General features: G+C 49.1%; 7 protein-coding genes across 14 annotated transcripts; 5 read left to right on the top strand and 2 right to left on the bottom strand.

Moving 5' to 3' along the window:
• Positions 1–7,405: 7,405 nt before the first annotated feature.
• On the top strand, positions 7,406–16,199 carry SH2D2A (SH2 domain containing 2A). 2 transcript variants are annotated; one of them, XM_036273554.1, is made up of 8 exons: positions 7,406–7,568; positions 8,122–8,282; positions 9,074–9,258; positions 10,049–10,138; positions 10,421–10,589; positions 12,780–12,929; positions 13,267–13,443; positions 15,119–16,199. In XM_036273554.1, exons 1-8 carry the CDS (start codon positions 7,535–7,537, stop codon positions 15,200–15,202), a joined length of 1,050 nt encoding a protein of 349 aa, XP_036129447.1. In that variant the 5' UTR covers positions 7,406–7,534; the 3' UTR covers positions 15,203–16,199. The 2 variants fall into 2 exon arrangements, with proteins under 2 accessions (XP_036129447.1, XP_036129446.1); XM_036273553.1 differs by having other exon boundaries at positions 13,138–13,443.
• A 5,436-nt stretch (positions 16,200–21,635) lies between these two features.
• PRCC (proline rich mitotic checkpoint control factor) lies at positions 21,636–48,020 on the bottom strand. Its single transcript, XM_036273242.1, has 7 exons — positions 47,265–48,020; positions 35,460–35,507; positions 31,956–32,522; positions 28,762–28,857; positions 26,709–26,852; positions 23,655–23,720; positions 21,636–22,072 (listed from the first exon to the last, which is right to left on the bottom strand). Exons 1-7 carry the CDS (start codon positions 47,724–47,726, stop codon positions 21,986–21,988), a joined length of 1,470 nt encoding a protein of 489 aa, XP_036129135.1. The 5' UTR covers positions 47,727–48,020; the 3' UTR covers positions 21,636–21,985.
• An 18,043-nt stretch (positions 48,021–66,063) lies between these two features.
• Positions 66,064–75,516, top strand: HDGF (heparin binding growth factor). Its single transcript, XM_036273200.1, has 6 exons — positions 66,064–66,235; positions 72,281–72,357; positions 72,497–72,635; positions 73,288–73,479; positions 73,727–73,938; positions 74,141–75,516. Exons 1-6 carry the CDS (start codon positions 66,149–66,151, stop codon positions 74,145–74,147), a joined length of 714 nt encoding a protein of 237 aa, XP_036129093.1. The 5' UTR covers positions 66,064–66,148; the 3' UTR covers positions 74,148–75,516.
• A 1,200-nt stretch (positions 75,517–76,716) lies between these two features.
• On the top strand, positions 76,717–82,101 carry MRPL24 (mitochondrial ribosomal protein L24). Of its 2 annotated transcripts, none has more exons than XM_036272463.1 (6): positions 76,717–76,764; positions 80,715–80,920; positions 81,002–81,097; positions 81,303–81,406; positions 81,652–81,782; positions 81,880–82,101. In XM_036272463.1, the coding sequence occupies exons 2-6, from the start codon at positions 80,738–80,740 to the stop codon at positions 82,014–82,016; spliced, it is 651 nt and encodes a 216-aa protein (XP_036128356.1). In that variant the 5' UTR covers positions 76,717–76,764; positions 80,715–80,737; the 3' UTR covers positions 82,017–82,101. The 2 variants fall into 2 exon arrangements, with proteins under 2 accessions (XP_036128356.1, XP_036128357.1); XM_036272464.1 differs by lacking the exon at positions 76,717–76,764 and adding an exon at positions 76,777–76,900.
• A 549-nt stretch (positions 82,102–82,650) lies between these two features.
• On the bottom strand, positions 82,651–90,804 carry RRNAD1 (ribosomal RNA adenine dimethylase domain containing 1). Of its 3 annotated transcripts, XM_036272459.1 has the most exons (8): positions 90,451–90,799; positions 86,954–87,078; positions 86,615–86,807; positions 85,575–85,637; positions 85,174–85,317; positions 84,001–84,485; positions 83,199–83,383; positions 82,651–82,783 (listed from the first exon to the last, which is right to left on the bottom strand). In XM_036272459.1, exons 1-8 carry the CDS (start codon positions 90,559–90,561, stop codon positions 82,662–82,664), a joined length of 1,428 nt encoding a protein of 475 aa, XP_036128352.1. In that variant the 5' UTR covers positions 90,562–90,799; the 3' UTR covers positions 82,651–82,661. The 3 variants fall into 3 exon arrangements, with proteins under 3 accessions (XP_036128352.1, XP_036128353.1, XP_036128354.1); XM_036272460.1 differs by lacking the exon at positions 85,575–85,637 and having other exon boundaries at positions 90,451–90,804; XM_036272461.1 differs by lacking the exon at positions 84,001–84,485 and having other exon boundaries at positions 82,679–82,783; positions 90,451–90,757.
• Positions 90,805–90,939: 135 nt separating this feature from the next.
• ISG20L2 (interferon stimulated exonuclease gene 20 like 2) lies at positions 90,940–99,212 on the top strand. 4 transcript variants are annotated; one of them, XR_004960917.1, is made up of 6 exons: positions 90,940–91,178; positions 91,776–92,616; positions 95,178–95,378; positions 96,082–96,140; positions 98,144–98,364; positions 99,044–99,212. XR_004960917.1 is itself a non-coding variant. In XM_036272462.1 (4 exons), the coding sequence occupies exons 2-4, from the start codon at positions 91,888–91,890 to the stop codon at positions 96,193–96,195; spliced, it is 1,044 nt and encodes a 347-aa protein (XP_036128355.1). In that variant the 5' UTR covers positions 90,940–91,178; positions 91,776–91,887; the 3' UTR covers positions 96,196–97,015. The 4 variants fall into 4 exon arrangements, 1 of the variants encoding a protein (XP_036128355.1); XR_004960915.1 differs by having other exon boundaries at positions 96,082–96,150; XR_004960916.1 differs by having other exon boundaries at positions 90,940–92,616; positions 96,082–96,150.
• A 15,435-nt stretch (positions 99,213–114,647) lies between these two features.
• On the top strand, positions 114,648–119,798 carry CRABP2 (cellular retinoic acid binding protein 2). The gene is made up of 4 exons (XM_036273143.1): positions 114,648–114,856; positions 118,377–118,555; positions 118,769–118,885; positions 119,360–119,798. Exons 1-4 carry the CDS (start codon positions 114,787–114,789, stop codon positions 119,408–119,410), a joined length of 417 nt encoding a protein of 138 aa, XP_036129036.1. The 5' UTR covers positions 114,648–114,786; the 3' UTR covers positions 119,411–119,798.
• Positions 119,799–137,973: the final 18,175 nt, after the last annotated feature.

Raw genomic sequence — 137,973 nt, 5'->3', positions numbered from 1 at the left:
TGTGTGACTGAAGCTCGGTTTCTTTTTAATATTTTTTTATTGATTTTAGAGAGAAAGGAAGGGAGAGGGAGAGAGAGAGAGAAACATCGATGAGAGAAAACATCGATTGGCTGCCTCCTGCATGCCCCCCACTGGGGATTTGGCCCACAACCTGGGCATGTGCCCTGACCGGGAATCGAACCAGCGACCTCTTGGTGCATGGGTCGACGCTCAACCAGTGAGCCTCACTGGCCAGGCTGAAGCTAAATTTCTCGACTTGCTTTCAGTTTTTCCACCTGTGAAGTGGTACCAGGTAATCCTCAAATAACACAAGGCCAGCCCTCGGCAGTTATTTATAAAATAGTAATTGATTATACGAGGTAATAGTGGGCTATTGGTAAAGTCTGAACACAGAGGACAGGCTGGTAAAAAAATCTCATCAGGTTTGTTCCCTGTAAGCAGATAGGAGGAGCAAAAAAGTGAAGAAAATACTCTCCATGGTGTGCATTATCCTTGCTATATTGGACGCAGATCTCGGACTCCCTTGATCACCACCTCCTTTCCTAAAGCCCTGGTCTGCAGCTTGCTGTCAAGTACAAGATGTTGCACCCTGCGATTCCTAGCACTAAGCAAGAGGTGCAGCATTCGTCTGGCCTCTTTGAATTTTGGAGGCAGGTGTGCCGTGCTGGAGAAGACCACTTCAAGCTAATTATTGGATGAGAGAGAAGGCTGCCAGTGTCAAGTGCATCCCAATTTCAGGTGCCCCTGCAGCAGGTCCAGGCTGTGAGCAAGCTGCTCTGGTTCTTGGGCCTTGTGACCCAGCATGTCCAGTGGTGCTAGAAATACCTGTGGTAGAGAAGAATGCTGTGAGGAGTCTCTGAAAAGTTCTGATGGAGAATTACAGCACATACTCTGAGGTTCTGGAACAAGGTCATGCCCTCTTTGACAAAGAATTACATCTGAAAAACAGCTCTGGTATGCTGTTGGGCCTTAATGAAAACAAAGTGCCTGACTAGTGGGCACTAAGTAACCATTCAACTTGAGCTACACCTCATTAGCTGAATAGTGTCTGATCCATGAGTCATAAAGTTGGACAGGCAAAGCAGTAACCCATTATGTGATGGAAGTGATAGTTCTGGACCAGGCTGGAGCTGCTCCAGAACGTATAAGTAAATTGCATGAGCCTTGGCCGGGTAGCTCAGTTGGTTAGAGCATCATCCCGATATGCCACAGTTGCACGTTCGATCCCCAGTCAGGTCACATACAAGAATCAACCAACTAATGCATAAATACATGGAACAACAAATATCTCTCTCTCTCTCTCTCTCTCTCTCTCTCTCTTCCTCCCACCCTCCCTCCCTCCCTCTTTCTAAAAATAAATAAGTAAATAAAACTTAAAAAAAATAAATTGCTTGATCAGGTGGCCCAGACTCCTAAATCACCTGCATCTATTGCACTACTACTTCTGCACCCAACATGTATGCCCTCATGTGCCAGCATATGGTCCCACTTAGGGTGTCCCTAAGGACAGTGGTGAAGGGAATCCTCCATGGGTCAGAGCTGCAAGCAAGAATTGGTTGCTGCCCCCCCCCGCCCAGTTTGGCTCAGTGGTTAGAGCATCGGCCCACAGACCAGAGAGTCCTGGGTTCAGTTCCCGCTAAGGGCATGTACCTCGGTTGCAGTTTTGGGGTCGTGTGGGTAGCAACCGCTCGATGTGTCTCTTTCACGTCGATGTTTCTCTCTCTCTCTTCCTCCCTCTCTCCCTCTCGCTCTATCTAAAGATAAATGCAAAACTGCCTTCGGGTGAGGATAAAAAAAATAATTGGTTGCCCACTTTGTACACAGGGATGGTCCAGATTAAGGATGTTCATGTACTACTGGGAAGTTGGTCAGAGCCCTGGAAAAAAAAAAAAAAATGGAAAGACTGAGGAAAAAGGGGCCTGGGAAAGAGATAAGTACATGGCAAGGCCAGGCCTGGGGTGCATTTCCTCAACACTGGGCGGGATAACGCATCCTGAGGCTGTCAGCCAGCCTTTCCCTTCGGCCATCATTCACTCCAGTGCTGATAAACAGCGGACTTGGTTGCAAGATGGAGGCTTTGCATGGGCTCAGGATCATGGGAGCCGTCTCACCACGGTTGAGAGCTACTGCTGAGTGCCCAGCTGCTCACAACAGAGATTGACACTGAGCCCTAAGCCTTAGGAGGGGGAAAACATCCAGCCACATAGTGGAAGGTTGATAATAGCAGACCCCCTAACCCTTTCGAGGAGGCAGTGATTTGTCCTTGCTACAATCAACACAAACTCCAACACCGTCCTTCCGTGTGCTTGCAGAATGCCTATCTCTCGATTGGCATCCCGCCTCACAGTGACTGAGACCAAAGAACCCATTGTACAGCAAAGAGGCACATCACAGGCTCACGACCACAGGATTTCCTGGTCTTACCCTGTCACCCCAAATTAGTCGGCTCGATGAAATGATAGAATGGCCTTTTGAAGGCTCAGGCCTCTGGGGAACAACCCTTTGTGGGGTAGGGCTCTCTCCTCCAGGAGGCACCTCTGTCTCCTTTCCAACCCCTGGGGCTGGGACCAATGCTAAGGCAACAGTTTTTAAAGAAGGGAAGAGGGAGCTGGCAGCTCTGAAGGAGCTGAGACTTTGGGGTGTGGCTGTGGCTGTGGCTGGGCCAGCGGTAACTGCTAGGGAAAGTGTTCCCCTGCCCAGAGCTAGTGGGGCAGTAGCTCTTCAGGCTTCGTAGGGAGTCCAAACTCCTTCCTGGTGCAAGGCAGCATGGAATCCGGGCCTGGCCCCTCCAGTTAAGTAAAGTAGCTGACAGCCTCCAAGTCAGCTTCCGCTCCAGTCACACACACCCTCGGCTACCCGGGCACCGTGCCATCTCTGTCTTTCATGCATTTGCACATGGTGGTGCCTCTTCTGGAAACACCTTTCCCCATCCTCCTCACCCCCATTTATCCTCCAGGACTCAGTTCAGTCTTCTCTTCTGACATCCCAACCCCTATGCACACACACCAGGCTGGAGCAGGGGCCTCTGAGGTGGGTGCCCGGTAGCTTGGCACCACTAACTTGTCACAACAACTATCCATTGGCAAGTTTGTCTCCCTCACCTGACATCTTTTTTATTACATTTATTGGGGTGACATTGGTTAATAAGGTCATATAGGTTTCAAGTGTACATTTCTGTGATACATGATCTATATACTGCATTGTGTGCCCACTACCCAAAGTCAGATCATCTTCCATCACCATATATTTGGCTCTCTTTCCTCTTTCCTACCCACACCTCCTTCCCCCAGTAACCACTATGCTGTTGTCTGTGTCTGTGAGTTTCAGTTTTATATACCACATGTGAGTGAAATCATATGGTTCTTAGCTTTTTCTGACTGACTTATTTCACTCGGCATAATATTCTCAAGGTCCATCCCTGTTGTTGCAAATGGCAGCATTTCATCCTTTCTTATGGCTGAATAGTATTCCATAGTATATATGTAACATCTTCTTTTTTCCCCTCTCTTTATTTTATTTTTTCCATCACCATTTATCTCCTCCTATTCCCTCCTCCACCTCCACCCAATTCTAACCCTCCCCCTGCAATCACCACACTGTTGTTCATGTTCATGAGTTCTTTCTCTTTTTTTTCTTTTTTGCTCAATCCTTCCATTCCCCCAGGTCCCCCAAGAGCTGTCAACCTGTTCTCCATCTATGAGTCTGTCTCTATTTTGCTTGTTAGTTCAGTTTGTTCATTAGATTCCACACATGAGTGAAATCATATGGTACTTGTCTTTCTCCGACTGGCTTATTTCACTTAGCGTAATGTTCTCCAGGTCCATCCATGCCGTCACAAAGGGTAAAATTTTCTTGTTTTTTTTTTTATGGTCGAGTAGTATTCCATTGTGTAAATGTACCAGAGCTGTTTTGTCCCATGTACCATATCTTCTCAAGCCTCTATTGAAGGACACTTTGGTTGTCTCCATGTCTTGATCACCGTAAATAGTGCTTCAATGAACATAGATGTGGGTATATCTTGGTGAATAAATGTTTTCAAGTAGATACCCAGAAAAAAGATTGCTGGGTCATATGGTAACTCTATTTTTAGTTGTTTTAGGAACAACCATACTGTTTTCCATAGTGGCTGTACCAGTTTACATTCCTACCAACAGTGAATGAGGGTTCCTTTTTCTCCACAACCTCTCCAACACTTGCTATTACCTGTCTTGTTGATAGTAACCATTTCAACGGGTGTGAGGTGATATCTCATTGTAGTTTTTTTTTTTTTTTTATATCCTCACCCGAGGATATTTTTCCATTTTTTGTACAGATAGAATGGGAGGGAGGGAGAGAGAGGAAGGGAGAGAGAGTGAGAAACATCGACGTGAAGGGACACATCGAGTGGCTGCCACCCGCACGACCAACCAGGGCCGGGGACAAACTGCAACCAAAGTACGTGCCCTTAGCGGGAACCGAACCCGGGTCTCTCCGGACCGCAGGCCGATGTTCTAACCACTGAGCCAAACTGGCCAGGGCTCATTGTAGTTTTGATTTGCATTTCCCTAACAGCTAGTGAAGTTGAACATCTTTTCATATAGCTGATGGCTGTTTGTATGTCAGAGATGTCTGTTCAGGTCCTCTGCCCATTTTTTTGTTAGACTGTTTGCTTAGTGTTAAGTTATATGAGTATTTTGGATACTAACCCCTTGTTGGAGCTGTTGTTTACAAATATCTTCCATTCGGTGGGTTAACTTTCTGTTTTGTTGTTGCTGTGTGGAGCTTTTTAGTTTGATATAGTTCCATTCATTTATTTTTGCCTTTCCTTCCCTTACCTTTGGGGTCAAAGTCATAAAATGTTCTTTACAACCAAGTTTAGGACTTACGTTTTATTCTATGTACTTTATTTTTTCAGACCTTTTATTTAGGTCTTTGATCCATTTTGAATTAATCTTTGTACAAGAGGATAAACTGTAATCTATTTAATTCTTTTCATGTGGCTTTCCAATTTTCCCAGCACCATTTATGGAAGAGGCTTTCGTTTTTTATCCTCACCCGAGGACATTTTTGCATTTATCTTGAGAGAGAGTGGGAGGGAGAGAGGGAGGAAGAGAGAGAGAGAAACATCGATGTGAGAGAGACACATCGACTGGTTGCCACCCACACGACCCCAACCAGGGCCAGGGACAAACCACAACCGAAGAACATGCCCTTAGCAGAAACCAAACCCAGGACTCTCTGGTCCACAGGCCAATGCTCTAACCGCTGAGCCCAACCAGCCAGGGCAAAGAGGTTTTCTTTTCTTCACTGTGTGTTTTTGCTCCTTTGTTGAAAATTATCTGCTCATATACGTGTGGTTTTATTTCTGGACTCTCGATGCTGTTCCACCATCTGCGTGTCTGATCTTCTGCCAATACCTTGCTGTTTTGATTATTGTAACTCTGTAGTATAATTTGAAGTCAGGTAGTGTGATATCTCCAGCTTTATTCTTTCTTCTCAGGATTGATTTGGCTATTTGGGGTCATTTGTGGTTCCATACAAATCTGAAAATATTTTGTTCTATTCCTTTAAAAAATGACATTGGGGCCCTGGCCAGTTTGGCTCAGCGGTTAGAGTGTCGGCCTGCGGTCCGGAGAGACCCGGGTTCGGTTCCCGCTAAGGGCACGTACTTCGGTTGCAGTTTGTCCCCGGCCCTGGTTGGTCGTGCGGGTGGCAGCCACTCGATGTGTCCCTTCACGTCGATGTTTCTCACTCTCTCTCCCTTCCTCTCTCTCCCTCCCACTCTATCTGTACAAAAAATGGAAAAATATCCTCGGGTGAGGATTAAAAAAAAAAAAAAAAAATGACATTGGGATTTTGATAGGGATTACATTAAATTTGTATATTTCTTTAGTTAATATGGCCATTTTAATTATGTTGATTCTTCCAATTTATGAACACAGAATATCTTTCAATTTCATTATATATTTTTCAATCTCTTTTAATAATGCTTTGTAGTTTTCAGTATATAGTTTCTTCACATCCTTTGTTAAGTTTATTCCTAGATATTTTATTCTTTGGATTACAATTGCAAAAGGAATTGCTTTTTTGTTTGTTTTTCATTTCTTTTTCTGAAGTTTCATTGTATACAGGAAAGCAAGGGAGTTTTGTACATTGATTTTGTATCTTGCAATGTTACTGTATTTGTTTATTGTTTCTTATAGCCTTTGGTGGCATATTTAGGCTTTTCTATATACAGAATCATGCTACCTGACATGTTGAGACCAGATTCTTTTCTTCTCTGGGTTCTTTGCACCAACAACAGTACCTGGCACATAGTCATGGACCATTGGCCTAAATCACAGTGAAATTAGTAAGACACCAAAATTCTAGTTCCAACGCTGCCTCCAACTTCTGAGACATGGAAAAACCCTGGCTAATGCAGTTCTCTGAGCCTCAGTTTTCCCTTCTGGAAAATGGGGATAATGTTCCCAGTCCCCTTCTCATTTGTGAGGGATCAAATGAGAGAGAAATGGGATTGGTCTTCTGGTGCAGCAGGAGACACAAGCCCATTGCAAGTTTAAGACAGCAGCACTGGTCCTGGCCAGTGTTGCCCAGTGGTTCGAGCATTAGCCCGCAGATGGAAGAGTCACGGGTTCAATTCCTGGTCAAGGGCACATACCTGGGTTGCAGGTTCCATCCCAGCCCTGGTCAGGGTTGTGCGGGAGGCAGTCAAACGATATGTCTTTCTCACATCAATGTTTCTCTCCCTCTCTCTCTCTTGTCCTTTCCACTCTCTCTAAAAATCAATGGCAAAATGTCCTCAGGTGAGGTTTACCAACAACAAAAAAGACATCAGCACTGAAGTTATTAACAACTGGTAATAGCATTACTACTAACAACAGTCTACCTACTTGGAAGAAATTCTCCCTCCCTACCTCCAGAATTGCCTGGTTTGCCCAAACCCAGCTCTATTATCTGCTGGAGGATGAAGCCAGACCCCTTCTCCCTACCCTTTGTCTCACAGATTTCATATGACCTCAAAATGTCCTTCCAGAAGTCTGACCTACATTCTTCCTGTTGCAGCCCTGCCAGTTTCCCTCCTCGTGTGTCCTAAGAAAATAATCCTGAGTATAAATCTCCAGGAAGTACGAAGCCTGAGCAACTTATAGGGTTTATCTTTCTGAGGTTGAGATTCCCACTGCTACTGTTCAGAGCAGAAGCTGAGAGACAAAGAAAGAGAGAGAAAGGGCAGTCCCCGTCTGGAGTGAGGGAGTAAAGCAAGAATCAGGGGTGATAAAGGTCAGATGGCAGTATGAACTTCCTACCACCCAGACACAGAGTGACACAAATACCTACCACCACACCACCACCACCTTTAACTGCCTGGCTTCCGGGGGAGGGACCATTGTCTTAATGGCTTTCCATGACGTGGGTCCTCTGCTAGGGCTAGGGCTGTGGGTAAAGCGACATTTCCTGCCCAAGGGACCGGGATGAGAGGAGAGTTGCTGAGTGTGCACAACTTCTGAGAACACGGGCGCACACCCTGCTCCCTCAGCGCCTCTTAGGCTGCCCCATGGAGTTCCCCCTGGCCCAGATAAGCCCCCAAGGTAAGTGTGAGGTTTAAGAATGTTGGTGGTAGGGGACAACAAGCCCCGACATTTGGCTCTCTTCTGGCTCAGAGCCCTACCCCAAACCAGAGCTGGCCAGGCTGATAGCAGGGTGCCCACAACCCCTTCTCCTTCTCTGGCACTGCAGGTCCACTCAGCCCTGAGAACAAAGTGATGGGGTCTGCTGTGTGCTTCTTAGGGAGGAGGGGGAGGGAGCAGGGGTGGATGGGAGAAGCCAGAGGATCTCAGGGCCAAAAGAGGGGCCTGCACTGTGGGGCTGACTTCCAGACATTCAGCTCCCCTTTCTAGTACCCAGTTTCCCCAACAAGCCCCTCTGCTACCTCTGCCCCTCTGCCCCTTACTCTCTTCCTTGATAAACCCCCACCCCCACCCCCACTGTCTGACCTGCATTTCTCCTGCTGTCATAACTGCCCCTGTCCTCCAGACCCGGGTCAGGGGCATGCAGGGCACCTCTAAGCCTGGGGGAGGGGTGGGCCGCAGAGAGAGGCAGTCCCTCACTGAGAAGCCCTGCCTGTCCTCTTTGTGCTAACAGGGAGTCACAAAACCCCCACCCCAACCTTCACCACCTTCCAGCCTGTGGACTTGCTCAAAAACAGCTGCCAGGGCTTGGGCTTGCTTCCAGAGTTCAGACCCCAGACCCTGAAGGCTGCAGAGGCCCCGTTTGGCCCCAGAGACCTGGATGTCCACCCTGCGGTGAGTGGGAACCTGGGTGTGCAGCTTCTTCATCTGTTGCCAAGCCTCCCACGGGTGAGGACACACAGATGAACAAAGGCCACTGGGGAGCCAGCAGGAGCGGTCTGGGGCTGCCTACCGGGCAAGGGCATAGAGAGAGGAAAAGGAGATCAGAAGTACCCCCTTCGTGTGCTAAACTGCCCACTCACTGCTCCTCTGTCCCTGGGAAGCTCAGGCCGAATCCCCGGTGACCAAGGTACAGTGTATCAAGTCCCAGAAGCAGGCAGCTGCATCTCTGTCCATGGCCTTCATCTGCCTGGCACATTTCCACCTCACGCCTTCTAGCCCACCCTGTAGTTAGAAAATCCTCCCTGCCAGCCAGCTCAGTCCCTCTTACTGTAGGGTGGGCTCTCCCTTATTCCGGTCTCTGGGGTGACCTCTTGCTTCATCTTTCTTCATCCTTCGGGCCAGGGTATGACTCTCTGTCCATCTGGAAGGCCTTACCTCCATTTAAGCACAGTTTAACAGCTTACTGCAACTGGTTTAAAGGCCCTCAGGATCCAGAGGGAAGTAGAAAGAAAATTCCTAGAAACCAAAACAGCTGGAGCTAAAGAAGGGATTTAAGTTAGACCTTGAGAAGGACTTTCTGGGCAATTAGACTTAAAATAGGCAACTGGGATGGGGGTGCCGGGAGCTTCCATCCCATGCCCAGGAGGGTCTGGGGATGAGGGTGAGAAGGTGGTTGCTGGTTTGGAGTCAGGAGAAGGCCCACTAATCATGGCTACTTTCCTTCCTTGAACTCTCCTAACCAGGTATCTCCCCAGGCCCTGGGGGCTGCCTCCAGTCAAGTGGACACTGGGAAGGCTGAGGAGGTACCTAGGGAAGGAGGCCAATCCCTGCAGGCCGAGACCCGGGTTTGGTTCCAGAAGACCCAGGCCCACAGGCTCCTGCAGCACGGGGCAGCCCCTCCTTGGTTCCATGGCTTCATCACGCGGAGGTGAGTCACAGAGGAGGAAACAGGCCCAGAGAGGGGCAGGGGCAAGTCCTGGGCTCCGCAGCCCGTCAGGAGTAGATGGAGGCTACAAGTACAGGCTCTGGCTCCAGGCCATTCACCAAGGTATCTCTCCTGGAGGAGATTGTTGGAGAGGCTCCCCCGTGCCTCAGTTTCCCCTCTCTAGCCTCAATTATTCTCCTATATCTAAGGCCTCTAGTCCTCATGGTTTCCACCTCTGTCTCTCAGGCTCTCGCTCACTCCATCTTCACCTCTGGCTCACCCAGCCCTCTCCTGTTTCCTCCCTCCCTTGGGTTCCTACCTCCTCCTCCATTTCTCAGCTTCACGTCTCCTGTATCTTTGTTCACCACCTCCCTTCAGCTTGACGTTTGACATCTAGAAGTCTATTAACATCCCTGTTGTTGAAGCCACAGCACTCACACCAGAACCACCACCACCACCACCTCCACCACCACTCCGACTCCACCCTCTTACCCCACCCCACCCCACCCCACCCCACCCCACCCCACCCCTCCTCCAGCCCACACACAGCCAGCGCACTTCCAGGATGTGACCAGGATGCAGGCTGGGAGCTGTCCTGGGTGGGAGCCCTGGGTCCCGTCCACGCCCAGGCCCTACAGCCAGCGGGGAGCAGTGCCCACACTCTCTCCCGTCTCCAACCTTCTGGCCACTTCAGTCCGCTTGACTGGGGGTAGGGGTCCCTCATGAGAGCCTGGGAGACAGGGGTCAAGGCTGGAAGGGTCAGAGCAGCGGTCTGTCTCTTCACCACCCACAGAGAGGCCGAAAGGCTGCTGGAGACCAAGCCGCAGGGATGCTACTTGGTGCGGTTCAGCGAAAGCGCTGTGACCTTCGTGCTGACTTACAGGTGAGGGTCGGGCCTCGAGCCGGTGACGAGGAGGCGGAGCTTCGGGCTCCGGGCTAATCGGAGGGGCGGGGCTGGGTGCCGACCCAGGTGGGAGGGCAGAACTGCTGACCGCTCGCGGGGGCCGGGCTCTTCGCTCGGCCCCTCCTCTACCCCCTCCTCACCCCGCTACTGAGATTGGGACACCCTGGCGCGGGCGGGGCGGGGTCGCTCCTGGTGCAGGCGGCCCTGGCCGAGAGGGCTGGGGTGTGGGGGAGCGGTCTGATCCTGACTAGCGCCCTCCAGGAGCCGGACTTGCTGCCGCCACTTCCTGCTGGCCCAGCTCGGCGACGGACGCCACGTGGTGCTGGGCGAGGACAGCGCCCACGAACGGCTGCAGGACCTGCTGCGGTACTACTCGGGGTCCCCGCTCAGCCCCTACGGGGAGACGCTCAGCCAGCCCCTCGCCCGCCAGGTGCGCCACCCCCACTTCCGCCCTGACCCTGACCCTCACCGGGACCCAAGCCAGACCCAGGCCACAGGACCAGGGCACCGACTCTTTCCCATCCCGACAAGACTGCCCAGCGGTGCCTCCCTTGCCCACGAATCTCCGTGGGAAGCCCCTCGAGACAGATGCAGGCTGAGGGAGGGAATCCTTGAGGGACCAGCCCAGCCACAGAGACATGATAGTCTGAGACTGCCCAGACAGGCATATGAGTCATTTGTGGGTTTTGTTTTAATGTGTTGATTTTGGAGAGAGAGAAACATCAATTTGTTGTTTCTTTCATTTGTGCGTTCACTGGTTGATTCCTGTATGTGCCCTGACGGGGGATCAAACCCGAAACCTTGGTGCATCTGATGATGCACCAACCAACTGAGGCACCTGGTCAGGGTGGGTCATTGTTTTCCTTTTTTTAAATTAAAAGATATTTACTGAGTACCCAGCATGTATCAGATGCTGGCAGGCCTTGGAAATACAGCCATGGACAGACATGTGAGTCCCAAATCCACAAAGCTTACTTACCAGCAGCAAGGACAGACAGACAATGGGAAACGAGTGTGAGTGTGATGAGAGCAAATTCAGAGGAGGTGCCATTTCACTCAGCCGCGGGCAGCGGGTCAGGCAGTTCCGAGGGACCGCTCTGTGCTAGGCATTGTTCTGGGCACTGGGAAAGTAGCAGTAAACAAAACTAACCAAAATATCCCTGCCTTCATGGAGATTACATTCTAGTGAGAGGAAACAGATGATGACTACACAGTACAGCTAACAAACAGATAACACTTAATAATATGTTCTGTAATGATAAGTGCTAAGAAGAAAAACCAAGCAGTGACAGGGAGTGACAGGTTTGGGGCTATTTTACATAGAGACATCAGGGAAGGCTACTCTGGTAAGGTGACAGGTGAACCAAGGCCTGAAGGAAGGAAGGGAGGGAGCCAGGCAGACTACTCAAGGAAAAGTCCTCTTGGCAGAAGGAGCAGCAAGTGCAAAGGCCCTGAGGTGGGAGGATGCTTGATGTGTTTGAAGAAGAGTAAGAGCAGTGAGGAAGCTAGAATTGGTGGAAAGGTAGGAGATGAGATCAAAGAGTTGAAGGGAAGAGGCCCTGTAGACTTGGATGGATTTGAGATTTTTTTTTATCTTCACCCAAGGACATTTTTTTAATTTTTTATTCAGATAGAGTGGGAGGGAGAGAGAGGAAGAGAGAGAGAGAGAAACATCGACGTAAAAGGGACACTTTGAGTGGCTGCCACCAGCACGACCAACCCAGGCTGGGGACAAACTGAAACCGAGGCACACGCCCTTAGCGGGAACCGAACCGGGGTCTCTCTTGACCGCAGGCCGATGCTCTAACCGCTGAGCCAAACCGGCCAGGGCGGATTTGAGATTTTATTCTGAGTGAGATGATATGGTGCTGGACAGTTATAACCTGAGGAGTGACATGACCTGGTAAGTTTGGGAGGGGCAAGGATGACCAGACGGAGGCTGGACATTTTTTAATCATAAAGGGAATGCTGAGCGAGGAGGGGGTTGGGGCAGGGAATAAGAATTCTGGTTTGGATCCACGAAGCCTGCAGCGCCGGTGTACCTCCAGACGGAGACATGCACTTGGTGGATTGAGGGGCACAGAAAAGCCTATGGCCTGAGCGTACCAGCAGAAGGGGGCATATGGGAGCATTCATGAGCCCAGGGCTAAATGCCAAACTAAAAGCACACCTATTGTGAGAAGGCTCATCTCCCCTGAGGCAGTCTGTCTGCCCTAAAATATCCAGCTTATATCTCACAAAGTACTTCTCTGGCACCTGCAGAAATAAACAGGCACAGCAGTCTTGGAGATCTATCATGCCAAACAGTTTTAGGCTACAGACTTCTCCAGCCTTGTTGCATTTTTACAACCACAGGCACAAATGGAGACCTGCCTGGCCCTGTGTTCCAGACAAAATTAAGTTTAATGCTAGATACTGCCCATGACCAGAGCTACTTCCCCACCCCCTGGTCTCCTTCCCATCTTCATACCCTCTTCTTCACCCAGGGAACCCAGCACAGGCCAAATTCCTGTGCCCGCCCCCATCCTCCACCTGGACCGTTTATTTGTCCTGGGTCACCGGCCCACCCCACCTGCTGGTCCCTCCTCACCCATGTCTCTCAAGCCTCCTTTTCCTGCAGACTCCTGAGCCAGCAGGACTTTCCCTAAGGACTGAAGAATCAGACTCTGGAAGCAAAAGCCAAGACCCGCACCCCCAGTATAGGCCAATCCTCAAAAAGGAGAAGCCCAGAGCCCCCACACAGAAAGAGGGGGGCAGCGAGCCAAAGGAGGTATTGGGCTGGAGGAACGGGGAGGAGGCCGGGCAGGAGGGAGGTGAGGACCCAGGAGAGGATAGGAGGTCATGGCCAGTGAGGAGCGGGGCCACGGGGAAGGGAAGGGCGGGGTCTGCAGAGGGCACAGGCTCTGGCTGGGGCTCCAGCTCCCGGCTCCCCCTGTGACTCTATCTGGGTTGCTCTCCGTGGCCACCTTCTCTCCTAGCCCCCCCAGCCACCTAGGCCCAAGCCTCCTGTTCCCGCCAGACCTCAGCTACCCCTCGAAGTCTACACTAGCCCAGATCCACGACCCTGCCCGGCCCTGCCCTCCAAGCTCTCCAACCCCATCTACCAGGAGCCTGAGGAACCCATAGCCTTCTATGCGATGGGCCGGGGCAGCCCCGGGGAAGCCCCGAGCAACATCTACGCGGAGGTGGAGTTGGAGGTGCCGCCAGGGGCTCAGGGCCCGCGGTGCATCTTCTGGCACTCGGTCCTCCGGAAGTGCCAGTCCAGGCCTGTCCAGGGAAGCCAGGCAAGTGGGGACGCAGGGAAAAGCTAGGTCACAGGGCTTCCTGAAAGCTAGCTTGGGAAGGGTTCAGCCTGGATGCCTGGGTCAGGGGAAGGTCAGAGGTCTGAGGGGAGAAGGAAGGAAGGAGTCCAGGCTGCCAGCACTCCTTTTGCAGGCCCAGAGGCTACTTCCTCCTCCTCTCCTGGGGGTCACTCGGGTCACTCGGGCCCTTTGTTAAGTCCTCACCCCTTTCACCTCTCAGCAGTTCATCCCTTCCTAATTCGCAGGGAACACAGAGGCCCTAGGCAGCCCCCATGGCCTTCCCCCACCAGAGCCTGTGTTCTGCTTGGTGTCCATCTCACCCAGGTGGTCCACTTGCCACTCACCTGAGATTGACCCCAACCGGTGCCTTGAATCTTGGCCCCACCCGCCCTCTCCTTACCGGTCTGAATGTGGAGACTTTCCTGCTCTGGCTCCCTCCCCTCAGCCTTCATCGCCCTGCCCTGGGCTTGGAGTCTCCGTGTCATCTCAGATGAGCACCTGCACTGCACCCCACCCCTGCACCCCTTCCCTTTTCCATCCCTCCACCTCCCAGAACCATCTGCTCCCCCCCTGACGCTCTGAGGCTGCCCTCTCCCACCCTCTCCCTGCTGCGCCCCAGGTCCCCCTCAGCCCTTGTGTCTGTTCACACTCACCCACACCCCTGCCACCTGCTGCCATCCTAGAGCTGATGTCACCAGTCCAGGTCTCCATCCAAACTTCTCTCCAGGCTTCTGCTCCACTCGCTAGGGTCCCACAGCCCCTCGAACTCAACACAGCCAGCACTGCCCTCCCCCTTCTCCGCAGATTGCTCCCTCCCACGATCTCTGTCCAAATCCACAACGCTCCAGCTGCCCAGCCATCCAAGCCAGAATCCTAGGGCTCCTTCCACACCTTCCCTTCACCCCCTCCCCTGTAGGTCACTGATTTCTGCTGGTCTCTTCCCAAATATAGTTTCCCTTTCCCCAGTTTCAAGCCCCATCTTCTCTCTTCGGGACTTTTCCAAGAGCTTCTTAACTGATCTCTAACCACCAGTCTCGCCACTTCTGGTCCACAGTACCCCAAGGAAGCCACTGTGGTCTTTCTAAAACAGCTGCCTGGCCCATGAGACCCTCCATACTCGGGGGTGGGGGGATGCAGGGAGGGTGCCACCTCCTCAACCTTCTCACCCATCCTCCCAGAACTATTCATGTTTCTCCAAATACATCACGTGGTTTCAAGCTTCCTGGGGTTTGCACATGACAGTCCCTCTGCCTGTATCAACTTCCTGCGAGTACACCTTCCTGCTGCTTGGGAACCTTCTAATCCTCCTACCAGACCAGCATGCCCTTCTCCTCCTCTGGAAAGACTTCCCTGCCCTGGCCACAGAGGCCATCCACTGTGTGTCATACACACCTGCCACTGAGCACCTGGGACCCCGGCTTCCCCTTGCCCAGCAGAGTGTGAGTTCCCTGAGGGCAGAGGCTGGGACTAGTCATCTCTGTTTCCAGAGCACATGGCACCGTGCCTGGCACAGCGCAGGTGCTCAGGAGGTGTCTGTTGAATGAATGAGAGGGATTTAACCAATGCCTGTTAAGACCAGATGGATTGGCCCTCAAGGCTGCAGGGAGCCTAAGAGGCAGAGGGTAGAGGGTGTGACCTACGACTGTCCTCTCTGCAGAATCCAGGTGGCCAGCAACTGCATTCTGAGAAATCTCTGGCTAGACAAGGCCCTCCTGTGCCCCACCAGCCCCTGCCTCTCTGAGGACACAGCCTCCCTCACACCTTTTCTAGAACGTGCTTCAGGACCGCGGACAGGCACGGCGTCCCCTGGGGCCTCATCAGTAGCCAGTGAGCCTGAGCTGAGGGAGGACGACCTGGAACGTCGGTCCCGGGAACTTTACACACCCCCAGGTGCCATTCTAAGGAAAAGTGGATGGAACCAGCTGTAGGTGATCGATCAACGCTGGAAAGGACCTCAGCCATCATCTATTGCGAAGATGGCAAAAAGGTGTCACCCTGAATGCCAACTCCAATCCATTGGTCCTTCTGCCCAAGGCGCTGCATTGGAAAGGATGTTAAGGTCATATCTGAACTCAGCAAAAAAGAGCACCGTGGTCGATTAGTGATGTCTGCTATGGGTGAGGGAGGGAAGAGGAGCAGCATCTGTTTTGCCCTGATCACGTCCAACACCCTCGCTGGGCAGATAAGGAACAAAGACAACGTGGGATAGTGACTCGGCTGAAGTCAAGGACTAGAACTCAGGCCTCCTAATTCCCGGGTTCAGTACTGTGTTCCTGACCCCACATCCCCTAAGTCTTCACAGGAAATGTCAGAAGTTTCCTAAGATAGGAAATCTGGCTGCGTTCCTGAGTTCCACAGCACTGGGTCCTGGATGCTGGTTCCCTTCCTCCAGATCCCAGGTACCCCTGTTACCTTGACAGGTCTGGGACCCCCACAAAGAAGCCTGGAGGTCGGAGGAACAAATGTGGAATCCACTTCCTTTTAGGAACACACCCACCGACTCCCTCCCAGACTCCTCCGTGTTTGGTGCTTCTGTAAGGATGTGGGCTAGTAGGGCCCTGCTGCCTCCCACTGCCCTGGCCTCTCCTCATGGAGTCCGATTTCCTTGGCCCTCTGAGCCTTTGGGCCTCGGCCCTGGTCCAATGCTGCTGTTGCCTGAGGGTTGGTTTGGCGAGAACAGATGTTAGAACTTGTTTGTTGATTCTTGTCTGGCTAATAAATCATCACCAACTACCTCCCCCTGCAGGGATCCAAGTACTCCAGGCTCCTTCTGTCTCTGACGCTCTCTCATGTGGAAGGGCAGGTGGTTGGCTGAACCGCCATTGCAGAGGGAGGAAGAGAGGTCTGGGGGTTGAGAGACACCAAGACAAGGGACACAGACCTTTCTCTGCAAAGTGTTCCTTCCCTAACTGGGTTGGGATGGGCAGGCAGCCAGGGACGGGGGGGTGGCTCTGTCTCCTGTGGATGCCAGGAAAGGAAGTGGCTGAGGGTAGCCCCTGCACCTCCTTCCCCAAGCCCCCTGCCCAGCACAGATTGGGAATGGGGAGAGGGCACTGTCAGCCTGTGTGTGAACCCCTCGAGGACAAGGAGCCCTCACAGTGGCTCCAAGACTCTTTGTCTTCCAAGCAAGGCCAAGGCTGTAGGCTTGTCCTCAGTCAGGACCCCAATTCTCTTCCCCACCCCTTTTGTGAAGCATCCTCCCCTCTCTGCCCAGATCCACTTCAGGGCAGCCTCCTGCCCCGCTGCAGAGCTCCAGACTTCAGGCTTCAATCACCTGGAAGAATCTGCCCTAGGTTTTATTTTTGTCTCAGACTGGGGCTCTTCCCAGCAGGCCTGTCTGCCCCCTGGATTGTGCCCCCCCCCCCCCCCCCACCAAAGCCACTCAGGCCCAGGGACTCCAATGGTCCCATCTGTGCAGTCTGTTCAAGGCAATCCGTGCCCGTCAGGTTCCTTCTCCCACCCCAGGCCCAGAAACCCCCGGACCGTCTCTGCAGCCACGTCCCCCTAGGCCTGGGTGCTGCAGCCATCACATCACCCAGCCTGGTGCAGGTGCCAGCTCCAGTGACAAGCAAATTCCCCTCCTTTCCACTCCAGCGCTAATCAGCTTAAGGAGAAATATGGTTGCTGAGTCAACAGAGCTGGGATTCCAGTTCCTGCTGTCTGTAGGTCTCAACTCCCTCCTGAGCAAGAGGAGAGAGAGAGAGGGCAGGGAGCAGATGGTTTGCATACATCAGAGAGGCTGAAAGTGCAAGAAAGGTCTCAGATTAGACTCAGGGAGTCACCTAGTGGCTGATTGCTTGTGGCAGGGGGAGGAGGCAGAAAAAGGAGTTCATTGTATAGCAAGAGCTGGAAGTCAAAGTCAGAGAACAGGATGTAACAGGATGGGCAGGTGTGGGGAAGACAGAACTGCCTAGTGATCCACTTGGTGTTTCTGAAGGAACAAAGCCCACTAGAGGGGCCAGAATGGGACCCAGTGACCCTCCCTCTCCCTTTCCCTCTCCCGCTTCACACAGCTGGGGGGACTCGCCAAAGGGGTGGTGGGAGAATCCAGATGATGGCATCAAAAGCCCTGGGTTCCTGCTGGCCTTGCGCTGACTGGCAGCATAGCCTTTGGCGTCGCCGTTGCCCACGTTCCTGTGAAAGGGAAGCAATGCCTCTGCTTGCACACAGTGCTGCTGTACAGATCAGAGACCATACAAATGAAGGGCTTGGCAGAGCAGGACTGCTGGGGCCAAAAGGGACTTCAGACCCTTTGTGACTTTTTGGTTCAACTAAATAGGAAACTGAAGTCAAAGGAGAGGAGGTGACAAGAACTTGGAGGTGGTCAGGCCCAGATCTTGTTACCCCAATCCAGGGCTCTCCCTTATAACATAGGTCCCCCCACTAAGCAGAAGGATAAGGCCCCCCTCTTCCCGAGGGCTCCAGCTGTAGGCCCAGCCCCGAAGACCAACGTGGTGGAGCCTTCTGTCCCCTCACCAAAATCATGCTAACCTCATTCCCAAGCTAAGGCCTGGGGCTACGGTGAGACCTCAGGATGAAGGTAACTCTTCCAGGAAAAGGAGCTGGAGCCATTGTGGCAGGTGGGGGGAGCATCTCCCAGTTGACTCCATCTTCCATGGTCATTCCATCCCTACTCCTGCTCCAGACGGGGCTTTCTCTGGCTCAGCCCACTCTCAGATCTGAGGAGTCTCCCAACCCCAGCCCCAGCCCCAGGTCCCCTTCAGAGCCTGAGTGGGTCTTTTCCTTCCAGCTCCAGCCCCTTCAGCACATGGCTGACCCTGACAACTCTCCGTAATGTTCTGCTCCTGCCTCCTCCAAGCTGCCCTTCATCCTACTGCTCCCTCAGCGACTGCAGTAGACCATCTCAGTAAGGTGTCTAATCCGGCTCAGGGGCAGGGGCATTGAAAAGCAATGAACTCCATCACCTCAGCTATCCCAATTCCACAGCACATCATTCCCCACGAACCCACTCGTCGCTGAGGCCCCACCTTCAACTACGGCTACTGGCCTTAGAACACCTGACCCTACTTGAGAGAAAGCTGAGGGAGAGAGGGTAGAGTTAGGAGCAGGTAGCACAGAACTTCAACCATCCCCTCAAAGGCTGTGGCTTCTTGGACAGCAAGCTCAGCACTCAGCTGGGGTGAAGACCTGGGGTAGAAGCAGGAAACCCCTCACGACAGCTTTGCTGTCTGTGCAGTTTCCAGGTTGGATCCCTGTGTACCTCAGCTTCCCAGGCTCTGCCGCCCCGGTCAGAGCAAGGCTGCACTGGAACTGTGCCCGGCCTCCCCAGAATCCACCAGGCGATTTGGATCCATTTCCGAACATGGCTTCACTCCTGCCTCTCTGCCCCTTGGCTGTTGCTGCCAGCCAATTTTCACCAAGTGCCATTCCTTACTCTGCTCTCCCTCATCCTTGTCTTCTTTTCTGTTTTATTTATTTTATCCTCACCCAAGGACATTTTTCGATATTTTGTTCAGATAGAGTGGAAGGGAGAGAGAGAGAAACATCGACGTGAAAAGGACACATCAAGTGGTTGCCACCTGCACGACCCAACCAGAGCCAGGGACAAACTGCAACCGAGGTACGTGCCCTTAGTGGGAACCAAACCCGGGTCCCTCTGGACCGCAGGCCAACGCTCTAACCGCTGAGCCAAACCGGCGAGGGCACTTTCCTGTTTATTTACCAGAACTCGAAGCTACTCCTTCCCAGATGAAGTCAGTCAATTTTCTAACCTGTCAAATTTCTCTTGCTGACCAAGAGATTCAACCCACTAAATAAAATGTCGTTGATCGAACCAAAAAGTGGCTTAAAATTACTTGCAGAGAACCAAAGGAGGCAGAGGCAAAGAGGAACCTTAAAGATTATCTGACCTGCCCGGCCAGTGTGGCTCAGTGGCTGAGCATCGACCCATGCACCAAGAAGTCGCTGGTTCAAGTGCCGGTCAGGGCACATGCCCAGGTTTTGGGCCAAGTCCCTACTGGGGGGCATGCAGGAGGTGGCCAGTCGATATTCTCTCTCATCAATGTTTCTCTCTCTCTCTCCTTCTCACTTCCTCTAAAATCAATAAAGAGGAAAAAAAGGTATCTGGCCTGTCATTCCCAGAAGACACTGGACTCTCCCTACCTACCAGGTCCTGCCTCCCAGCAGAGCCCTTCACTACCTCATGATGCGGACCCAGAATGAGAAAGGTGAACGGCTGAGTCCCACAAGTACGGCACCTCAGCAGAGTAGGGCTGCACCTGTGGCATAATGGGTACAGGAAAGCATTTACTCCGCAGGACCACAGACTGTTTGGCCCTGTTAAACCTACCTCACCACCTAAGACACCCAGAGGGACAATATCAGTCCCCAGTGCCTCCGTGGTGGTGGGAGTGGTGGGAGATGATGCACCAATTTTTTTTTTCAATTGATTTTAGAGAGAGGGAGAGGGAGAGAAACAGCGATGAGAGAGAACATCAACTAGTCACCTCCTGCATGCCCCCACTGGGGATCAGGCCCACAACCTGGGCATGTTCCCTAACCAGGGATCGAACCAGCGACCTCTCAGTGCATGGGTTGACACTCAACCACTGAGCCACACCAGCTGGGCGATTTTCTTTTTTTTTAACCCTCACCCAAGCCCAGTCAGCATGGCTGAGTGGATTGTTATCCCATGGACTGAGAGGTCCCAGTTCAATTCCGGGTCAGGGTACATGCCCAAGTTGTGGATTCGATCCCCAGTAGTGGGTGTGCAGGAGGCAGCTGATCGATGTTTCTCTCTCTCTCTTACTTCCTCTCAAAAAAATCAATAAAAACGTATTTTTTAAAAAAATAATCCTCACTTGAGGATATCCCTCCATTTATCTTCAGTGGAAGGAAGAGAGAGAGGAGAAACATTGATGTGAGAGAGACATTGTTCAGTTGCCTCTCGCACAACCCAACCAGGGCTGGGGACCAAACTGCAACCGAGGTACATGCCCTTGACCAGAATTGAACCAGCAACTTTGGTCCGCTGGCCGACACTCCAACCGCTGAGCCAAACCAGCCAGGGCTGATGCACCGATTTTGACAATTACGGACTGAATGTCCCCCTGAGGGATGCAAGAGCCCTGTCTGGCTACAACCCCAAAGTAGGTCAGATTTCAGATAAGTGGGTGCTTTTCCTGTAAGTGATGAAATCCTCCTCTGCACTTAGTGACAGACTCAACTTACCCCAGCACACAAGACCAGACGCTTGGTGAGAGGCCACACCTCTGCCTCTTCCTTCTCAGCCCCATGTCCCCACTACATACTTAAACTGCCCCTCTGGCCTTAACCTTCTCTGTCACCAGGACTGTCAAAAATCCATTCCTCTGTGTACTCCGTTCCGAACCTGCAACTGGAGTCGAGCATCTCTGTCCAGTCAATGCTCCTGACTGGCATACAAGGCCTTTCTTATTGCAGGAGTTTCTTCAACACTCTCTTCCCTTAGGAAGCCACTCCAGTTAAGCCCTACTGGAGTCCCAGTACTCTCAGGAACACAGTTTAGGAAAATCTGCACAGTTTTGTGATCAGTCCACGTATCTTCCCCCCGTTTGAACTGTCCCGACAGGGAAGAACCATGCCTTCTATCTTGCTATTTCTGGGCATCAGTGCCGGACAGCTAACAAGTCCACAGATCCCACCGCCTCCCTTCTCCAACCATCCAGCCAAACCACCCCTTATAGCAAAAAGCTAGGGGTCCAGAAGGCTCCCAGATTTATCTCGCCCCCAAGCTCTATACAAAGCTTCCAAACTAGTAACTACCAGTATAAACTTAAATCACCTTCAGGGACAGGCATTTCCTGTCCACTTCACCCCTTGCTGGACTGAATTTTGTGTCTAACACTCTTTCATGAAACAGAAAGAACCTCCTGACTCCCCCACAGTCTTCAGAGACACCTGAGAACAGCAATATTTCCCATGTTTGGGATCACAGGCTCCTGCCCCAAACACAATTTACATTCTACTCCTGGGGTCCTCAATGGCCATGAACCTAGTTTAGATGGTGGGTACAGAGGAAAAAGGCAAAGCGATCATTGAGACAACTCACGATGGCTGGAGAGTGCTTTACAAAAGGTGAAAACTGAGACCCAGGGACAGGTAACAAATGAGATGGGTCCAAGATGAAAAGGAGGCCATACTAAAAAGTAGGAAAGGGGTTAGGGCAGGCAGCATTTGTCAGACTGAATGTTTTATTTCAACAGACATCCCTGGTTTAAAAAAAAAAAGGTAGAGGGAGGGGTTCAACATTTCATCACACCCAACAGGGAGCAAATTCCCATCCGAGAACTCAGAGCTGCTTCCGAGGCATCACTCAAGTCTTTGCTAGCTCCAAGACAGACAGGAGCTGAGTTTTCTAACTTTTGTAAGAAAAATCTATCAAATATGTTCATTCTCGCAGAGGCGAGGGCTGGATCCTCAGGGAAAGGTCCTGGCTTGGAGCAGCCGGGGTCCCAGAGGCGAAGCTGGGGCTAGGCCAGTGGGGCTGCAGGAGATCCTGGGAGCTGCAATCAGGTCCGGAGCCCTAGAACCCATACTTGGCTTGGGTCTGCCGGCGGCTGAGCTTATTCTCCGACCAGGTGTTCTTCAGCTCCAGCTCCCGCTCCTTAGCCTGTGGTGAGCAAGGGGCAGGGGAGAGTCAAACTGAGGTTGTGAGAGACATTATTCTCTTGCCTCTGTGAGCTTCCCAATTTAAAATAGTTCTCCCATCATAACAATTATGGGGAAATAGCAAATCCCTTGAAAGACAATTTTCTCTTATTCAAATGTAAGGGGAAAACCCTGAGAAAGCAAAAAAAAAAAAATCATCTTTTTGAGGAGCTAACAGGGTTTAAGCAGAATAAAAACCCAAGAATCTTGGTCCTTCAACTGCTAGATTTAAAACTGAAATCCTCAAGTAGGAAATGGACAAATGAGAACTAGAATTCGGCATCTAAAAGAAGACACATTTGCTGCCTTGGATACCTGACCAGCCAAGTGGGAGAGGACAGCCTCAAAGACTTAGGTCCAAACAGGACACCAACTGACAATATCTTCGTCTGGAGATGTACTTTGCTATAGTGTTAAATACAGTGTATGTGGGACTCTAGAAATTCACACCACTTTAAAGTACACTGGAGCCCTGGCCAGTCTGGCCCAGAGGTTAGAGCGTCGGCCTGCAGACCAAAGGGTTGGTGGTTTGATTCCAGTCAAGGGCACGTACCTGAGTTGCAGGTTTTATCTCTGGCCCCCATCAGGGTAGTGTGGAAGACAATCAATCAATTTGTGTGTGTGTTTGTGTGTGTCTGTGTCTGTGTGTCTCCCCCACCCCCTTTCCACTCTAAAAATCAATGGAAAAATATCCTCGGGTGAGGATTTAAAAAAAAAAAGACTTAAATGTAAGACTTGAAACCATAAAACTAGATGAAAACATAAGCAGCAAACTCTCTGACACTGCCTGCCCTTAGTAATATTTTTTTCTGATATATCTCCTCAGACAAGGGAAATAAAAGATAAGAAACAAACAAATGGGACTATATCAAACTAAAATGTTTTTGCACACAAAGGGAACTATCATCAAAATGCAAAGACAACCTACCAATTGAGAGAAGATATTCATTCGCCAATGATACATTTGATAAGGTGTAAATATCCAAAATTTATAAAGAATTAAAACACCACCACCAAAAAGACAATCCAATTAAAAAATGGGCAGAGAACCTAAATAGACTTTTTTTTCAAAGAGAACATACAAATGGCCAATAGACATGAAAATATGCTCAATGTCACGAATTATCAGAGAAATGCAAAGTAAAACCACAATGAGATGTCACCTCACACTTGTCAGAATGGCTATCATTAATAAATCAACAAACAAAAAAATTAATGGAAAAAATATCCTCCGGTGAGGATTAACCAAAAAAACCTGTGATAAACTATTGCACTCCCTCTACATTTATGTTTTGGATATCAGAGTTTTCACTTACAGAGTTTACTTTAAGCACCTATATCGGAGTCTTAAATGAAGTGAGACTGATACGGAGTAGTGGAACTCGGAAGGACACACACACTCCTAGTGGCCACACGGAGAACGGGAGAGGACGCCTGCACAGACTTGGTGCCTGGCACCTGGGCTTTGAGCCCAGAACTCAGCCTTCAAATTCTCAAGTTTATAGGGATCCTGCCAGGCAAGCCAGGGCCCTCAGTGCTCCTACCTGATGAATCAGGTATGTGATCTGGTGTTTCCGCCGCTGCTGGCCTGTTGGCTGCTCACCCTTCTTCTGCAAGGGAAGAAAACACAACCATTAACCCACAGGAAGAAAAGCAGAAGTTTCTCAGGTGCCCAGATGGTACAATGTTGGGGACTGAGAAACTAATGACACTGCCAAAATCCTGGAAGAGAAAAGTGTGCGTGGAGCTGTTTTTATGCCTATATACTTACAAAACAATTCATTTTATTAAAGCACTTACGCAAAAAAACCCAAACGCAGAATACTTGCCTGAACGAGCCTGTTAATAATCCCCATTAGACCAAAAATACTTTAAGGTCAGGACTCTGCCTTCTATTTCTCAGTAACCCCACCCCAACCCCAGCACCAAGCTCTGCCCACAGTGGACACTTGATACCAGCTGTACTGCCTAGAGTCAACCTAAAACAGCTTAAGTGCACCAGAGCACAGGTGACCGCCCTCCCCTCTCACAACCCCTCAAGCTCTGTTCATCTCTGTCCCCTGCTCCCCAGTGAGTCTAGATGTCTAGCGTGTCTCCTACTTACAGCTTACTGAACTCTCTGCCATCAATCACCTTTTGCTGAATCCCCGCCTCCCCCATCCTAATAAGTACCAGCAGCTGCCCTGGAACTAGAGTGTTCACCATCTCTCCACTTCTCTCCAGCCGTCCAAACTAAACCCGTAACTGCACTGAACCCCTCACCAAACTATGATGCAAATGATCTACTGTCTGGTTTGAGCTTTTACTCTGTGCTTTTTTTGTCCTCTGCCAGTGTTGTCTCAGACTAGAAGCTTCCTCATCAGCTCCACCCAACTCTCAAAACTCCTCTCTGGAGTCTCCTCAGCACTTATGCAATCAATTTGCACTGTAATTATTTACACTCAAGTGTCCTTAAATCTCTTTTTCCAACTACACTGTAAACTCCACAAGGGCAGGAACCACATCTTTATCTTCTTTTTTATTTTTATATTTTAGTCCTTACCCAAGGATACATTTATTGACTAGACAGAGAAACACGGATGTGAGAAACACTGATCAGCTGCTTCCTGTACACACCCCAACTGGGGACTGAACCCAAAGCCTAGGTATGTGCCCTGACCAGAAACAGAACTCTGGGCCTTTCAGTGTACAAGACAACATTCCAATCAACTGAGCCACACTGGCCAGGGCTTTGTCTCTCTTTTTTTTTTAACTGATTTGAGAGAGAGAGGAAAAGAGAGGGAGAGAGAGAGAGAAACATTGATGAGAGGGGGAAACATCAACTGGCTGCCTCCTGCATGTCTCCTACTGGGTACTGAGCCTGAAACCCAGGCATGTGCTCTGACTGGGAATTGAACTCTCAGTGCATGGGACAACAATCAACCAAATGAACCACACCAGCTAGAGCTTGTCTTCATTTTTAAAAATCTAGCTCAAGCCCTGGCCGGTTTGGCTTAGTGGTTAGCTCATTGGCCCATGGACTGAAGGGTCTCCGGTTTGATCCCAGTCACATACCTGGGTTGCAGGTTCAATCCATGGCCCTGGTCAGGGTTGTGCAGGAAGCAACCAACTGATGTTTCTCTCTCTCTACCCCACTTCCTCCCTTCCACTCTGTCTAGAAATCAATGAAAAAGTATCCTCGGGTGAGGATTAACAACAACAAAAAATCGCCTAGCCGGCATGGCTCAGTGGTTGAGCGTCAACCCATGCACCAAGAGGTCGCAGGCTCAATTCCCAGTCAAGGCACATGCCCAGGTTGTGGGTCAAATCCTCAGTAAGGGCATGCAGGAGGCAGCCAATGTTCACTCTTGATGTTTCTCTCTCTCTAAAATCAATAAAGAAAAGAAAAATTAAAAAAAAAAAAAATTCTAGCTCAATAGATGGTGGAAAGAAAATCTGGACCAGAGAAAATAGCAAACTCCAATTCCTTGCTGCTATTTAATGTCATTTAATATGACAGTTAAAGATGAAAAAAAACATCAGCTCCATGCTTGGCCCACAGTGAGCACTAACAACAGTCGCTACTACTATGTAATAATACCTCTTGACCCACAGTTAGTAGAGCATGCTCTAAGTGGTTTTTCCAGTAAACAGTGATGGATCTATGCTAATCTAACCACTATCCTTTGCTCTGTCCTATATGACCGCCAGCCTTCAGTTAAAACAAATGCCTAGGGCTCAGATGGCCATCTGTGGCTACGGAACAAAACAAACGGGAGGAAAAGAAGGGAATAAGATGCCCGACCTTGGCCTTGATGGTGCTGGGCTGGAATCCAGGGCTTCCCCACATTTGCTGTACTCAGCTACTAGGTGAAGAGATGTACATCATTCTGAATGAAGGAGACTAGCCCAGAGAAGGTGGGAATATGAGGAATAAAGCATGTTAAAAGACTGTGGGTGGCCCTGGCCGGTGTGGCTCAGTTGGTTGGTCGCCGGTTTGATTTCTGGTCAGGACACATGCCCAGGTTGTGGGTTCAATTCCTAGTCAGGGTGTATGCTGGAGGTAGCTGATCAATGTTTCCCTCTAACATCAATGTTTCTCTCTCTCTCCCTTCGTCTCTCTCTAAAATCAATAAAAACATCTAAAAAAAAAGACCACAGGTGACTACAATAAATAATGAAAAGGGGAGAGGAGGGGTTGCATACTCAAAACCTAAAACCCCAGGACTTCTGAGGCTCTGTGGTGCCCACACCTCAAAGATACGCTGAGCCAAGTCCCATCTTAACAGTATGAAGAAGGGGATATGACTATAGGGAGAGGGTAGAGCAGCAGTGGATTCTGTCCAGCCAGGGAAGAAGCCACAACACATCAGAGATCTTTCCAACTGGGAAACTGCTCCACCATTCAATCTCAGCAACCAGACTCCACCACTCAGATGGAGAGCAAAGTGCTGTAAAGTCTGAAAGGCTGGAGCAGTATCTGTGAGGCACAGTGTATACTCCAGTACCACTGACAACAGGTGTTTACTAGAGGTGTTGTGAAAGTAATTTAGGGAGCAGAACCAGATTTTGCTCTAGGGCCTCCCAAGTTTTTGGCCCAAAAGATCTTTCCCACTTACTTTGCTGAATGACTTCATGGTTTTTTCTTCTGTCAATGACTTGGTCATCCACTGCTGGGCCCCACTGAGCTGGTCATCACCTTTGATCTCCACAAAGTTGATCTCCTCCCTCCCTCGGTTCCTCTTGCCCTGTAGCCGCTTAAACTGGAAAAGGAGAAAAAAATGCAAGAGTGGGTATTAAAGTAGGGGGTTAGGAGACATGGCTAAGGATCCATATTTTATGGAATAGTTTTGTAACTCCCCGATTCCATTGCACCCTCATTTCTCCTCTGTAATATATTTTTTTACCCTGCCACCTACCAAGCAGCCCTGATGCCAGATGCATGGCTACTTCTCAGTTCTCCTGGATTCAGAGAAAGGAAGGTCAAGAGACACTTTCAAACATAAATGAGTAGTGAGAATAACTTGTATGAATTTGCACTCAAATTAATATAAATTATATCTGCCTAAAGGGATTGCATAGTTTTCAAATTAAGAATTTGTGATAAACAAAATCTAGGAATTCTCTTCTAAAAATCAGTTCTTTTTACATGTCTGTTCCTTCTCATTGGTTTGATATCACCAATTCAGCAGACCCCACACCAGAGCAGACATCAGCGAGGGAAAACATGGAGCTGGGCAGAAAGGGAGCTTCAGAGAAAAAAAGCTTGGCAAATTTTCTAGGAGACCGTTACTCTTTCCTCTTCCCCTCACAAAACATGCAGATCACTTCATAGTCACCCAAAGATGTGCCTGAAGGGAGTGTGGGTGTTGAGGAATCAAATTAAACACTCAGACTTCAGTAAGACCTGGGTTCCTGTCTGAGCATTAGTGAGGCCTCCAGGATCATTCTACCCACAAGAAACTGACTTTCACCACTGGATGAGATCCCTGATGCCTCTGAGACTTAGGGCAGAAAGAACCTAGCTATGGAACTTGTCAAGAAGAACATACACAGGAGAGTGGATGAACATTAACCACAGGCAGAAAAGTATGCAAAGGGATGCACACCTTTCTGCGAACAAGTGAGTAGAATTTTTTTTTCTTTATTGATTTTAGAGAGAGGAAGGGAGAGGCAGAGATAGAAACATCGATGAGAGAGAACATCGATTGGCCGCCTCCGGCATGCCCCCCATTGGGCATGAGATCCACAACCTGGGCATGTGCCCTACCAGGAATTGAACCAGTGACCTCTTGGTCCATGGGTCAACGCTCAACCACTGAGCCACATCAGCCAGGCTGGAATAATTTTTTTTATAAGAACCTGCATGTAAAGAGTTAGCACCTTCTAGTTCTCCACACCCCCCCCACCACCACCACCACCAACTGGCTGTGACGTCCCTATAGATGAAACAATACTCTATATCCTGAACATGGCCTGATGGCAACAGGACATGGGGTTTTCATATCCCCTGGCGCTGAGGTTGGGGAGCTCAGCAACAGGAGATTCAGTTAGATGAAACACAAGGGGTTATTTAGTGTGGCTACTGTTCCTCCCCAAAATCCATTCTCTCCTTCTCCTGTCATGTGAATGAACCCAACATTTTGGCTAGGCATATTACCACCCAACTAAAAGAGTAAACTTCCTAGGCTCCCCTACAACTAGACAAGGCCACATGACCAGATTCTAGTCAGTGAAATAGAAGTGGAAGTGAACTTAGAAACTTTTGGGAAGTCTCCTAAAAAGGGAGGGAAAATGTCTCTCCTCTTTCTTTTCCCACCCAACTGCAGAGGGCTAGATGGAATGCAGATGTGATAGCTGTGGCCTCAGGTGCTATCACTGACCATAAGAATAAAGGCCACAACCGAGGGATGGCAAAGCAATGAGCAGAAGGGAACTGGATCCCCGACAACTTTGTGGAGCTGTCCCCCCAGCCCTGCCTGGCTTGCCTACCTCCAGCCTTCTTCTATAAGGGAAATAATTACCTTTTCTTATAGAAGCCCTATTATTTGGAGGTTCTCAGTTATGTGCTACCACACCTAATCCTAACTGAATCTAGTTTCAAAAAGAATTTCCTTTAGCTTCAGATTCGTCTGTGGGTCAAAGATGGTCATTTATGCTTTCTTAACTTACTGCTTCGTCATCGATAAAGGAGGCATCTGAAGCAATTTCCTGGGGGGGTACCAGGGCCGGGTCCTGTACAGGATAGTAGCCACCACTATAATAATCCTGCAGCCAAGGAAAGAAAAAAAACACATCAACTGAAGGCACAGTGGAGAAGGCACAACAAGGTTACCCAGGAACAGAGAAAACCCTCATCAAAGAGGTAATGGTGATGCCAACATTATAGACCCCTTCAAATGGACCAGTTAAAGGCACAGATCATAAGGACCTCTCCCACAACTCCAGAACAACTTCTGCAGTTTTTCTGATATGTATCATCCATGCAGATGGATCCTTTTTAAGAAAGGGTGACAATAAAGGCTTTCTCTCCTGCTTCAGTTTACATCCGGCTGCTTCCCAAGAGTGATTCCCCACCCTTTATGTCTACTAGGCCCCCAGCTCTGCTCCTCCTGCTCATACTCACTAGTAAGCTCTAATGTGAAAGAAGTGAGAAGGTGCAAGGGCATGTCATTCCTGCTCCTCATCCTATTCAAGGCCTCTGGACACAGGGAGACTGCCTATAATGAATGGGCGAGGAAGCTTTTCTATCTCTGATGTAAAATCAACCACTGGGATATACAAAGCTGGGAACAAACCAGGTTTCCGTCACCAGACTTTGGGAATCTGATGCTTCGCCTTAGGGGCGAGTATGCAGATGCTGTGGACCCTAAAAGGAGGTAAGGTCCATGCTGAGGCCAAGCCAGGCAGCCACAGGGCTGAGAAACTGTCCATCCTGCCCACACTTTTCCTAATCCTTCCACCTTTGCCCAAAACTCCAAAACAAATGCCCCTCTAAGAACATTCATTTTATAGTGAGTTAAATGAAAAATAAGGTTTAATAATGACTATATCAAAATAATATATAAAAATCCAAGGAGATTAGAGCATAATTTTCCATAAAAGTACCGTTGACCCTTGAATAACAGGAATTTGAACTTCATGGCTCAACTTAATGTGGATTTTTTTTCTAACGCTATAAATGTATTTTCTCTTCTCTAACTTACTTCATTGTAAGAATACAGTATTATATAATACACATAATATACAAATTGTGTTAATTGACTTCAGTTATCGGTAGAGTTTCCAGTTAACAGTAGGCTGGGGAATGGAAAGTTATAGGAGGACCTTTTTGGTTTGTTTGTTAATCCTCACCTGAGGATATTTTTTCCATTAATTTTTTTAGAGAGTGGAAGCGGGGGGAAGGGAGAGGAAGAAGGAGAGAAACATCGATTCAAAAGTGGCACATTGAGCCCTGGCCGGTTTGGCTCAGCGGTTAGAGCATCGGCCTGCGGTCCAGAGAGACCCGGGTTCGGTCCCCGCTAAGGGCATGTACCTCGGTTGCAGTTTGTCCCCCGGCCCTGGTTGGTTGTGCGGGTGGCGACCACTCGGTGTGTCCCTTTCACATCGATGTTTCTCTCTATCTCTGTTCCTCTCTCTCCCTCCCACTCTATCTGAACAAAGAATGGAAAAATGTCCTCGGGTGAGGATGATAAAAAAAAAAAAAAAAAAAGAAAGTGGCACATTGAATGGTTGCCACCCACATGCACCCCGACCAGTAGCCGGGGATCAATCCTGCAACCCAGGTACATGCCCTTGACAGGGAATCGAACCCACGACCCTTCGGTACATGGGCTACCACTCTAACCACACTGGCCAGGGCAACATAGGAGGACTTTTGACTGTGTGGGGGAGAGAAGGGGGTGTCAGCCCCCTAACCCTCTCCTTGTTCAAGGATCAACTATATTCACAATAAGATATTTACATAACAGGGTCCCCTAGAGTATTTAATGTGCCTTAATTTGCATAGGCTGCCTCAATGGTGTTTATAACTGGATACAGAATTCCATTTTGTTATTCATTTGCTGGATATAAACAAGGTTTCTGATTTAAATAGCATCTCCCCCCCCCCACAAAGAGGTCAAAACACTCTCATCTTTTTCCTTCTAACAATGTTTAGGGAAGATAAGACTGCCCCTGATCAGCTATGGGATACAACAAGGTTTAACAGCAAATATCTAGAAAATACAGTTGTTTAAGATCTCTGATCTGAAAAGTGTCCCTACCCACGCCCAGACTGAAGATAAGATTAACACTGACCATTCAGAGAATCAGTGGCTGAAAAGGACTTAAGCATTCTAACCATCCCAGGCTGGCAGGAAAACTTCCTACAGCTGCCCACCTGGGACCAGCCAGCTGCCTCTGCTCAACCAACACCACCACCACTGATTCTGCAAGTCCCCGAACTCCTGGGATCCCTCTCCATCTAAAGAAGCTCTGACTGCTGGGAAAGTCTTCTTAAATTTATTTACAACCTGGCATCCTATACTCTCCTTCTCTGAGGCCATGCAGAACAACCTAAATAGCTCTTCCAAATAACATTTGAATAAAAAGTTATCAACCATTTATTGAGCATTTACTATGTTCCAGGCACCAAGTAATTCTCCTAGCAACCCAATGAGACTGCCATTATCATTCCCATTTATAATAGCTGAAGAATCTGAGACTCGGAGAGACAGTTAAGGATTTGCCCAGACTCATATAGCTTGGGATTCAAACCCCAAACCACCCTGAGACTTCATTCTTTATCACAGCCTAAGTTATGGCCCACTAGGTTCCACTCTCCAGGGCCTTGCCTGGGTCCTTTCAACTTCTTGACTCAGTCAAGGCCTCTCACCAGTCTCCTTATTCCCCTTTCTCATTCAACAATCCAGATTCCCTCCTTCCTCCCCAGTCCCACCTCTCCCCTTCCTTTCTGTGTTCTCGGACTTTCCACCTCCAGAAACTCTTCTTGGACTCACTGCAATTAGAGGTCTAGGCCACAGTTCACTTATCTTCATCATCCACATTTGCGGAGCTATCTTGGATCTCTAAGATTAGAGACCACTCCTCTTCTGCCTTCTCCCTATATCTCTCACCAGCTCCTACAATAAGATTTTGTTTTCAGAATAAAGGTGTTAATTATGTGGTTCTACCTGTCAGACTTCAAGACTTAGGAAATTTTACACCAATATGGTTCAGAATAAAGGTCGTTATGTTTTGAGGCCTGAGAGGTATAGAAAAACCACTAGAAGATTTCATTCATTCAGCCAAAGTGATGCCCCTGAGGCTGCATCACTGGCTCAAAGCTCCCCGACTACCACGCTCCAACATTCCTTCCTACCCACCTGATAATAAGCACCAGCGGCATTGGCATCGCCATATGTGGAGAACTGACAGTAGCTGTAGTCGTCCCCAGGCTTAGGCATCCAAGGGGCCCCACTTGAACCTGCTGACATCTTGAATTCAAGGGGGGCATTGGCTGCATCATCCTGGAAGGCCGGCTCTGGTTCGGTGCCTGGAGGCAGCTCTTCAGGAACAGTGGGAATGGGGTAAGGGTATGGCTCAACTCCAGGTGGCTCAGCCTTGTCAGGAAGGGAGAAAAAGTTCTCAGGGGCTACTTCTTCATCACTGTCATCCTCCTCCTGCGTGATCTGCTTCGTCACCTGCAGGGCAGCACTCTTGGCAGCAGCCTTGATGGCAGAGGGCGACGGAGTGGTGGTTGTGGTGCCCACAACAGGGGCAAGAGAGGAGGGCTTGGTCTTAGAAGACTGTCTGGAGGGCTTAGTGTCAGAGGAGCCATCCGAGGGTTTCCGAGAGAAGGCATGGGGCAGGAGCAACCTGTTAGTCTCTTTCACAGTCAGGTTTTTAGGTTGGGGAAGCAAGGCAGACAAACCAGTCCCCTGGCCAGATCCCTGGTGAGCCCAAGTTTGGGGAAGGAGGAAAGAAAGATGACAATTAAAATGTTACCATATATACTACTAATGTCAAGAACAACAATTACAGACATGTGCTCTAGCCTAAAATCTTACCAGCCCTGTGGCCTTCTCACCTTTACCTACTCAAGTGACCCAATCTGAGCCTAACTCCTATCTCAGCCCCTTCTGCTGGCTGCTTCACCCAAGGTAAGACATCACCCCTGTTTTCCTTGGCTCCAGCCCAGCCCAGCTCCACTGCCCTCTGCCACAGAGCCTTCCCTGATTCTGTGCTTTTGGCAAATACAATGCTCTTAACCTCACATCATCCTTCTTCCCAAAAAGCCCAGGGATCTCTCCAGCTGTCCACTCAATCTTTCTCCATGTCCTGAAGGTTCCTCTTAACATGGGAACTTGCTGCTTCCTTTGGATTGCTCTCAAAGTCAAGAACAAGGCTCTGTCCAAGAGACATTCATACATGTTGCCAAAGGTCTCCCTTGCCCAGGGAAAGCCCTATAGGTCAGTTATATTCAACTTGTTTATACCAGAGTCAAGCATTTAACATATCATAAGAATCTCTCAGATCCTGCTTCCTGTATGCTATAGGGGCATCCTGGCCTAACTACAAGGCTGAGGGAAGAGCCAGTTTGAAAAAGGAGGACAGAACAAGGTCAGTGGTCTTCAGTATCAGTGTACCATATCCCTCTCAGCCAAGAAATGCCCAGAACACATAGATACAATTTTTCAGTCAAGCAGGCCAGGCAGAACTATCCATCCAGAAAATGAGCTCCTTTCCCTGCTGACTGTGTTCACAGGTTTGAGTCACTCCAGCCTGGCAGACCTCAGAGGCTCAGAGGCACAGAAACCAGACTGAGGTTCCAGGTGGAGCATATCTTTGGGGTGCCTTTGAAGTGTTTGACTTCTCAGGAGACACCTGGAATCATGGCTACATCCCTCTGCAATGATGAGTCCCCACTCTGCCTTAACAGCTCAGAGTTTCTCTATCCACTCATCTCTTCCTACCGTCTGGGAGGCTGCTCTTTACTACTGGGGTGCCTTCTGATCTGAACCAGAGTCCTCCCATCACTTTCTCTGCCAGTCGACCTCCTCCAGGAAGCCATTTTTATAACAAGAAAGTGACTGGCCTCCTTCAGTCTCAGCATGCCCGTTCCCTCCATCATCACTCGTCACAAATACAGACAGTGTCACTCTGGCCAGTTATCTTTCTAACTGCCACATGACTGAACCGTTCTAAGACCTCTCAGCATTGGAACTGACACCTTAACAGATGAGGAAAAGCACTGCACACCTGAATCACGAGACAACAACCTTATAAAGGCAGGACCACTTTTAATCAGCACACGATCAGAAAGTGTATAAATCATTTAGTGTGGAATGTAACAGGAAGAAAATCTTGGGAGCCAGAATAAAGAAACTAAGATGGGGGAAACAGGAAAACAGCACAGAGATCACCTCCTGGCACTGTCTGGTTGAGGATCCCTGGTCTTGATTACGGAGCAGCAGCCCACTGCAGGAGGTAAGAGCTTGGACTCCACAGTCAGACTGCCCGAGTCTGAACCCCAGCTCTCCTGTGCCCCCCACTTACCCCGCAGCTGTCTGACCTTAAGCAAGTTCTTTAAGCTCTGTTTCCTCATATGTAACATAAAGATGATGATAACACTATGACTTAGGCAATATTATAAAGATTAAATCAATTAAATACTACTAAAGCACTTAGAACAGTGTCTGCTACACAGTAAGTGCTATTTAAGTGTTTATTTTCCAGTTTAAAAGTGAAACAGGGAGAAGATGGATAATTTTAAAATACAGATGTTCTAAAAACAAACTCATAATTGATGATTGCCAGATGAGAGGACGGTTGAGGGGCTGTAAGAAAAAGGTAAAGGGATTAATAAATACAGACCAGCAGTTATAAAAGTCATGGGGCCCGGCCGGTGTGGCTCAGTGGACTGAGCATTGTCCCATGGACTGAGAGGTCCTGGTTCGATTCCCGACCAGGGCACATAACCAGATTTGGGCCTCAATCCCCAGTAGGGGGCATGCAGGAGGCAGCCGATTGATGTTTCTCTTACGTCAATGTTTCTATCTCTCTCTCTCCCTTCTCTCTTTAAGAAAGCAATAAAAACAGCCCTGGCCGGTTTGGCTCAGCAGCTGGAGCGTCGGCCTGCGGACCAGAGAGTCCCAGGTTCAGTTCCCGCTAGGGGCATGTACCAAAAAAAAAAGCAATAAAAACTTTTTTTTTTTTTTTTTGTGGTACGTGCCCCTAGCAGGAACCGAACCTGGAACTCTCTAGTCCGCAGACCGACGCTCAACCGCTGAGCCAAACTGGCCAGGGAAAAAAAAACATTTTTTTTTTAAAAACTATCACAGAGATGTAAAGTACAGTATAGGGAATATAGTCATTAATAGTCTAATAACTGTGTATGAAGTCAGGTGGGTACTAGAAAGGGGTGATCACTTTCTAAGTTATATAAGTGTCTAATCACTATGTTGTACACCTGAAATCAATAATATTATGTCAACTTTAATTTAAACATAAAAACTAAATTTTAAATAAACAAAATATAGACATTCCCTAACATCATTTTGACCAATCTGTTTATTCTATTCTTCCTAAATAATAATTTTACCTGAAACATAATGAATCAAATTAAGTTCCAATTCATCTCCCTACCACAACTTGTCCTCTGAGAGGTAACACCACCACACTAAAGCCAGGAAAGAGTGAGGAGAGGGCAGAGAAGGGCCAGGTCTAAGTGTTATCAAAGAAAACAAAATCATACTTAAATAGCTGGTCCTCAAATACCTGCGTTTGTTCTAAGCCTAATTTGGAAACCACTGGGCAATGTAAATCCTATCTTTCAGGAATAGTATGGGAAGAGAAGAAAATGGCTTCTTGGATGTCACAAAGCTTACCTGAAGGACAGTTTTCTTCTTTGTGGGTTCATCTTCCTCGGAATCTGACTAAGAGGAAGAAAAAAAAATGGAATAAGGCCTCACTGTTTAAGGCTGGTAGAGGAAACATTAAATGAAGCACACGGACTGGACAACAGCAACCGCCTTCTGTGCCCCACCTCTGTGCGAGACATACACCCACCCTTGGCCCAGCCTCACAGCAGAGCTCCCTTCCTGCTTTCAAACATCTTCAGAGAACAGGGCATGTGTTGACCTTCCCTGGACCTTCATACCCCGACCCCCAGACCTGTTGCACAGCCTTCTTGGCATTAATTTCTATTTCTTTAAATTAAAACTATTTTCTCCCATTTAGTCTTTGTTGGAAATAATAAGCTATACCCATTCTTCTTCCTATAAATCTGTCCACCAGAAGATGAATGGATTTGGCCCACAATCTCACCTAATCTCAGCTTCATTTCTAAAACCACTTATATAGACTACATAACCACAGGGCTGGGAAACTCCAGTGGGATTAAGTGGTGTGTTAACTACTCTTCTATGAGGCATTAAAGGTCAAAGCCATTGGAGAAATCCATTCCCTCTCCAAGTATGATCTATTGTCTGCCAAACAGTTGTTCATGTCCAGAAAGAAGGCGAGCAAATGATGACTGTGAGAATTTGGGGCAAGACAGAAGGTCATCTGTGTTATCCCTCTGACTCATCAGAACTGTTTCTAGTACAAGGTCACACTGAAAAATATCTAAACTTTTAACTCAATACTAGTTTTGTTTTTTAAATGTTTTTATTGATTTTGAGAGGGAGAAGGAGAGACAGAAACATTAATCTGATGCCTCCTACACGGCCCCCACTGGAGACAGAGCCCAAAACCCGGGCATGTGCTCTGACCGGGAATCAAACCAGTGACCTCTTGGTGGATGAGACAACACTCAACCACTGAGCCATACCAGCTGGGCTCAATATTAGTTCTTAGTATCTTCAACTACCAGGAAGATGTAAGACATATGAATAGTAAGCTTTAACATTTGATTTTGTTGTTGTTGTTAACCCTCACCTGAGGATATATTTCCCATTGATTTTTAGAGAATGGAAGGGAAGGAGGGGAGGGAAGGAGAGAGGGAGAAGGGGAGACAGAGAGAGAGCAAGAGAGAGAGAGAGACAGAGACATCAATTGGTTGCCTCTCTCATGGGCCCCAACCAGGGCCAGGGACTGAACCTGCAACCCAGGTATGTGCCCTTGACAGGGAATCGAATCCACGACACTTCAGTGTGTGGGCCAATACTCTAACCACTGACCCACACCAAGCCAGGGCAATATTTGATTTTTAAAAATAACCTCCAAACGAAGAACCTTAAAAGCTTTCCACTCTCTCTAAAATCAATGGGTAAGGATTAACCAAAAAAAAAAAAAAAAATCAATAAAAACGCCGGTTTGGCTCAGCGGTTAGGCTCAGCAGTTAGAGCGTTGGCCTGCGGTCCAGAGAAATCAGGGTTCAGTTCCCGCTAAGGGCATATACCTCGGTTGCAGTTTGTCCCCGGCCCTGGTTGCACATTGCGGGTGGCAGCCACTCAATGTGTCCTTTTCACGTTGATGTTTCTCTCTCTCTCTCTCCCCCTCCCACTCTATCTGAACAAAAAATAGAAAAATGTCCTCGGGTGAGGATAAAAAAAATAAAAATAAAAACATATTTTTAAAAAATGCCCAGCCAGCCCTGGCCGGTTTGGCTCAGTGAGTGGTAAGAGTGTTGGCCCACAGACCAGAGAGTTCCCGGTTCAGTTCCCACTGAGGGCATGTACTTCGGTTGCAGTTTGTCCCCACCTCGGTTGAGGTCGTGTGGGTGGCAACCGGTCGATATGTCTCTCTCACATCAATGCTTCTCTCTCTCTCTTCCATCGATGTTTCTCTCTCTCTCTTCCTCCCACTCTATCAAAAGATATATGCAAAAATGTTCTCAGGTGAGGATAAAAAAAAAAAATGTCCAGCTAGTATGGCTCAGTGGTTGAGCATCAACCCATGCACCAAGAGGTCCCTGGTTCGATTCCTGGTCAGGACACATGCCCAGGTTGTGGGCCTGATCCCCCCTGGGAGGCATGCAGGAGGCGGCCAATCGATGTTCTCTCTCACTGATGTTCCTATCTCTCTCTCCCTCTCACTTCCTCTCTAAAATTTAAAAATATTTTTAATTAAAAAAAAATACATAACTTCAGCCAACTCTATCATAAAAAAGGTTGGAAACATGGAATTCACTGGTTTACTGTGAAAAAAAAATGTTAACCCTGGCCAGGCAGCTCAGTTGGTTAGAGGTTCATCCCAATACTCCAAGGTTGTGGGTTTGATTTCCCAGTCAGGACGCATACAACATTACAAACAATGAATGCATAAGGGGATCAAACAAGTCGATGTTTGTCTCTGTCTCTCTCCCCGTTCCCTTCTCTCTAAAAATAAACAAATGAATAAATAAAAATAATTTTTTAAAAAATCAATCAATAACTCGCCCTGGCCAGTTTGGCTCAGCGGTTAGAGCGTCGGCCTGTGGTCCGGAGAGACCCGGGTTCGGTTCCCGCTAAGGGCACGTACTTCGGTTGCAGTTTGTCCCCGGCCCTGGTTGGTCGTGCGGGTGGTAGCCACTCGATGTGTCCCTTCACGTCGATGTTTCTCTCTCTCTCCCTTCCTCTCTCTCCCTCCCACTCTGTCTGTGCAAAAAATGGAAAAGTGTCCTCAGGTGAGGATTAAAAAAAAAAACCAAAACAAAAAATCAATCAATAACTTAAAAAAAAAAGTTTAGACACCACTCAAAGCACTTCTGGGCATATGGGGGCCTGATTGAAACTAATAGGAAACAGAAGGAAAGTTCAGCAAGAAATTATCCAGTGGTTCTGCGTGCTAGGACTCTTAAACTGATCAGCAGCTGTCACCCCATATTTTCATACAGTGCTCAGGAGACAGGCTCCCAAAAGGCCACTCTGAGGTAACCTTACTTGGCCACAACATTTAATGAATACTTTGTGCCAGGTACTATTTTAAGTACTCTAGATGTATTAATCATTTAATCCTCAGACAACGTAGGAGGTAGACAGATACTAACCCATGTTAGAGATGAGGAAACTGAGAGAGCTTAGCTAATTTGCTAAAGTCATAGAGTAAATGACAAAATCAGGGCACCAAGCAAGGCAGCTTGATTCAGAGTCCGTGCTCTTAATCTCTGCTGTACTGCCTCCCAGTCAACACAGGGTTGCGTGTTCTCTCATTTCTCTTCCTCGCCCTCGTCTCCTATGTTGGTCTTTCTTTTTTTTTTTTTTTTTTTTTTTTTAATCCTCACCCGAGGACATTTTTTTTTATTCATTTTTTGTTCAGATAGAGTGTGGGAGGGAGAAAGAGAGAGAGAAACATCGACGTGAAAGGGACACATCGAGTGGCTGCCACCCACATGACCCAACCAGGGCCGGGGACAAACTGCAACCGAGGTACATGCCCTTAGCGGGAACCGAACCCAGGTCTCTCTGGACCACAGACCGACGCTCTAACCGCTGAGCCAAACCAGCCAGGGCCTATGTTGGTCTTTCTACTTCCCCTCTAGTTCTCTCCAATTCAGTCCCCACAGGGCACCATGAGTGATTATAAAGTACAAACCTTATCATATCAGTCTCCTGCTTAAAAACCTCTGGTGGCTTCCTTCTCCCACCTCATCTTGGGCCACTCTCCTGTTTGCTTAGTCAGCCACTCTGGTATTTGTTCAGGCCCTCAGATGCTCTGTACCCTCTCCAGCCCCAGAGTCCCTGCACACGCTGTTTCCGTTTGGACACACCTCACCACCCTTCCACCACTGCCATCCCTTTCCTAGGTAACTTGTGTTTATACTTCAGAATTTAACTCAGTGCCTCTTCCACGGACCGAGAACATATCAAGCCCCCTCTCACAGCTTGCCCAAACTTCTCTTTCACAGCATGTATCACAGTCTGTGATGATTTATTTATGGGATTATTTGATTTAATATTTGCCTTTTCTACTTGACTGTAAATTCCTTGGGTTAAGGAACTTCCTTGTCTTGTTAACAGTGTATTTCAAGTATACTGTCTGGTTTATAGTAAATGTTCAATAAATATTTGGAGAATGAAAAAAAAAAAAGAAATTATCCAAATAATTCACAAAAGATCATTTTGGTTTAGAGTACCGAAAAATGGAGAGATGAGTAATCCAAATGACAAAAGATGTGCCATATACTCTCCTGTCACCCTGGGGAGGGATGGAGGGAGAAGATACCGCTGCCTTGGAGCACTTGAAAGGAAAATCAATAGAGTTTCTATCAAGCTCTAGCTGGTTTGCTCAGTGGTTAGAGCCTCAGCCTGCAGACTGAAGGGTCACAGGTTCCATTCCTGTCAAGGGCATGTACCTGGGTTGCAGGTTCGTTCCCTGGTTCCGGTTGGGTGCTGGAGGCAACCATGGATGTGTCTCTCTCACATCAACGTTTCCCCCCACCTCTCTTCCCCCACCCCCTCCCTCCCTCCTTCCTTCCCTTCCTCCCTCCTACTGTGTCTGGAAAAAAAAAAAAGGAAAAATATCCTCGGGTGAGGATTAAAACAAAAAATAAAATAAAGCAGAAAAAAAAAAGACTGGCTAGAAGCAATGGGCTTAGGCTAGGCACACAGAATTTAATTTACATGCCAGGAAAAATTTCTTGATGGTGAGAGAAACAGAAGTATGTTGGGTTTTCTTTATCATAGTAAAACACATATATACCATTTTAACCATATTAAGTGTACAATTCAGTGGCATTAAGTATATTTACAATGTTGTATAACGATCACCAAAATTTCCATAACTTTTTCATCATCCCAAACAGAAACTCTGTACCTATTAAATGGTAACTCCCCAGTATGGCTCATCATCCCATGGACTGTGAGAGATCCTAGTTTGCTTTCCGGTCAGGGCACATGCCTGGGTTGTGGGCCTGATCCCCAGTAGGGGGAGTGCAGGAGGCAGCTGATGGATGTTTCTCTCTCACATTAATGTTTCTATCTCTCTCTCCCTTCCTCTCTCTCTAAAAAATCAATAAAAACCTATTTTTAAAAATGCTAACTCCGGGGAAAAGGAGAAACATCTGTAACAAAAACAAAGTAATAAAAAAAATTTAAAAAATAAATAAATAAATGCTAACTCCCCATTTTCCAATCCCCACCCTCTAGCACCTGGTAACCACTATTCTACTTTCCATCTCTATGCATTTGCCTACTCAGGTTCCTAATATAAGTGGAATCATATATGTGAACTTTTGTGTCTAGCTTATCATTTACTTAGCATGAGATCTTCACAGTCCATCCACGTTATAGTATGTATTAAAATTTCATTCCTTTTTTTAAAAAATATGCTTTGATTTTTTTAGAGAAAAGAAAGGAGAGAGAGAGAAACATCCATGAGAGAAACATGGATCAGTTGCCTCCCCCATGTACCCTGACAGGGGCTGGGGACTGAACCTGCAACTCAGGTATCAAACCTGTGACCCTCTGGTCTGTGGGCTGATGCTCTAACCACTGAGCCCCCCAGGGCGAATTTCGTTCCTTTTTAAGGCTGAATAATGTTCCTTGGTATATACATACCATACTTTGTTGATCACTCATCTGTTGAAGGGTACTTGGGCTGTTGCCATCCTCTGGCTATCGTAAGCAGTGCTGCTGTGAAGTGGTGTACAAGTATTTGAGTCTCTGCTTTCAACTGTTTTCACCTAGGAGTGACTGCTGGATCATACGGTAACTCTAATTAACTGTATGAGGAACTGTCAAACTGTTTTCTGCATAAATGCATTAAATGGAGGCTGTGGAGTCAACTGCTACAGCGTACCGAAGACCAGTGAATGACAATCTAAGTGGGCCTATGCCACTGGACACAGAGAAACAGGTAATGCTAAGAAATATCAGAGCACCCAGGGCTGGGAGAAGTGTGCTGGGCCAGAACAGGTACTCCCAAGTTTTGGAGGCACAACAGGTCGCCTCTCTTAGGAAGAAAGTACTGTACTACTTCATGGCCTCACGAGCATGAACCTCAGTGGCCACCACTGTCCTCCCTGCTCCAGCTGCCAAGAGTGACAAGACACACACATCCCGAGACTGCTGAGCAAGAACGGAAACAGACATTTTCCATTAAGCTAAGCCCAGTGGGATCTGCTAATCTATCAGAGCCTCATTCCCCATGGCAGCCCAGCCTCCCTCTTATCTTCTCAGGCTCTAGTTCTCAGACTCCCTCTCCAAAAAGCAATCACTGGTTTGCCAGAGCCAGAAGCCAAGGAGGAAATAAGGGCCCAAGCACAGACAGACAGACAGACAAATAAAGACAGACAGACAGACAGACAGCCTCCCCCCGCCCCCCGCGGCCCACGTCACCCCTGCCCCTCTCCAGGCTCCAAACTCAAATCTCTACTACACTCCTCTGTTATTATCCCAATTAGCTAGATTCACCAACTTTTTTTACTCTTTGGTCTGAAATATCATCTGCTTCCATCTGCCTTTCAGGTAGGTTACCATCTTCTCTCCCATTTTGCACTCCTCACCCTACTGCTTTCCTACTTCTGTCTGACAAGGCTCTTCTATCTTTTCAACAGGCACTACGACAGACACAACAAAACGTCTGAGTGCAAGTACAACCTCTGCTACTACCAAACTGTGTGGTTTTAGGCAAATCACCTCTGTTCTCTGACTTCCATTTCCTCTTCTGTAAACTAGGAATAACACTTACACAGTCACTGAAGTGCCTAGCACAATGCCAGACACTAAGCAAGTGCCCACAAGTGTTAATGGGGGACTCTCTCCTATCTATCCAGGGATAAAAGTTAGTTTAAGCCACTGCCGTCAACTCTTAATATTTTGGTTAACAGAAATGACCAAAATTAGTTAAATCTCAATCTCACAGCTTAAGCTTTGCATTATCTGGGTAAACAATCTGAAAGCAGGGGTAAAACTAATCCAGACAACCATAAAATTCCCATTTGCTTTGGAATGTACATTCTGACAGAAAACTCTTCCAGCAGACTTACTCTTCTAATTTTGGTTTTCTATATCCTAATTTTAGAAGTCTGCATCCTCTAAGCCCATGAAATAAAAATTGACCGATGTCTGGAGGTAGCTTAGGTCAGAGCAAGAAAAGTAAAAAGCGAAAAGAAGAGGACGACTACCAGTTTCATGGACCATTCCTAACTCCTCACATCATTCAAAAGCTGAAATTTGACTTTGCAATGCACCTGGAGAGAGAATATGGTACTAACCTGTCCCCTGACTGCAGCTAATTGATGAGTGACCCAAATTAAACCAACCTCTCCTGGAAAACCAGAATTGGGAATAAGATTGTAGTTCAATCTGGGCTGATCACTAAAAGGAAGGAAATGAAAAATAAGGTGTGAGTGGCCATCTTTCACCTGCAACAAAAACTAAGAGGAAACTGGTCTGCAGCAGACAAAGAATAAATAAAATGTGCAAGAAGCTGTGTGGGTCCCCAACAGATCTCCAATTCCTGATTCCGAGCGCTTTCTGAGGTACCTCAGTATAGTTATGATGTGCTACTACTTAAAGCACCTGGAGTGGGTTTTTGATACTTGCCACCAATTAAAACTAGCTAATTCCCAATCTGCTCTGCCTCCTTTATTCCTTAAATAAATGGCATCACATTTCTCCCAGCTACCTGAGCCAAAAGGCAAGGGGTCAACCTTGAATCCGCACCTTCATCCATTACATCCAATCAGTCTCCTAGTCTTATCACTACTACCTCCTAAACTGACCTGGAGCCTCCATGCCCTGCAACTCCCTTTTCCAGACCGCCATCATCTCACACTGTATCTCTGCCAGTCTTGCTCCCTCCAGGTCTTTCACCATTCTGTGATCAGAGAATTCTTGCTCAGCCTTTAAGGGCTCTTCACTACCCCCAGAATTACATAGAAAGGCCTTAGCATGGCATCTAAGGCCTATTATTATCTGGCCTCAGCCTCTCTCTGTAGCCCCATCTTTCAGCACTTCCCCTGCCCACCCATGTGCTCCAGTGACTGTACCTTTCTCACTTCAGGTTCCCCAAAGCATTTTCATTCTCTCTCACCTCTAGGCTTCTGTACATTTTATTCCCTCAACCTGATGTGCTCCTCCCCACTTCACCCCTCTTTCTCTGGCTACCTGTTATTCATCTGTCTTATCTCTGTTCAGATGTCTCCTCTTTCTGGAAGCCTCCCAAACTCTGGATTGGTGTGCTCCCATGGCACCAGCTCTATCACGGTTCTCCTCTGACTTGACCTAAAATCTATTTCCTTGTTGGTCTCTTCCAATAGACCACAGCAGGGTCTACTGTTCACAACTAAACTCTTAGCTCCTAGCAAAGAAGTAGCTCAATACTGAATTAATTTAATTAATAAGAGTTCAGCCCACTCGTGTGGCTCAGGGGACTGAGCATCGTCCCATGGACTAAGAGATCCCAGTTCGATTCCCGTCAGGGCACATGCCCGGGTTGTGAAGCATGCATGAGGCAGCCGATCGTATCTCTCTCTCCCTTCCTCTCTCTCTTAAAAAAAAAAAAAAATCAATAAAAATATAAAAAATAAAGTAAAAAATAATAAAATAGATAAGAGTTCAGAATTAATTACTTCTACTTCAGCACAAAACTCTAAAGGGAAATTATTTAAGGAGACTTAATTCATTTATATAAACATGTACTGAGAGCCTACTAAGTGCAACACACAAAGCTGAGATCCAGAGGGGCTTAGAACTGGAGGGAGCACAACTTTAAAGACTAAGGTCACGCCCTGGCCAGTTTGGCTCAGCAGTTGGAGCGTTGGCCTGCGGACCAGAGTCCCAGGTTCGGTGCCGACTAGGAACACGTACCAAAAAAAAAAACAAAAAAAAACTAAGGTCACCCTCGCCTGATCATCTTGAATTCTCTTAGGCTATCTTTCCCCAGGAATTCTGTTTAGAGAACAGTAACTTGAACAGAACAAAAATGGGAAACTGAACCAGCTAAAAGGCTAGCATGTGACTTTAATTTTAACTATCCATGTCACAGTTCACCTAAGGAATTTAATTAATTATACTTGCAAAGAAGGGATCGGGTTAGGAGTCCTCAGAGTTTTCTGCCACTTAAGCTGGACTAAATGGAAGATTCTATAGTCTTTACCAGCAACTCTTCCTACTACTACCTTCGCTGACCTAGAAATGAGCCTTTCCACTGTCGCTATGGAAGGAGGCAGGCTGCCTCAAAATGCCACCTTCCCCAATATATCACAATTAGGTTGCAATAAAGTTTGGAGAGAAAATTGTGAATGGGGAGAAAAGAGAATGCCAAGGAAATGAACCTGTTTTCCTGTCATATTCAGGAACTTCTCTTTGTTTCCGATTAAATCAAGGTCAAAGCAAGTGTGGCAATAAGAGGCTTTTTTGGATCCTAGACTAAAAAAATGACAGATTTAGGTGAGAAAGAAGGAGGAAATAATCTGGAACAAAGTTTGGAACAAGCTATACAGGGAACCCTAGCTGGTGTGGCTCAGTTGGTTGAGTGTCGACCCCAAGCATCAAGCGGTCATCAGTTCCATTCCTGGTCATGGCACATGCCCAGGTTTCAGGCTCAATTCCAGTAGGGGGCATGCAGGAGGCAGCCTATCCATGTTTCTCTTTCTCTCCCTCTCCCCTCCTCTAAAATCAATAAAAATATTTTTTTAAATACACACACACACACACAGAGGGAGATTCTGGAACCCCCTTCCATGAATAATCCATATTCATTATTTTTTTTTTTTTATCCTCACCCGAGGACATTTTTTCCATTTTTTGTTCAGATAGAGTGGGAGAGAGAGGAAGAGAGAGAGAGAGTAACATCGACATGAAAGGGACACATCAAGTGGTCGCCACCCGCACAACCCAACCAGGGCCAGGGACAAAATGCAACCGAGGTACATGACTTTAGCGGGAACCGAACCTGGGTCTCTCTGGACCACAGGCCGATGCTCTAACTGCTGAGCCAAACCGGCAAGAGCCATATTCATTATTCCTTTGAGCTCATTCACTAGAATATATTTAGATAGTAGTCAGTATGTGCCAAACACTGTTTTAATCACTAGAGACACAGCAGTGAATAAAATAACCATAAGTCCTGCCTTTGTGGAGCTTGTATACTAGCAGGAGAGAGTCAAAGAAACTAGATAATATGTTAAGCCCAGCTGGTGTGGCTCACTGGTTGAGCATCGACCTATACACCAACAGGTCACCAGTTCGATTCCTGGTAACATGCCCAGGTATGGGCCAAATAGCCAGTGGCATGCAGGAGGTGGCCAATCAATGTTCTCTCTCATTGATGTTTCTCTCTCTCTCTCTCCCTCTCCCTTCCTCTCAAATCAATAAAGAAAAAATAAAATTTTTTTTAATGGTGGTAAGTGCTATGGAGAAAAAAATAAAGGGGTGGGAAGAGTGGGTGATAGGAAGTTGCAATATAAATAGGTAGGCTAAGAAGTCCTCACTGAAAACATCTTTTAAGCCAAAACTTGAAAGAGGTGAGGGAAAGAACATTAGGGTACCTGGGGAAGAAACTGAGGAACCAGCAAGAACTAAGAATGGAAATGGCCCCTAGGCAGTGTTGGAAGTCTGAAGAAAAGCTTCACCCTGGCCGGTTTTTCTCAATGGTTAGAGAGTCTGCCTGCGGACCAATGAGTCGAGGGTTCCATTCCGGTCAAGGGCACATAACTCGGTTGCTGATCAGGTCATGCAAGAGGCAACCAGTCGATGTGGCTCCGTCACATCGATGTTTCTCTCTGTCTCTCTCTCCCTCCCTCCCTCTCACTCTGATGTTAAATGGAAAAATATCCTCAGGTGAAGAATGAAAAATTAAAATTAAAATTAAAAAAGAACAACTTCTCTTGGGGGATTACCAAAGGTTAGTCAGGAATTGACTAACTTTTCAGAAGAGAGAGAAAGAAAGGAGCTCAGGATAATTCTAAAACACTACCTGCCCCTTGGCTTAATGTCTCCTTTATCCCCAAAGTACTCCAGAAAGGCCTTCTCGTTTTCTTCTCTAATATACAGAAAATATAACTTTGGCTGCCTCTTCTGGAAATAGTACCCAAGCATCCTAATTCACCTAGGCTACACAATACCTACATGGTAAAAATGAGGCACAGACCTGGAGTTTAGATAGACCCAACCCTTAATTACTCTGGTCTTTACCAAGTAAGAGCTTAAATACTTAACACCTATTCTCATCTGTAAAAATTACATTATCTCCAAGAGTTCTGTCACAATTGAAGGGCCGAAGCCCGCCAAATGATCTAAACTCAACAAAGACTCTATTTCTTCCCTAACTCCCCTCAAAAAATAGAGTCCAGGATTCCTACCCTTTTCATTCAGACCCTGATACTTTAAGTTCAGAGACATAGAAAAAGGTTAGTCTCGAGTTCAACGAGGGCTCAAGAATCCTGTCTCCTGTCACTTCTTCAGGTACCAGACTGCATGCTGTTCTCGGCATGGGGGAGAACAAAACAAAACAAAAAACCCGGCCCGAGGTAGAAGATGCAACAAGAGGGAGCAGAACCAAGTGTCCCTAGGCCTGAGCCTGGGTCTATCAGTGCCAAGTGATGGTATGTGGCCCTTCTGCAGGCGGGTCCAGCTTCGAGAAACCGCGTGGACAAATACCTTAACTCCCCAAAGTTGACAAACGTCACCTCAATCAGTTGCACTGTACCAGGAGACCAGAGGTCTGAAATCAACGGAAGCATATATAGGAGGGTGTCCTTCCTACAGCTGAGCCCATGCCCAAGTCCGATGGACAGTTTGGGGGTGCCCTCCCCAGATACTCACATCCCCCTTATGCAGCTCCGGCGCCGCAATCTTCACGGGTTCTGTCCTCTTCTTTGGCTTGGGAAGCCCCAGAGGGGGCCCGGCACCGCCGATAGGGGGGGGCAGACTGAGGCCAGGGCCCAGGGCCGGGGGCAGCCCCAATACCAGCCCCTCCCCAACTCCCGCTGCTTCAGCCGGGCTCACACCTGGAGGTGGGGGGAAGCCTCCTAGGCCGAAGGGCAAGGGGGGAGGAGGTTGGAGCCGGGGGTCTCCGCTGGGTGGGGGCAGCAACAGCGGCGGGGGAAAGGCTGGGGCTAGCATCTGAGGGGGCGGAGGCAGCAAGGCCGGACCCTTGGGTGCGGGGAGAGAAACGAACAAGCCCCCTAAAGTGGACCCAGATGTAGGCGCCGCCGCCGCCTCCTCCTCCGGTTCAGCTTCATCCGGCTCACTTTCATCGCTGCTGGCGTAAGCAACCAGCGACATGGCGCCTCCGCTTTTGGGGCGCCCTTGCCGGCAGACTAGGCCTATTTGAGACCGGGGATGCCCGGAGGCCTAGTGGGCCCCGCCACTTGGCGGGGCGGGGCACCGTAAAGTCCACCTTCTCCGTACTCTGGGGCTAGCCCCGGCAGGAGCCCATCGGCACAGCTGGTTTCCACCGACTAAGACTTCCCTCTTCACTTAAGCTCCTAGTCCCGGGCAACTACACACAGCTAATGGCCGCCGAGTCACTCCGCCCCCTCCTCGCCTCTCTAAAATAGAAACTACAACTCCCAGAGAACACTTTGGTTATAGTCCCGTCCTCGGCCGCAGAGAGCTCAGTGCAAGGCACAGCGGGAGTTGGAGTCCGAGGAAGGATTAAGGAACGCGCAGAAAGACCGATGGGCAACCCGTCTCTGGCGCGAGGTCTTCTGGGACGAGTAGTTTTTTTGGAGGGAGGGGTTGTCTCCCGACCATCCCTAGGTGACTCCAAGCCCCATCGGTCACCGCGGTAGTCACAGAGGCGGGTAGGAGAGCATTTCGGTACTTGTTCCCTAAAGTAGCCTCTTGAACACTAAGATTTATGGGAGATGTAGTGCTCTCCGAAACTGCAAGTGATGTCGGGAGTGAGAGGGAGTCTGGGAAGGTGGCGGATTGGGGAAAATCGCTTAAAGGGAAAGTGATATGGAAATAAACTAATGAAGTTCTTCAGTCGGCTGAAACCGGAGTTGGAATCGAAACACCCGGAAAAGAACCAGGGCCCCAAAGACCTGTGCGAAATTGGGCTGCAAGCCGGAAAGAAGCGGGATTTCAAGCCTAACAATAATCTGAGAGCTGAAATAAATGTGACCTAAGACGGAGGAGGTGACCTCCCTGTTTTTGTTTTTGTTTTTAATCCTCACCGGAGAACATTTTTCCATTTCTGTTCAGGTAGAGTGGGAGGGTGGGAGGGAGAGAGAGAGAACATCCACGTGAAAGGGGACACGTGGAGTGGCCGCCTCCCGCACAGCCCCAACCGGGCCGGGGACAAACTGCAGCCGGATACCGTGCCCTTAGTGGGAACCAAACCCTGATCTCTCTGGACCGCAGGCCGATGCTCTAACCACTGAGCAAAACTGGACAGGGCTGACCTCCCTGTCTTGACCAACGTGCATATGTAGGAGCAAACGGAGCCCTTCCAGCCTGGGGACTGGCCTCCCTCTGCAGCAACCAGTGAGACAGAAAGAGAGCCAGGTATCTGAGGTTAATTCCTTTCCCTCAGCCAAAAGGAGCCAGCAGCATCGCAGCCCCCTTCACAGCTGTGGGGCATCATCTGGTCCATCTCTGTCTGTTGTGACTCCCACCTACCCTATGCATATGTCCTCCATATCTGGCTCTGTCTGTGCCTGGTGTTTATGGGGCCTTTATGTGTACCTTTTATATGCCCATGATTCTATCCCTGTCCTTCCCTGTCCATCCTGTGACCTTGCATCCTGTTTGTTTATCCATCTTTGTCTCTTCCTGTCTGCCTGTGACTGAGTGCCCTCTACTTGTCAACTCTGTCTCTGTGTGTCTTTTACATGCTACTCCACCCCTGTGTGGGTGCCACCCTCCTGCTCCCAGAGAGCAGAATATTCTACTGAGCTCAGCCTATGAAGATTGTTGACGTTTGGGGAGGAGACTAAAGAGGAAGATGGGAAGGATCATGAAGGGGACAATGATGATGATGAGACAGGCCAGTAAGCCAGGACAAGCAGAATAGGAAAACCGAGACAGATTAGTTAAACAGCAATTTGCAGCCATCTAGTAAATCCTATCTTCCAGGGACATTTAAGAGTAAATATTTTGCACTTCTCCCCAACCAGAGGATAAATAGCTTAAATCACCCTACTCAGGGAGACAGATAGCAGAAATTCAGTTAGTGCCATTTGCCAACCACACCCAAGGACAGGTGAAGTCTGAGAGAATAAACCTCATGTCAGTACATCAGCATAAAGCTAATGAATATTCTACTGAAATCCTCCCCCAAGACCTCCCCCAAACGCCCAGACTTTTAAAACCCTCAAAACAAAGATCCCAGTGCTCACCCTCCCTCCCAGGAGCTCACCCCGTGCCTCCCTCTCCCTCTTTCCCCACAGGCAGCATCTCCTAAACTCTAAGGGACCCCACGAAGCTTGCAACCAGGGCAGCAATGAGCAGCAGCAGTTCATCACAGATAAACCCCCTGAACCTGTCCCCAAGACCCCCTTTTCTCTGACTTTTTAGTGAATCAAAGCCTAGGCTCATTTCCCAAGCTCTTCCTTATTTCATTGTCCCCAGCTTTAAGAAATGTCCTCTAAAATTCACCTGGACTCATGATGTGAAATTTTTCCTGCACAAAGTCAAGAACACACACACTATCTCCAATCAGGGCCATTTTCCCCCTTCTGGTAACAATGACAAAAACAAAAGAGTAGTGAAAGGCCCAAACTTGAATCTTCCATGAAGCCTGATATGACCCCCTCCTCTGTACCCTATCCATGTGTCTAACTGTCACCCTGCCTATATAGACAAATTCATGCCATCTTCTCCATGAAGCCAACCTAAATATGTTTGCTCCCTGCTTTGGATGTCCACAGCATTTTGTCTGCATGTCAAATCTTAAACTTGAATGTACCTGAGATCACCAGGAAAGCTTCTTAAAAATACAAATTTTTGCCCTGACCGGTTTGGCCCAGCAGTTGGAGTGTTGGCCTACGGACCAGAGAGTCCCGGGTTCGGTTCCCACTAGGGGCACATACCAAAAACAAAAACAAATTTCTGAATTGGTGCTTAAGAGATTTCTATTCAGTAGGGGTGGAGTGGGCCCAGAGTCTGGATTTTTAAAGAAATTCCTCAGTTAATTGCAAAACAGAAACACTTTAAGAAACTAGACCTTCCAATCCTGGTGTGCTTTGCACAATGCTGACTTCTAATACCTTCTTTTCAAATCTAGGTTCCCCAACCTATTTTCTGGTGACTTTGGGCAGTCACTTCTCTAAGTCTCACTTTTCTCCTTTGAAAAGTGGATAGAGTATTAAGGAGCCCTGTCCTACTTCTGTGAGAAACACCTGCTATTAACACACGGTGAAATTATTTAGAACCCTAAGAGAATAAGAAACTTTCAAAGGGATATGACTCTGTTCCTTGTTAACACATTGTGCTGGCCTGCAGAGAAGAGAAGCCCCACAAGGTCAGAGACCTATCTTTTTTTTTTTTCTTTATTGATATTAGAGAGAGAGAAGAAGGGAGAGGGAGAGAGAGATAGAAACATCGACGAGAGAGAACATCAATCAGCTGCCTCCTGCATGCCCCACACTGGGGACCGAGCCCACAACCTGGGCATGTGCCCTGACCTGGAATCAAACCAGTGACCTCTTGGTGCATGGGTCGATGCTCAACTACTGAGCCACACCAGCTGGGCATAGGGACCTATCTTTGACAAATATTTTCAGAGCTGGTCCTCTTACTCTAAAGATTAATGATTCATCTTATGAGTTATATACCTTGGCCCCAAACAGTTGTTTTCATATAAGAAATTGATCATAGAAACTTCAGGGCAGGGGTGGGAAGAGGATTTCTTATGTGTACTTTTTCATACCTTTAGAAATTTGTAACCTCTACATGTATTATCTATTCAAAAGTAGTAATAATAGTCTTCCAGTAAAAGATAGTGAATTGACCATATATCTAATTGGATTCCCACCTGAGATAGAAACATCCATGAGAGAGAACATGGACTGGCTGCCTCCTGCATGTCCCCCACGAGGGATCAGACCTACAACCTGAGCATGTGCCCTGACTGGGAATCAAACCGGTGACCTCTTGCTGCATGGGTCGATGCTCAACCACTAAGCCACACAAGCCAGCCCCTGCTAAAACTTTAATAAAGGAATTTTTGTGGGAAAAAACATTAAAAAACATTTTGAAAAGATTTAAACCCACAAAGATGGGATGATGAGAAGAGGAAATCGCAGTTACAATATTTTGGAAGATGGAAAGCAAACGACCCAGTGGTAACTGACTTGGCACATCCAAGAGAGCTGAGACCCAAGCTGGTCTTGGGGAGTGTAAGAATCAATATTATCTATTGAAGAGCCTCAAAAGGCTCAGGAGGACCTCTAGAAGTAAATGAGACAGGAAGGGAACAAAAATGAGGACTGGTTAAAAGCTGTTTAAGGAACAGTTATAGCCCCTAACCAACTCCACGCCCACGGGAGACCGGCTTTCACCAACCGCAGAAGAAATAAAGGAAGGCTTGCCCTGGCCGGGGTGGCTCAGCTGGCTGAGTGTCATCCATGCACCAGAAGGTTGCCGGTCCCATTCCCAGCCAGGGCACATACCCAGGTTGAGGGTTTGATCTCTGGTTGGGGTACGTATGGGAGGCAACAAATCAATCTCTCTCTCTCTCTTCCTCCCTCCCTCCCTCCCTCTTTCTCTCTCTCTCCCTCTTCCTTCCTCTCTCTCAAAAAAATCAATAAAACCATTTAAAAAATAAATAAATAAATAAAGGAAGGCTTTTTTATTCTCTCAAGAGGGAATAAAACAGAGGCTTTCTGCTATGGGAAAAAACAGCACCGTTAAGGACAGAGGCACTGCACAGAAATCAGGGAATTAAAGCAATCTGCACGTGGGATACAGAAACCCCAGCCCTGTTTCTTCCAGAAGACTGGCCACGGGCCTTTACTGTCCAGGCTAGATATTGGGGAAATCTCCACTAGAAAATTTGCTCAGCCCAAGAGGAAACATCTATGGAGTCTGATATCAGGTGTTTGTCCTACAAATTTTCCAACCATTTGGTACGTGCCCCTAGCAGGAACTGAACCTGGGACTCTCTGGTCTGCAGGCCGACGCTCCAACCGCTGAGCCAAACTGTCCAGGGCAACCACATAATCTTAATGGCAAGTTCTCAGCTAATAAGCCCAACCACATGCCAAGAGATACAAGATGGCTTTTTTTTTTTATCTTCACCCAAGGACATTTTTTCATTTTTTGTTCACATAGAGTGGGAGGGAGAGAGAGGAAGAGAGAAAGAAACATCGACGTGAAAGGGACACATCGAGTGGCTGCCACCCACACGACCCAACCAGGGCGGGGGACAAACTGAAACCGAGATACGTGCCCTTAGTGGGAACCAAACCCCGGTCTCTCTGGACCACAGGCCAACGCTCTAACCGTTGAGCCAAACCAGCCAGGGCCAAGATGGCTTTTTAGTCCCTAATTCTTAAACACAGGAAGGCATCAAGGATTATATATTGAGGAAAGCCTCTGACATGAGTGAGAGAGACAAAACAAAAACATAAAAAGTGCAGAGAAGAAAACTTTAAAAACCTACCAATAGCTCTGGCAGGTAGCTCAGTTGGTTAGAGCATTGTCCTGATACAACAAATTTATGTTTCTCTCTCTCCCTCTCCCTTCCTCTCTCTGTCTAAAAATATTTTTTTTAAGTTATATAAAAAAAAACACCTACCAATAATTTTCTCAGATAAACAAGAGAAAACAGTGTATACATGAAACAAAAACAGAATGCCATAAAAATTATGCAGCCCTGGCTAGGTAGCTCAGTTGGTTAGAGCATTGTCCAGATGGGCCAAGACAGGGGGTTTTAGCTTCTGTTAGGGCACATACAAGAAGCAACCAATTAATGCATAAATAAATGGAACAAGCCCTGGCTGGTGTGGCTCAGTTGGTTGGGTGTTGTCCTATGCATACAAAGGTTGCCAGTTCGATTCCTGGTCAATAAATATTTCTCTCTCTCTAAAAATCAATTTAAATTTTTTTAATGTTGTTATTTTTTTTTTTTTTTCAGAGAGAGGAAGGAAGAGACAGAAACATTGATGTGAGAGAGAAACATCTAACGGCCACCTCCTGCACGCCCCACTGGGGATCAAGCATGGAAACCTGGGCATATGCCCTGACCAGGAATAGAACTGGGACCGCACAGTCCATGAGTCAACACTCAATCCACTGAGCCACACTGGCTGGGCAATAAAAAATATTTTTAAAAGAATAGCCCTCCAATGGGGTAAAAAGGTAAAATATCTGTAACAAAAAAATAAATAAAAATTCATAATAAAAAAAAAAGAATACCCCTGGCCAGTTTGGCTCAGCGATTAGAGTGTCATCCGCGGACCAGAGAGGCCTGGGTTCGGTTCCCACTTGGGGTGCGTACCTCGGTTGCAGTTTGTCCCCGGCCTCAGTTGGGGTCTTGTGTAGTGGTAACCACTCGATGTGTCTCTCTCACATCGATGTTTCTCTCCCTCCCTCTCTCTTCCACCCTCTCTCCCTCCCGCTCTATCTCAAGATAAATGCAAAAATGGCCTCGGGTGAGAATAAAAAAAAAAAAAAAGAAGAATAAGTGGCCCTGGCCGGTTGCTCAGCGGTTAGAGTGTCACCTGCAGACCAGAGAGGCCTGGGTTCGGTTCCCGCTAAGGGCACGTACTGCGGTTGCAGTTCGTCCCTGGCCCCGGTTAGGGTTGTGTGGGTGGCAACCAGTCCATGTGTCTCTCTCACATCGATGTTTCTCTCTCTCTCTTCCTCCCACTCTATCTGAAGATAAATGCAAAAACTGTACTCAGGTGAGAATTTTTAAAAATTAAAAAAAAAAAGAATAAGTGGAACAATAAATCGATGTTTGTTTCTCTCTTTCTCTCCCACCTCCGCTCTCTCTCTCTCTCTAAAATCGATTTAAAAAATAACATGCAGCGCTGGCCAGTTTTGCTCAGCAATTACAGCATCGTCCCACAGACCAATGAGTTTCGAGTTGGATTCCGGTCAAGGGCACGTGCGGCAGTTGCAGTTTGTCCCACCCAGGTTGGGATTGTGTGGGTGGCAACCAGTCCACGTGTCTCTCACACATCGATCTCTCTCTCTCTCTCTTCCTCCTACTCTCCCTCCCACTCTATCTGAAGACAAATGCAAAAAATGTCCTCGGGTTAGGATAAAACAAAAGAAAAGTAACATGCAGAGCCCTGGCCAGTTGCTCAGTGGTTAGAGCGTCAGCCCACAGACCAATGAGTTTCAAGTTCGATTCCAGTCATGGGCACATACCTCGGTTGCAGTTCATCCCCAGCCCTGGTCGGGGTCGTGTGGGAGGCAACCAGTCTATGTGTCCCTCTCACATTGATGTTCTCTCTCTCTCCCTTTCTCACCCTCCCTCTCTATCCGAACAAAAAAAATATCCTCAGGTGAGGAGAACCTTTAATTTAAGAAGTCAGAGTATATTAACATTCACTGGTAACTTCACATAAATTATGCTAGGAGGATGGAATATGGGTAGAACAGACCACCAATCATGTTTGCTTAGCAATAAAAGCAGTAACAAACTTAAAGATCTGCCAAGATCAAAGAAAACAAAACAATCACCTTTAAATGATTAGAGATACAACATTTTACAGGTATCTTCAAAGCCATCATAAAGGTCACAAGATGACTCTCCCACTCTGACTGGCTGTGGCCACACACAGCCAAGCCAGAGCTAGGATGTGATAACCCAGTGGCGGGTCTGAGCTTACTCACAACATTCTGTCTAGTACAGAGGCAGGCAGTGCAAAACTACCAGAATCCCACTAGTAGCTCTTTTTTTTTTTAAACCTTGGAAAACCATCCATGAGGTTACTCTGACAAATATAAATCAAGGCTGACCCAGCTAAGTGCTATCTCATAGCTGGCCATCTGGATATGGGGTTTGCCAGTCTAGCAAAATATAATTCACATGTAACCCTTATAAAAAAAAAAAAAAGGAAATGGTAAATTTTCTATGATCAGCACAAACTGTTAGCCTATTAAGAAAAGCCCAATTTTCCTAGTATTCAAGTATATATAGACATATCATGTCTGTTTCTTTTTAAACATCTTAGGTGAGAAGGAGGAGGATAAATGAGATAACATAAGCTAAACATCCAACAAGCCCCATTCCTCATTCTCTGTGTGGCTGGCAGCATTAGTCAGAAAGTCACTCCTTTGCTGCGATGGTTATGATATATTCGAACATGTAGATCTTTAAGAATTTCCTTATTCATTTGGCTGGGCCTATAGTAGGTGCTTTTTTTGTTTGTTTTCTTGAAATAATTCATCAGTGCTTCCTGAGAGGCTCAAACAGGATCACAGGCCAGATTCCGAAGATAAACTTCACTTTTGGCCTTGATCTCAGGTAAAGTGTTCTTGTATATATACTAAAAAGGATGTGAAGATAAGAACCAAGGCCGGTTAAAATATGCCACCATGCATGAAATTGTGTGGTAACACCTATGATAGGTGGTACCTTCTTTCGAAAGTTCCTCAGTGAATGACAAAAAATGTTATCTACGTTCCATAATAAAAATTCCAGTGAAAATATACCCAAAGATGTATAACCGAGTCCTTTAAGCCATGGATAAACCCAGTCTGGATGTGGCTGCTGCTTTAATTCCGTAGTTGTAGGACTTCCATTCAGCTTGATTTCAGGCGGTTTTGAATGATGGTTGTTCTGTAGTTTAGTTGTAACTTTGATGTGGTTGTGGGAGGACGCGATACCGCATTTACCTACGCCGCCATCTTGACCGGAAGTCTATATATATATATATATATATATTTAAAGAAACATGCAGCCCTGGCCAGTTTGGCTCAGCGGTTAGAGCGTTGGCCTGTGGTCCAGAGAGACCCGGGTTCGGTTCCCGCTAAGGGCATGTACCTCGGTTGCAGTTTGTCTCCAGCCCTGGTTGGGTCATGTGGGTGGCAACCACTCGATGTGTCCCTTTCACATCAATGTTTCTCTCTCTCCTTCTAACTCTATCTGAACAAAAAATGGAAAAATGTCCTCGGGTGAGGATAAAAAACAAAAAAGAATAATTACAGAAAACTTCCCAGAATTGCTCAGAAATGAGGGACAAGTTTTCAGATTGAAAGGGTCCACCAACTGCTCAGCATAATGGATAAAAATGGGCCCACACAGTCATGAAATTTCAGAACACTGGGGAGAAAGAGGAGATCTTACACGCTCTCAAACAAAAGAAACAGATCTCTCAAAATGAGTCAGCACAGTCCTGGCCAGTGTGGCTCAATTGGTTGGACACAGTCCCATACACAGGAAGGTTGCTGGTTTGATTCCCACCAATTGGGAGTGTGTGGGAGGTAGCCAACCAATGTTTCACTCTCACATTGATGTTTCTCTCTCTCTCCCTCTCCCTTCCTCTCTCTGAAAATCAATATTTGAAAAAAAAAGGGTTAGTATAGAATGGTTTCAAACTTTGTAACAGCCACACTATAAGCTAGATGATAATGGAGCAAGGCCTTCAAAAATCTGAAGGGAAAATATTTCCAGCCTAGAATTCAATACCAAGCCAAACTATCAATCAATCAAGTGGGATGGTAGAATGAATATATTTTCAGACATGTAAGTTCTCAAAAATTTCTGTTCTAAACTTTTTTTTTCTTAGGAAGGTATTAGAGGATGTGCTCCAGAAAAAGGGATGGGGGGAGGATTAAACCATGAAAGAGAAACACTTTAGATTTAGAAAACACGGTCTCCAACACAGAGAGAGGAAAAGGAGAACTCCCAGGATGCTAGGGAAGGGAGATTCTAGTAGGACAGTGCTGCCCCAGATGTAAAAGGCCAACAGTCAGTCTGGATCAGGACATTAGGAGCGATGTCAGCAAGAACTTGAAACTAATAGTAAATATTTTGAGAGGAAACTGAAATGGTGGAGAATTTGTGGCTCAATTAGTGAATAAGAACCTAGAGAACTGAACAAAAAATGAAAACAGTTAACAACCTAGGGAAAACAAAATATTATGCATAAAAAGGAAAAGTAATCATGGCTCAGATGTGACTGATATGTGAATACTGAATATTAATAAAAAAGAAAATATAAACATCTTAACAGAAATAAATTAATTAATAAAAATAAAAATAAATGATAATGTTACTCTGTTGGGATGATGAGAGTTTGAGCAACAGGAAGTGTCTGTGAGGCTGAGATGAACAGAGGAAAAAGCTAAATCTACTCCATAGAGTTCCATCAATACATAATGCCTAAAACTGAATAAATCAAGAAGTAGCCATAAAAGCATGCTGCTTAGAAACATGGAGATAAATCACCAACAATTAGTTAAAATAGTTTGTATGTTGAATGTTGTTGTCTCTAGAGAAAGGGAATACAAAAAAGTGGGAGTTGGGACCACTGTTTTGCATTAAAACTTTGTAGAACTCTGCTTCTTTATTATTTTTATTTCTTTTTTTTCTTCATTGATTTTAGAGAGAGAGAAAGGGAGAGGGAGAGAGAGAAAGGGAGAGGGAGAGGGAGAGGAAGAGAGTGATAGAAACATTGATGAGAGAGAACAGTAAAGGCTTTCAAAGGGGAACAGGACCAAGGCGTGTCAGCCACCCTGGGCTGGAAACCAGCTTACTCACAGCCATCACCTGTCTTATTCCTCTTCAGACCTACCTCTATCCCCCGACACTGGCCCAGGGCCTGGCACAGCACCTGACAATGCCCAAGGAATACACATAGGGGTGAATGAACAAATGACCAGATGAATGAATGAAGCTCCATAGGCAATGTGGTGGCAGAAATGGCTCCCACTGTCATCTATATCCAAGAAGCCACCACAGTTGGCTTCTGCCAACAGGGGTAAACCTGCTGCCCCATGTAGGGAGAGGGTATTTCTCTCCTGAGAGAGCGGGCCAGACTAGGGCTCAATCCTATCAGTCTAGAAAAGGCCCCTCTTACTTGTGTACTTCCCAGGCTCCTCTCCTCCCCAGGCTCCTGGCCCTGGTGTCCGAGAGGCAGCACCCTCGGTGGAAGAGGACTGAAGTGAGACACCGTCAGAGCCGTGGCAGTTCTGCAGGCCTGACCCCGGCCCCAGACCTTATTTCTTTGAGCCCCAGCGACCAACAGGAAAGCAGACAGACCTGGGATTGGTGGCTGGACAGGAAGGTGGGCTTCTCATCCAACCTCGGGCACCTCTGTTTCTAAGTGGCAAAGTTATTTCCAGGATTACCTGTCAGCAAACTCCTGCAAATAACGTTGCTGTGAAAAGCCTTTTTCATCTTGCAAACGGGAGAGAAAAAATGGTGAGAGATCCTCACCCCTGAATGAGATGAAATGTGTACAGCATTATTCACTACAGCATTGCTGGTATTATCAAAAGAAAGGAAACAACCTAAATGTCCCCCATAGCAGACTGGTTAAATAATGTATGATGTAGGAATACTGTAAACTATTATACAACCATTAAAATGAATAGAGCGGATCTCTGTGGATGGATATGGAAGGAGTTCCAAGATATATTGTTAAGTAAAAGAAAGTAAAGTGCAGAACAGTGTATGTGGCATGCTACGATTTGTGTAAAGGAAACAGCTCTGCCTTAGCTTGACAATGACACAGAGAGAATATCACTGTAAGAATACAAACAAAATTAGCAATATTTATGCCTCTAAGAAAATTGTGGTGGCTTAGGGACAGGAGTAACATGGAAAGATTACTTTCCACTATATTATCTTCTTTACCTTCTAAATTGCGTATCATACACATGTATTTAAAAAAAAAATTTGTTACAGATGTTCTCCCCTCCCCCCATTTACATGTATTAATTATACAAAAAAATTAAACTGAGTTTTTCAAACAGCTACCTGGGATTCATGGGGGTCTCACAGCACTCTGCCTTCCCGCCCTATGAAGGCTGAAGGTCTCGCTCCTGGGGCTAAGGAGACATTGCCACCACTCCTCTTGGAAGAGCATTGAAAAGAACCGGGAACACTTCTCTCAGCAGAGACCACCACTATCCCTCTGGCCTGGCAATTCCAGGTCCCTCCACATCTGCCTGTGAGGCCTCCAGCTAAAGCTTCTAGAAGTTCACTTCTGCTCATGTTTCTTTCCTGCCCAAACCCTTTAATGGTTCCCACTGTCAACCAATTAAATCTAAACTCTGGGGAGTCCGACCCAGGCATTAGTATTTTTTTAATTCTTCAAGTGATTCTAATGTACAGCTCAAGTGAAAAGCCATTGCCTTAGAGCACCACTGTGATAATGGAAATGTTCTGTGTCTGCACGGTCCGATACAGTAGCCACTGGCCACATGAGACTACCAAACACTGGAAATGTGGCTAGTATGACTGAGGAACTTGAATGTTTATTTTTATTTAATTTTAACCAATATAAATTTAAACAAATGTAGTCACATATGTTGGACAGTATGCAGCTTTAGAGAAAGCCTCCAATGATTTTCACTTAAAAAAAAAAAAAAAAAAAGAACCTACCTTGACCAGTAGTTAGAACATTGGCCCATAGACCAAAGGGTCTCGAGTTTGATTCTCAGTCAAAGGCATGTACCTGGGTTGCAGGTTCAATCCCTAACCCCACCTGGGGTCGTGCAGGAGGCAACCAATTGATGTGTCTCTCTCCCATCAATGTTTCTCTCTCTCTTCCTCCTTCCCTTCCACTCTCTCTCAAAGTAAATGGGAAAATATTTTTGGGTGAGGATTAACAACAACAATAAAATCAAAACCCTCATCCTAGCAGGGTAGCTCAGTTAGAGTGTCATCCTGATATACCAAGGTTGTGGGTTCAACCCCTGATCAGTGAATGCATAAATAAGTAGAACAACAAATCAATGTTTCTCTCTCAAATCAATATAAAAAAATAAAAAAAACAAAACCCTCATTTAAAAAAATGTATTGCCCTGGCTGGTGTGGTTCAGTCGGTTGGGCATTGTCTTGTGCATCAAAAGTTGCCAGGTTAATTCCAGGTGAGGACACATGCCTGGGTTTCAGGCTCCATCCCTGGGAGGCAGTGTGCAGGAGCCGCCTATTGATATTTTGCTCTCACATCAATGTTTCTCTCTCTTTCTCCAAAAATAAATTTTAAAATATTTTAAAATTTTATTATGAAAGATATTATACAGAGTTATAAAACAAGCATTTTAAAGAAAAATAGCTAATATTATTATACTAACAGGTAATAGTAAACACATAGTAGCCAGTGATACTTATTACTGATATTAACTAATTTATCAACATCTCTCTTTACAGATGAGAAAACTGAGGCACAGAACGTTGAGTAACTTGCAATAGGTCACAAAGTTGGCAAGGGTGGAGGTGGGACTCAAGCCCCGGTAACCTGGCTCAAAAGCCCATCCCAGTCACCCTCACCTATTGTAGTAGTGCCAGGACATAATGCTGGTACCTTAGAGGCTCGTAAAGGAACCTATTTTCTCAAACTAAATGTCACTCAAGACCTGGCCAAGTTGGTTAGAGCATTGTCCCAATACACCAAGGTTACAGGTTCGATCACCATAAATGAGTGGAACAAAAAAATCAATGATGTTTCTCTCTGTCTCAAAAAAAAAAAAAAATCAATAGCCAGTCCTCTGTGGCTCAGTGGTTGAGCATCGACTTACGCACCAAGAGTTTGCTGGTTCAATTCCTGGTCAGGGCACATGCCCAGATTGTGGGCCCAATCCCCAGTGGGGGCATGCAGGAGGTGGCCAATCTATGTTCTCTCTCATTGATGTTTCTATCTCTCTCTCCCTCTCCTTTCCTCTCTAAAATCAATAAGAAAAAAAAATTTTAAATCAATAAATATCACTCAAATCTAATTTCATAAATATAGTGATAACTAATTTTTTAAAAATTGATCTTAGAGCCCTGGCCAGTTTTGCTCAGCGATTAGAGCATTGGCCTGCGGTCCGGAGAGACCCAGGTTTGGTTCCTGCTAAGGGCATGTACCTCGGATGCAGATTGTCCTCGGCCCTGGTTGGGTCGTGCAGGTGGCAGCCACACGATGTGTCCCTTTCACGTCGATGTTTCTCTCTCTCTCTCCCTCCCACTCTATCTGAACAAAAAATGGAGAAATGTCCTCGGGTGAGGATAAAAAAAAATTGATCTTAGAGAGGGATGAGGGAGAGAGAGACACAGAGAGACAGAGAAACATGGATCAGTTGCCTCCTGAACAGAGCCCTAACTGAGGATCAAACCCACAACCTAGGCATGTGCCCTGACTGGGAAACGAACCCAGGACCTTCAGATGCACAGAACAATGCTCCAACCAACTGAGCCACACCAGCCAGAGCAGCGATAACCACTTTTATCAGACATTTATTATGTTCCAGGCTCTGTTCAAAGCACTTTAAAATACATTAATTCATTCCTCATTACAACCCGTTTTACAGATGTGAAAATTGAGATATCTTATTTTACGGACATGCAAACTAAGACTCAGGTCAATTAGGTAGCTTTCCTAAAGTGACAGTGTGTTAGAGGTGGAGCAGGTATTCAGACCCTGTTATCCCTGATTCTTAAACACTCTGCTTCCTCCTAAAATACATAAAAGCATGGCTTATCTTTTACTTTGGGTGGCATACATGAGAGGGGGCAATAGAGATACCGTTTTTAAAACCACTAGTCTAGCCTACCCAGCCAGTGTGGCTCAGTGGCTTGAGTGTTGCCTCATGCACCAAGAGGTCACAGGTCCGATTCCCAGTTGGGGCACATGCCCAGGTTGTGGACTCAATCCCCAGTAGAGGGCATGCAGGAGGCAACTAATTGATGTTTCTATCTCTCTCTCCCTCTCCCTTCCTCTCTCTCTAAAAATCAATAAAAAAAAAATATTTGAAAAAAGAAAGAAAAGTAAACCACTAGTCTAAACATCTTTCTCTCCTCCATTTTCCTGTGGGAGTAATTGGGCACCAAGAAGTGATGATGGTAGTAGGTCACACAGCACTGAAGGCTGGAGCCTCTACTCTCTCTTGGGAGTTTAAAGGGAAGGAACTGACATTTCCTTTGAACCTAATGAGTCGGGGAGATTTTGATACAGATGATCTCCTCTACTATCCTATAACATAGTTATTTATATTTGCATTTTTACAGTGGAAGAAAATTTTGTTTAGAAATTCTAGTTAAGCCTTGGCCAGTTTGGCTCAGCCGTTAGAGTGTTGGCCTGCAGTCCAGAAAGACCCGGGTTCGGTTCCCGCTGAGGGCAAGTTCCTTGGTTGCAGTTTGTCCCCGGCCCTGGTTGGGTCGTGCGGGTGGCAACCACTCAATGTGTCCCTTTCACATCGATGTTTCTCTCTCAGCAAGGGCACGTACCTGGGTTGCAGGTTCAATCCCTAACCCCACCTGGGGTCATGCAGGAGGCAACCAATTGATGTATCCCATCGATGTTTCTCTCTCTCTTCCTCCTTCCCTTCTACTCTATCTAAAAGTAAATGGGAAAATATTTTTGGGTGAGGATTAACAATAATAATAATAATAACAACAACAACAAGAAGATCAGAACCCTCATCCTAGCAGGGTAGCTCAGATGCCTGGTGCCTCTCTCCCTCCCACTCTATCTGAACAAAATATGGAAAAGTGTCCTCAGGTGAGGATAAAAAGAAAAGAAAGAAAGAAAAGAAATTCTAGTTAAGTCATTTGCCAAAAGCAAGATTCAAACCCAGGTCCCCTGACATGCAAACCCAGGTTGTTCCCCTAGTACCCTTAGCTCCATCCCTCCTGCTGCTGAGTCAACCTTCCTTCCTGATATAGACAGAATAAATCCACCCCCAAGTTCCCTGACCCCGCCCCAGACTCCCTTCTGAGCCCTACAGCCAGATAATACACCCGCAAGCCTTCTCTGCTCTGGGGCCTCAAGTCCCCTGACATCTGTCCTGACCTCCCTCCCACACAAATGTAGAAGCAAGCACCAGCATCAATGGCATCATTTCACCGAGACATTTGTAAACTGGTTCCAAACTGGACCGGCAGTCTGGGGGCTTGTGACCTGTGTGTTCTAGATCTTATTACTCAAATGGTGGTTTAAAGCAGCAGCAGCAGCACCTTGGGGCCTATTAGAAATGCAGACACCCCAAACCTACTGAATTAGAATCTGCTTTTTAAGAGGATTCCCAGGTGATTCATTTGCACATTAAAGTCTGCACAGTGCTAAGTTAGACCTGAATCCCAAGGGAAGCAGGCTTATGCCCACCTGCCTGTGTAACTGACCTTCTTTCCACTCTTGGCTGGGTTATAAGGGGCAGCTGTGAGTTGGTTGATGTTATTGTAAAGAGAACTTGGATATTAAATTGCACCCAAGGCCTGGGAGATTACAGCAACAAAGGGACCCTGGTTGGTTGGTTGCGACCAGCATCTGCATGGTGGACTGAGACAGGCCCAAGAGATTTGTTGCAGAAAGAATTCAGAAACCTATTGCCACCTCCAAACAGGATTTTATGATGCAACAAAGTGGAGAAATGAATAGGGCTCTTGGTTTTAACTAAACTGGGGTATGCTAAATTGGAAAATAGTTTAAACAATGTTTTTTTGCATTGAAACTGCATATTTATAATACTAACCAGGACACTAAAAGGAAACCTATTTGACACTGGGTTTGCTGAAATAACTTTTAAAACGTGTGACAAGAGTCTCTCCTAACAGTAAGAACAACAAAGAAAAGCATTAGCCTGACAGAAACTGGACTATTATTACACTGACTGCATTTCAAAGTAGAATGCATTGTAGAATAAACACCTACTGGAATCTAGCTGCTCTGCTGCAACAAGTTTGGATTTGCTATTGAACAAATCTACAAGCCTGCGGCCGGAGGCATGCTGTTTTTCTGCAACAGGACCTTGCAGAGTACCCCACTGTACCAGCAGCCTGGTGCCTGGAGTGCCTGTGCGACTTCTATCACAAGAGGGAACGATGCTGAGAGGGAACACTGTTATATGGGCAAAACTTGTCAAGTGCATTGCCATGTGCAGGACAACTGACGTAAAGGACTGTAGGAATTGCAGGCCTCAGTTAATGATGAGCACCTATTCCATGCTCTGATGTTGGTGGAGCAGCAATGCTATCCCATTTTATGGTCGAGGACACTGAGACTCAGGGCTAAGTTCAGGGGGTCATCCAAGTTCTCATGACTGGTGAACAGCAAGCAGGGTAGGATACGGACTTGGGTCTTCTGGCTACATCCTGCCTTTCCTTGCAAAGAGACTACATATGCTTTGAAGTAGGATCAGGAAACTTGTAGGAACAAAAATATGCATATTTTACCTATTCAAACCTAGAATATTTTGTTGCAATTTTTAAGGATCTGGACATGTTATGACATATGATGCAAATATCTTATTTCTAAGAGGCCACAGGTATCTGGAATTTGGGCAAATCCGAGACCAATATAATGACAGCAAATCAAAGGTGTAATTAGAATGAAGTCTTGTTTGGCTCAGTGGGAAGCGACCCGAGTTCAAGTTTTGGCTGTATCACTAAATAAGACATCACCTAGGCTAAAATGTAGTCTCTGGGATCCAGCGAAATCACACTCATTCTTTAAGGCCCAGCCCTAAGTAGCCACCTTTGTGAAACCATCCCAGATTCTTATCTCATTCCCATCACCCCAAAGAGGTAGTGCCTGATTCCTGGTATTCAGTTTACCAGTGATTTGGGATGTACTGGCTTCTACTACCTCTTCTCACTAGAACAGGGCTCATCTTGGCGGGCTTAGCAAGTCGTAGAGCCCAGCTCTCTTTGCCAGGAAGTAGCATAGAGAACTGAGATCTATCTAAGGCACCCGGAACATGGCCACTTTGTGCCACAACCCCTCTGCCACCTCCTGGCTACCAAACTCGACCATTCCTCTTCAACAAAGACCACCGTAGGGTGCAAATCCCCGACGTTCCTGGGGCCACCCCACATACTGTAAGCACGTGGAAGTGCAGGGCAGACCTCTATGCGCGCAGCGGCACTGTGCCCACCCCTTGCCCCGGTGCCCAGCATATTGCCAAGCACGATGGGCTCCGAGCACACGCTCGTGGATTGGGATGGAGCAGAGGGCAGGGAGACACTGCGAGTAGACGTCGCCACTTGACTGAGTGGAGGCCACGGTTGTGAGTGCCCAGTGGGGCCAGGGGAGGAGAGCCAGGCCGCTCCGTCCAGCCGGGCGCCAGCTCCTCCCGCCGGGCGGGTACCCACCGACTACGGGCACACAAAGCCTGCTCAGCGAGCTCGGCGATCGGCTCCGCACGCCTGTGTCGCCGCGCGCCGCCAGGCGGCTTCAGGTTGGGCGTCGGGCGGTGGCAGGCCCGAGCGTCCAGAAGCTGCGCGCATCGAACCTCGGCGGGAGGGGGTGCGGAGGGGAAGGAGGAGGAGTGGGGGAGGAGGGAGCAGGAGTGGGGACCGGGAGGGGGGTGGAGGAAGAGGCCTCGCGCAGAGGAGGGAGCAATTTAATTTCAAACACAAACAACTGCACGAGCGCGCACCCACGGAGCCGGAGTGTCGCCCGGGATCGGCGCCCGCCCCGTCCGTGTGGCGCGCGCGGGGAGACGCCGTGGCCGCGCCGGAGTTCGGGCCGGGGGCCGCCATCGAGGCGGGGGCCGCGCGAGGGCCGGAGCAGAGCGGCGCAGCCACCGCCGCACGCGCCAACTTGGGCTCGCGCTTCCCGGCCCGGCGCGGAGCCCGGGGCACCCGGAGCCCAGCCATGTCGCGATCCAACCGGCAGAAGGAGTACAAATGCGGGGACCTGGTGTTCGCCAAGATGAAAGGCTACCCACACTGGCCGGCCCGGGTGAGCAGCGCGGCTAGCCGTCCGATTCCCCCTCGGGCTTGGGTTGCATAACACCCGGGAGGGTGCGAGCGCTCCGCGAGGAGAGGTGGGGGCGGGGGGTCTGAGCCCCGACTTTTTGCCCAGCGCCTCCAAGCTCACTCGCCGGTTATATAATGGGGGAAGCGATGGGGTGGGGGCGGCGAACACCTGGCCGGACGGTGTCCGAGCGTAGAGGTGTGCGCGCGGCGTGGGGACCCGAGGGCGCGGGTCACTTCCCGACTTGGCTCTGCGTGCTCAGTTCTCCCCCAGTCCTCGTATTCCCGCAGTTTCGGACCCGCTACCTAGGTTTGGGCTGGTCGTGTAACTCCTCCCACCCTACCCCCCAGGCGCCACGCCACCCCCTCTGGGATCCCCTTAGAGACCCCCAGTTTCTTCGTTAATTGTTGCCCGCAGCTCAAACTCCTTCCTGGGTTAAATGGTTAAAGAAGGATCCCAGCCCAGAAAGGAATAGATGGAGGCGGAGTTCGCTTCTAGAAAACTTTAGTTCAGGGCGTCCTTAAGAGGTCTGAAGTTGGAAGGGTCGAGGAGTGGTTGGAGGCGGCGTAAGAGGGGATCTACCAGGTTCAGAAATTATCTGCCAGAACCCGCTTTCACTTCTCAGCCCCACAAAAATATGCCTCAGTATGCTGCCAACACACATTCGTGGCCGAGGGCCCCAGTGGGGCAGGGAAGGCCACGCCAGACTGCCCCTTCGTGAAGGCGAGGCGAGGTGGGGTGGAGAGCCGGAATAGCTTCTACACCTCCCCCCGCCCCAACGTGAGCCTCTCGCGCTGGAAAGGCCATGTGGTGGATCAGCCCGCCAATATGAGGGCCCCTCCCCCCTCCAGCACCTGGCCAGGTGGGAGGGTGGGGCCCCAAAGCCCTTCTGGGTATGTTGTAATGTTTCCCCAGAGGGCTGAGACAGGTGAAGTAAAGAGGGAGGAAGGAAGGTGGTCAGAGGGAGGCTTTAGTATTAAGGTGCCTAGAGTGTAGGATTGGACTCGTGCAGAGTGAAATCCAAAGGTGGAGAGCAGTAGAGGGAGGGTGACTTCTGGGCCAGGGGGCCAAGTGCAGAAGAATTGCCTTAAGGCTGTGGGTTGCTCTTCTTGGCAGTGTGAGTCTGTGTCTCTTCATCTGGCCCAGATCCTGCTCTGAGCTTAGGAAGTTACCCCAGTCTTCCTGGGGTTCTGTTCAGAGTGTCAGGCCAACTTTGGGGTTACTCTGAGGAAACCTAGAAGACCCTTTCTCATTCTGTAACTTTTGAGCAGTATGCCTAATCCCATATGCTTTGAGCTCCTTGTTTCCTGAAACTTCTAGATGCCTGGCTTTTGGAATGGGAGTGAAGTACAAAGAGAATAAGACTCTTCCAGCTTCCAGGGCCTCCTGGAGGACTAGTGGAGGCAATGTGAGGCAGCAACCATAGAAGCCTTGTGTGTGCATGCCTGTGTGTGGCATGTGAACACTCATGTACTTTACCCAGCACCTTTGATCCAACTGGCTTCTTGGCCTAGATGCCAAGGCCCTGGTGGGCAGGGCAAGAACTGAATCCAGTTCTCTTACTGCTCCTGCCTCCTGGGGTGGGACAAAGTCCAGAAACTGGGTTAAGGCCTAGGGAAGGGTTACAGCTGGAATGTGGGTTGCAGGGAACCCCTTCAGCATCAGGGAAGAGAGAAGGGGTCGGGGAAGACAGGTGGGCCTACATTGACTCTGTGAGGATTATACCTTCAGGTTTCTGGTGGCCTTTGGAATGAGGGCAATGCCTGGGACGGGATGCCATTCATTTCCCCTCTTCCCACTGGCCTCCAGGGCAGAGGGTGGGACAAGGAGGCAGAGGCCCTTCCTTCGTTGTTGCCTGGGCCTTTTAGATAAAGTTAAGGCTGGGAGAGGGAGATCAGACAGGGTTCCCAGAGCTGGGGCCCCACCCTTTGCCTGTGCTCTGGCTCTTGACTGTCACAATTTGTCACAATTCGGGGGGGGGGGTGCGCTACACTCAAGGCTGTTACTTCTGACATAAGTACCCCCCTTAAACACCAAAATCAATCCCTTCACCATCCCTTGAATGTGGTCTTAGTCCCTAGAGTGGCAAAGCCTGAAGAGGCCTGGTCCCTCCTCAGGTGGAGGAGGAGCTGGGGACTACCACTGTGCTGTAGTGAACTCCGGAAGGCCACTGTGTGGACTTTCCTTTCAAAGTCCCTGCTTCTGGGTAGGATGGATGATTCTGATGAGACTAGAACAGCCCAGTGCTGGGAGAGTCCAGCCAGAGGGGCTACGTGGTAGACAAGATCTACCTGGAAGGATGATGTGACTCCATCTTGACCTTCTCCTTTCCCTCTTCCTCCTGCCTGACTTCCTAGGGGATCTCTGAGCACTTAACAATTAACCTCCAAGACTCAGGGGTTGTCCCCCCCACACCCACACCCCAGGTTCCTTCCTCCTTTCTCCCTTCCTGTTTCACAGTCCCAGAAAACCTGAGCAGCCAGAGGGCCTCACCCATCTTTCCTCCCTCTGCCCCTCCCCCACATCCAGGCACTACCTTCTCTTTTCTGCCTCTTGGGTTTGCCACACTTTCCCAGCCCCAACTGTCTCCTGCCCCAGATTTTCCGGTTCCTGAGTCAGGTGGAGCCTCGGCCCTGGGTGTGGTGGTCAGAACCCCAGTTGGCAGGCAGTATGGGCTTGGCCTTCCCTGCTGCTTTCCTCTGTACTGGGCAGGCCTGGATTTGGTCTGAGGATGGGGGTGAGGTATTCCGTTCTCTCCTCCACTCCTGGCAACTTCAGATCCCTCTTCAGACCTCAGGGTGTGCATGGGCTGTGGGAGGACCAGATTTCATATGCTCAGGCCTGTCCGATAGAGCCAGGCAAATGCAGAGGGGTAGGAATGAGTGGGCCTGGTCTGGGAGAAAAAGTAACTTGCCTGGTTTCCTGGAATGGCTGAGGAATAGCAGAGCCCCCTCCCCTGTTGGGCCAGTGGAAGGGACACAGTGGGTCTCCAGCTCTCATCTGGCCCCACCCTGACCCACTTAGCCTTGACTCACTTGTTGAGTCACAGTCTGGATATAAAAGCACCGCCTGGGAGACATATGTCTGTATTGGGGGTACAAGTATTCTCAGAGACCTCGTATCTTCCAAATGCAAGAAAAGACATTTCCTTTTTAGCTTGAAGGATGGAGGGTCCACTATAGAAGGGATTTCTCCTGGAGAGGGAGGGGGGCTGTTGGAAATTCCATTATGTGAAAAGAGCACACCTCCTGGCCCCTTCCCCACAGGTGCCTACACACAAGGTGAGCCAGAGGAGTGGGATTATCCTTTTGGGGTAGATGCCATGCATCTGCCCAGGCTCTGGCCTCTCTTCTCCTCTAGACCCACCCTTTATTTGGCTAGAGGCCAGCAGGGCGGGTTTATCTGGTGTGTCTCATTCTGTCTATTTTTAATTCCTATCCATTCTTTTGTTTCTCTCCCACCCCCGAGGCTGGGCAGCTGTGGCCTCCTGGGTCCTGTCACACCAGTCAGCTACCTCTCTCCAAGTTTGCTTTCCATGGGAAAGAGACTGGTGGTCAGGGGAGCTGCTTTGCTGTTCTGTGCTCCTTGAGAGCACTTCACTCACCCCACCACCTCTCCTGAGCCTCAGTTTCTCCCCTTTCATCACACATTTCCTACTAGCATGTTCATGCCCTGGCTTCCAGTGTGGACACTGAAAAGGCAGAGCTCAAAGTTTACTGCTGTCAGCTGGAGACCCTTAGATCCCTCCCCTGCCCTGTTCCTGGTGCAGAGACCCACTGGGAAGACGCCTAGGGAAGAAGTTTGCTATTATTGTACTGTACCAGTCTCCTGGGATCTCTAAATCCCTGGAGGCTCTCATTTTGTTTTTGCTTCTCCCTCTGAGAAGAGGGTGGGGAGCTATCTGGTAACTGGACCCAGGTGTCCTGGCCGAAGACAGGCTCCTCTTCCTCCGCGCGCCGGCCCCCCCCCCCCTCGTCCCCAGCTTCTTGAGAAGGGCTCAGGCCCTCCAGCCCTAGCTGTGGTTTCAAGCACAGCCCTGGGCCCCAGGAGCCAGACTCTAGGCTTGGGGGTGGGGTGTGTGTTAGTGTCCCCTCCTCCCCAGTCCGGAGAGTGTGTGGGGGGAGGGGTGGTCACATTCCTGGTTGCTGAGTGGCAGGGGAGGGGGGTTGGGTTGTCATGGCGATGGAGATCCTGTGTGTGTTTTTGGTGGTGGTGGGGGGGACTGTGTGCCTTTCCACCTCCTGCGTTTACACCTCAGAGTCTCCTGGTCCTAGGGAGGCCCAGTTGGTGTCTGGCCTTCCTGGGGGGAGGGGCTGGACCTCTGTCCCCAGAGGCCACAGGGCAAGTGGGGGAGGTGCCCAGAAGCATGAAGACTCCATGTCTGGAACTAGATGCCCCTCAGATTCGTGCCTAGGGCTCCACCCCCTCTCCTGGGTCTATCTTAACTAATTTCCATCTTCCCAGCTCCCATGTCTCCCCAGACCCCCCAGACAGGCACTCTGTTCCAGTCTTGATGCCTTAATCATTGCCTTGGCCTGTCTGTCTCTTTCCTATCTGCGCCCGGGGCCCCAGTCAACATGGCCACCTGGCCTCTGTCCGAGGGAAGCTTGGTTGCTGGAGCTGCTTGCTGCAAGTGCTGCTGGGAGTTGTAGTTTCCCCTCAGTTCAGCTTGGCCTGGGCTTCCAGGGCCTGATTTGAGAGGCTGGCTAGGCCACTGCCTCTCTCCATTCCCCGGACCTCAGACCTCTGCACCTTCACCACCACATTGCTCCAGCACCCAGGACACGTAGAGCAGGGGACCAAGTCGGGAGGTCTATCTCCAAGATTTGGCCTTTACTAATTTGCCCTGTTAATTTGGGCAAATCACTTTTGAAAGTGTTCCCTAGAAGCCTTTTGGGGCTGCTGAGGGGGGAGGTGGAATAGGCAGCTCCTTGGCCTCACCCCTCCACTACAACCAGAGCTGTCTACTTTTGCCTATTTCAGAGATTCGTTCCGCAGTCCTTACTGTGCAGCTGCTGTGTGCTAGGCACTGTGCTATAGACAAAAACAGACGACCTCTCTGATTTCAGGGCAGGTATAGTCCACATAGACCTTAGTTAGATGAGAGTATGAATAACTGTAAAATTGGAATTGTGAAAAGTGCTGTGAAGGAGAAGTGCTAAGAGAGTTTTATCTGGGAAGCTGACCAGGTTGGGAGAGATGAGGGACTTTCTGGAGGAAGTGATAATAGGGCTGAGGTTGAAAGGCTGGTCAGACGTTGGTGAGTATATAGGAGGCTGAAGGATCGGTCTGACTCGAGCATCAAGCAGAAGGGCTGCCCACTGGGAGAGGATGAGGAGACCAAGCACATATGTGAGATGTATTATGTGCCAGGTTACAGTCATTTAGTTCTCACAACCCTGTGGCTTAAGTACTATGACTGTCTCCATTTTACAGATGAGGAAACTGAGGCAGAGAGGTTCCATAAGTTGCCTAATATAAAAAAAGTGGCAGCATTGGGATTCAGACCTTGACATTATGGAGAAGAGGTGAATATGAATGTGGGTGGGCCCTAGATTCGTGAAAAGCCATTGAAAGGTTTCCAGCAGGGGGAGGAGATGCTCATTCGCATCAACACTTCAGCAGGCCCACTCTGGCTTCAGTGGGGAGAATGGATTGTGGTGGGGCGAGAATAGAGTCTGAAAGAAGAGATAGATGCTGTGCTTTCAGTCCAGGCAAGAGGTGACAGTGGTTGGACCAGGGCGATAGCAAAGACGCGGAGCGTATGGATAGGATCTGGGCATGATGAGGGCAGAGTGGATGCTCTTTTGATTTATGAAGGAGAGGGGGTGACTCCAGGGTTTCTGCTGGGCTATCATGTCTAACTTTGAACAAAGTTCCATGGCTAAGAATGATCCCAAAGCCACCTTGGTGATTTCCTGGGTCCCGCTCAGTCTTTTACACTGATGTGCCTTAGAGGTCAGCCCCCCACCCCCAAATCCGCAATCTCAGACCCTCAGCTCAAGCTTACTTCTCTCATCTTGCTCACAGATTGACGAGATGCCCGAGGCTGCGGTGAAATCAACAGCCAACAAATACCAAGTCTTTTTTTTCGGGACCCATGAGACGTGAGTGAGGGGGCAGAGTTGGGGGGGCAAGGGCAGACCACTTTGGGGAAACGGGTGGTTATTGCGCCCCTTCCCTGTCAGGCTGCGCAGCTCAGAGGCAGTGAGGGGCTCGAGAGCACAGTCTCCCATCTCTCACCAGGGCATTCCTGGGCCCCAAAGACCTCTTCCCTTACGAGGAGTCCAAGGAGAAGTTTGGCAAGCCCAACAAGAGGAAAGGGTTCAGCGAGGGGCTGTGGGAGATCGAGAACAACCCTACTGTCAAGGCTTCTGGCTACCAGGTGAGCTGCCAACTGCCCAGGAGACCCCCTGGAGCGCAGGTGTGGCCATAGGCTCTGGGCACCCCGGCCCACACATGATACTTAGTCTTCAGGAATGGGTCTCAGAAATGCCAGGGCTTTCAGAGTAGCAGCTCATAGGGCAGAGGGGCGGGGGTGGCTTCTGGCAAGAGGGGATGGGGTTGCAGGTCTATGGTGTAGTTGTGGTGAGGCCTGGGAGGCAAGAACAGGATGGAGGCGGTAAGTGGGGAGGCCTTTGTTGGGCCCAGCATGAGTGTAGGACTTGGCCTTAACTCTTCCACAAAGGCTTCCTGGAGGAGGTGCTGGTGAGCCGGGCAGGATGAGGCGGGAGGGTGGGGGGCGGGGGTTGGCGGGGAAAGGGTCCCAGCTCCCTTTGGGAGAAGTTGACCCGAGGTTTTGCCTCCTGCTCCAGCCCTCCCCCCTCCTGCACAGAGCCCTGCCTGCCCGGCCAGTGGGTTTACCCCGGGGCTAATCCGACAGAGGTGGGTCTCAAATCACTTGTGAGACTGGGCACCTGGGTGGGGGTGGGGGAGCGGTGGGAAAAGGAAGGAGTGAGTGGCTGAGGGAGGGGTCTGGGGAGGGGCCTAGCATGGCAGCCACTGGTGCCACTCAGCCTCTGCTGTCACTGCCACAGTCCTCCCAGAAAAAGAGCTGCGTGGAAGAGCCGGAGCCTGAGCCTGAGCCTGAAGCCGCAGAGGGCGATGGTGACAAGAAGGGGAACACTGAGGGTAGCAGTGATGAGGAAGGGAAGCTGGTTATCGATGAGCCCACCAAGGAGAAGAATGAGAAGGGGGCGCTGAAGAGGAGAGCAGGGGACCTGCTGGAGGTAACTGGCCCATGCCTGGGGTCCAGGAGCCGGGTTCCCAGCCTGAGAAATAGACCTGACCCTAATCTTGGCGAATCTCTTGCTGAGAAGATGGAACACAGAAGACATTTTAGCCAGCAGACGGCTGGGGAGGGACTGGGGATACCCAGGAAGGAGCCTCTTGGGAAAGGAGGGGGAAGCACAGGCAGGTGGCTACCATCCTCCTTCTCCAGCCTCAGCCCACCTCCTCTCTACCAATCCTGCCTAGGACTCCCCGAAACGTACCAAGGAGGCAGAAGACCCTGAAGGGGAAGAGAAGGAGGTGGCCATTTTGGAGGGTGAGCGGCCCTTCCCTGTGGAGGTGGAGAAGAACAGTACCCCCTCTGAGCCCAGCTCTGGCAGGGGGCCTCCTCCAGAGGAAGAGGAGGAAGAGGCTGCCAAGGAAGATGCTGAGGTCCCAGGCATCAGAGATCATGAGAGGTGAGTGAGCCCTGCCCTGGCAGCTGGGTTGGAAGGGCCCAGTCCCCTGTGGAAGAGGAGGTAGAGGGCCTGCAGTTATCAGTCTCTCCGGAGGTGGGAGGCAGGAGGCCAGGTGGGATTTGCCAGGAGATGGCACTGGCTGGGACAAGGGCAGGCTAAGGCCTCAGCATTAACCCTTCTCCCCTCCAACCCTCCCTCACAGCCTGTAGCCACCAATGTTTCAAGAGGAGCCCCTGCCCCGTTCCTGCTGCTGTCTGGGTGCTACTGGGGAAACTGGCCATGGCCTGCAAACTGGGAACCCCTTCTCCACCCCAACCTGTTCTCTTCCACTCACTCTCCCTTCCCAAGTCCAGCCCCTGGAGATTGACCTGGATGTGGCAAGCAGCTACCTGGCCCTTACCTCCATGTCACCTCCATGTTTCCGCATCCCTGGGATCTGAGTCAGGGCTATGTCTTCTGCTCCATGGGATGAGATGAAGCCATTGTGTCCTTCCCTGCCTGGAGCTGTGTCACAGGGTTTCTGGACCAGCTGTTTCCACCTCCTGACACCCTTTTGCCTCTTCCCCAGGCATTCTGGATCTCTGGGTTGGTTGGGATCAGAGTTAGGAGTAGAAAGAATGGAGAATAAATAGCAAGGGTGGGCTTCTGGGGCCTGAGAGGGACAATCCTCAAATTGGGGTGGGGAGGCAGGCAGAAGGATGGCATCTTCTTTAGCTCCTGTCCCTTCCTCCCACATCTCCTGTCCCCGCTGCCTATATTCAGGAAAAGTGGGACAGCTTGTGAGGGATGTACTTCCTTCCATAAATCCTTGATGAGTGGTTAACACCCATTCTTCCCTTTGCTGACCCCAAAAGTTCTAGGAGTTGTAGGTATTCATCAAAAGATTTTGGGGTTTCCCAGTTATTTGGTCCAAGGACCTGGGATCTGAATGGTTGATTTCACCCAGCTTGGGTGGAAATGTTGAGGAGTAGCTGTCCCCCTTTAGATCTTGGGCCAGAGATGTAATACCTTGGGGAGATCCCTAGCTGCCCTTTCCCTCTCCCCACAGTGCTCAAGGCCAGCCTGCAGTCACATGTCACTCAGACATAAAGGAGAAGACACATTTTTTAGGAAATGTTTTTAATAAAAGAAAATTTAAAAAAAATTTAAAGATCCCTATCCCTTTGTGTGCCCCTCACTTTGCTCCTTTCTTCTCCACTGATGCCCTCATTTCTGAGGTGCACTGGGAGGCTCCCCTTCTGTTTGGGCTTGATGGCTTTTCTTTTGTAGCTGGGGCTTTGGTGTTCCTTCTGGTGTCATTTCCCATCTACATACTCCACCTGGTCTCAGTGTTGTCATCAGATCTGATTTATAACCCACTGAGAGGATAGGGAAATGAATGCCCTCTCCCAACCTCTTTCTAGTGGTCTCTATGCCTCTCTTCCATCTCGTGTCCCTTTCACCCCTGTCCCTCTCCCTAGGGCTCTGATGAAAAATTGTTGACTGTAGAAGTTTAGCTCTGAGAACTGTAGACAATTTCAGTTCTAGGAAAATAAACCTGTTGATTACTACATTGGATTCTGACTGATTTATTTGGGGTATATTGAAGAGAAGGAGAGGGGAAGGGGAATACAAATGATTTCCAAATTAACTTTTGAGATTGAGGTAGGGGGTATCAGCCTCTCCTCCATTCTCAGGCTGTTAGAAGTATCCAAAATTCTATGAGGGCAAAGTCACAGAATAAACTATGCCATTTCAGTTATTCTTGTGCCCAGCCAGTTTGTAACACAGGTTCCATCATAAACACCTGGGAATGTTTTAAAAAAAATTTTTTTCTTGCATAAGTGAGCATCAGCCAAAAGCCTGTGATGACCATGGAAGTGTGGGTATTTGGGCTGGTTGTAGAAGCAACTGACACCCAAAGGTCAGAGCTGGGTACACCAGGCACCCATAACTGGTGATTAGAGACGAGAAGCTTGATAGGGTGGAGTCTTCCCAGTACTCCAAGTCAAGTGAAATGGCTGGATTAGATCATATGTTATTCCTTCCAGATTTAAAATTTTGTGACTAGATCATTGGCATTGGATGTACATTGGCCCATGTACATCCCTTCCTTTAGAAGACCTAAGGCAGTTTTTTAATCTGGCTTGGTTACCTCCAACAGCGAAGGGCCTGTGAGGAGTGTACTGTCAGTAGCCTTATTTTTTTTTAATCTTCACCCGAGGATACTTTTCCATTTTTTGTTCAGATAGAGTGGGAGGGGGAAAGAGAGAGAAACATCGTTGGGAAAAGGACACATGGAGTGGTTGCCACCCACACAACCCATTCAGGGCCGGGGACAAACTGCAACCAAGGCCAAGGTACATGCCCCTAGCGGGAACCGAACCGGAGTCTCTGGACCGCAGGCCGATGCTCTAACCGCTGAGCCAAACCGGCCAGGGGACTGTCTAGCCTTGCCTGGAAAGGGTGGCCTTATGCTTTGAATTGGAAGCCACAATCGGCTAGAAAATGGAACCATCGTCTGAACTACAATTCCCAGCAGCCCCCACAGCATGTACAGGAATGAGCCAGGTGTGGCAGCCTAGTCCCCTTTGCCTCCAAGGACCGTCGCGCTTCACGGTGATCTTACGCCTTCTTGATTTCCTACCCGACTCAATTTCCTGTTTCAGCGCTCTTTGTAAAGGCGGACTACAACTCCCAGCAATGCAGAGAGGCTAGATTGATTGAGCTTTCGCTCTACGATTAGACTACATTTCCCAGAAAGCCGAGGGACGGGGATGGGCGGGGCTCGGGGGCCACGTGCAAGAGGTAATTGGCGGAAGCTCTCGGGCGCAGTGGAAAGCAGAGGTGAGGCCCGCGCGGCCTGTGGGTGTTGGCGACTTTTGGTTGGGGGTGGGGGCGTGTGCGATGAGGGCCTTCCTTTTCCCGGGCTCTCATTAAGTGGTGTCGCCTGGAGATGCCCTGCACTGGAAGCTCGGAACGGGTGGGTGCTCCAGCCTACTGGCTGGCGGAGAAGCCTTTGGGGCTGGAGCCTGAAGGGCAGATGCGCCACCGCACTCCTAGCACGGCGCTTCCGCGAAAGCCCCACTGTGAAAAGGGCACCATCCTCTCCTAGGGTATGGGGGCGTGGGGAGGAAGCTATCCAGAGAGCTGGCTTTTGGGATCTCCTCCCAGAGCTTTAGGTTTAGAATAGCTGAAGTTTAAGGACTTCTTGCAGTAGTCACTCAGGAGTCATGGGTCTTGAGATTGGCTCTGCTTCTGTTGTGGGCGGTGGGAAGGACACCGGGTGTTAGACTGGTGGTCAGATTGGACCTGGGTTCAGCAAATCTTCTGGCTAAGAAAGAATTCAGAACCAAGACTCAAACTATAAGAGAACTTTATTTAGAAAATCACAGAGGTAGAAGAAGTAATTTGTAGAAGAAATGGGGTTAGGGAGCAAGTTATAGAGGTAAAGGAAGGGCCCTTGGAGCTTAGAAGTGAGGAATAAAGGTGATGAACCTGAGGAAAGAGAAAGGGAAAGGTGCAGGCAAGCTCTGGGAAGGGAGAGGCCACTGGGTCCTCTAGCTTAAGGCTATTAAGGGTGGAGATTTTAGGGGAGGTCCCAGGGGAAAATCTCAATAGAATATTCAGCAGTTTTCTAGGTGTGTCCTTTCAGGATCTAGGTCTCCACTGGTCAGGGCAATCATTAGTCAACGCTGCTGGTCCTGAGGTCTCTCGTGTGGTTGCTTGTCTTGTTTTGCTGCTTTTCTGGGCCTGGGGCTGAAATACAGCTGAGGCTTAGATGTCTCCTCTAGGGAGGTAAGGTCAGGGGGTCCAAACTGCAAGACTAACAATATGCTAGGGAAGGAACCGTCACCCTGGGGGCATGGTCCCACCCTACAATTGTACTTTGTTAGGCACCCAGGGCTTTCCACCCTGGTGACCTTCTGTATCTGTCCCATCATCCTTGTTCTGCTCTTGTCTGTCTTAACTGCTTGCCACACAATCAAGTTGTATGAGCTAGAATATGAACTTCAGCTCACAGGGCCTTGGTTTCTTTGTCTCTTGTCTATCTCCCTGACAGGGCAGTGTGAAGATCAAAAGCCAGTAATAGTGAAGTTTCCAGGATTAGATTTGTCTGTCACATAGTAGTGCTCACTGACCACTTATGGAATCTGAATGGGAACATTGAGACACTTAGATTCAACTAACATTGATTGAAAATAACCTTAGGCCTTTTTCATATTGAGACATATAAAGAAAAAAATAAATGGCCCTGGCCAGTTTGGCTCAGCGGTTACAGCATCGGCCTGCGGTCCCCAGAGATCCTGGTTCGGTTCCCGATAAGGGCACGTACCTCCGTTGCAGTTTGTCCCCGGCCCTGGTTGGTCGTGTGGGTGGCAGCCACACGGTGTGTCCCTTTCACGTCGATGTTTCTCTCATTCTCTCTCTTCCTCTCTCTTCCTCCCACTCTACCTGAGCAAAAAATGGAAAAATGTCCTCTGGTGAGAATTGAAAAAAGAAAAAAATGGCACAATATCTCACTGTTTAGATAAACAGGTCGATTTATTTTCATTTATTTTTTTTATCCTCACTCGAGGACATTTTTTCCATTTTTTGTTCAGATAGAGTGGGAGGGAGAGAGAAAGAGAAACATTGACGTGAAAGAGACATATTGAGTGGTTGCCACCACACGACCCAACCTGGGCCGGGACTGAGGTAGTGCCCTTAGTGGGAACCGAACCTGGGTCTCTGGACCGCAGGCTGACGTTCTAACCACTGAGCCAAACTGGCCAGGGCTCATTTTATTTTAAAGACACATGGTTAAAAAATACAAATGTTATGGCAAGGAACAAGATGGAAATTAACAGCCCTCCCAAATGGTTCCTGTCCCCCAAAACAAGTACTTGAGTTATTTCCTATTTCCCTGCCTATAAATATTTATGCCTGTACTATAATATATATATTTTAAATTTACCCAAAAGAGCTAATACTGTTCACATCATTCTTTCTTTTTTAAAATTTTTTTCTTAATTGATTTTAGAGAGAGGAAGGGAGAGAGAAACATCAATGAGAGAAAACATTGATTGGCTGCCTCCTGCATGCCCCCCACTGGGGATTGGGCCCACAACCTGGGCACATGCCCTGACTAGGAATCGAACCAGTGACCTCTTGGTGCATGGGTCAATGCTCAACCACTGAGCCACACTGGCCAGGCTGTTCACACTATTTTTTAAGTATTAAAAATAACTTGAATGATACCAATAACCTTGTTAAGTTTTATGGTTAAGTTGCCTTGGGTCACAGAATAAGATGATGTTGAAGTAGGAACTAAAACCTGGGTCATATGACTCCCGGTCCAGAGATCTTATGCCATTATAGTGCACTCCCCCAGATCCTTAGATCCTTAGCTGAAGTTATTTTGCCATTCATTTCCAGAGGAGAGAGAGACACACACACACATCAACTGGTTGCCTCCCACACGACCCCGACCATGGCCAGGGACTGAACCAAACCACAACCGAGGTATGTGCCCTTGACTGGAATTGAACCCAAAACTTTTTGGTCCGCGGGCTGACGCTCTAATCACTGAGTCAAACCGGCCAGGGCCATTATAGTGCACTTTTTTGTACTTTGAGGCTAGATTTTATTCTTAGCTATAAAGCAAGATTAATGCTCCTTTCTTAAATGAGGTGATACAGGAAAGCACTTAGCATGGCACTTGGCAGGTAGCAAGTGCTCAATAAATGGAAGCACTTATTTTATTTCATTTTTTCTTTATTGATTTGAGAGAGAGAAACATTGGCCACCTCCTGCATGACCCCTACTGGGGATTGGGCCCACCACCTGGGCATGTGCCCTGACCGGGAATCGAGCCGGCAACCTCTTGGTGCATGGTTGATGCTCAACCACTGAGCCACACTGACTGGGCGGAAGCACTTATTTTTGCTTTCAATTCTCCACCACCTTGTTTGGTTCATCATCCAAAATTGGGAGGCTTAGAGTACATACTTAGTTGAGAAATTTAGGACACAGTAATCCTAGAGTCTGGCTCTGGGCCCTTTTCTTTTAGAAAAGAAGCTATCTTAGGGAGGAGTGGTCTTTTCCTGACTGAAGATAGGAAGTAGAAGTGATGTAGAAACATTTTAATTCCAGTTTTTATCTCTGTTTCCTGCTTATTTATTTTACTTTTTATAACTGCCTTTTTTGGGCTTTATGCCATTGTTTTTGTGTATTTAATAATGTTTTGTTGAGTACCTATTATGTATCAAGCTCGACTGGGATCTACTGGATTCAAGGGTGAGCTAGATAATATGTTTCCTGGCCTCAAGGAACTTTTTTTTCTTTATTGATTTGAGAGAGAGGACAGGAGAGAGAGAGAGAGAGAAACATCAAAGAGAGAGAACATTGATTGGCTGCCTTTTGCATGCCCCCACTGGGGATTTGGCCCACAACCTGGGCATGTGCTCTGACTGGGAATCGAACTGGCAACCTCTTGGTGCATGGGTCGGCACTCAACCAGTGAGCCACTCCAGCCGGGCTCAAGGAACTTTGAAGTCAGATAGATCTATGTGGGTTCGAATGCTGATTCTCCTGCATAGTAAGTTTATGACCATGGACAAGTCAGTTAACCTATCTGAGTCTATTTCCTCATCCATAAAATGAAAATATCTTGTGGGGATTCAGTGAGATGAGGTCCATTGAACAATGGAATAGGTGCTTTAAAAAAAACACCTTCCTTTGCTTCTTTGTCCCCTTGTTTCTACCTGGCTACCCCAGAGCTGACTAATAAGGTCTCTGGGTCTTTCTCTGGCCAGGGGATTTCTCATAGCCTGCAGCCATGCGTCTCTCTGCCTTGTTGGCCTTGGCATCCAAGGTCACTCTGCCTCCCAACTACCGCTATGGGATGAGCCGCCCAGGTACCCTGGCAGACAAGAGAAGGAACCCTCCAGGGACCAGACGGCGCCCAGTGGCTGTGGAACCCATTTCTGATGAAGACTGGCATCTGTTCTGTGGGGATAGGGTAAGAACCTCAGATGGGGTGGAGTGGTGGTAGGGCTCCTGGGAAAGAATCTCCCTCCCTGACCCTCATGTTTTACCATAGGTGGAGATCCTAGCAGGCAAGGATGCCGGGAAGCAAGGCAAAGTGGTTCAAGTTATCCGGCAGCGAAACTGGGTGGTCCTGGAGGGGCTGAATACAGTAAGTGAAGAGTGGGGTTCGGATGCTCAGGGAGCCTATCCCATCTATCTCTCTTTATTAAGAGCAGCACAGGGGGTCAGGAGACTAAGGGGATGGTGAGATAACTGAACCTTCTGTTCTTCAACATGGGCTGGATACTCAAAGTTGCTGTAGGCAAGCTGCCTTCACTCCCTTTGTTTTGAATTAACACCCCTCTTTTGGACAGCATTACCGCTATGTTGGCAGGACCAAGGATTACCGAGGAACCATGATCCCCAGCGAAGCACCCTTGCTCTACAACCAGGTCAAACTTGTGGATCCTGTGGACAGGCAAGCTCGTGGGGTTCTGGTTCATGCAGGTGCTAACCACATTTATTCAATGGAAACAGTGGTTTGGATGCTCTGTAAATTGAGAGGAGCCATCTCTTAGACATGACCCCCTGTAGGCAATCCCAATGACAGAGGAAACAGTGAAACAAGACGATGACCTTAGTATTTTCAGCCATTGAATTTTAGGTTGTGAAATAGCAGGGAGACCTGGCTCCCAGGCCAGGCTCATCTCTTCTATCCACTAGGAAACCCACCGAGGTGGAGTGGAGATTCACTGAGGCAGGAGAGCGGGTCCGTGTTTCCACAAGATCAGGAAGGATTATTCCTAAACCTGAATTTCCCAGAGCTGATGGCATCGTCCCTGAAACATGGATTGGTGAGGCTGGGTTAGGGACAGGAAGATGGGCGTAGGGGTGATAAAAGTGGGAGTTAGGAATGTTAAGACCTCCCACTTCTTTCCTCTGACTCAATAGATGGCCCCAAAGACACATCAGTTGAAGATGCTCTAGAAAGAACCTATGTGCCCCGTCTAAAGACACTGGAAGAGGAGGTGATGGAGGCGATGGGGATCCAGGAGACTCGGAGACACAAGAAAGTCTATTGGTATTGAACCTGGGGAGAGCAACTCCTTGTCTTAGCCTTGAAGGTTGGGGCCACATCTTCTTCAGACATCAATAAAGAGCCATGAGTCCTCCTCTCTGCAGCTGCTATCTTCTGGCACCCGTAATCCCACTGTACCTGTTTCAGAGACTGAAGGGGAGGATCATCTGTCCCAATGTTACGGTAGAACCCAGAACAGAAGTTAGCTAGCCTTAAGGTGGCTTTCCCAAGGGGCAGGGCTTATAGATTCCAGGATGGAGACCAATGGGGGAGAGGTTCCTTCCAGTGGAGACCTTTTAAGTAACAGAAGATGCCACCTGTTCTGGAGGGCAGTGGGGGTTGGGGATGTGAGACCTAATTGTCGCACTTCTGCACGGTCAAAGTAGGAAGGGTGCAAATCTGTCATTTTCTATACTTACTAAAAATGGAAGAAAAATACTTTAATTTTTTAATAAATTAAAAATAAATTTTGACATAATATTACATAACACATGGAGGGAGAGAAATAATATGAAGCTGAAGGTCTGTGGGGCACCAGGACTCCAGGGAGGATGCAAGATGCTGGTTCTCTGGGTGAGGAGTACAGACTCTGCCACCCACTGTGGCACCTGGGTGATTTCATATGGGAACAAGATGTGCTCTACCTCAGACTGCGTCAGCTGTCCTCAGTCTCCAGAACAGAGAAAGCCTGACCCAGGGGCCTCTTGGTGGCTACCAGAACCAGGTTTCTGGGAGAGAGTTCAGGGCTGAAGATGGGCAGGAGCTCAGAATGGAAGCCTGGGAGAAAGGCAGAGCTACTAAGAAGGGGAGAAGTGAAGCCCACGCAACCCCACTTCTTGCCCAGGGTGCAGGCAGGCATGGCCCCTTTTGCTCAAAAGGGAGGCTCCAGGAAACTAAGGAGACTCAGTTCTCTTCCAGAAACACCAGTGCCTGCAGCACTGACTTGGGAGGGGGCAGTCCTCTGCATACTGCAGGTTCTCAGTGCCTGGGGTGCCCACTTAAAATGCACTTCAGGGATGCATTCCTGAAAGCTGATTCGGTAGGAATCAATGTTTACAAGTCCCCCACCCCACTCCCATCTCACTGAAGCAGGTGGTCTAAGAATCACCACAGCAACAAACTGTGGGACCTGAAGGAGAAACCCCAGAACTCCAGGCCCTCTAGCCCGGGGTCCCTGCTGTAGGCCACTCACCCTGCTCCTGAAGGTACAGCAGCCGGTCCAATAGAATCAGTGTCTCCACCAGTGGGGCCAGCAACAGGGCCAGGCTGAAGAAGGCTACCACACGGTTCTCCTGGGCCTGGTGGGCCTGAAGAGCAGCCAGGTTCAGTGGCAGCTGGGGATCCAGCCCCACCCGCTGTAGCCCCCTCTGCACATATCTGTGGGGTCAGCCACACACAGCACTCAGTTTGGTTTTAGGAACCTCCAACTCCCACTCAAACCGTCCACTCCTAATTTGATTCCAACTGCTTGATTTACTACCCTAATTTGCATTTTTCTTTTTTAAATTACTGACTCTAGAGAGGGAGAAATATCAATGTGAGATACACTGGTGGGTGGCCCCCATCCCCACCCTGTACCCACAACTGGGGATTGAACCCATAACCTGGGTATGTGCACTGACAGGGAATCAAACCCACAAACTTCTGGTGCACAGAACGACACTGCTACCAATTCAGACACACCAGCCAGGGCCTAATTTGCATGTTTAAATGTTTCTCTGGCTGTGAGCTGTCTATCCAATAACAAATTAATCCAAAAAGCACTTTTAGCCAGATCTGTCCAATTATTTAGCCATATTCTTAGCAATTAAAAATCTTGACAGTCTCCTGATAGAAAAAACTCCCTTTTAAAGAAATTTTGAGAAACTGCCCCAGTCAGAGAACTCAGAATCACTCCCCTGGGAGCATTTAGATTTACTCTAGCTAGGACTTGCTATAAAGTGAGGGTGGAAGGGGAATCAGACCTCCCAACCCCCCATCTCCTCCAGCCTCACTCTTCAATCTTGAGCTCATGGACCCTGGGGATCCCCTGCACGCCTGGCCGACGGAGCTCGGGCTGGGCACGCCGGATGACCATCTCCAGTGCTGCCCGGTAGCAGTGTGTTCGGAGACCAGGTCCTGCTTTCTGTAGCCTCTCAGCATATTCCTCCAGGGCATGGCAGGCCCCCTCCCGCAGCCTGTAGGACAGTTCGTAGCCAGGCAGTGCAGCCACCCACTGACTCAGTGGGTAGCCGCCAGGGTCGCTCAACTTCATGTAGCAGCAGCCCACCGAGGCCAGGGCCACCACCTCAGGGCAGCAGGAGAAATGCCTCAGCATGGTGACACTCAGGTCCCCGCAGGCATGGAGTCCTGTCAGCAGCAAGCGGGCCTCACCCTGAGGTGAGTTCTCCAGGGGAAGCAGAAGCTCCTCACACAGGGTCCTAGGGTCCACCCACCGAACCACATGGTGTGGAGAGCAGCGAGAGGGAATGTGCACCACCTGTGGAGGCAGGACAGGACACGGCAGGTGGGAAGTCTGCTTGTCCCCATGCCACCTCAGGCTGCAGGAGGGATCTGTCCTTTGTGTTTCCTACCAAGGAAGAAGGTAGACGAGAGCTGGGGCATGGGAGAAAGCTAAACCTTGAATCAGGAGATGGGATACATTATGGATCTACCATTATCAACAATTTTTTTCATCTGAGTCCTAGTTTCCTCATTTGTAATGAGTCTAATACCTGACTGGCCACTTCACAGGCTGTGAGACGGACATTTCAGTGTGGAAAGCACTTTGTAACTAGAGTGCCTTTAAGATGTGAAGAGGCTGCCCTGGCCGGTTTGGCTCAGCGGTTGGAGTGTCGGTCTGCGGTCCAGAGAGACCCGGGTTGAGGTTTGTCCCTGGCCGATTGGCTCGTGCGGGAGGCAGTCACTCGATGTGTCCCTTTCGCGTCAATATTTCTCTCTCTCTCTCTCCCTCCCACTCTATCTGAACAGAAAATGGAAAAATGTTCTCGGGTGAGGACAAAAAAAAAAAAAAAAAAAGATGTGAAGAGGCTTTGGGGAGGGGAAACCTGGAGAAAGGGGTAGCAGAGATAGGGACCACATCATCTCAAGCTGAGAAACTTGAAAGAGGGAATCCAGCCAGGCAGACCCTGTACCTGCAGTTCTGGCTGCAGTAAGGGCAGGCCTACCTGTGGGTTCCTCTTCTCCTCTTTTTTCAGAGTCTGCAGGAGCTCCTGGTCCAGGTGCTGGGCTCTCTCCACCAGTCTCTGATCCCCTTCGATGCTCTTAACCTTCAGCCCCAGCCCCAGGGACATGAAGCGAGAGAGATGGCCCTGGAATCATGAGGGAGGGTAGAAACTGCCCTGTTCAGTGCTCTTTTCCACTGTCACCTTCTCTATCAGTTGCCTAGATACCTGGGTCCCAGGCCCCCAGAAGGCTTAAATTCTGCCCTGTTTACTTCTACCACTCCTTGATACCTGCCTCCCTGGGCCTAGGGCCTGATAACCTGTTGCCTTCCAGCTGTTCTTGCCCCACAACTAAAAAAACAAACAAAAACAAAAATACAGAATGTTAGGAGTGTCTGGCTCACCTGGCCTGAGCCTACATCCACAACCTGGGTGCAGCCTGTGAGGTCACTCAGCTTTTTCACCAACTGAAAGGAAGGAACAAAGGTCTTTTGGCCATTAGTTCTTGATTCCCAGGGCCATCACCCATAATGAGGGCGGAGAAGCTTAAGGCAGCAGAGGAAGAGGGGTAGAGAGTGCCATGGAAGAGATGAGAGGGAAACTAAAACTAGGGGCGCTGACCCTGGGCTCAGGCTACTCTCATCGCTCCTCTCAGTGATTCAATCCACCCCACCACAGAACAAGAAGAGCCCCTCTGTGAAGCCATGAGCAGATTATGAAGGTGTGAAAACAGGAATAAGATAGTGATTCAGCCCAGCTGGTGTGGCTCAGTGGGTGAGCAGCACCAGGAGGTCACCGGTTCCATTCCCGGTCAGGACACCTGCCCAGGTTGTGGGCCAAATCCCCAGTGGGGGGCATGCAGAAGGCGGCCAATTGATGTTCTCTCTCAGAGATGTTTCTATCTCTCTCCCTCTCCCTTCCTCTCTCTAAATCAATAAAGAAAAAAGAAAAAAAGATAGCGATTCAGACATAGCTACCAACCAACCCAGCAAAAGGATAATAAAAAAAAAACAAGCCCTGGCCAGTATGGCTCAGTGGTTAGAGTGTCGGCCTGCAAACCAATGGGTCATGAGTTTGATCCCGGTCAAGGGCATGTACCTCGGTTGTGGTTCGGTCCCCAGCCCTAGTTGAGGTCATGCGAGAGGCAACCAGTCAATGTGGCTCTATCACATCAATGTTTCTGTCTCTCTTTCTCTCCCTCCTGCTCTATCTAATGAGAAACAGAAAAATATCCTCAGGTGAGGAATAAAAACAAAAAACAAAAAAATCCACATATCCCTAAAACCAGCATCAAGATATGACTTTAGTATACGTGCCAAGGAAGGGATCTATCTCTTAGATATTTCTGGTCCTGTGGGTGACATAAGGTGTCCATATCTTTGTAACCCACCAGCTTGAGTCCCCAGGCTCCCAGAAAACATCTATACCCCAGGCACCTCCTCACCTCTCCCAGCCTCCGGATCTCATGCTGCTTCTTGGGCCTGACATGTTTTCGGAATGGAGCTGGAAGTCGGGAGCTCTGGCTGGGGTTCTCTGGAAACTCTGAGGGGGTCTGAAACCCAGGCGTCCGGGTAAAGGCTAGGGCATAGGCTGTGGACTTCAGGGCCAGCAGGGTGAGTGGCCACACCGACCTGTATCTGAGACAGCCCCACCCAGAACCCCAGTGAATAGTCCCATTGTGGCCAGAGTGCACCAGTTTACAACCCATGAAGCCCTTGTGAGCCTCAGGCTGGATACAGGGTTCAGTGCCAACTCCCCCTAGCACAGGGCCCCCTGCCCATACCTGACCACTTCCCCTTCCCCAGGCATCCCCAGCAGCAGTGTGGCCAGCTGTGGTGGGTTCAGTCCATCCAATGCTTCCTGCCATGAGCAAGGGAGTGTACCCCACAGGTTGTCTGTGAAAAATTCCTGCAGAAGGGGAGAAGTAATCAACAGGCTACTACCTTTCCCATTCTTCCCCACCCCACTCTCAACACAGGGGCAACTCACTGCAACCAACTGGTACCTCCTACTCATCCGAGTCACCTCTTCTCTAAAGCCTGCTCCAGCCTCCCACTCCTTCCTCAGAGTCCAGACTACATTCTGAACACACCTCTCCTTTTAGCAGTTTCCCATTTATGTGACTCTTTTCTCGATTCAACTGAATGGAGAACCTAAGGGCAGGGATGGTATCGTTTTTTGTTTTTTTTTTATCCTCACCCAAGGACATTTCTCCATTTCTTGTTCAGATAGAGTGGGAGGGAAAGAGAGGGGGAGAGGGCGAGAAACATCGACGTGAAAGGGACACATCTAGTGGCTGCCACCCGCACGACCCAACCAGGGCCGGGGACAAACTGCAACCGCGGTACATACCCTTAGCGGAACGAACCCAGGTCTCTCTGGACCGCAGGCCAACGCTCTAACTGCTGAGCCAAACCAGCCAGGGCAGGATGGTATCTTCTTTACATCAACATCCACAACACCATAGTGACTAATGTGCAGTATTAGTATGTTACCGGTTAGTAACCTACTGTTATATATGTCAGACACTTGATGTGCCAGAATGTATTTTTATTCATTCATTTGTTGAACACAAATCTGGAGCTTTGGTTATGTACCATGCTCTATTCTAGGCTCAGGGGATACAACAATGAACCAGACTGACAACATTCTTACTCTTGTAGAGTTTACATAAAATAATTTTTTTTCCCAGATAACATCAAATGCCACATGGACAATAAAACACTAACAAAACAGCAGGAGACTTTGAAAGTACTAATTTAGAGTAATGAGGGAAGACTTGAGTTGACACTTGAGTTGACACTTGAATGGTGAATAGGAAACAGGCATGTAAAAAAAAAATAGCAAACACTTATTAAATACTTCAATAAGCCAGACACTGTTCTAAACAACATATATATATATATGTGTGTGTGTGCATTAACATGTTTAATCCCCAAAAACAACCGTATGAGGTAGGGACCATTTTTATCCCTCGTTTTACAGATAAAAAAACTGACACACAATTAAGTAACTTGCCCAAGTCAAAAAAGCTAGCAAGCAGCAGAGCTGGGACTTGAAATCAACTTCACTCTAGAATTTTTTTTTTTTTAATCCTCACTTGAGGACATTTTTTCATTTTTTGTTCAGAGTGGGAGGGAGAGAGAGAAACATCGACATGAAAGGGACAGACTGAGTGGCTGCCAGCCACATGACCAACCAGGACCGGGGACAAACTGCAACCAAGGTACGTGCCCTTAGCGGGAACCAAACCCGGGTCTCTCTGGATCGCAGGTCGCTCTAACCGCTGAGCCAAACTGGCCAGGGCCACTCTAGAATTTTTACTTTTAACCAGTCTACTCTATTGCCTTTCTGTTGAGGACAAACATTCCAGGCAGATCTGTAAGAGCAAAGGTGCAGATGTCTGCCATATTTGTGAGCAGAAATCAGGCCACTGGGAATACAGCATAGTGAATGTGGGAGAGAATGAAATGTGATGAGATTCAAGAGACAACAGGGGACAGATTTCATAAGGGCTTCATAGGTATCACAAGTATTGATAGAGTTAAGGATTTCATTAAAACATATAGGAAGCAAGGGACTGCCATGATCAGATTTATAGTTTAAAGAGATCAATCTGAATAAAAAAACTAACAAACAAAAAAAGAGATCAATCTGGCTGCTTCTGAATAACTGATTATGGAGTGGCTCAAGTAAACACAGAGATTAGTTAGGAATTAGTCCAGGAGAGAGGTGATGGTGCACGGCCCAGGGTAGTAGCAATGAAATGGAGACAAATGAGTGAACTCGGTATCTTTTCTAGAGGTAGAGCCAACAGGATTGTTGAAGGATTGGACTGTAGATCAGTGAAGGGAAGAGCTGAATCAAGGATGGCTTCTGGGTTGGGGGCTGAACAATTCAGTGGATGCTGGTGCCATTAATACATCATCTCATGTATTCTTCACAATGATTCTTCAAACCGCAATCCATTTTACAGCTGAGAAACCGGGGCTAGACGGACTTTTTAAAAAAGTTTTTCCCACCCTGGCCAGCTTGGCCCAGCGGTGAGAGCATCAGCCCACAGTTCAGAGAGACCTGGGTTCGGTTCCTGTTAAGGGCATGTAACTTGGTCACAGTTTGTCCCCGGCCCTGATTGGGGTCATGCGGGAGGCAGCCACTCGATGTGTCCCTTTCTCTCCCTTCCTCTCACTCTAACTGAACAAAAAAGGAAAAAAGTCCTCGAATGAGGATAAAAAAAAAAGTCCTTGGGTGAGGATAAAAAAAGTTTTTCCCTTATCCAAGGATATTTTTCCATTACTTCTTAAATAGAGTGGAAGGGAAAGAGGGAGGGAGAAAGAATGAGAGAGACAGAAACATCGAAGTGAGAGAGACATACCGATTGGTCGCCTCCCACATGACCCCAACCAGGGCTGTGGATCAAACGTGCAACTCAGGCGTGTGCCCTTGACCAGGAGTCGAACCCGTGACCATAAGCCAAAGCTCTAACCGCTGAGCCAAGCAGGCCAAGGAGCTAGGAGAAATTTTTATTTAATGCCTATGGTTAACACAGTAAGAGAGGCAGGATTCTACATATAAATAAAGAATCCTACTTCGGGGAAATTCATTTATTGCAGTAGAGTCTGGAACTGATTAACCACAATAAACGAGGGCCGACTGTAGTCGGAGTCTGCCTGATTCCAAAGTTTAAATCATCCATTACATTACAAAACCAGGAATTTATTCAAAGCGTGGATGAATGAACTTGTGTGTTCTTGGAGAACCTCACATGTTCCTAGGAGAGTTCTACGTAGCTGCAGCGTGGCTTAAATGCCTATGCGTTTTATTACTTTGGATTTGGAAAGGTTAGAAAAATAACCTAGATATTAGAAATATTAACATTTGTGTCATATGTAAAAAAAGGGGGGGGGGGGCTGGCTGGTTTGGCTCAGCAGAACACCGGTCCGCGGACCAAAGGGTCGCGGGTTCGATTTCTGATTAAGGGCAGGTACCTGGGTTGCAGGTTGGATCCCCCCGCCCCTGTTGGGGTCCTCTCTCCCAACGATGTTCCTCTCCCCCTCCCTTCCACTCTCTCTAAAAATCAATGGAAACATATCCCCGGGTGAGGATTAACAACAAATAGAAATAATAAATTAAAAAAGGAGGAATCGTACCAGTTTCAACCACTTCTTGTAAAGACGGGCTGAAGAGATCAGAAGCTAACTCTCCAGATTCTTTCCCTGTCGTGGGCACCTAGCCAAGCACACCAGCAGGGGCACCCCACCCACAACCCCGTGGCCTCACGATGATGTAGGCGTCCAGGATGGAACGGTACAGCGACAGGACACGGGTGAGATTCACAGCTAGCTGCCTCCTCTCCTCGAGAGACAGGCCCCGGGCGGAAACGCCCGGCATCGGGGTCCAGTCTGTGGCGCCGGGAGCGAGAACGCAGTGAGGGAAGGGTCGGCACCACGCGGGCCCAGGACCTGGGCTGGGCTCAGCTCTGCAGGCGGGACGAGAAGAAAGCGCTCTGCGTTGGCCCCCGACGCTGCCTTTCCCAGGTTCCTGATAGAGGTTTAAGACCTGAGGCTTTCTCTTGACGCTACAGGTCGCGACGTCCACAGCGCGAAGGTGTCAGTGTCGAAGACTGGGGGTGCGGAGCCGGACGGTGACGCCACAGAGGCCGGCGGCCGCGCCCAGGTCCCGCCCTCTCCCTTGCACTTCCCGCCCATCCCGGAAGTGAGGCTCAGGGCCTGGCGCGCGGCAGTAGCCGTTTGTCGCGGCTTCCCCACACTGTCGCGTTGTACCTCCGCGGGGCTGGTGGGGTCGGGGAGCGCACCACGCCCACGCCGCCGCTGCTCAAGCCCTGCGAATCCCTGGTCCCACTCCGGGAGGCAGGGGGTCCTGCGGACGGCGCGCACCGACCTCCGACGCGTTCCAATCCGCGCGCCTGCCGGTCCTGGCCTCGTTGGCGCGCGCCGGTTTCCGTATCCGGCTTCAGCCGTTTCCGGTCTTACCGGGCCCGTCGGGAGGTAGGTGATCGTGTTGGGGAGCGGGCTCGGTGATCGGGCCCGCCGAAGTGTGCTCGCCGAGGTAGACTGCCCCCGGCCTCGGCTTCCCTCCCTGCTGCTATGTGTTGTCAAAGGTCCTTTCTTGGGAGAAGGACTCGGGTGAGAAGCATGTGGAGATGCCTTCCACCTGCAAACGGGGGGAAGGAGTACCCGGAATTTTATCTATTCGTGGGACCCGCGCTGGGGATGCCTAGGTAATCGAGATGTCATCTATGCCGTACTCATCGCTGGTTTCGAGCGTGCTCAGACGTTCCCTCCCAGAGCAGATGTAGAGCTCACCTGTTCTCTTTCCAGACTCAGAGATAGAGTCAAGCTGCTTGGCGCTCCAACCCCCACAGTTCACAAATGAGAGATCTAGAGAGAGAGTATGACCTCCCTAAGACCATATGGCTGGTGAATTGTGGGCTTGTCTCAGCGCTCCTTCCATCATTTCACATTCATTCCCCCTTTATCTGGGAGATTGCTCTGATGTATTTCCTGACTTACATCCTATGGAGATGGGTTTTATTGTTCTCCCAGGCCTTTGGGCTCTGTTATCAGGTTCACTTTCTTTCCCAGGGTGTACTACAAACCTCCAGATGTTGGTCTGAGATTCAGCAGAGAGTGAGTCCTCTATCCTTTCATTGGTAAGCCACTCTTCTCAATTGCTCTCCTACCACCCACCATCCTCATGTCTACCTTACTCCTTAATCTGGATTTTGGCGAACCTCCCCCCAAAAAGACATTAGAAGGGAATGCCAAGCACCGAAAATTTGTCAAGAAGCGTCGGCTCTTGGAAAGGAGAGGCTTTCTGAATAAGAAGAACCAGCCCCCTAGCAATGTGCCTAAGTTACACTTAGAACCTCCAAAGAAAGGGGAAACTCCGCAGGTGGATGGCACTTGGAAAATGTCTCCCCTTCCAAAAAATAAGACTGCTGCCTCCAGCAGTGGGTCAGAGCAGCCTCTGGACAAGAAAGCTTCTGTGCCTTGGCTGACCCCTGCCCCTTCACAGAAGGCTGTTTCTGTTATGGCTAAGGCAGATTTGCTGGGAGAGTTCCAGAGTTCCCTTCCAAAGATTAAGAACCACCCAACTCGCCCCCAGAAGAAGGACCCCCAAAAGAACCCTTCTCAAAATACCCCACAGAACTCCACATTGGCTCATTCAGAGAATAAATGCTCTGGAGCATCCCAGAAGATGCCGAGGAAAATGGTCGCAATTGACTGTGAGATGGTGGGCACAGGACCCAAGGGGCATGTGAGTTCTTTGGCTCGATGTAGCATCATCAACTACAATGGAGATGTGCTCTATGATGAGTATATCCTTCCCCCCTGCCACATTGTGGACTACCGCACCAGATGGAGTGGTATTCGCAAGCACCACATGGTGAATGCTACACCCTTCAAGATTGCTCGAGGCCAGGTGAGAGGCGTGGGACACAATGGTAGCAGTGAAGTGGGTGGGGAGAGGTCCAGGTAAGTGTTGGTGGTGGGAGAAGGCAGAATGTTTACAGAAGGAGCTGCGGCATTATTTGTATAACTGGAATAGGTAGCCTGCAGTGAAGGAAATAAAAGACACTGGGTTGATGTATTGGATTTCTCATTTCACCCATTAAGCAAACTTACTCATTGTAGCCCTATGTTGGGTACTGGGAACACAGATCAACAATGGGAAAGGAGGGTGAGCCAGGGGAAGCCTCCAGATGGCGCCCTTGGTCTGCCTCTTTGGAATTTCAGCTTCACATTCTTTGCTTTTTCAAGACATAACTCCTCTGTTCCAATAATTGCTTATATGCCAGAATAGCCCGTTGGAGCAGGCTTATCAGAGGTGAAATGGTTGGATTTTTTTTTTCAAACTATAAGAGAAAGTTTATTTAGGCAATTATAGAAATGGAAGAAGTAAGTGTTAGAAGAAATGGGCTCAGAAACCAAGTTACAGAGTCAAAAGAAGGGGCCCTTGGAGCTTAGGAGAGAGAAAGGTAAAGGTAATGTGCCTGGGGGAAGGAGAAGGTGGAGGGGAAAGGTGCAGGTGTGCTCCCAGGAGGGAGAGCACCTGGATTTTAAAAAGAACTTGAAAGGAAGAGTTGAAAAACATCCTATTTATTAGGGGCACAACTGGACAAAGGCTTGCGAGAGATAGAAGATAGGGTGGATCTGAGACAGCAGATCCACTGAGCTTTCAACAAGGGCTGTGTGTAGTCCTGGCTGGTGTTGCTAAGTGGTTAGAGCATTGGCCCATGAACCAAAGGGTCGCGGGTTTGATTCCCAGTTAAGGGCACATACCTGGGTTGCAGGTTCAATCCCCAGTCTCCTGAGGCATCTAACTGATGTGTTTCTCCCACATTGATGTTTCTCTCTCTCTCTCCTCCCTCCCTCCCTCCCTCCCTCCCTCCCTCCCTTTCTCTCCTTCCTTCCCCTTCTCTCCCTTCCACTCACTCAAAAAAAAAAAAAAAAAATCAATGGAAAAAATATCCTCAGGTGAGGATTAACAACAAAAAAACAAGGGCTATGTGTTGAAGTTAATGCGAAATAAAGGTGTTGGTGGAGAGTAAACTGCAGGTGAAGTCAAGAGCAACTAAATACCTAATTGATTAGACTACATCTGGTTTTCATCATAAATCGCTTCCCCACTGCCCAAGCTGGTATGAGACTAACGTATATCCAGATGAGTTGGTCCCTCCCGAAGGGGTCCTGTTGGGAGGCCGTGCACTATTGCTCTTGCTCAAAACCTATTTGGCATTCTGTTTTGCGAATGACCTTAAAGGCCTATGGCATATTCTTTGGTTGTCCTCGCTGGTAGTTTGTCATCATACTTTAAGATCCTGAAATGGTGAGAAGTTATTTAGTTCCAAGTCTGATGTGAATAAGTTTCCTGAACAGCTGGTAAATATCCTCTGGTTATGAGCAGGAGGAGTTATAAAGCAGTGGGACTGACTTTATTTTAAAACAGCATAAGTACGGGTCACCTGATCACTTCCCTCTGCAGCCTTAATCTATAAGTGATCTTTTATTTATTTGTTTGTTTGTTTGTTTGTTTGTTTTTATCCTCACCCGAGGACTTTTTTTTTCATTTATCTTCAGATAGAGCAGGAGGGAGAGAGGGAAGAAGAGAGAGAGAGACAGACAGACAGACAGACAGACATTGATGTGTGAGAGACACATCAAGTGGTGGCCACCCACATGACCCCAACTGGGGCTGAAGACAAACTGCAACCGAGGTATGTGCCCTTAGCGAGAACCGAACCCAGGCCTCTGGACCGTGGGCCAACGCTCTAACCGCTGAGCCAAACTCGCCAGGGTGTGATTTTTTTTTTTAATGTTTTTATTAATTTTAGGGAGGAGAGAAAAACATCTGTTGCTTCTCGTATGCACCCCAACCAGAGACCGAACCCACAACCTGGACATGTGCCCTGACCTGCAACTGGCAACTTTTCAGTGCATGGGATGACACTCAACCAACTGAGCCACACCAGCCAGGGCTATAAGTGATTCTTAATCTTTTATGGCTTGTAGACCTTTTGAAAATAAGATGAAAGCCACAGATCCTCTCCCTGCAAAACACAAACAAAAATATATGTACATCTATTTGCCTATAATTTTGGGCTTCTATCACTTCCCTGAAGCCGATCTTTGACTCTATTTGACACCACTTATGGTGTCATATGGGTACTGGAAATATCAGGTGGAACACTTGTAAAGTATATGACTACACTGTACACCTGAAATCAATACAAAATAATATTGAAAGTAAACTATAATTGAAAAATAAAAGTAAGACACACACACACACAAATACTTACTTTTATCTTGGGGAGAGGAGATAGATTTCAGGTGAAAGAAAACTTGTGGGAGAGGGCACTTCAAGGATGAGGCAGGTAGGCATATGATGGAAAATCTGAAAGGACCTAGGACCATGATGGACTTTTAGGACACAGGGCTCCACCTGAGTCCTACTCCTCACCACCTCTTCCACGCTGATTTCAGATCTTGAAAATACTCACAGGGAAGATAGTGGTGGGACATGCCATCCACAATGACTTCAAAGCCCTTCAGTATTTTCACCCCAAGTCTCTTACCCGCGACACCTCGCATATCCCTCCTCTCAACCTGAAGGCTGACTGCCCAGAAAATGCTACCATGTCTCTGAAGCATCTCACCAAGAAGCTGTTGAACCGGGATATCCAGGTAGTATCACCCCAAATGCTGCCAGGCCCCTTGCTTGGACACTGTGGAGGCCTTTCTTGCTACTTCTCCAGGCTCTGACCCCAGAATCCTTTTGGTTGTAGAGAGATCCATGTAGGCTGCTATTAGAGGAAGAGCTTTGGGGTAAGGGACCTATTAGTCTCTCTCCACGTGTACATAAGGATAGTAATTCCTGTTCTCCACCTCATAGTGTTCCAAAGGGTACTTGGGAAAGAAAAAAAGCCTTAAGTGGTTATAAAATCCTAAGAAAAGAGGAAAAGCAGGTAGTGGTGGTAGTCTAAAGACCTCAGAGTGGATGCAAGGACCTCATGTATTTTACATGTTTGGCATTCAAGAAAGGGGTGACCTGCCTGGTAAGAGGGTGTAGACACACATTATATTAGAGAGAGTTAAGGAACTGGGGAGAATGGAAGACTCAGAAGGCCTGGCTATGATCTAGATTTCTTGTCTGTACAGAATGTAGAAAAATATGGCATACACATGTTACCACAGAAAGGATTGAGGCAGACATTAGCAAAGACTTCCTAGGATTTGAACCCTTGAAATTAGATAAGGAGTAAGGCCCCACCGTAGTTCTACCTTGGCAGCCAACTGCTTGTATAGAGATTTGGGAGAGCTGGTAGGGAAGGGTAAAAACAGAACACTTTCTTATAGCTTCATGCTTTTCTCTTCCTCCCTCATTCAGGCTGGGAAAAGTGGACATTCCTCTGTGGAAGACGCTCAGGCCACCATGGAGCTGTACAAGTTGGTTGAAGTTGAGTGGGAACAGCACCTGGCCCAGAATCCCCCAAAAGATTAGCAGCAGTGGGGATACCGGTGATGGAAGGAGGCAGAAGTAGCACTGCGCCCAGGAGAAACAGGGCAGTGAACTAACGGATGACTTCTATCAGCCCCACACCTTTGGAAGCTAGAATTGTTGGGGAAAAAGAGGTTCCACCCCAGATTTAATATCCATTGAAATCTCACCTCAGGTGTTCTGTTCTATGTCTGGTTAAGAATCCCATGGAAGGAGGAAGTCTCCATGTCCAGCCCTATACTTGTTTACCTCTTGAATGGTGCTAATGACAAGTCCCAGGGTGCTTTGTTCTAGTCAAGCTTTTTGACTTTCAAGGGACAGGACATACTGAAACATTTAGTTTCCCAAACTGCCTTATCACTTGGGTGGCCATATGTCCCATTGTATGCCTTTTGTTCTCAAATGATTAACAGCACCCTTTTTCACTCAAATAAGTATCCTGCCTCCATGCACCAAGAGGTCTCCGGTTTGATTCCTGGTCAAGGCACATGCCTAGGTTGCTGGCTCAATCCTCAGTAGGGGGCGTGCAGGGAAGTATACTGGTTGGATTATAAATCGTATGATCACATTACAGTATCAGAGTATATCTATTCTGTCAGGATAATCGCCTGTTTTTCCCCACTTTGACTTTGAGAGGAGCCATCCCTGGGTGAGGTTTTGTTCTTAGGGTTACAAGGCAGTAGAGGTAAGAGTATGAGTTGGAAGTCAACTTTTTATGATTTAGGAAAGCAGTCTCTTTCTGTTTTTTTAAAAGAAATATTTTACTGATATTTAGAGAGGAAGGGAGAGGGAGAGAGAAAAAAACATGTGAGAGCAGAACATCTATCAGCTGCTTCCTGCATGCCCCCTACCAGGCAATCCAGCCCACAACTTGGACATATTCCCTGACTGGGAATCAAACCGGCAACCTTTCAGTGCACAGAATGACGCTCAACCAACTGAGCCACACCAGCCAGGGTGGAAAGCAGTTTCTTTCCTAAAGCGTTAGAGGCTTTTTTAAAACTTAGATCTAGATCCCACTTGGTAGGTTGAAAAAGAATTTAAAGTGTTTTAATGGTTTTTAGTCTTATTTTGCTAAACCAAGCCTCTAAAAACTCAATTATTCCCTTGATAAATTTTAATACTGGAAAAACAATTGTGTGGTGTTTTGTTTTCTTTTTGAGAGAGGAAGGGAAAGAGAGAGAGAGAAACATCAATAGGTTACCTCCCGTACATGCCCTCCAACCAGGGATTGAACCTACAACCTGGGTATGTACCCTGACCAGAATCAAATCTGCCACCTTTTGGTGTACGTGACAATATTCCAACCAAATAAGCCACACCAGCCAGGGCATGTATCATTTCTTTTTAACTTCACATTAAATTGTGTGTTTTGTTTTTTTGGTTTTTTTTCCCTTTATTGATTTTTTTTTAAGAGAGAAAGTGAGAGGGTGAGAGAGACAGAAACATCGATGAGAGAGAACATTGATTGGCCACCTCCTGCATGCCCGCTACTGGGGATCAGGCCCACAACCTGGGCATGTGTCCTGACCAGGAATCAAACCAGTGATCTCTTGGTACATGGGTTGATGCTCAACCAGTGAACCACACCGGCTGGACTTGTGTGCTTATTTTTAAATTTTTTCTTTATTGATTTTAGAGAAGGAGAGAAATTTAGAAACATTGATGAGAGAGAACATCGGTTGGCTGCCTCCTGCATGCCCCCCACTGGGGATTTGGCCCACAACCTGGGCATGTGCTGACCAGGAATCGAACTGGTGACCTCTTGGTGCATAGGTGGATTCTCAACCACTGAACCACACTGGCTGGGCACCTTAAATTGTTTGTCAAGATCCTGTAGGGCTATAATTCTGTAAGGGTGTTCCAGAGTGTCTGGGTGGCACTAAGTGGGCTGGGTGGCACTTGTTTGCTGGAAATAATCAGGAAGCACTGACCAAGCCTTTTTGTGTAGCCCACGTGCTCTGGTGCCTTGTCTTCACCCCTACCACAAATGAAGCCATTCGATCACACCCCAAGCCATTCGAGGCCCTTTACATGGAGTGCATGTGACCAGGAGAGGACTTGAAGAGAACACATGGAGGAGGGATGGAGCAAAGAGAGGAGGGGGGCTTGATGACGCCAGCCTGGTTGCTCCTGTTAGCTCTTGGTGGTGCACACCTGCATTTTGGGAAGGTGAGTCACAGGTCTAACCTTGTGTCTGGTATCACTGTCTTGAGAAAATGCAGACTCCATATATACACCCAGACTTGTGCCCTCTTGAGTGGCTGGGTTGGCTCCAGGGGCCAGAGTCACAGTCATGGCTGCTTGTAGCAAGGAATTTTCTGCAGCTACACCAGACCTGACATGGTCTTGTCACGTCCTGTGCTGCAGGATCTGTTTGCACAGGAAGCTGTTGAGCTCTGAGCAGGTTGGTTCCTGTTGAGCCCAGCATGAAATGTCCATGACACTTCACAAAGAGGTGCTAGGTGCCCTACACACTAGGAAGGCCACGCCTCAAACTGAGCATACACCTGAAAGCACATTACATTGTGACCAATAATCTAGAAAATTCTCATTTGAATTCAGTTGGCTGAAACAAACCTGGCTTTGTGTGTCTTGGTCAAGTAGCAACTGGCTTTTATCCTTCATCCCTTTACCCTCAAACCCCCACCCCCATATTTTGATGGGCGCCTAGCCTCAGTCTAATGTTGGAAAGAGCTCAGTTTTACTGTGTTCATTAGGAAGAAACTGGGGGACTAAAGGACCTTGCAACTATTTCATCAAACTTCCAGGGCAGAGTCCAGGTTGTCCTGCAAGGGTGCCTGGAGATCTCCTGTTCAATCCCCTTCCTTCTTCACCCCTCTGTCCCCAGGATCCTGGTTTTATAAATTCATAATAGAAGAGCCCCATTGCAGATTGCTGCCTGAATCCGTCAGCAAGTCCTGTTTGGCAGAGTGGACCATATGCATGATAAAACACAAGCTCTTCTAATAGTATTCTTTTCATGGCATAATGGTGTTTCCTAATGCTGAGCCCTCCTACTGCAGGTGAGCATTGGAAAGGGCAAAGAATGAGAACTATATCTGCCAAACATACACTTGGTAGTCTAAAACTTCACTTAACCAAGTGGTTCTCAAAAGAGGAAGTGGGACTATATATTGAAATTTCAGCCCTGCCCTGGCATCCCAGTGGTTAGAGCATCATCCTGCTATGTCAAGGTTGTGGGTTCAATCCCTGGTCTGGGCACATACAGGAATCAACCAATGAATGCATGGATAGGTGAAACAGTGGGTCGATGTTTCTCTCTAAAGTCAATTAAAAAATATTTTGTTTACAATAGCTAAGATTTGGAAACAACCCAAGTGTCCATCAGTAGATGAGTGGGTAAAAAAGCTGTGGTACATTTACACAATGAAATACTATGCAGCTGTAAGAAAGAAAGATCTCTTACCCTTTGAGACAACATGAAGGGGCCTGAAGAGTATTATGCTGATTGAAATAAGCTAGTCAGAGGAAGTACCACATGATCTCATTTATGGAATATCATGAACAAAATAAGCTGTTGATCAAAACAGATCCAGGGCCATGGAAGTAGGAAACAGACTGACAAACCTCAAAGGGAAGGGGGGTGGAGGGGAGTTGGGAAGAGATAAACCAAAGAATTTATATGGATATATACACAACCCGTGGACACAGACAATAGTTTGGGGGGAAACAGAAGGCAGGGTGGGAGTGGGGAGGAGGGAGTCAATGGGGAAAGTATTGTTATACTTCAAAGTTTTTTTAAAAGAATTTTTGGGAGCACACTGCAAAATGTCAAAAAGATGATAGCGCTGCCCCTCCCTCCACCTTCAAGAACCACTGATCTAGTGAAGGCTCCAAGGAAGACTCATTTAATTCCTAGTTTAACAGATGATTACAACTGACAATAGGAAAGATCAACAGTACTGTAATTATGAACTTGCCCCAAGGCACATTAGCCCAATTCCAAATTTAGAGACAAATGTCCATGTATGCAATATGCCAGGTACATCTATGAATACCCTACATCTTCAGTCTGTATTGTTCACAAAGCACTTTCACTTACCTATTCTATAGAGCAAGTCCCCCAAACAGCTGTGTGGTCATAATACACAAACCTGTAGAGAATTTCTTTGAGTTTATTTGAACCAAACTGATGACTAATTCCAGGAAGCAAAGTCTCAATAAATTGAGAAAATGCTTCCAAGAATGGTAGTTTCACAGTTTATTTATACATTAGAATCAGAGGAGACATAAGGGGGGGGGTTACATGAAATTCACTGGCGGTAGGTTAGAGAGGCGGGAGAAAGCTAAGGGGAGGGGATCTATGAGATTGTATAAAGAGCAAAACTGAGAGACAAACTTTTACCTTGGTGGGTATAGGACAGTTAATATTTAAAGCACATGGAGATGTCTCTGCAGGGAACAAGATAACAATGAGGGATTTTGTGGATTGCTCTGGTGTGGTGTGTGTGCCCTGAGGGGTCTGGAAAAAGAGACTGACATTTCAAGGGTGTGTTATTTTAAATGCAAAAAGACAACAGACGGGCTCATTTAAGATGACCTTTGTTGCTCTGGCTGGTGTGGCTTGGTTGAGCATTGTCTGAGCACCAAAAAGTGGCTGGTTTGATTCTTGCTCAGGGCACCAATCGATGTTTCTTTTTTCTTTTTTAAAGTGATGTAGTTTATTTATTTATTTATTTTTCTCTCTCTTTTTTTTATTTTATTTTTTTTTATTAATTAATTTTTGTTACAGATGTTTCTCCTTTTTCCCCCACTGATTTCCCCTCCCCCTCCCTCCCGGCCCTTTCCCCAGTTTTTGTCCATGTCCACTGTTCATGCATACATGCATATAAGTTCCGTGGTTTATCTCTTCCCCACCACCCCCCTATTTAGGGGATTGTCAGTCTGTACCCCACTTCCGCATTTCTGGGACTACCCCCTTCCTCAGACTGTTATGTTCATTATATTCCACAAATAAGTGAGATCATATGAAACTTGTCTTTCTCTCTTTGGCTTGTTTCACTTAGGATGATGCTTTCCAGGTCCCTCTATGTAGTCTCAAAGGATAAGAGGTCTTTCTTACAGCTGCGTAGTACTCCATTGTGTATATGTACCACAGCTTTTTTATCCATTCGTCTACTGATGGACACTTGGGCTGTTTCCAGATCTTAGTTATTGTAAATAGTGCTGCTACAAACATGGGGTACATATATTCTTTCTGATTGGTGTTTTAGGCTTCTTACCAATCGATGTTTCACTTTCACATCAATCTTTCTCTATTTCTCTCTCCCTCTCCCTCTCCCTTCTTCTCTCTCTAAAATCAATAAAAAAATTTTTAAAAGCCCTGGCTGGTTTGGCTCAGTGGTTAGAACGTCGGCCCGCGGAGCAGAGAGGCCCGGGTTCAGTTCCCACTAAGGGCACATATCTTGGTTGCAGTTTGCCTCGGGCCTTGGTTGGGGTCGTGTGGGTGGCAGCCACTCCATGTGTCTCTCTCACACTGATGTTTCTCTCTCTTCCTCCCTTTCTCCCTCCTGCTCTATCTGAAGATAAATGCAAAATGTCCTCGGGTGAGGATAAAAAAAAAAAAAAAAGGAAGCTACAGGCCTACGATGTGACTACACACCATGAACCACTTTTAGTTAGGAATTTTTATGTTCAGACCATCCTGTGTGGTTTTGGTCTCAGTTTATAAGGCCCACCTTGCAGGCCTCCCCTGAGTTTGTCAGGTTTAGTATGTGGCCCCTTTTCATCCACAGCTATATAGAGTAACAACAAGTTACATTGTTTGATACTGGGTGTTTTGTTGTTTTTTTTTAATATGTTTTATTTATTTACTTATTTTTTTATTCTCACCCAAGGATATTTTTGCATTTATCTTCAGATAGAATAGGATGGAGAGAGGGAGGAAGAGAGAGAAACATCGATGTGAGAGAGATACATCGATTGGTTGCCACCCGCACAACCCCAACCAGGGCTGGGGACGAACTGCAACCAAGGTTCATGCCCTTAACAGGAACCAAACCCAGGACTCCCTGGTCCACGGGCTGACACTCTAACCGCTGAGCAAAAATGGCCAAGGCTGATTTTATTTTTTTAGAGAGGAAGGGAGAGAGAGAGAAACATCAATGTGAAAGAGAGACAGCAATCAGCTGCCTCCTGCACGCCCCCTACTGGGAATTGAGCCCAAAACCCTGGCATGTGCCTTGATCAGGAAACAAACAGGACCTCTCAGTCCGTGGGACAATGCTTATTGCAATAAGCTTTGCTTCTTGGAGCCTTAGTGGTTCTAGCATAAAAGTCCTGGATTCTGCTCTGGCCAGTTTGGTTCAGCGGTTAGAACGTTGGCCCATGGACCAAAGAGTTGTGGGTTCGATTCTGGTCAAGAGTGTGTACCTTTTTTTTTGTATATGCCCCTAGCCGGAACCGAACCCGGGACTCTCTGGTCTGCAGGCTAACACTCCAACCGCTGAGCCAAACCGGCCAGGGCAAGGGTGTGTACCTTGATTGCAGTTTGATCCCTGGCCCTGGTCAGGGTCTTGCGGGAGGCAGCCAATCAATGTGTGTCTCTCACATTGATGTTTCTCACTCTCTCTCTCTCTGAAAATCTATGGGAAAATATCCTCGAGTAAGGACTTAAAAAATAAAATCCTGGAATCTTTTCTAACCCTTGATGTTTAACTGATGATTGCTGTCATTAATAATGGCAACTATTTATTGAGTGCTTCTCTGTACAAGGCACTGTGCTAAGCTCTTGAGGTGCATTTCCCCATTCTCTGTAAAGTAGGGGGTGGTATTCTAATTTAACAGCTGAGGAAATCAAGGATGACAAAAGGTAAGAAATCTTCCTCAGGCCAAATAGCTGGAGGTTGGTGGTGCTGGCACTCAGACCTGCCAAGTTTGCCAGTCTGAAGCTTCTGCTCTTAACCACTGCCTGCCCACTCTACTGTTAACACATCCAAGTGGCACCTCCCTCTTCCTTCCTTTCTAAAATCAATACAAACATATCCTCAGGTGAGGAATCCTTCCACTCAAAATTTTATTAAGCACCTGTTTTGTGCCAGGCATTTTGCTAGACATTATGGAAATAGCATTGTCTTTGCCCCCAAGATGCTTACAGCAATGTAAAGAGAAGCCAGCACACTAATCTCAGTGCACAGTGGCAAGTACTGTCCACATTCACTGAGAGACTTGAAACGGGAGTGATGTGATCGGATTTGTGTATTAGAAAGATGACGCTGGCAGCCAAATGGAAACTAGATTGAAGAAGGGCCAGGAGATGAGTTCTTCTGTTTGGATGAATAATGACAGAGGCCTGAATCAATGAAGTGGGAAGATTCACAAAAGCATCACTGAGGAGGTAGAATCAACAAGACTTAAGAGATCAGGGCAAGAGCACTAAAGGTAGACTTGATATTTCTGAATTATAGTGAACAGACAGCTGTGGTGCCATTCAACAAAATAGAGACTACGGCAGGCAGAAGAGCACGTTTTGGAGGAAGATGAATTGGCTATTGATTGAGTTGACTTTATGCTGCCTGAAAATAGCCAAAGGGAGATGTCCAGCCAGCTGCTGGAGATATCAGACTGGAATTTAGCAGAGTAAAAGAGATCATGGGCTGCAAATTAAGCCTTACAGACAACAGTGTAGCAGTGGGATGAGACTTTATATATGAAGGTATATATACTTTCATATATAAAGAAGAGCATAAGGCCCTGGCCGGTTTGGCTCAGCGGTCAGAGCGTCGGCCTGTGGTCCTGAGAGACCCGGGTTCAGTTCCCGCTAAGGGCATGTACCTCGGTTGCAGTTTGTCCCTGGCCCTGGTCGGTTGTGCGGGTGGCAGCCACTCGATGTGTTCCTTTCACATCGATGTTTCTCTCTCTCTCTCTCTCTGTTCCTCTCTCTCCCTCCCACTCTACCTGAACAAAAAATGGAAAAATGTCCTCGGGTGAGGATAAAAAAAAAAAAAAAGAAGAAGAAGAAGAAGAGCATAAGTTCAAGATCAGAATCTCAGGAAATACTTGTACACAGTGAAGCATGAAGAGTTATGAGCTTTCCCAGTGAGTGGCTGGCTACAGCCTCAGCTAGGGCTGTTTCATTTTCAGATCTGAGTTTTGTTAGAGTACCTCTTTCATGCACCTAGCAAGGTCAGCTAAATAAATGATTAAATCAAGAACAAGAGTATTGCCCTGACTGGTGTGGCTCGGTTGGAGCATCGTCCAGTGCACTGAAGGGTTGTGGGTTTGATTCCTAGTCAAGGCACATACCCAAGTTGCAGGTTTGATGCCTAGTCAGGGTTCCAGCGAGAAGCAGCCAATGGATATTTCTCTTTCCTTCTTTCTCTCTCACTCCCTCTCTCTCTCAAATCAGTTTTTAAAAAGCATGCTAATGAAAGACAGAATCAGATATTTCTTTCAGCCTTAATAATCATTGATTGGCCCTGGCCAGTTTGGCTCAGCGGTTAGAACGTTGGCCTGTGGTCCAGAGAGACCCAGGTTCAGTTCCTGCTAAGGGCATGTACCTCTGCTGCAGTTTGTCCCCGGCCCTGGTTGAGGTCGTGCGGGAGGCAGCCACTTGATGTGTCCCTTTCCTGTCGATGTTTCTCTCTCTGTCTCTTCCTTTCTCTCCCTCCCACTCTATCTCAACAAAAAATGAAAAAATGCCCTCGGGTGAGGATTAAATAAAAATAATAATAATAATAATAATCAATTGTGACTGAACTCGTTCACTTACGCTTCATTGGTTTTTTCCAATAAATATTTATGGAGTCCCAACCAAATGCCAGACGCTGTTTTAGGACGGTGAAGTCTACAGGGACTCCCTTTCTTTGGGGGTGATAAGTGATATGAAGAAAAGTAAGAGGATGAGACAGGAATATATGCACATAAGTTTTTAGCCCTAGCCCTGCCGGGTAGCTCACTTGGTTAGAGCATTATCCCGATATGCCAAAGTTGTAGGTTTGATCCCTGGTCAGGGAACATGCAAGAATTAACCAATGGCCCTGGCCAGTTTGGCTCAGCGGTTGGAACGTCAGCCTGCAGACCAGAGAGTCCCAGGTTTGGTTCCTGCTAAGGGCATGTACCAAAAAAAAATAATAAAATTAAAAAAAAAAACAATAAAAAAGAATTAGCCAATGAATGCATAAATAAGTGGAACAACAAATCATGTTTCTCTCTCTCTCTCAAATCAATAAATTAAAAAAAAATTTTAGATGGGTTGTTTAAGGAAGACTTCTCTGAGGAGATGACATTTGAGCAGACACCTGAAAGAAGTGAGGAAGCAAATCATGTAAACATATGGGGGAAGAAACCCTGGTTTGTGTGGCTCAGTTGGTTGCAGCATCCCCCAACCTCTTCCCTGTTACACCAAAAGGTGGTAAGTTCAATTTCCGGTCAGGGCACATACCCAGCTTTCAAGTTCGTTCCCCATTTGGAGCACGTGTGGGAGGCAAGCAATTGATGTTTCTCTCTCTCTCTCTCTTTCACCCCTCTCCCTCTCTCTAAAATCAATTTTTAAAAAAATCTGGGGGAAGAGCCAGGCTGTTGTGGCTCAGTGGTTGAGCGCTGAGGTCGCCAGTTCGATTCCTGGTCAGGGCACATGCCCTGGGTGTGGGCCAAATCCCCAGTGGGGGGCATGCAAGTGGCGGCCAATCGATGTTCTCTCTCATTGATGTTTCTATCTCTCTCTCCCTCTCTCTTCCTCTCTCTCTAAAAATCAAAGAAAAAAAATTTTTTAATCTGGGGAAGAACATTTCAGAGAAAGTGATGGGTGCAAAGGCACTGTGGTAAGAGTAGGCTTGGTGTATTCAAGGGGCAACAAGGAGGCCAGCATGGCCGAAACAGAGGAAGCCAAAGGGAAAGCTGCTCTGGGGAAATCAGTGAGCAGGGGGGGATGTAGGCAGATAATGTAGAGTCTTATAGGACATTGTAAGGACTTGGGCTTATTTCTGCAAGAAATGGGGAGCAGGGTTTTGAGCAGAGGAGTGGTATGAGCTGAGTGGTGTGAGTGGTTGAAAGCACTGCTGAGAGGGGGAAAGAATGGGAGCTGAGAACCAATGTGGAGGCTCTTGCTGTAATCTAGGCAAGAGATGACATGGACTGAGGCAGTGGAGGTAGTAAGTGGCCTAATTGGTGACAGGTTAATATTACATACGCAGATGATCTGTGATGTGGTTGATCCTGAACAAATGTTCAAATCAAAGCCAATATCTTTGGCCTGTCAACTCCCAACCAAATTCCTGTGTACATGGGCTCCCCAAAAAGTGTTCAGGGAGTACACATATGCCTCAAAGGTGGGGGTCCCACATGTGCTCAGGGTGGAGATTTGCTGCAGTCTCTGGGCAGACATTCAGGTTGCATGATCTTTTTAAGGCAGTGGCTAAATAGATAAGTGACATGTAGTGGCACTGCTGAGGGAGGGGGCGTGGGGAGCCAGGTCTCTTGCTCCCCAGCCCTCCCTGCCCCAGCCCTGGCCTTTGTGCATTCCGACAAAGGTCTTTGTTCTAGTGCCCTCTTCACCTTCCCATCGCTTAACTGTACTGACTGACTGGTCTTGTTTCTTTCTTTCTTTAACATGTATGGCTGCTAGCCTTATTTAGGGACACCATCAACTCTCTGATTTCGTTGAAAGAGTATACATAACACATAGGATTTTGAGAGAGGCAGGGTGGGGAGGAGAGGTGGAGAAAGAAGGTATTTTTAAGAATTTGGCATGAAAAAGCAAGCACACCTTAATTCTCTTCCAGGCTCAACCAAATTCCATTCTGAAGTGTTTAAGAGCAAAGCTTTCGAATCAGACAGACGGAAGGCAGCGAGCGCGAGGGAAGCCCTTGCACAGTGTGGGCTTTCCTCTCCCAGGCCTAGGTACCGAGAGCTGGCCCTGCGCCTGAGACCTGACCCTCTGTCCCCGTGCAGCACCAGGAACCTAACCTGTCTGGCATCCCTCAGCCAGAGGCAACTTCCCCAAAGGCCAGGCCCTTCATTCCCTTCTACCCCATGGAATCCAGTTCGGTCACCTCTTTGGAAAGATTCCATGAGAGGGATTCAAACAATAACCCAAGGAGGAAGAAGGCAGATGCCCTTGCTCTGGAGCTGGGGCCCACACCCAGGACCCACAGGGAGGCAGAGGCAGATAATCCAGCCTGGCAGCTTGAGACGTGAGGCTGGGCTGGCAGAGTGGGGAGACCTGGGATGCTTTCCTGAAGAGGGGGAGGTGGAGCTGGGGTGGGAGCAAAGGGTCCCAGGCTGGGGAAAGAGCAGAGTGTTCTGGAGGCTTCCTCAGAGGTTAGAATCACCCCCCACACACACACCCACAACCCACCTCCACACACGCTCCATTCCAAGGCAGGGACTGATTCCTCCCAGTTTTGGAATCAACTTCCTGGGTCTTCTGGAAGCCTGGCACCAAGGGGTCAGGGAGCTTATAAGAGGAGACTGGGGGAATCAGTGGGGGAAAAGGAGAAACATCTGTAACAAAAATTAATTAAGAAAAAAAAAAAAAGAGGAGACTGGGCCCACAGAGACCACAATGCCCACAGGCAATGAGAAGGGCCCACCCCATGTGTCCTGGACTCAGAGTTGCTCCCTCTGTAGGCTGTGAGCTCAGTGGGAAGATTAACCAAAAATCCAGATCATCTGGAAACTGCGGTTGCCAGTCCCAGAGTTTTGGGATTTAGGAGGTGTGAAACCATGGCCAGGAGGTTGGCAACTGTGAAATTCAGGAGTTGCTGTCTCCTTTCATCCCCCAGGGATGTGTCCCTGGGATTCCCAAGTGCCCAAACTCCAGCTTGGATGTGTTTTGCAGGTTGGTAGAGGAGACAGGCCAGGGAGTCTGGGAGCTTCTCAAGGCAGTGTGCCTGCTCAGCCTGGCTAATTGAAACTCACAGATGCGAGCCCAGTGCCTCTGGGAATCCAGGCAGGCTGAGAGGCCCTGGTGGCTGGAATGGGGTAGGGTACTGGGCAGTGGGGGCGGGGAGACTGTTCAGCCTCTCTGACAGCTAACATTTTCCAGAGCTGGCGCCCTCAGGGGAAAGGAAATCGGAGCTTCCCATCTCACACATCTTTTTCCCATTATGTTCAGGATGCCCAGGGAAAGCCATTAGGGCTAGGTCAGGCTGGGGCCTCCTCCACCACCCCTCTCTCCAGTCTACTACAAGGAGGGGCTGTGGGGGGTCACTGGAAGGACAGGGCCCTAGCCTGGCTAAGGGGCCAGACTCTGAACTCATGCCCCTTTAAATTTTATTTTGTTTTTGTTGTTAATCTTCACCGAAGGATATTTTTTCCATTGATTTTTCTTTTAGCGAGAGTGGAAGGGAGGGAGGGAGGGAGGGAAGGAGGGAGGGAGAGAGAAAGAGAGAGAGAAACATTGATGTGAAACAGACACATTGACTGGTTGCATCCCACATGTGCCTCTACCAGGGCTGGGGATCAAACCTGCACCCAGGTACATGCCCTTGACCTGGAATGTAACCTGCAACCCTTTGGTTCACTAGCTGACTCTCTAACCAGTGAGCCACACTGGCCAGGGCTCATGCCCCTTCTAATTTCCTGCCTGCTCATGATGGGAGAGGGGAGGCAGGGACTAGGAATCTGGGCTCCTGGACCTCCTTTACTCTGCTCAAATCCACTCCCCTCCCCCACACCTCTGATTCTGTCTCTAGAGGTCTGGCCCACTGGCCCCAAGGGCCTGGGCCGGGTCTGCAGCAGGAAGAGCCCTGGAGTTGGGGAAGGTGGTCCTTATTACCTGACTCCTAGGGCTCCAGCCTTGTTTGGAGCTGCTAGCACAGCTGTTTTCCATGGGCCCCTAGGAGCCAGGCTGGGGGGCAGTGTCTGGAGGTAACTGCATCTGAGGGCTGGAGAGGGGGGAAATAAAAGCACGCAAGAGCCTTGCAGAGGAGTTCTCCTCCAGCTGCCTGACCCCCTTCCTAAGGCTGACCCATCAGCCCCTCTTACCCTGACTCCCTCCCCCGACAACGAGTCCGTCTTTTACCTTCTTTTCGTCCTGATCCAGAACCTCAAAACTCAGACCCGGGGCCTCCTCGGTGTCTTCTCTGGGACCTTGCCCTACTCCCCTCCCTCCTGCCTCTTTCCTCTTCAATCCTGGAGTTTGGTTATCTGGCCCAGTGCCCAGGTTCTGCAGTTCAGGCTAGAGGAGGCACATAGACCCACCCAGTCTGCAGCACTGCTGATTTATCCAGAAACTCCAGTTCCTCTCAATGAGGAGAGGGGTTTCCTGGACCCCCGGCTCTTCTTTCACTCCCCAATCTCAGAGAGTGGGAGAAGGCTTGGGTTCCCCAGGTGCAGCAGCCTGGGCAACAGTGGCAGGGTTTGAAGCTAGACTGCAGGCTGCCCACCACTGTCCCCAGGTGTCCAGCCTGCCAAACTTGTCACAACTACAGCCTTCTCCCTCCTGCCCTGGGCTGCCAGGGGTTAAAGGGCCAATGCAGGGCAGGAGAGGAGATCAGCAGAGGTGTCTGGTCCTAGTCATTGAATCATAAAAGCCAAGAGGAGTTTAACTGCAGGTCATGTTGCTGATTGATTTCTCCATCCAGCAGTGCTGCCCTGGAGGGGAGAAGGAGCCACAGCTGGCCAGGGTCAGGCCCAGGTCTGTCCAGCTTTAGATACTGGCAGCTGCAGTCCCAGCCACACTGGATCCCCACCTCTCCCTGGAGGCTCTCTGAGAAGCAGGGAGGCTCAGAGGAAGGGGAGTCAAATTGGTGCCTTTCACTGCAGTAGGAGAGAAAGGTGAGCAGGCGCCTGCGTGGGGAAAGAGATGGCCCGCCCTCACGCCCTTACCCCCATGCTGACTGGCAAGAAGCACCAGTCTGGGTGGTGGAGCCCAGGCAGAGGAAAAGAGAAGCAAAGGTCCCAGGGTCAGAGAATAAGATTAGTGCAGCAGCTGCCAGCATCTGTTCAGGGTCTCCAGCCTCCTCAGTGACTACCTGTATACTGCACCCCTCCCCCAAGAGGCCAGCAGAGCCAAGGCCCTCTTTCAGGGGACAGAGATTCAGTCCAGACACACCCTTAGCTAGTGCATCCCCATCTCCTCTGTCTCCCTTGCCCCTCTGCCTGCCCAGCACCCTGACCCAGCCGGAGGAGAGCATTGGCAGCTGGAGCTGGGAACCAGGTGGCAGAGCCAAAAACAACAGTGGAGCCGCCTGGCTGCCTGGGTGCTGTGCAGTCCATTCCTGGTCTAACTGCAATGCCTACTATTGCAGCTCCTTCCCAACTGGTTCTGACCCTACTGGGTCACACATGCCTCCCTTTGTCAGGGCCTGGAGCTGGTCCTAGAGGGACTGTCAGGTTATCTCTGAGTCCAGCTGCCCAAACCTTCCCTAATTCTCAGGGTCTCTCCCCAGTGCCCAAAGGTCTCTGGGAAATGAGTCATCTATTTTCTGGATCTCTGGCCTCATCTCCCAGCTTGCTGGAAGCTCTTTTTGTTCTAACTCCCATCTATCTTGCTGCAGTGGTAATTTTATTTGGGAGAATCAGAGCTGGGCCTTACCAGAATTGAAAAGGGCTGGGTCCCTGAATCCAGGGAGGCAGGAATGGAACATTGGCATTGGTATGGAGAATCAGACCAGATGAGGAGGCACAAGTCCACACTGTGTGCTAAGTGCAATACTGAGGGTTCAGAGAGGCCAGGAGACACAACTGTCCTGGCCCAGCCCCTCCCAACTCCTTTCTTTCATTGTTAGACCTCCCACCCTCTGTTCAAGTCCAGCCTTCTTTGCTGCCCCTACATGGAGTGAGAGATCCAGGGTCCACTCCCACCTGGGTTTCATTTCTACATGACTCCCAGCCAACAAACTCTCTGACCCAGCAGATGCAATAACACTGCTCAGGGTGAGGCCCTTCCACAAGTGCTGAATTTGGCCAGAGCTTCTCTTTGGTCCCAGTTGGGGGTGAGAGTGAGGGGTACATGACTCTCCCACTCTTCCCATTCCTCCCCCCACCCAGCCTCAAGGGAGTGATGGAGAGGGGTGAGGGTGTCTCCTCTTCCTAAGTCTCAGACCCATTAATCCGGCACACAATATATCCACTCTCACACTTCTCCAGCCATACAAAAGCCTGCTCATCTCCATTCCCTGCTGCAAAACCAATCACTTTCTTTAAAAAAAAAAAATTTTTTTTTTTCTTTATTGATTTCAGAGAGAGAGGGAGAAAGAGAGAAACATCCATGAGAGACAGCATTGATTGGCCGCCTCCTGCATGCCCCTCACTGGGATTTGGCCCACAACCTGGGCATGTGCCCTGACTGGGAATCAAATCCGAGACCTCTTGGTGCATGGGTCAATGCTCATCCACTGAGCCACACCGGCCGGGCCAGCCACTTTCCTCTTAGCCACACTGCAATGTGAACACAGTCCCAGAATGTTCCTTTCCTAACTCTCTCTGGCCTGTTTTCTCCTTACCCCACCCCCATCCTACCTCTGTTCCCCCAGCTTTTCTCACCAACTTTGCACCTTCCCTAACTAGAGTCTTCAAATTCCTAGATGAGGCCCAAGAGGGGTATGACAAGGCGCCTAGAAAGAAGGAACGGGCTGCCCCCAGCAGACCTGCCGCAAATCTGGTCATAATTAAAAGACTAGCGACACTGGGAAATTTCGTCATATTGATCCCAACGGGAAATTAGAGCCAGTTGTTTGTGACTGAGTGACTGATGCTGACTAAGCTCCTCCCCTTCCGCGGGTTCCAGGGCCCTAGCCCTCGCCCCTCTCTTCTAGGCTAGCCCATTCTCTTGTTAGCCCCCCCTTTTCCCACCCCACCCCCATCTCATCCCATTCACTTCCCCCAACCCCCTTCCCCAGCATCTTCCCTAAACTCCGAACCCCCATCCCTGCACTTTCTAATGGATTAACAGGGCTACTGGAGGCTGAAACCTCCAGCCCAGCTGCTCAGCACCCTCCTCCAGACCCTCGGACCACCTCCCTCAGCCACGGTTGGGGTGCAGGGGCTGGAGCTCAGGCCCAGAGCTGCCAAACCACAAACACATCTGGAAAAAATTCCCCTCCCAGCCTAACTTCCCTTTGTCTTCTGTCTTTTTGGAAATTCTGGCGGGCTAGTCGGTGGGGGAAGTGAGGAAGAAAGGGGAGGGAAGTGGGCCTAGGCCTCCTTGGCCCCACCCCAGGGAGCTCTTGTCCAGCCTTCTCAGTATCCTCTGTCAGACCATGTCCCTCCTACATGCTACCGTAGGTCTAAGCTCCCTCATTCTGGTCATCGTCTTCTGGGTGAGGTTTTAACATCCTCAGTCACCAGGCTCTTGGGGGTGAGGGCCTGCCTCGGGCCTTCTCTTTGCAATAGGTTGTCTATTGAGCGGGAGACTGGACTGTTCTGGATGGGGGCTCGGAGGGCTGGAGCGAAGTGGAGATGGACTTAGTGACTTAGGTGGAGGAGGTAGCGGGCAGTGAGGGGGAGGAGGGGCAGTGGGAGTCTGGTTTCAGCCATGTTCCCTCTCTTTGGCTGGGAGCCTGATTTCACTGTCAGAACCTAATCCCTCTCCCTTTACCTACAGCACTGCTGGAGCCGTGGGTGGGGGAGGAGCACAGGCTGAGCCGGCAACCTCAGGCCCTGAACACCCCCAGGGACACACCCTTCCCGCTACCACCTCTGCTTTTGTCTGTCCTACCTCAGAGAGCTCCTCTACTTGCTGCCCTCTTACTTCCAGAAGCCCAGTCCTCTCCTCCCCAAAATTAACTCCTCCGCATAAAACCTAGACCCCTAAAAGCAGGCTGAAGCATCCAGCTCCCTTCTTAAATTCTAAGTTTATTGGTTCGTGCTGGGTGGGGCCCCCTCAAAAAATCCTTTCTACAGTCTAATCTCCATCTCTTCTGCTCTAGTCACCCTAGCAGCTTTATTATATTTTTTCTGCACATCCTTTATTCAGAGATTTCCCTCCTTACAGCAAGAGGCTCCACCCCCTGTGCGTTCTCCAGTCCTTGGTAAATCCTTCAGCCCCTGTCCTTTGGTTCTTAGGCCTCTGGACTCCTTCCCAGCTTAGGCCCCCTCTAGATCGGTCCAGGGCTCTAAGAGAGAGGGCTCAGAACCTCAGAATCTCTGCTCCACCCATGGCCACGCTGGCAGGGCTGGGACCAGATGTGGGGTTTCTCCTCCCCGCCTCGGAAGGAGCTGGGAGGGTAGTCCTGGCAGGGTAGCGGGGGTGGGGACGTACTGGCAGCTGGGCCATCTGCGCGAATTCGCCCAGGGCACCTGAGCTGCAGCGTCCCTCCGCGCCGGACAGGTCCGGACCGCTCCGCGGGCTCAGAGCACCGCATCCCGTCCTGCTCCATTCTTCTGCCGTGGGCGGTCTTGGGTCTCCATCCCGTCTCCGAGGCTCCCCGCCTGGCCTCTTTTTCTCCTTCCCGGGCCCCCGGCCCTCTCCGTCGGGGTCTCAGGGGGAAATCGTGCCCTGCCCCCTCCTTTGATCTCCCACTTCAAAGCCGCTCCCTGAGGGGTGGCCGCTCCTTCCGCTCGTTTTACAGCTGAGAATGGTGACACCTGAGACCCTGCTCCGCCTCCTTCCTGGGGCACCCAGCCTCCTTCCAACCTCGGAGGCAGCGGCGCGCCGGGGCTCCGCGTCGGTCCCCGCCTCTCCTCTCTGCCGCCTACTGCGATCCCCTGGGGGTCTGGAGCCTAGCTGCGGAGAAAGCGCCTTAATAAAGAGCTCGTGTCAAGTGATTGGCTGTGACCTCTGTCCTCCCCAGACTCGCGCGGGGGCTCCCGCTTAACCCTTTGAAGCACGCCCTGCGCGGTGGAGGAACGAGTCTCCCTGCGCCAACGTCCCCAGGTTGTACTGGAGTCCGAAACCCGTTGGGGAGTCGGGGAGGGGTGCTGCCCCCTCCTAGCCCCTTCGAGTTGTTCCAGCAGGGGGCGTCGTTGCCTCACTTAAGTGCCTGGCCCGGAACCCCGGGGGTCCTAGCCAGTCTCTGAGTTCCAAGTGGTCCCACGGGATCCAATTCAGGCTTCAGCGGAGCGGGAGCTCGGGCGCCCATTCCTTTCCCCAGCTCCGGCTCGCGAGCAGGGACTCACCCGCTAGTGATGTCGCCAGGTTCCGGTACCAAGGAGTTGGGAAGATGTGGGGAACCGGCACGACAGGACCTAGGGTTCGGACCGCAGGACCTGAGACCTGGGCATCAGCGCCCGGGGCCTGCCCCCTCCCCCCCACTCCCACCCCCGCCCTCGGCTGAGAGGCCAATCTTAGTCCTCTCTCCGTCCGTTTCCCCAGCCAGTCGCCGGCGCAGGGGGGGGTAAGCTATCTCGGTCCCTAGCAAACCCTGGTCCCGCCCACGGGGCTAAATCCTGAGGCAGGGGTCTGGGGTTAGTGTAGGCAATGCAGGGCCAGGGCTGGGGCCCCCCAGGTGGGGCGGAAGGCGGGGCAGGAGGAGGGGCCACTTCGTTTTTTGGGCAGGGGCGGGCCCGCACAGGGTATAAAAAGTGTCCGCGCGGGAGCCCAGGCCAGCTTCGGAGTTGTCCTGGGACGTGTCCTTCTTCCAGATTCTCAGGCGAAGGCGGCGGCCACTTAGCTTTTGACTAAAGGACTCAACGTCCAGTGCTCCAGCAGAGAGACTTAAGGGGACCGCCACCAGAGCCGCCACCATGCCCAACTTCTCTGGCAACTGGAAGATCATCCGATCGGAAAACTTCGAGGATTTGCTCAAAGTGCTGGGTAAGGAGATTTTCGGGAGAGGAGACGGGGAGCCGGAGTACTCGGTGGTGGGTAAGAGAAAAAAAGGGGGGACTAGAATGAGGGTGTGGGAGGCTAAGTCCCTGCATCCCCAATAAAAGGGGCCATACACCTGGGTCCTGGGGCGATGGGCTGGGACACCTAAATCCTGCTTTCTCTGGCGGGGCGCCCACCGATGCCAGCTCCTGCGGTGACTCAGCCTATGAATCAAGTAGAAACCAGAAGCACGAGGTCGGTGTCCCTTGGGGTGGGGAAGGGGGGCTCTCCGAAATTCAGAAGTTGAAAACCCTGCATCCAGGCAGGGAGCCTGGGTCCCTATCCCACCGAGCCACTGGGACACATTTCAGTATCCATCCTTGTCCCCACTGGTAACCCAGTCCCCAGGGCAACATTACCCCTATGCGCTGCTCTCCACCCACCAGGTGATCCCACCTCAGTGTCCCCATGATCCTCCTTCCTTCCCCCTTCAGCACTTTCCACCCTGCTCCCTCCTCACCCCCATCTGTGAGACAGACATTTTCCTACACTGAGCAGCTCCAGAGTCCTGAAATCCCTCTTTAATTAGCACTTTCTTCGATTTCAAAACAAATGGTTTATGTTTTCTGTGTAATCTCCCCACCCCCTTTCCCAAAATCTGAGCTTTCGTCTCCCTTCCTCCCTGGAGGCCCACTACAGCCCAGCTGGGTGTGCTGGTTAAAGGTGGGGAAAGTTGTACCCACCCAGATGGCCCTTCCCAAAACTCGTATGTGCCCTCTGTCTGGGGAAGGGGTGAAAGATAGGAAATGGCTGAAGAGAGGGTTCTGGAAGAGATGGAGGTGAGATAAGCAATTGGGAAGCCACCTGGGAGCCCTGGAGCCATCCGCTTCTGGACTGAACAAAGAGGATACAGTTGGGCTGGGTGGGGATGAGCACCTTGTGTGGGGCAGGGAGCTGTAGGAGTAAAGCTAGACCTAGGAAGGGTCTGGAATGCTATAGGGAAAGCAAGGATTTCCATCATTACTTGCTGTTAGTTCTTTTTTGTTGTTGTTAATCCTCACCTGACAATTTTTTTTCCTTTTTTTTTTTTTTTAAGATAGAATGGGAGAGAGAGAGAGAGAGAGAGAGACATCAATGTAAGAGAGACACATTGATTGGTTGCCTCATGAGCAACCCTTGTGCACAACCCTGGCTGGGGATTAAACCTGCAACCCAGGTATGTACCCTTGACCTGGAATCGAACCTGCGACCCTTCATTCCACGGGCTGATGCTCTAACCACTGAGCAAAACTGGCCAGGGCCCTGTTAGTTCTTCTTGCAGTCTAACTAACCACAGTACTTATAGTCACATAAGTCTTTCTTGTTTTCCCCTTGCTGAAATTAAAGACTGAAAGGATAGAAAATTTCCCTTCAGAAAGCCTAGACGTCGTTCCCTCCCCCATCTTCTCCAGATTTGGGATTTGGCCCCTCTCCCCAGTGGATGAGGCACTCCCAGGTCCCAGCTGGAGAATAAGATCCAAAGCCCAACCTCATTGAGTTCATCTGTTTGTCCTCCCTGCAGGGTCTCTCAGAGCCACGTGCCCACCTCGGGTCCTGCTGGGGGACAGATTGAAAACAGACCCATTAGCACAGTCCTGAGTCAGCCAAGGTTGGCTGAACCTGGACCCAGCTCCACAGGCAGCAGAGGCTGGCTGGAAGGGTGTCTCCTCTGAACCCAGCAGCCCTGCCTCTACAGGAACCTCAGTTCCTTCTCACCCTCCTTTGCCCTAGTCAAGGGTCCCTCTCCTGGTGAGGGATGCTTAGGTATTTGGAGGATAACTGTTCCATGCAGTATGATGGTCATGGCATGTAGCAGGTTTTGCTTCTGTAACAGGAAAGATGGATGTTAGATAGCAGGATGGACTTCCAGGTATCAACAGAGTGAAGCAGTCTCTGTGCAAGAAGATAGAGTGGGATGTACCCCCTCTACCAAGTCAGTTGAACCTGGAACCTCAGTCATTTCTCCCTGGACCTGAGATCAACAGTCAATAACTGGGCTCCTGGGGGCTCCTGAAGGACAGGGCTCTCTCCCTCCCACTCCCCTCTTTCTGGACCAGAGTGGGTCTGCTGTGGTGCTAAGGGGAAAGAGGATTTGTTTCTCTAGGTACCCAGGTCTAGAAGAGGGACAGGGAGTTTGGGCTAGATCAGGGGTAGGGGAATCCCACTCACCTGGCACAGCTGAGCTTGGCCCCCTCACCAATTGCTTCTCTGCAGGATTCTGCTCCCGCTCAGGACTGGAAGCCAGGCCTGGCAAAGTGGTGTGAAGTTTAGACCTGGGCCTTCACCAGAGGTGCCTCCCTGCCTGCTTGTCTTTCTGTCAGAGGGGTGCTCTCTGCTGGCTCCCCCACCCCTCTTAATAACAGGAGCAGAGAGAAGGCGTCCAATCTGGGAAAGGATGTAGGGGACAGGCACAGCAACTCTGAACGAGAGGCCTTATTACCTGAGGTGGGGAGGGTGATCCTGGAGTTGGGGACATACCAGGGGACGAGAGGGCAATGTCCCTTTCTGTCCCTTGAAGGGAGAGGGGTGTGGGGACCTTCCAGGAGGGCAAGTGAGCAGGAGTCTGATGCAGAGAATGCCTGAGCCCCAGCTCTGGCTTTTTCTTTGCCTTCCTTTTATCAGTAAAAATTACAGCAACAGTATGACTAGCAACTGTTTCTTAAAAACTCAAAGGTGTGCCTGGCACTGTGTGCTAGGCCCTAAACACACCCACTTTATTCCATTTACTAGGCTTTGGAAGAAGCTATTGTCTCCGTTTTACAGTTGAGGAATCTAAGCTCAGAGAATTTTAGCCATTTGCTTAGGGTCACCCAGCCTGCAAGGGAGGCTGAACCGGGTGGAAATCAGGACCCAATGAATCTTACTCCAGATCCTCTGGCTTCCCCAGGCTGCTGGACACCTCTTCCCTTGCGGGGAATCTCTGCTCCTTCTCATTTTGGGGAGGGATAGGGATATGGGGCAAATGAAGGCCCACCTAGCACCAGACAGGGGAGGTAGATAGCACAGGGAGGGACGTGGTCCCCATTTCCAGGACACAAGTGGTGAGGCCTGGCCTGGGAGGGTCTGCCCTGCACTTGAGTAGAGCTGAAGACACAGTGGCTAGCAGAGGGTCTCAAGTAGGGTAGACAAAGGGCCCAAAGTGAGGTGGACAGAGCCAAGGTGAGCCATGGCAGGATGCCTGCTGGGTGAGGGGAATGGGGAAAAGCTGCCCCTGAGAACTCTTAGAGCGAAGAGCTGAGGCGGGGGTGTGATCTAGGACCACTGACTCATCCAGGTGGGGTGGCAGCTAGGAGCAGGATCCTGAAGGGCAGGGGATTGCCTCTCTGCCCCTCCTCCTTAAACCCCACCATCCATCAGGGCTGCATCCCCTTCCTTCTCCTTCAGTGTACTTTCTTGGAAATAATGCAGACTGCTCCAGCTGTTTCACGGGGAGGGTGTAACACAGGTGCCTGGAGCACCCTGAAACATGAGCCTCTCCTCTCTGCAGGGGTGAATGTGATGCTGAGGAAGATCGCTGTGGCTGCCGCATCCAAGCCAGCAGTGGAGATCAAACAGGAGGGAGACACTTTCTACATCAAAACCTCTACCACTGTGCGCACCACAGAGATTAACTTCAAGATTGGAGAAGAGTTCGAGGAGCAAACCGTGGACGGGAGACCCTGTAAGGTGAGTGCCAGGAAGGAGTCTCTCAGGGTCATGGCTTCTATTGCCCTGCCTCTCAACATGCCACTTTCTAGTCTTCTCCTGGATTCCTTTCTCCTTTTCTAATGGAGAAAGTCCCTAGGTAGTGTTGGTGGGTAGAAAAGGGGGTACATCCCCCTCGCACTACATTGTCCCTGCTGTGGGCCCAGCTCACTTGGTCACCTCTCTCTCTTGCAGAGTCTGGTGAAATGGGAAAGTGAGAACAAAATGGTCTGCGAGCAGAGACTTTTAAAGGGAGAGGGTCCCAAGACCTCCTGGACTAGAGAACTGACCAACGATGGAGAGCTGATCCTGGTAAGTCCTGCCTCCTCCCAGCTAAGAGCAAGCCCACTGCTACTTTGGAGGATTTTCTGGGAAATGTCAGGGTACAAGGGGTTCAAGGACAATCATGGTTAGTCTCCCCACCTCCTGATGGGGCTGCTGGGGTGTGACTAAGCTGTCCCTGTCCCATACAGTGCCCTTGTGCAAATGAGAAATGGTGTCCCTTCTTTGTGGAACAATGGACATTCACTGAGAGGTCCCAGCAGTTCTCCAGGGGATCTCCCTGGCTTGGGGATGAGGGTATAGGGTAGACCCCTGAGACTCTGTTGCCATCCTCCCTCCCATGATGCCCAGGTACTTTGGGACCAGCTTCTGACTGTTGGTCCTGAACCAAGAAGCAGGTTTGGGCCTGGAGACAAAGCAGAGTTCCTCCATTCAACCCTTCTGCTCTCCTCATGCTACAGAGCCAGGGGCCTCCCAAGCTAACAATGACTTCTATCCTTCCAGACCATGACGGCAGATGACGTTGTGTGTACCAGGGTCTACGTCCGAGACTGAGTGGCTGTGGGTCTGCCAGATGCCCATGCCCACCCCCAGCGCATGCTCCTGCTTCACTGCCCATGGGCCACCCCCCCCCCATTCCTTCTAGACTAGTTCTCCCTTCACCTGTGTCACTTCCCCAGGGTGCTGGGGTGCCTCCTGCAGGGCTCTGCTTTTTTTTTTTTTTGGCCTCTCCTCCCTGCCCCTCCCCTATACCAACAAAGAGTGGTGGATTGCAAAAGCCCAGATCACCCATTCCGGAATCACTGCCCCCCCAACCCCAATAGGCAGTCCCAGCTCTGAACTAGCTCAGAACAGTCTCTTTCTGTGAGGGGACCTGAGGGCCTGAGAGGGAAAGACTGGCCCTCTGGCTTCTACTTTGTCCCTGTAGCTTATACAGTATAGAATATTTATTGGTTAATTTTATTAAAATGTTTTAAAAAATATAACCTGTCCCTGGCTCATTGGAAAGGATATGGATATGTGTAAGTGGGGGAGCTGAGGTTTTAGTAGCAGGGATATGAGTTATGATCCTTCTCTTCATTCTTCTCACCACCACCCCTTCATTTGCTGGTGAATCCATGAGCATCACCTCCACTTCCCCTCCTCCAGTCTCCTTGGTCCCCCCTCTGGCTTCCAAGGTCACCAGGGCATCATCCTCCTGACCTCTCAGAGGGGCGCTTGGCACTGAGGAGCTGATTCTTATCTTCTCCCACGTCCTCCACAAGGGGTCCTCCACAAAGGTGATATGGACTCCTCCTCCCTCAGTTGTTCCTTCTCTCTCCTCCAACCTCAGTCCATGGGCTGTGGGTGACCCCAGGCCTGGCCTTGGCCTCCCACACATTCCAGATGAGCTCACTGATGCCCCCAGGCTGACCTTGCTCCTGCCCAGGTCTGTGTTTGAGACGAGCCTGTCTCCGCCTTGAGAGCTCACATATCCCTTCCGCCCTGGCTCCTAAATCTTTCCGGCCCCTTGGATCCTTCTCTCACCCATCTTCCAGAACCTTCACACTCAGGTTTATACAGCATCTCCCCAAACTCCATCCTGATCTCTCAAACGCTTGCCCTCCTTCCCCAGCCACTGCCCTACTCCAGACCTTGTCATCACTCACCAGGTTTCATACAGCAAAAGCTTCTAACTGGTTTCCTGCCCTTCTCGTCCCTTTATCATGACACGAGAGAGTGAAATGAGCACAAGTGTTGGAGTAAGAGAGTTTCGAATCCTGGTTTTGTCACTTGCTATGTGTGTGACCTCAGATAAGTTTCTTAGTTTCTCGGAGCCTTAACTTCGCACAGGCTGAAGCTGCCCCTCCTGCGTCGGTGCTGACCGGCTGGGCATGCTCACAGCTTCTGTGTGCGCAGAGCACTTTCTCTCCTGCAACACCAAGCTGCCCTGGGGCTGGGCCACTGCTCCTGCCCCACGAGAGGCCACGTACTGCAGCCCTGCAGCCGAGGGCAGAGAGTGAGGGCCAGGGAGTTGGGGAGGCAGAGTCCAGAGTCTGCTCTGAGTGTGGGGTGGGGGTAGTGAGAGGTCCTTTCATCTATTCATCCAACTATCATTTTCTGAGTGCCTCCTAGGGGCTGGGTACCCTGCTAGGTGCTGGGAACACATATGAATAAAAAAGGGCAAGATCTCTGCCCTCATGGGGTCTGTTGTGGGGGGCACTGATCTTTAATGGGGAAAGATAGACAATTAATAAACAAATGCCCCAGTAAATACCTGTATACTGTGTAGGTGCCATGAAGGAGAAGGGCAGCAGAGGGAGAGCATGACGGAGGATCCTCTTCACACAGCCTTTTGCAGGCCCTCCGGCCCCCTTCCAAAGTGCTTAGATTGGGGTGGGGAGAGGTGGCCAGAGCAGGTGTTTTGGAGGACAAAGCACTCAGGGGGTCCTGAAGCACCTGGTGGGGTAGAGCAGAGGGAAAGGTGCTCTAGGCAGAGGGAACCACAGGGTAAAGGACCTGAGGACAGTCTTGGGCTGTCCAGGGTCCTGTGAAGAGTGCATGGCAGCTGGGGGCTGTCAGAGGCTGGATGGACCTGAGGGCCGTAGCACCTTATTTTATTCTAAGTGCAATGAGAAGCCATCGAGAGGCTTTTCAAAGGGGGGTCGCATCCCTTTGTGTTTTTAGCTGCCAGTACAGATGGGTGGGAGACAGGGGAGTGAAGGGAAGCCACCAGGAGGCTAGTGAGATACTCAGCAGAGCATGAGGGGCCAGAGGTGGAGGGTACAGCTTCAGTGATATATTAGATGGGAGGGGAGTGAGAAAGGTAGGGGTCAAGGTGGCTCTCGGACTTCTGGCCTGAGTCACTAGGGCACTGATAGTGTTTTCAGAAATGGAAAAAATTAAATAGACTGGGCTTTCTGGATGCCAGTTTTCTGTTTGTTTTAATCCAGAAGAATCCTAACTCCTCTCCTTTCTGCATCCGGCTCCTGCATCACCTCCTCTTTTCTCACCCATCCTTGACTCCAGTTCTGTCTGACGATCTGGGCTGCTGGTTCCTTTCCCACCCGAAGCTGACTCCCCTCCCATCCCGGGGAGACCTTTCTGCAGGCCCTCCGGCCCCCTTCCAAGGTCCTGGTGGCTGGAATTGTCTGCCAGTTTGCTCCGAGCCCCTGCTCTTGCTTCTCTGCCTAGTTTGTCTCTTTCTGGAACAAAGATGTTGAGAAAAGGCAGATTTCTCTTACTCAGGAGATCCCAGAGGGCGGGGCTGGGTCTCTCCCTCAGACTGGGGGTTTCCTGAAGACAGTGGCTGCCATGGGCAGGGCCTTTCCTCCGGGCTCTGCTGCTCCGGTCCTTCCTTACCCACCTGTCTGAGATGACAAGGAAGTCACTGTCCTGACCCTGGAGATTGGATCAGGGAGTGGCGTCTCACCCATCTGACCCGCCCTTGAAAAGTCCCTCCAGCCCTGGCTGGGTGGCGTAGTTGGTTGGAGCGTCATCTCCTACACCAAAAAGTTGTGGGTTTGATTCCCAGTCAGGGCACATACTTAAGTTGAGGGTTCGATCCTGGTCGGGGCGAGTATGGGAGGCAACTGGTCGATGTTTCTCTCCCTTTCTCTCTCTAAAAAAAAAAAAATCAATAAACATATCCTCGGGTGAGGATTAAAAAAAAAAAATGAAAGAAAGAAAAGGTCCCTTCAGCTTCTCTTCCCTGGAGTCCCTCTTGGGCTCCTCTTCCGTTACCTAGGCCTTCATTACTCAGCAGTGCGAGTTTGGGAGAAAATGCACAGGAGACCCCATCCCCTGCCTACATCCTGACAATTATGTGAGGTTCCCCTGGGCAATCTTCTCTAAAGACCCAGCTTCTCAGAAGGAGGATGAAAGGGCTCAGGCAGCAGAGAGGCCTGGGACACTGCGGCCCAGGACAGGAAGGCAAAGACAAGGGAGGGGGCTTGTGTGATTCTGCCCTGGGGTTGGGGCTGACAACATGGCAGGGGCACCAAAAGGCACTGGAGAGTCTGCGCCAACATCTTAGGGAAACTGAGGTGCATGCGCATGCGCACACATACCCAGGACACAAGAGCATGGAACTCAGAGAAAGGCCTAGTAATGTCAAAACCATGAGGTTCAGGGCATAGCTGAGACCAGAGAAGAGAAAGCCTGTGGGGAGCCCAGGGCCCAGAGTGGTTTTGAGGCCCCCAGAACCTAAGAGCAAGTCTATGCCTACATGTGGCAGGAAGAGCCAAGTTACAAGAACCCACAAGGGAGGAACTGGCAGAAGTCTGGCCAGAGACAGGAAGAGAGGGAGAGAGAGAGATGCAGAGGGAGAGCCTGGGGGCGAGGGACACAGGAGAAAGTAAGTGGGGAAGGGTGGGAGGAGACCCAGACCAGAGAGGAGGAGTGGAGGAGGGGGAAAGAAAGGGCCCCAGGGGTGGAGGGTCAGCGGAGAGGGGACCTGCTGGTCAGGCCCTCTGACCTCAGGCCCCTACAAAAGGCTGCCTCAGGACCTCCACAGACACAAGATGGATGGGACAGGGACTGCTGCGGGCCCTTTGTGGTGGGGGGAGGGGAAACTAGGGGGTGAAAGGGAGCAGGCTCTGAGGAGCGTTCTCCAGGGTCCCCCACCTCTTGTTGGCTCCCTTTCTCCTCCCCTCAGTGACCTCTGGAGCCTTCCAGAGTTAGTGGGGGATGGGGGAGAGGCTGAGGGGGAAATGGGGAGGAGGGGAAGAGAAGAGGAGCTGAGTCCAACCAGGTATTTCTCCTGGCTGGGCCAGTCATACCTGAGAAAGATGGGGGACAGAGTAGAGGGGCAGGAGGGACCTGGGGAGGGGGGTCACTTTGTCTATATAGAAAGTGAATTAGAGTGTTGTCCCAGTATGCCAAGGTTGTGAGAATCAACCAATGCACCCTGGCCGGTTTGGCTCAGCCATTAGAGTGTTGGCCCGCGGACCAGAGAGTCCTGGGTTCGGTTCCTGCTAGGGGCACGTACCTTGGTTGCAGTTTGTCCCCAGCCCTGGTTGGGTGGTATGGGTGGTAACTGGTCAATGTGTCTCTCTCATATAGATGTTTCTCTCCCTTTTCCTCCCTCTCTCCCACTCTATCTGAAGATAAATGCAAAAATGTCCTCAGGTGAGGATTAAAAAAAAAAAAAAAAAAAAAGAATCAACCAATGCATGCACAAAAAAATGGAACAACAAATGAATGTCTCTCTCCCTTCCTCTAAAATCAATCAATAAGAAAAGAAAAAGAAAGTGAATCAGTCATGTGCAAATAAGACACAAACACAGTGCCTACAGGGGCCCCAGCAGTGGTGGTTGAGACTATTGTCCAAGTGCCAGTCAGGGTCCCTGGTCAGGTCCTCCCACCTCTCCTTCAGGCACACCACTGCCCTCCTGACCTCTTGGCTTCTTTCTGCCCTGGCCCCTTGGCACTGCCAGCTGCCAGTCGAGAAACCAGTTCTGTTTCTGTACTGGATAAGAATCTCTGGGCTGGGCTCTTCCCAGGCAGCAGCAGAAACCTGGCAGGCCAACACCACCCCCGCCCCTAGCCAGGGCTGCCAAAATTCCCCACTCCAGGCCCACCGAGGGGCCTTGGTCCTTCCTCACCATCCCTCTCCTGGCTGGCAGGCACCACCTTCCTCTGGCCCCTGGGCACAGCCCCCTTGCCCCTTGCCCGCTACACGGTAGCTTCGTCTCCCCTGCCTCAGGGAGAGCTTTGTAGCTCTTACAGACAAGGGACCCTAGAGGAGCTCCCTCCTCTGGCTCTCTAGCTCCAGTCCCCAGGAAATGTCTAAGCCCCTTCTTATCCAGTGACACTTGGACCCTCAGAGTTCCTTGCCCAGCCCCATCCCTACTGAAGGGTAAGTGCTCAGAAGACCTTGTAGGAGGCAGGGTCTGTCCCTTGGCTTCCCCCCTGGATGCCCATTCCTGCTTCTACTTGTTTCCATTGGTCTGCACTGCCGGAACCACCTCTGCCCCTCCCACCCTTCCCCCTGGCTCCCCGCGTGCTCTGGCCACAGCAGGGTCAGCGCCCTGCACAGTCGCTGGCACTGCAAGTGGTAGGGTGAGATGGGGTTGACCCTACTTTAACCCCAGCCTATGGACTCCTCTGGAACTGTCACTCATTTCCCAGGATATTCTGGTCCCTTTCTCATCCCTTGGAGCTGCAGCCCCCGACTCCTCCAACTAGATGGCACTTTAAAAGGTCATCTTCTCCCTTCTTCTGCCTGCTCATGTCTGCCTTACCTCTGCCTTTACCCAGTGCCCCTGAAAACTCAGAGGGCCCTCATTCCTGTCCCAGCCCGCCATAGGGTTGGCCAGCCTCTCCGAACTTCCCCCAGGGCTCTGGCCATTTGCAGGGGGCAGGGAAGGCCCAAAAGCAGAGAGGAGGGCAATTCTGGCAGCCATCAGGGGAGATCTGGGGGTATGTGGAGAAGACTGGACTCAGTTCCCACCTCCGTCCCTTGAGGTGAGCAGGTGTGACAGGCAGGCTGCAATTCCGGCTGGTGACTCAAGCCTGACAGCTTCCCAGTCCTCAGCAATAAGCCCTCCCCTCTGACCACCCCCAGGTGGAATCTTAGAAGCTGGGAATTCTAGAGCCAGGGAACAGAGTCCCAGAAGAAAGGGCCTTCAGGGATCATGCCTCTCCTTTGTTCCAGAGAAAACTGAGGCCCAGCAAAGGGTGTGGCTTACCTAGGAGGGTGACTGGGGCATCAGGGGCAGGGAACTCACTGGTAACATGAAGGGGCTGCTTGAGTTCACTACAAACCAGCATGGACACAAGGGGTGTCAGCTGGACCCCTCCGATCCGCTTTCTCTCTAGTGAGGGGAGCAGGTTTTCCAGTGTGGGAAGAAATATTAGTTCTCCCCTGGTCCATCTTCCATCTCTCGGTCTGGAGCGGGCCAAACCTGTGTCCCCGGCTGGCCCGCTCTCGTCTTCCTGGGCTACAGATTATGAGGCAAGGACAGGTGGGGGCCCTTCAGACTCAGGTGGGGGATGAGGGGCTAAGGTTTCATCAGGAGCCTAAGGGAATGGGGAGCCCAGGGGAGGGACAATGAAGGAGATTATTTATTTATCTTTTTTTTTTTAAATGGTAAGTGACTTAAATTTTTTTTTTTTTCTATTTTGATGTTATAGAGAGAAAGAGAGGAAGAGAGAGGGAAAGAAAGATAGAAACATTTATGAGAACATCAATTGGCTGCCTCCTGCATGCCCCCCACTGGGGATGGGGCCCACAACCTGGGCATGTGCCCTGACCAGGAATTGAACCGGTGACCTCTTGGTGCATGGGTCAGCGCTCAACCACCGAGCCACACCAGCCGGGCTGAAGGAGATTCTTTAGAGGCTCAACCCAGCCTCTAACCCACTTCAGCCTACACAGGTATGTGCCTGCGTATACGGAGAACCAAGGCCAGGTCATTGCTCACTTGGCCACACAGGGCACAGGTGTCATCACTGTTTTCAGAGGTGCCTATAAAGGCAGGACCTGGACCTGGGCCCGGCCTTGGGCACATGGGCAGCATTTATTCCGTCGACTAACATTTACAGGGCAACGATCATGTGCCAAACACCCTGGTGAGTGGGGCCAATGCGGTCCCTACACAAGAACTTCCATCCACCCTTCCAGGCAATGAGCAAATAGTCACCAGCCACTGAGCTCCGATCATATGCCAAGCATGTCGTTCCTGCACCTCTCCTCAGTTCCAGAGCAAGGATGGAACCTCCCCAGCAAGCTCTGAGGGACAAGGTGTCCAGGAGGGCCCTCTCCTGCCATCACTGTCTCTGCCACCCTTAGGCTGCTCCGCCTCCGCTCCAGCCCCTTTCCTCACGGCTGTGTATAGAGGCTAAATCTTTTAGTGAAACTTTCCTGTAATTATTCTGTCATCACAGCTGGACTCAGAAGTCAGCCAAGGAACTGGAGAAACACCGAGACAGAAAAGTGACGTCACCCTGTTGTCGTCTGGGGGTGAGAGCATGTGCTACAGCCCCGCTGAGTCCGAGGACTTAACAAAGGAGAGAATCCACCCTCCTACAACCTTCCCGTCATCCCCGTTCCTCCAGGGTGGTCCTTCCTAAAGGCTAACTTGCCTTCTGCTGTAGCTTCAGCTCCTCAGGAGGATGGATCCCAGAAGACAGGCTCCTTTTCTCAAGTGGCCTCAGGGACTAGGAAGGGGCGGAGTGTGGGTGCACCCAGGTGAAGCACTTTCTCCACCTCTCTCACCTTTCTTTCTTCTCCACCCTTCATTCTCTCCCTTCCCTCCTCTCGCCTCAGTCTCCTGGCTGGGAGCCAGCATTGTTCCCGCCCGGTTCCCACTCACTCCTCCTTCCCTCCTCGGCCCCTCTCCCCAGCCAGCCCACGGGGCAGCAGTGGCCCCAGGCTGGGGAAGGCCTTGTAGTCCATCCTGTGCACTCTGCTCTTCTAGTCCCCACTGATGGCCTCCACCCCGACACAGAAAGCTTGGGAGCTTGGGTTACTCAGGGCCTCAGGTTATTTTTAATGCCACCAGCTCAAAAGATAAATATACCTCTCCCTCCCCCCAGCTGTCCTGGACAGCCTCCCCCCCCTCCCCCAGATTCTTTCTCCCACCATTCATCCAATCTCCTCAGACTTGACTTGCCTCTAATCCTCCTCACATTCCCTCCTAGTGGGTTTCCTTCAACACTGGACTCCCAGCAGGAAGACAGCCTTACCCCCAAATCCCATAGATGAGGCAGGTGACCTGGTGTCCTGGCTCCACCTAGTGTCTTCTTGAGACATCACATCCAGCAAAGGGCTCTGGTGGGAGCTTCCCCTTTGATGGCACAGGCTGGGGCAAGACTCAGAAAGCCATGGGGAGAAGGCACTGGACCCGAGTTGCTCCTGCAAGTTGGTCTGCCTCCTTGGCCCCAGCTTCGTTCCTGGGGTCCTGCTGTTCACTGGCCAAAGGAGGGGCTGGTGGTGGACAGCACACCGCCTCTTCCTCTCCCTTATCCCACTCCATTTCACTTTGATCCCACAGTGCAGGCAAGTTCTTCCTGGAATTAATTTCCAGGCCTCTTGCTTTGGCCCAAATAACCCTCTGGCAATGATTTGGGGCCGGGACTGTGGCTCTCCAGAGAGGACAGAAGAGGGACCCTGAGATCAAGATGTGTTCATTCCTTAATTGTTGGAGTCCCGGGGATTGAAGAAGCCACCAAGATCCAGTAGGACAGCTCCTAAAATGAATCACCCTAGAGCGGTGGGCTGGTCTATGCTCCTGTAACAGAGCAGTCACTCCATCTGGTGGCAACCTGCTCAGTACAGAAACAAGTTTTGCAATCATCTTTGGGCTGACATCTGAGCCATGTCCTTTCCACCCATCAGGCCTGGTTCTGTTTCCTGGATCCAGGTAAGAAAAGTCTGGGCTCTTTTATTCTAGAATCTTTCAGACACTTAAGATGCCCTACTTTATGTATTTATTTTCTAACATTTCATGTCCTTTATCAATAAAGACTTAGATTGCACACAGTGGTGTTCCTCTTCATCTCCCTTGCATCTCCTTCCTCCTCCCCAGGCAGAATCACTGTGCTCTCCTTTATTTGTATCATTATTTTGCCTTTAAAAAAATTATTACTACATTTGTACATATCTCCAAGTGACCCATTGTTTTGCAGGGTTTTGAACATTTGAGGAACGGCATTCACCATGCATGTCTACTGCAGCCACTTCCCTTCTCTACCCATGTCCTCGAGCCTCAACTAATGTGCTTCCACGATTATGCTGAATGAGCACACCTCAGACTGTGAAAAGTGAAAAACCCAATGGTACCATGATGATGCCGAGCAGTGGGAACTCTGTGCACTGTTTGTGGAGAGTAAACTGGCAGCCCACTTGAAAACCCATGTGGTGGTGTGTTCAAGGGAGTGAAGGTGCTCATTCCCTACACCTGGTGCACAGAGGGGTGTGCGCATGTGCACCAGAAGCCTGCAAGGATGCCCCAGCGCATGGGTAGTAACACTGAAGTACCCCCACCTGTTCACTCTTTCCACAAACACACACTGAGCACTAGTGGAGGACCAGGGGCTGGGAATTTGGACGGGACAGACCCAGTCCCTGCTTTCACAGAGGCGAGCTCTCTGTGCTCAGATGGGGTGGGTACTATTGTCTCCATCTTATAGCTAAGGAAGCTGAGACTCAGAGAGTTTAAGTGTCTCTCCAGGACTCAAACTCAGGTCTGCCTCCAGAGCCAGTGCTCTTAGCAACCTTGTCACACTGCCCCCAGGTGCCTGAACCTCCAATGGGTGCATTGTGGTATATCAGTGCCCTCCTTCAGGGGGGTGCTCAGAGCCAAACTCAGCTCTGGGGTATGGTCAGGCCAGCGTGCAGGAGGACAGTCAGTCAGCAAACACCTGGTGGGAGCCCAGTGTAGTCAGGCAGCAAGAACAACCTCACTTTCAGCTTCTCCCCTGCTATCACAGCCCAGCCCCCGCCAGCCTTCAGTTTTTCTCTATCCACTTCTCCCAAATACTGGGGTGGGGTGGGGGTGGGATATAGACTTGATTTTAACTAGGGGAGAGGGTTTGAGTCCAGACTTGGTCATCTTCTGTCTCCAGGTGGCCTAAGGCAGCCCTGCTTGAGGTGCTAGGAGAAGCATGACGGAGAGTAGAAGCTAAAGACTTCTTTACCAAGTCTTCTCTGACCCCTCCTCCTATCCCCTACCATCACGTCCTTCCCAGAGAGGGGGAAGTGCAGGCTGAGTCAGAACTCTGAGTTCAAGTTCTAGCTGCGCAATCTTGGACAGGTTACTTAACCTCTAGGAGTTGTTGCCTCAGATAAAAAATTATGGATCACAATGGTGATAACATTACTTACCTACCTCACTACTTGAAATTGTTTTGTTTGAAAAAAGCCCACATACCGGTAATAGTGGCCCCTGGTGGCTATGCCCTGCTGCTGCAGCCCCTTCTACTTTCTCCAGGGTGGAGACCTAAGCTGAGTTAGAAAGGAGGTAGACTGCTGCTTTGCAGGTTGTTCATCAAAACTAGGAGCCCAGCCCGGCCTGTGTAGCTCAGTGTGTGAGCATCGACCCATGCACCAAGAGGTTGCCAGTTCGATTCCAGGTCAGGCACATGCTCTGTCCCCAACAGGGGGTGTGCAGGAGGCAGCCAATTGATGATGTTTCTCTCTCTCTCTAAAAATCCATTAAAAATATTTTTAAAAACCCCCACAGGCCCAGAGGGTCAGAGATAAAAGGGAACATCTCATTGTTGTATAGCTGTTCTCTCTTTCTCCTAACAACCTTGTCCATGCCCACGGCCCTTCCTTATCCACCCACCTCTGCATCATCCTTCTAAATCCAAGCCCCAGCCCTGAGCCCCAGTCCTTGCAGTTTCACGCCTGCCTCCCTCCCTGCCTCTAGGGCCAAGCCACACATGTGAAAGTCTTCCCTGTTCACTTCCTCCCTTCCTACACCTAACTCTTCCTGAAACTGATACATCCTCAATATTCTCACATATCTTCCCTCCTCTCTCCCTCGAGGTTCAGGTCTCATCACCACTAGCCTTGATGGTGGCAACTGCCTGGCCATGCTGCCCGACTCCCCAACCTTGTCCCAATCCTCCACAGTGATCTTTCTAGGCGTGGCCCCAGGTCCAAAGGCAGGCAGTGGGGAGAGAAGTGCTCTGCTTTACACACACACACACACACACACACACACACACACACACACACACGTCTCTGGCCTCCTCTGAGGCTCCCTCCTCCACTGCAGGAGGGAGGAGGGAACAGGGCTGAGTGCCACTTACCTAGTACCACCGTCAGCGTCCCTCAGATGCAATCTCCCTTGAGGGTAGTGATGCCTAAAGCTTGCTGCCCCATGGGGGCTCCTTTCATGAAGTCCTCTTGGCCCATAGAACCTCACTTCTCTCTGTGGCCCCCTCTATTCCTGGCTCTCTTTCTGCAGGGTCTGTTTCCTCTACTCAGTAAGGCCCAGAGGGCAGATGAGCAAGCCCCCTGCCCTCAAAGACAGCTGCCCAGGATCAGGGCACCAGTGGGTCCTTTAGTCAGACTCCCAACCATGAGGAGTGGTCGCCATGGAAGTCCTCACCCGTCACTGTGGTGAGCCTCAGCCTCCCCCGGAGCAGAGGAGCAGGAAGCCACAGCCTCATGTCCTTGGCTGGCCACCCTGCACTCTGTGATGCGTCACAGCCTCTTCGCACCCTACCCGCCTTCTCTCATGTAAACTGGGGCAGGGTAAGACCTTCAGGGTGGGTCTGGCAACTTTCTTTAGAATGTGTGTAGTAGCAGAGGCTATCACCTTTAGTTTCAGAGCTTAGCTGCAATTCTGAGACATGAGTAGATTCTGAAAGTCTCATCAGCCCTGGCCGGGTAGCTCAGTCAGTTAGAGCATCATCCCAGTACACCAAGGTTGCCAGTTCCCTGGTCAGGGCACATACAAGAATCAACCAATGAATGCATATATAAGTGGAACAAAAAATCAATGTCTGTCTCTCCCCCCCTAATCAATAAATAAAAAAATTAAAAGTATCTTTTTTTTTTTATCCTCACCCAAGGAAAATTTTCCATTTTTTGTTCAGAAAGAGCGGGATGGGGAGAGAGGAAGAGAAAGAGAGAGAAACATCGACGTGAAAGGGACACATCGAGTGGCTGCCACCCGCACGCCCAACTAGGACTGGGGACAAACTACAACCGAGGTACGCGCGCCTTTAGCAGGAATCGAACCCGGGTCTCTCTGGAATGCAGGCCGACGCTCCAACCACTGAACCAAACTGGCCAGGCCAAAAAATATCTTTAAAATAAAACTCTTCATCAAACATTATTCCAAGTTCCCTTACCATCTGGTTATCTTCCTCTGGGATCAATTCCAACCCGTAAAGGTCCCTCTTAACATACAATGTCCAGAACAATACTCCAGGTGCAGAGGGCAATGAGACTGTCACCACTCTGATCTGGACACCTTCCATCTACTAGTCACCTATATCCTTTTTACATTTTAGGCAGTCACTTCACAGTTCAGTTCACAAAAATCTTGTGGTCTGCTAACCCACCAGTTTTCTTTACTAGAAATGCTCTACTCTTTACTCTTCCTTTTTATACTGTTATTGATTGATTGGTTGGTTTAAAACATTATTTTTTCTTTATTGATTTTTAGAGAGAGAAAGGAAAAGGGAGAGAGAGATAGATGAGAGAGACATCGATTGTTTGCCTCCTGCATGCCCCCCACTGGGCATCAGGCCCACAACCTGGACATGTGTCCTGACGGGGAATTGAACTGGCGACCTCTTGGCACGTGGGTTAACACTCAACTACTGAGCCACATAAGCTGGACTGATTGGTTGATTTTTAGAGAAAGAAAGGGCAAGAGAGACAGAGAGAGATCGATTTGTTGTTCCACTTATTGATGCATTCATTGGTTGATTCTTTTTTTTTTTTTTATCCTCACCCAAGGACATTTTTCCATTCTTTGCTCAGACGGAGCAGGAGGGAGAGAAAGGAAGAGAGAAAGAGAGAGAAACATCAATGTGAAAGGAACACATCAAGTGGCTGCCACCCACACGACCCAACCAGGGCCAGGGACGAACTGCAACCGAGGTACATGCCCTTAGCGGGAACCGAACCCAGGTCTCTCTGGACCGCAGGCCAACGCTCTAACCGCTGAGCCAAACTGGCCAGGGCATTGGTTGATTCTTTTTTATAAAAGTTTATTATTATTATTATTGTTTATCCTCACCTGAGGACATTTTTCCATTTTTTGTTCAGATAGAGTGGGAGGGAGAGAGAGGAAGAGAGAGAGAGAAACATCGACGTGAAAGGGACACATGGAGTGGTTGCCACCCGCACAACCCAACCAGGGCCGGGGACAAGCGGCAACCGAGGTACGTGCCCTTAGCGGGAACCGAACCTGGGTCTCTCTGGACCGCAGGCTGATGCTCTAACCGCTGAGCCACACCGGCCAGGGCATTGGTTGATTCTTGTATGTGCCCTTACTAGGGATTGACCCCAACACCTTGGCCTATCGGGACAACGCTCTAACTAACTGAGCTACCTGGTTAGGGCTTATGCTATTAATAATTTTTTTAATTATTTTTTTTATTTTTCAATTACAGTTGACATACAATATTACATTAGTTTCAGGTGTACACCCTAGTGATTAGACATTATAAAATGTATTAAGTGATCATCCCAAAAAAATCATACCCATCTGCCCTGGCCGGTTTGGCTCAGCAGTTAGAGCGTTGACCTGCGGTCCTGAGAGACCTGGGTTCGGTTCCCGCTAAGGGCATGTACCTTGGTTGTAGTTTGTCTCTGGCCCTGGTTGGGTCATGCGGGTGGCAGCCACTCAATGTATCCCTTTTACATCAATGTTTCTCTCTCTCCCCCCTCTCTCTCTCCCACTCTATCTGAACAAAAAGTGGAAAAATGTCCTCAGGTAAGGATAAAAAAAAAATCATACCCATCTGACACCATACATAGTTATTAGAATATCATCAACTACATTCCCTATGCTATACTTTACTCCCCCATGACTACACTATAACTACTAATTTGTACTTCCAAATCCCTTCATATTTTTCACCCATTCCCCTAACCCCCCTCCCTTCTGGCTACTGTCAAAATATTTTTGGTATTATGAGTCTGTTTCTGTTCTGCTTATTTATTTTATTGATATAAGTATGTATTGCCATTTTATTGTTCATATTTTTTATCTTTTTTCTTTTTCTTCTTAAAGAAGACCCTTTAGCATTTCATGTAATACTGGTTTGGTAGTGATGAACTCCGTTAGCTTTTCCTTGTCTGGGAGGCTCTTTATCTGACCTTCAATTCTAAATGATAGCTTTGCTGGGTAGAGTAATCTTGATTATAGGTCCTTGCTTTTCATCACTTTGAATATTTCTTGCCACTCCCTTCTGGCCTGCAATGTTTCTTTTGAGAAATCAGCTGACAGTCTTATGGGAGCTCCCTTGTAGGCAATGAACTGCTTTTCTCTTGCTGCTTTTAAGATTCTCTCTTTGTCTTCATCCTTTGGCATTTTAATTATGATGTGTCTTGGTGTGGGCCTCTGGATTAATCTTGTTTGGGACTTACTTCTTCCTGCACTTTTATGTTTAAGGGAAGTTTTCTGTCATTATCATTATTTTAAAAAATATGTTTTTATTGATTATTTAGAGAGAGAGGAAGGAAGAGAGAGATAGAAACATGGATGTCAGAGAGAAACATCATTCGGCTGCCTCCTGCACACCCCCCACTGGGGATCAAGCCCACAACCAGGGCATGTGCCCTGACTGGGAATCAAACTGGGACTTTTCAGTCTGTGGGACAATGCTCAAGCCACTGAACCACACCGGCTGGGCTTCTGTACTTTTTCAAATAGGTTTTCAATTTTTTGCTCCTTCTCTTCTCCTTCCGGCACTCCCATGATTAGAATGTTGGTACAATTGAAGTTGTCCCAGAGGCTCTTTACACTATCTTCATATTTTTGAATTCTTTTCTTTTTTTTCTGTTCTAATCGGGTGTTTTTTTGTTTCCTCATATTCCAAGTCTTTTATTTGGTTCTCAGTGTCCTCTGCTCTACTATTGATTCCGTGAATTATTCTTCATTTCACTTAGTGTATCCTTTATTTCTGACTGGACCTTTTTTATGTTGTTGATGTTCTAAGTTCCTTGAGCATTCTTATAACCATTGTTTTGAATTCTGTATCTGATCGTTTCCTTGCTTCCATTTCATTTAGTTCTTTTTCTGGACATTTCTCCTGTTCTCGCATGTGCAACATGTTTCTTTGTGTCTGCATTTTGGCTGCTTCTCTGTGTTTGTTTCTATGTATTAAGTAAAGCTGCTATGTCTCCCAGACTTGATAGAGTGGCCTTGTGTTGTAGAGTTCCTGTAGGGCCTAGTGGCTCAGCCTCCCCAGTCACCTGAGCTGGGCACTCCAGGTGTACCACTGTGTGGGCTGGGTGCACTGTCTTATTGTAGTTGAGCCTTGATTACTGTTGATGTCACTGGGAGGGATTGACCTCCAGGCCAATCAGCTGTGAGGACAAGTTCCGACTACAATCAAAGAGTGGCTGTGTAGGAGCTGACCCTATGGGGCAGAACTTCAGTAGGTCTTTGGTGCTCAATAAATCTGCGCCTTGAGTAAGTTGCTCATGGAGGTGGTAGGGTTGTAATCTGGTGTGGTCTAAAGCTGACCACTGGGTGCACTGGCTCTAGGGTCTCCCTCGAGGTGCAAAGTCAGCTATTGCCTATGACCTGCCTGGGGCCACCCGGCATGAGCTACATAGTGATCTGCTGATGGCTGCTACTTGTATTGGGCTTGGAGGTGCCCAGGAGAGACCAAGCTGTGAACCAAGGCGGGCAGCTGCTAGTGCCGGGCCTGGGGCTGCTTAGCTAGAGTATGGGGCTCGCTGAGGTCAGCTACTGCTTGTTTAAAAGATTTTAGGGCCCTGGCCGGTTTTGCTCAGTGGTTAGAGCGTCGGCCTGCGGTCTGGAGAGACCCGGGTTCAGTTCCCGCTAAGGGCATGTGCCTCGGTTGCAGTTTGTCTCTGGCCCTGGTTGGTCATGCGGGTGGCAGCCACTCGATGTGTCTCTTTCGCGTCGATGTTTCTCTCTCTCTCTCTCTTCCTCTCTCTCCCTCCCACTCTATCTGTACAAAAAAATGGAAAAATGTCCTTGGGTGAGGATTAAAAAAAAAAAAAAGATTTTAGGAAAGTCTGAAGCAAAAGCCATTCATATGGAAAAGCCACTGGAAACAGCTTGGATAAGCCTGCAAGTTGGTGAGGTTGAGGTCTCAGGGAATCACCTGGGTGGGCCCAGTGAAGAGAGTAAGCCAGGTTGATGGAGACTCAGATATGGTGCCTGCCTGATGGCTCTGAGGTCCGTAGGGCTGAGCAAAGGAACAATGGCCTCTGCCAGCACTATTTTCTGGGAGAAATATGCCCCCAGCTCTTGCCCTAGTGCCAGAGAAGTTAGTTCCTCCCCGTATGTCCCTGGTTCCTCCCCAATGCTGGAGCTCAGAGGGAGTGGATTTGTGTACAGGCCCTTTAAGAGAAACTGTCTGGGACTTCAGAAGCCTCCATGTCACTCAGCCACAATCCCTGCCGGATGTTACAGCCCAAAGATATGGGGACTTCTCTTCCTAGCACTGGAACCCTCAGCTGAAAGGTCTGGTGGGGGGTTGGGACTCCTCGGTCCTCAGGTAGGACCTCCACGGCCAAGATATCCCTCCCGATTAGAAACTGCTACAGGTGGGTGTGGGGCCAGCTCGTTCAGCACCTCTGCCCCTCCTACCAGTCTCAATGTGGCTTCTTCTTTAATATTATTATTATTATTTTTTTGTGGTACGTGCCCCCAGCAGGAACGAACCTGGGACTTTCTGGCCTGCAGGCTGACGCTCAGCTGCTAAGCCAAACTGGCCAGGGTGGTGACTTCTTCTTTAAATCCCTAGTTGTAGGACATCCATTCAGCCAGATTTCAGGTGGTTCTGAATGATGGTTGTTCTGTAGTTTAGTTGTAATTCTGATGTGGTTGTGGGAGGAGGTGAGTACCATTTTAACCTATGCCATCATCTTGACCCCTATAAAATGTGCTGTTAATTTTTTTAAAAAACCAAAAGCAGAATTTTACATTTATTTCTATTAAATGCCATCTGATTCATTCTTTTTTTTTTTTTTTTTTATCCTCACCCAAGGACACTTTTTCATTCTTTGTTCAGATAGAGCAGGAGGGAGGGAGGGAGAGAGAGAGAGAGAGAGAGAGAGAGAGAGAGAGAGAGAGAGAGAAACATCGATGTGAAAGAGACACATCGAGTGGCTGCCACCCGCACGACCAACCAGGGCCGGGGACAAACTGCAACCGAGGTACTTGCCCTTAGCGGGAACCGAACCCGGGTGTCTCCAGACCGCAGGCCGACGCTCTAACCGCTGAGCCAAACCAGCCAGGGCTGATTCATTCTTTTTCTATTGTGTCAAAATCTAACTCTTAGTTCTTGCATAATCTGTGAATTTGATAAATCTTCTATGTTTTCATTCAAGTCTTTAATAAAAATCCATAACACTCAGGACCAAGGACAGAATCCAGGGAGACAGCCCAGAGCCCTCCTCAACTTGCTTGCTCATGAACATCTCTGGGGACAGCTATTGAACTTTGTATCCACCACTGTAGTATCACATGGCCCATGTGTCCTGGGCCCAGAAACACAAGAAGTATAGCCAAAGACCTCACAAAAATCTCAGTAATCCAACGCAAGTCCTGGGGGAGGAGAGGAGGACACTTGGCCCACCAAGTGCCTGCTGGCCCTATGCAGGGCCTCACTTTTCTGTTTTCATTGCTTTAAATACTAGTTATCTGCTTAGAATCAGCTGAGCATTGATGGAGCTAAAACCCACCTTCTCCTGCGTTAGGAAAAATCAAGACCATACTCTTCTCTAGCATTCTAGATAATCTGTGCTCCCCATGATCCCCAAAACTCACTGAGAGTGGTTCATGGGAGGGAGGAGAGTTTGCTCTAGCTAAATGACTTTGTACAAAGACCTCCCCAAACTTGGTCTTGTTTGATATTCAAATAAAACTTATGGTGATGGGTAAGTATTAACCTCCCTTATCAAACAGGTAAACTGAGACTCACAGAAGTTATGTGACTTTCCCAAAGTCATTCAGCTAGAAAGTGCAAATGTCAGACCCAGTGCTCTCTGCATGAAGCACAGTGCCAAATGTCTCCCCTCTGCATAAGAGGAAGGGACCCAGGAAATTAATTCACCCTCCCCAATGCCACCCCACCTCTCCAGGGGACCTCCCTAAGGATTCCAGGGGATCCCAAGTAATCAGCATATCTCTTTCCCATAGGGAGGAAGTGAAAGAGGAGGAAGAGACCCCAGTCAGTTCCCCTGGACACAACTCTTGGGAAGCCTCCAGCCAAAACCAAACAGCAGGATTTGTAAGGTGATGTAAGGATGGAGAAGCCTCAGCCTCCCCGTCTACACTAACCCTCAGTTGCTCCTCCCATTCCACACCCATTGGCCCTCCTGGCGTCCAATCCATATGTTGATAGTGAATTCTAAGTCCCAGCTTGCCTGGGGATGGGTAAGGATGGCCTCCTGGTCATTGACCTTCCTGTAACCCAGAAAACTCTCTCCATTCTCTGTGCTTTCCCAACTCTCTGCAGAC

Source organism: Molossus molossus, unplaced genomic scaffold, assembly GCF_014108415.1.
Source record: "Molossus molossus isolate mMolMol1 unplaced genomic scaffold, mMolMol1.p scaffold_m16_p_20, whole genome shotgun sequence".
Lineage (NCBI taxonomy): Eukaryota > Metazoa > Chordata > Mammalia > Chiroptera > Molossidae > Molossus > Molossus molossus.
The sequence above is the reverse complement of the archived record's forward strand: the minus strand, read 5'-3'. Positions and strand labels throughout refer to the sequence as shown.

Coding starts and splice junctions, on each gene's coding strand:
- CRABP2 (XM_036273143.1), top strand. CDS start 114,787: ATGCCCAACTTCTCTGGCAACTGGAAGATCATCCGATCGGAAAACTTC. Junction 118,556..118,768: donor TGGACGGGAGACCCTGTAAG/GTGAGTGCCAGG, acceptor TCTCTCTTGCAG/AGTCTGGTGAAATGGGAAAG. Junction 118,886..119,359: donor ACGATGGAGAGCTGATCCTG/GTAAGTCCTGCC, acceptor CTATCCTTCCAG/ACCATGACGGCAGATGACGT.
- MRPL24 (XM_036272463.1), top strand. CDS start 80,738: ATGCGTCTCTCTGCCTTGTTGGCCTTGGCATCCAAGGTCACTCTGCCT. Junction 81,407..81,651: donor CTTGTGGATCCTGTGGACAG/GCAAGCTCGTGG, acceptor TCTATCCACTAG/GAAACCCACCGAGGTGGAGT. Junction 81,783..81,879: donor CGTCCCTGAAACATGGATTG/GTGAGGCTGGGT, acceptor CTGACTCAATAG/ATGGCCCCAAAGACACATCA.
- ISG20L2 (XM_036272462.1), top strand. CDS start 91,888: ATGTCTACCTTACTCCTTAATCTGGATTTTGGCGAACCTCCCCCCAAA. Junction 92,617..95,177: donor TCAAGATTGCTCGAGGCCAG/GTGAGAGGCGTG, acceptor CGCTGATTTCAG/ATCTTGAAAATACTCACAGG. Junction 95,379..96,081: donor TGTTGAACCGGGATATCCAG/GTAGTATCACCC, acceptor TCCCTCATTCAG/GCTGGGAAAAGTGGACATTC.
- RRNAD1 (XM_036272459.1), bottom strand. CDS start 90,561: ATGCCGGGCGTTTCCGCCCGGGGCCTGTCTCTCGAGGAGAGGAGGCAG. Junction 86,808..86,953: donor GGGGAAGGGGAAGTGGTCAG/GTATGGGCAGGG, acceptor GGGCTGTCTCAG/ATACAGGTCGGTGTGGCCAC. Junction 83,384..84,000: donor CATGAGCTCAAGATTGAAGA/GTGAGGCTGGAG, acceptor CTGACCCCACAG/ATATGTGCAGAGGGGGCTAC.
- PRCC (XM_036273242.1), bottom strand. CDS start 47,726: ATGTCGCTGGTTGCTTACGCCAGCAGCGATGAAAGTGAGCCGGATGAA. Junction 26,853..28,761: donor CCTTTATCGATGACGAAGCA/GTAAGTTAAGAA, acceptor CTCCTTTTCCAG/TTTAAGCGGCTACAGGGCAA. Junction 22,073..23,654: donor TCACATACCTGATTCATCAG/GTAGGAGCACTG, acceptor TGCTCACCACAG/GCTAAGGAGCGGGAGCTGGA.
- HDGF (XM_036273200.1), top strand. CDS start 66,149: ATGTCGCGATCCAACCGGCAGAAGGAGTACAAATGCGGGGACCTGGTG. Junction 72,636..73,287: donor TCAAGGCTTCTGGCTACCAG/GTGAGCTGCCAA, acceptor TCACTGCCACAG/TCCTCCCAGAAAAAGAGCTG. Junction 73,480..73,726: donor GAGCAGGGGACCTGCTGGAG/GTAACTGGCCCA, acceptor AATCCTGCCTAG/GACTCCCCGAAACGTACCAA.
- SH2D2A (XM_036273553.1), top strand. CDS start 7,535: ATGGAGTTCCCCCTGGCCCAGATAAGCCCCCAAG. Junction 10,590..12,779: donor GCCAGCCCCTCGCCCGCCAG/GTGCGCCACCCC, acceptor CTTTTCCTGCAG/ACTCCTGAGCCAGCAGGACT. Junction 13,444..15,118: donor GGCCTGTCCAGGGAAGCCAG/GCAAGTGGGGAC, acceptor TCCTCTCTGCAG/AATCCAGGTGGCCAGCAACT.